The sequence below is a fragment of the Triturus cristatus genome, chromosome 8 (genome assembly GCF_964204655.1).
Source record: "Triturus cristatus chromosome 8, aTriCri1.1, whole genome shotgun sequence".
NCBI classification, from domain to species: Eukaryota; Metazoa; Chordata; class Amphibia; order Caudata; family Salamandridae; genus Triturus; species Triturus cristatus.
This window is the reverse complement of record NC_140591.1, coordinates 153,874,317-154,018,495: the sequence shown is the minus strand read 5'-3', so window position 1 is coordinate 154,018,495 and position 144,179 is coordinate 153,874,317. Positions and strand designations below refer to the sequence as shown.

General features: G+C 43.7%; 1 protein-coding gene across 9 annotated transcripts; it reads left to right on the top strand.

Annotated features, from left to right (window-relative positions):
* The first annotated feature begins 33,468 nt into the window (after positions 1-33,468).
* On the top strand, positions 33,469-89,044 carry LOC146801731 (uncharacterized). Of its 9 annotated transcripts, none has more exons than XM_085621200.1 (9): positions 33,469-33,621; positions 40,494-40,550; positions 44,109-44,129; positions 48,497-48,532; positions 53,792-53,827; positions 59,747-59,782; positions 64,113-64,148; positions 70,646-70,702; positions 88,947-89,044. In XM_085621200.1, the coding sequence occupies exons 1-8, from the start codon at positions 33,534-33,536 to the stop codon at positions 70,666-70,668; spliced, it is 333 nt and encodes a 110-aa protein (XP_085477326.1). In that variant the 5' UTR covers positions 33,469-33,533; the 3' UTR covers positions 70,669-70,702; positions 88,947-89,044. The 9 variants fall into 9 exon arrangements, with proteins under 9 accessions (XP_085477326.1, XP_085477327.1, XP_085477328.1 ...); XM_085621201.1 differs by lacking the exon at positions 88,947-89,044 and adding an exon at positions 83,811-86,825; XM_085621202.1 differs by lacking the exon at positions 44,109-44,129.
* The last annotated feature ends 55,135 nt before the right edge of the window (positions 89,045-144,179 follow it).

Below are 144,179 nucleotides of genomic sequence, written 5' to 3'. Positions count from 1 at the left end.
GAAACCCGTGCACTGCATTCTTTGAATGTGATAGCGCTCGCACTCACCGTTTCAACGTTCTCTGCTTGCGCTCGCGCATGCCATCATCCGAATGCCGTTCCTGACTTCTTAGACGGAGTGGACGCGCATGCCATCATCCGAATGCCGTTCCTGACTTCTTAGACGGAGTGGATCTCTCTCGTCATTACGTTCGTTTATCCGACGTGAATCTACGTCAGCGCCATTTTGGATAAGTGTATTCTTCCGAATACACTTCCTGTCTTCCCAGACGGGTGAGGTTTTCGAAGCAACGTGAACCTACATCGGCGTTAGTTTGGATTATTTGGATTCTGTTACGTGTTTGAGGTGTTTTTGGACATCGCATTTTACTGCATGAAATTCAAGACTCAATTTTGGTTTTCCTCAACGGAGACTACGGTGACTACTTTAGTTATTTTAGTTTGTTTTGTTCAAAGTGACTAGATTGATTATCTATTATATTCTCTCTTTCTTCTACACGCAACACACAGTTGTCAGATTTTGTTACATTTGTTACTCGGTTATGATGGCGGCTTCAACGAGCATGTCCCAACCTCCACCTTTTCTTTTGGAAAAAGGTGACCCTATACTTCCTTGGAAAAGGTGGAGGAATTTGTTTGATTCTTATATTGTTGCTATAGGAGGGGAAAAGTTTTCAGCCATCAGAAAGCAAGCCATTTTATTACATAACCTGGGAGTTGAGGGGCGAAATACAGATGATAGCATGGATCTTATTCAAATTGGAACAGAGGAGGGATTGCCTAATGATGTTTATGAAATGTCGATGACAATGTTGGAGAAGTATTTTGGCCCTAGGATAAATGTGGTTCTCGAGAGACATAAGTTTTTCACTAGAGTCCAGAGTAGCAATGAAAGAGTGAAAAGTTATATTGCTTCTCTTAAGACCCTGGCACGCACATGTGAATTTGGAGATCTCTCTGACTCATTAGTCAGGGACCAGTTGGTAAGGTGCACAAACAGTACCCGTGTGCAAGAGAAACTCTTATCTAAAAATCCTACACTAGTGGAAGCTGTCGCAATCGTAGAGGGCATGGAAAACACCTCTTCTTGGGTGAAAGAAATGAAAAGAAACCATGAAGACAAGAAGGAAGCTAGTGAGGTCCATGTTGTAACAGAAACAGAGTACTTAGAGAGTTCTGATAATGTGGCAAAGGTTTCTTCACAAGAGAAGTCCAAGGTGCCTGAGAAAGACTTACGCACGCATATTTCCCATAAGAGTTTACCAGCTAGGAGTGACAAGGAAATTCGTACTAACACTGGCGACAGTGAAAAGAAAGCCATGGACCAATCTAAAATGAAGTGTTTTAGGTGTGGCAGTTCCTCTCATTTTTCTAGCTATCCTCATTGTTATGCCAGAGAAGCCACTTGCATGAAGTGTGGGGTCAAGGGACACTATGCAAGGGTTTACAGATCGACTCGCAATTCGAGCAAGAAGACTGAAATTGTACGCACAGTGCTCTTGCATATTGATGGTGGCGATGGTGGTGAAGGGGATGTTGATACTGGGAGAATAACAATGCCCGAATGCAAAATTGGGGTGGATGACTTTGATTTCATAGTCCTAGCAGATTCTGGTTCCCCTTTCACGATGTTAGGGAATAGACAGTGGGACGAAGTTTGTGGGTTTTGACAATGTGGTGCTCATTCCACCGGACATTAGTCCGGTCAGCTATGGAGGTGCAAAAATAAATGTTCTAGGGCATATTGAAGCACGCATTACATTCAAGGACAGGGACACTCTAGGTAAGGTCTATGTAGCGGAAAGAGGGGACAACCTATTAGGATGGAGGCATCAGCGTGATTTGGGCATTATGCTTAATCCCAACGCCAAAGATCCTAAGGATCAGGTCATGCTGGTGGATCGTGAGGTTGACAAGGGGGCATCTGACCAAAATTGTGTGTATTTTGACAGGTTCCCTGAAGTTTTTTCTGATAAGTTAGGGTGCCTGAAGGGGTTTGAGCATCAAATCATTTTAAAAAATCGAGCCATACCATGTGTGCACAAAGTGAGAAAGGTGCCGAACATGATGATAGAACCACTGAAGTCTGAACTTGAGAGGTTGTTGAAACTGGGGGTTATAGAAGAGATAGAATCCTCGGAATGGTTGGCCCCGATTGTTTTGGCTCCAAAGGATGGTGGAGCAGGTATCAGAATGTGTGTTGACTTGAGAGGTTTGAATGAGTGGATTTGGGTAGATCGACAGCCTCTACCCGCATTTTCAGTGTACTAGATTTGTCGTCGGCTTATCACCAGGTTCTTTTGCATGAGGGTTCAAGGCACCTCACCTCGTTTGTGACACCTCTGGGGGCATTTCGCTTTCTGAGGATGCCGTTTGGCTTGGCATCAGCAGCGGCATGTTTTCAGAGGGTCATGAAAAAGGTCTTAGAGGGTGTTGATAACATCATGTTTTTTCAAGATGATATCTTGATATATGGGAAGAATGATGATGAGCATAGTCGAACGCTACTAGAAGTTTTGGGAAGGTTAAGAGAGAAAGGTCTAACAGTAAAAAAAGAAAAATGTCGCATTAGAGTAGAAACTGTTACTTATTTAGGTCACGTGATCTCTGGAGAGGGCATTCAACCAAAATTGGAATTGGCACAAAGTGTGGTGAATGCCCCCACGCCCAAGGACAAGGAGGAGGTAAGGTCATTTTTAGGTCTTACTGAATTTTATGCCAAGTTTGTTCAAGGTTTTGCTTGTGTAACTGAGCCTATCAGAGCGTTGTTGAAGAAGGGTGCACATTTTCTGTGGTCTAGTGAGTGTCAGGAGGCTTTTGAGGCAATTAAAATGGAGATTGGGAAAATGCCTACTCTTGGGCATTTTGATGCTAATAAAAAAACAATATTGACTACTGATGCTAGTCTTAAGGGTTTGGGAGCGGTTCTTTCCCAAGTGATCGATGAAGAACACAAAACAGTGGCGTTTGCCTCCAGGGCTCTTAGGGGAGCTGAAGCAAATTACTCCTGTATTGAAAGGGAGGCCTTGAGTATCTTTTGGGCAGTGCAACATTTTAAGTTTTACTTTTGGGGGATTCCCTTTTTAGTGAGGACGGACCATCGTCCTCTCACCCAAATCTTTTCTTGTAGACAGAGTGAACATATCACTCCTAGGATCAAACGCTGGAGTGAAGGATTGCAAGAATATAATTTTCAAGTGCAATATATACCAGGGTCTAGCAACAAGTCCGCAGACTGTCTCTCTCGGTTACCTTTGGCAGGAGAGGGTGATGACGATAGCAGTGATAATGTGTGTTGGGTTGCTGAGTCCACATTGACGCTAGAAGCATGGACAGATGGGGTGAACAAGGACAAAGAATTGGAATTGTTGAGGCAGTGGATTATTCATGGTTGGCCGGATTATAAAACATTGGAGCAGGAGATGAGAGGTTATTGGCCTGTCAGGGATGAACTTTCGTATTTTGGTGGGAACCTGGTGAGGGGTGAAAGACTTGTTCCGCCTGTGGGATTCAGAAGTAAGATTATCAACACAGCGCATGAAGGTCACCTAGGAAGGAGTCTCACCAAGGCTCGAGTCAGAGAAAGATATTGGTGGCCTGGCATGGATCGGATGATTGAAGATGTGGTCAGGGATTGTGTGTCTTGTGCCTCTAGTGACAAGTCTCATGTGGTCTGCCAAGCGCCTTTATCTCCTGTGGAGGTTCCTGAGGTTGTTTGGTCTAAATTAGGTTTGGATATAGTTGGACCATTTGAGCTATTGCCGTCAAGTGAACGATTTGTCATTCTTTTAGTTGATTACACTTCTAAGTGGGTAGTCACAAAATGTGTCTCTTCTGTGAGCACGAGAGTAGTTATTAACTTTTTGAGAGATGTTTTTGTTTCGGAAGGTGTGCCCAAGTTTTTGATAACGGATAATGGAGTGCAGTTTGTATCTCATGAGATGCGAGAGTTTCTTGAGGATCACAACATAGTACACCAGAAGACGGCGTTGTATGCACCTCAAGCTAATGGGTTGTCTGAGAGAATGAATCGCATAGTGAAGGATTGTGCTCAGCGTGCTCTTAGTTCCAGAGTTTCATTCAATAGTGTTTTGAGAGACACATGGTGGGCGCATCGTACGACGCCCAACGCACTCACTCAATTATCACCTTTTGAGGCTTTGAGAGGAAGAAAAGCTATTTCTAAGTTGAATCCATCTTGGCTGCCTGCGAGCTCGAGTATGGCACTTCCTGCAGAAGAGAGACATAGGAGGATTTTGAAGTATCAAAATAAGTATAAAGCTGATTTTGATTTGAGGATGAGAGTGAGGAACAAGAAATGGAATGTTGGTGATAAAGTGATGGTGAAGAACCCCAAGCATACACTGAAAGGAAGATCGTCTTTCATGGGTCCTTTCACGATTATTTCTATTAGGAAAAATGTTGTGAAAGTAAACACGGGTTGTATGTGGAGCATGTCCAGATTGGTGAAATGTTTGGGAAAACATACAGGCTTGAGTCATTCTGTGGTGGATGGGGGTAGAGTTGTGGATAGTTCCAAGGAATGTGCTGATACTTGTGGAAAAGAACAAGCCATGAGTAAGAGTTCTGTTTTCAGGAAAACTGTTCAAAGGAATAGGAATTTGCCTGTCAAATTCAAAGATTATGCCATGTAATGTGTTTTGCATGAAAGTTGAGTTACAAATTGGGAACAAAGTAATGTATTACCTTGTTTTAGATTGTGAACGTATATTAGTTATTTTTCCTTGTTATTATTTGTTTTATTCTGTTTTTATTGTTTTGTTTCTTGGTAAGGGAGATGTGTTGTAATCTACTTCAGAATGTATTTCATTGGATTCTCATGATGTCATTGGAATGTTAAAGTGAGGGTGATTCATTCTATGATGTGCGAAGCTGAGCGAAGCAGCGGATGAGACCGTTGATGCTGGTTTGGATATTTTACCAATAAAGGTCTTCTACTACAACTCTTCAGACAAGGACTTATTATTACACTATGCCATCAGGAGTACAGAATATTGTGCAGTTCATTTTGCGCAGCAAATCTCTCCCTAACAAATTTACAGGGCTTGAATCGCAATGACAAAACGGTGCATTTCAGAAAATTTCCCTATTTTAACTTTAACTGGTTCAGTGAGATACGTTTTTATCTGTCTGTTGGATACTCCAACTACTTGGATTGTTTCGTTCGAGAGAGGAAGATTTTTGACATCAGCTGACCTAACAGTTGAACGAGTAGCACCAGTATCTACTAGGAAAGTAATGTTTTCGTCATTTACCTTTCCATCCACAAAAGGGCCTGTCTGGTCTACTTCTAGAGTTGCGCCAAGTACGCACTCTTCTTCCTCCCCTCGGCACCATCAATAGCTTTCTTCTGACTCACTCTCATCGCGTTGTAGCCAATACTGCGAAACAGCACTAGCGCGCGGCAGCTTAGTTACCTGTTCTTCGTTGTAGAATCCTTTCTCATTACTGTATTTCTGAGGATTTACGCTCTGCGGAAAAGGCGGATTTGGCACCTGACACTGTTGGGCAACAACCTGCTGCTGTCGCTGCGGTTGACAACTCACCTCATTCTGCACCTGTGGATTCAATGATGCATTATCACCATTAGCACTTGGGGGAAATTAACACTCGGTTCTCCAATGCCCTATTCTTCCGCAATTATGACATGGCCACTTCTTTTTAGCTTCTTCTATACTAATCTGTCCTTTCCCTTTCCCAATGTTGGGTTTTGTTTCATACTTGTACCATTTGCTTGTTCAATCAATTGGGCTTCGTGTCTTTCTGCCACTTTTACTTGAGCTCACATAGCCTTTTCTTTTAATTTATGCTGCTTTGCTTAAATCTCATCACTAAAATATTTTGCATGTCTCAGTACTTCATCTATCTTTTTATTTTGCCAATCTACTGTATACTGTTTAATCATTTCACTTACTTCAGGACGCAACCCATACACAAATCGATAGACAAAATGATTCAAATTCTTTTCACTCAAATTTTCCTCACCACTATATTGCTTAAAAGCTAGTAACAATCTCTCATAGTAGGCAGGTACAGACTCTTTCACTTCTTGATGAGTTCTATCAATTTTTACCCAATCAGTTTCTTTAGGAGGCACATTATTTTTCAGAAAGGCAACTACTTGTTCATATTTTCTCATTACTTCTGGATCAGGAGCACCTGTTTTTGGATCTCTAGGGCATTCTTGAGTAGGCCAACCTATTGTAATTTTACATTCTGCCCATAGGTCTGCTGGTACAATTATGTCAAATAAACTATTCAAATCAATCCATAGTACTTTTGATAATTTTACAAACCTGTCTACCTGCCTGTACCATTCAACCGGCTTCTCGCGCAAGCGAGGAAAGTCATTGGTGAATGACAAAATGTCTTGTCTGGTCCAGGGGACATGCACATAGCCTCCGCCTGGAATTTCCCTCATGGGACATTCAGTTACCACCTTTTCTTTTTCTCTTACTGGGAAAGCTGCAAACGTTTTGTCTGTTGCATCGTCTCGTTTTCGAAACCACCTACTTTTCCATTTGTCTACAACGCCTCAGTAAAATAATTAAGTCTTTAATCTGAGTTATTCTTCCTGCAGTATTCAAATTTTCTTCTTCAGAAAAGTCTACTCTGTATGGTATTTGTAATGACTTTACGTTTTCAAAGTCGATACCCATTTCACTTGCTACTTCTTCCAATCTTTCATGTAAATTTCTTGCTCTTCATGTTATACTTTTGCATAGAAACATTAGTTCTTCATCCTGATAGGCTTTTAACTTTTCTGTGGGAATAGTTCCTACTATTAATTCTTCTAAAACTATTTTTAATTTAGACACATCCAAAGGTCGAGGTTCAGCATCTTTTTGCTGTAAACTCCTTAACCATTCACTTAATTCATCAGAAGTAGGACCTACAGGAATTGTTTCATTTCGTGTTTGTTCTAAACTTTTTGGTGACCCTGGTACTGATTCTGTCGTCATTATTGCTCTATTCGCTAGACTCTGATTTACTGTCAAATTTTTAGGAGTACTTTGTTCAGAAATTCCTACCATTTGTCCCCATGGATTTTCTCTTGAACCTCTTCTTTCCGTTTCGGTTTGTTTATTACTGTTATAAGGAATCGTCAGACAATGCTACTATCCTTTTGTTTATCAAAAATAGGCATTACAGGTCCTATTGTTACAGGAACAGTTACAGCTTCCATGTTTTTAGTCAATTCCCTAACCTTTTCAGTTAACTCTAAGGTAGTTCTGGATAATTCAGCTGAATTTCCATTTGCCATTTTACCAGGTTGTGTATTTTCCGCTTCTCTAAAGGGATTATTTCTTCCTACCTCAGGTGGTATTGACTCAAACTTTATATTTTGGGGTGATTCTTTTACTGGGGCACTTGGTGTCAACAATGTGTAATTTGGTTGATATGGGGGTGGATTTTTATAAAACATGTCCTCAAGAACATCATCCTCCGACTCATGAACACCATACTTATAACCTTCAGACCCCTTATTATTTCTCTTTTCTGTACATTTTCTACTACTAGTCTCTTCAGGACTTCTCAAAGGGAACATACCATCAGCCATATTTGCACTTCGCCATCTCCTCATTCTATCATCATGATTCTCTTGTCCACACAGTCTACCAAACATATATTTGTACCTTTCTCCACTCCGCTGTCGTTCTCTGTCATACATCTCATCTTCCCATTATGTCAATGCTTCAAACTGAGTAGGTCTAGGTCTTGGTTCTAATTTCCTCAGTCTTTCTCTTAAATTCCTTAATACCGCTAAATTGAATGAACCATGTTCCGTAAATGCTAAAACTCCATCATCTTTTGTATACTTTGCCCAATTATCTAACCAAATACATGTATGATAGCCATATTTCGCAACCATAAAGGATGCAGGTGATTTCGATGGAGGAAGCAACTGCCCCTCTCTAGTCACAATCGGTTTGTTCTTTTTAAATAAACTCTTGATCTTTCCGAACCAGGACTTTTTCTCTTTTTCTGGTGGATCGTAATACATCATTTTCTCTTCTTAGTATCGCTAGATTTCTCCTACGACTATTCTGTTGATTTATCCAATCGTAGCGCGACTTACACTAATGCACCAATCCGGATCGTCCATGTCACTTTTGCAATTCCCCAATCCCAGCGCAACTCACACCAACGCACCAATCCGCAGCGTCTATGTCTTTTACTGACTGGCCAATCCCAGTGCGGTCTGTCTGACGTCAGCTTTTTCTCGCTATTCCTGCTTCTGTTGACCCCTCCTTTACAAAATGTATCGGCAATCTTTTCTTACGTTCTCTTTTACTCAAATTCTGTTAGTAACGACATAAAAACGCCACCATTATCTGTTTAGCTAACAAAAGAGATAGTCTTGACCTTTTTCACAAGAATTCCGTCTTTCCCGAGAGCAGCGCTTACCTCTGCCCTACTACGGATCATTACATTCGCCGATAAAGTAGCACTTCCCTCTACCTTACCCTTCTAGCAAGCATTAATTAATCGCTTCTCTGGAAATAAGACACCTGTTGGAGACGCACTGCTCCTGAGAAATAAGACCAGAGTTTCACAATTAAGTCGAATGCTATTTCATTTACACACTTTCATACGGAAAATGTAGTTCATTCACACAGAATCCAGTCTTTCCCGTGAGCAGCGCTGACCTCTGCCTTACTACAGAATTATTACACTCGTTAATAAAGTAGCATCTACTTTACCCTTCTATCAAGCTTAGGGAACACCTATTACCTTTCCAGTGATAAACGTAATCAGAGTTCACGTGGACTTCTGTTACTTCAGACCAAAATTTCACAGGTGGCCTTCGCTACCCATACACCACTTTCATACAGAATTGTCCCTAACGATAACACACGGCGATGTTATCAAATCGAACCCAGACAATGCGTCGTGCAACTTCAATCGTCACACGTTTTCCCTGTGTAGCTACAGGGCAACAAACAATTCACCATGTGACTTCACTTGCCACAGGCCATCCGACTTCCTACATCCCAGAAGTCTTCAAAAACAACATAGAAGGCAACGCGACTCAACATAGAATGTTAATACATAAATCAATACTCAAAAATCAGAAATCAATAAGCAATAATCAAATCCATAAGCAATAATCACCAAACCAATGCAATAAAACCATAATTTTGCTACCAGAAAAACTGATCCAGCGCGAGACCGGGGGGGAGGATTGGGGGGGGGGGAGAGAGAAAGGCAACATTGTATAACTTATCCTCCCTGCGTCGCAGACCCGACGTCACACTAGCTTACACATTCATTTATTGGTGGGGCCCATAACACCAACACTTGCATGTCTCCACTCACAAGTCTGCACACAGGAGGGATGATGATTTGACGCTGGACATGTGGGGGTACCTTGTTACCTATAGGGAAGAAAAAGTTATTTTACAGAATATACATTAACATCACCACCTATAGATTCATAACCCTAAACATCAAGGCACTCCACCACTTGGTCGACGGACCAATTAGTTGGACTGGTTGATGGTGATTCAGAACCAGCTAAAACACATTTAAGACTCAGAATCCTCTACTCTCTTCATTGAAAAACCACAAACTCGTAATTTCTGTTAATCAAATATTTGTTTATCTAAATTGTAGCATTTTTGGTCGATCAAAGTTTAGAATTTTGTTCAATTAGATGACATTTAGATTTACCTATTCATGCTATCTGGATTTTTCTCTAATTCATTTAGCTCTGCATAACCAAATTTACTGGCACATGCATTAAGCAAAATAGTCCTCGCTAAAATAGCGAATCGCTAAAATAGGCCGTTAGCGAGCGCCAAACAACAGATTCCAATGCATCAACCCCAATAGCGAATAGCAAACAAAGATTCGCAAAAATCGCTAATACCGAAAACCATCAAAATCGCTATTTAGCATGAGCAGAATAAGGGGAATCTCAACCAGGAGTTAAAGTTGCTGAAACACCAAAAAAAAAGAAAAAAAAAATATTTAAAGTGTACCAAAGGGGTAATGAATCAGAAACCCTTAAAAAATGGCCCTGGCGACCCTGTATTCTTTTCCAAAATGGCAGTCCTCTACGTGCTCGCAAGGAGGATGAGAATAAATGCGGCAGCACAGCGCAGGAGGAGGATCCAGGAGAGGGTATTCAGAGTGCGCATTACATTGCTGGGCCAAAATGAGGATGAAGTATATGACAAGTACCGTCTGAATCGTGCCATGATAATGCGCCTAATTGCTGACCTTGAACCAATAATGTAGCACCAGACCCGTAGGACCAATGCCATTCCTGCGCACGTCCAGGTCCTATGCAGCCTGCACCTACTGGTGCCTGGAAGTTTCCAGGGGGGCGTAGCGGTAGCGGGAGACGTCTCACAAAGCGCACCTTCACGCTTCTTCCGTAAATTCATTGATGCCATGCTGACAATGATACATACCCACATCACCTTCCCCACAACCCCACAGCAGTTGGACCAACCAAACAGGACTTCTACCTGGTGGCCCAATTCCCCCATGTCATAGGATGCATTGACTGCACGCATGTCCCCATCTGTCCCCCCTCAGCCAATGAGTAACAGGAAGTCCTATCACTCAATCAACGTGCAGGTCGTGTGCAATGCCAAGCACATAATTACGGACATAGTGGTACAATTTCCAGGGAGCACACACGACTCATATATATTCAGACACAGTGGCATCCACAGGCGTCTGCTCAATGGTGAATTCGGACAGGGACTCCGGCTTGGTACATACTCATACCTTTTCATTACATCAGTATCACATATGTATTTGCATTACTGCCGCTAAGCCTTTGCTTCCCCCCCCTGTATGTGACAGTGCATACGCCTTGTGGGAATATATCCTCATCCCCTACCTCAACCCAGCAACACCACAGGAGCAACGCTACAATGCGGTACATATTAGCCCCAGAAATGTGGTTGAGAGAACATTTGGGATCTTGAAGAGTCGCTTCAGGATCTTACATAAGACTGGTGGTGCTTTGCAATACAACCCCGAGATCTGCTGCAGGATTGTAGCAGTATGTGCCATGCTGCACAACATGGCAACCAGAAGGGGGATACCCATGAATATGGACAGAAATGACAACGATCAGGATGACCAACCACCCGCACAACACCGACAGTCACACGTGCCAAACACAGCTGAAGGTCAAAGGAGGCGGACATACATCACACAACATCACTTCAGAGCCAGGTAAGAATGAGCCATGACAATATATGGAGTGCTAATGTTTACTTCACATGAGCACTTGTCAAAGTGAATTTACATGAGTAGAAAACATGACAGTGATTCTACACATTGTGGAAAAAAACAGATCCGTTGGCATCACGGGAGTACAAACGCAATATGCAAGTGGCCCATGGTTACACCACCATGGACAAATATGCAGGACTGAATGTCTAGTGCCACTTCCCACGTACCCCCAGCCTACTGTCGCGTGTCTCCTCTACCTCACCACGCTGTGTGTCTTTGGCTGTAGAGCTGCGCGAACTGCGCGAACTGCACCTCCTGTTACTGGTCTCCGGCACGGACATGCTGCTCACACTTGATGCTGCCTCACTGCCCTCCTCCCCTCCCAAGTTGCTGGCACTAAATGTGCCAGACTGTAAGTGTTCAACTGCAGTGGTCACCTGGCCTAAGGCCTTCGCTACATCCCCACAGTAATGCCCTAGGTCCACCTGCAGTGACACGGAGCGGCGTGATGAAACTGCAGTGCTGTTGCAGAGCTTGGTGATGGCCCTGGTAGATGCAGTAGTACGGAGCAAGTTCTGCCGATGCCTCCTGCGCTCGCTGTGTTGTCCTGCTAGGATGGCACGGGTGAGCTCCTGTAGGCTCTTGTTGATGTCACGATTCCCCTCGGCAACAGCTGTGGTCATGCGTCTGTCAAAGTGCACATGTGTTTTGTCAGTTTGGAGAGGTTGAGGTTCATTGTTCCCATATGTCTCCCCTGCAGGCGCTGAACACGCAACATCTGGGCCTCTACACCACCATAGATGTTTGTTGGCTGTTCGGAGAGCACAGCAATACTACGCATGGACCTGCGCCGCTGTGTGACTCAGCCACGTGCTGGTGTTGGAGCTGGCGGAGTGACACGTGTCTGACTGGGAACACTTGTGGGTGCTGGTCTCGGCTCTGTATCCATCACCTGCAGGGAGGGGACATGTGCCCTGCGTCTTGGTGGTGGTGTCGGTGGTGGTGGTGGTGGTGTTGTCAGTGGTGGTGGTGATGTTGTCGGTGGTGGTGGTGTGGATTGACGTTCCTACGGAGTCTCTCCATCGGTCTCTGCCGGTGTCTTGGAGATGATGAGGCGCTCGCTGTCATCAGAGTCCACTGGAGATGCATCTGTGTGTGAAACAGTGCATTGTTAGTTTATTTTGTAACTATATCTGTTTATCATTCCGCATACTTTTACTGCAATAAATGACATATTTAGACACTGTTGGGCCTGTACTGCTGATCTCATTTATTGTGCATTGGTGATCATACATGCACACTTGGCTAACATGACTACAACTCCCATGATGCAATACTAATGTGAGGGTATATGTGTTATGCACTTCTCCCTGCACACTGTGATAAACCGGGGGGGATGGGCAAGGGTATACAATACACAGCGTATAAGCGCAGGCATGCATCTTACCTTATTCTGTGGTTGCTGCGCCGGAGGTGTCCATTTGGTTTACTCCGACGACTGCCTCTGGCTCAATGGTCCCCTCAACGAGCTCCTCCAGGGCTGTGTTGGCAGGTACTCTGGATGGCCCCCCTCCTGTGCCAGCTGCTTCCTTCACCCTTTCAGCAATGCGCTCCTTTGCCCTTTTCCTGAGGTCATACCACCTCTTCTTAAGGTCGTCTATGCTGCGGTGCATGACTCCAACAGCATTCACCCTCTCCCTAATGCGAAGCCATATCTTGCGCTTCTCAGCTTCGGGCACCTCGAGTGACAGCTTCCCAAACAGCTTATCATGCTTGCTGCTCACCTCCTCTATCAAATGCTCCAGTTCCCTGTCAGAGAACTTTCTCTTCCTCTTCCTGGGTGTGGCTGATGGATTAGATGCATTCTTGTCCATCCCGGATAACTGTAGTCTGGCTGGGTTGTGAGGGTGAAGTCTCTTAGCTCAGCTTGTATGCTCTGCCTCCTCCTCTGAGCTCCTCAGGGCACTGAATGAGGCATGGGATGGATGACTTCCTGGTTGTGATGTCATCAGCCTGCTTCAGGTGCGACTCGTTTTTTGCGAATTCGCTATTTCCAAATTCGCAAATACCGAATTCGGTATTACCGAATTCGGTATTTGCTAATCTTTATTTTAAGGAATCGCTATTGTGTTTTCGGCTAGTTTTTGCAATTTTTAAGGAATCGCTAGATTTTACCGAATCTGTACATGCATCCCGAACAACAAATCCTTATTTGCGACTCCTTATTTATCGCTAATAAGGACTCGCTTTTCAGAATTTTGATGCATGTGCACCTATGCCGTTAATTGTCCAAATAAAGCAGGCCAAAGCCCAAGGTCCAAAAGTTCTTTGCTCAGCACGTTACCGTCCCAAAGATCTCCAAAAGACCAGAAATCATGCAAGCATCTGTCATCGATCGCCTGTGAGGTCAATAGAGGTTTGCCGGCATCAAGTAAGAAGGCAGCATCTGCATCAATCGATCTCCATTCCAACTCCTCCCTATTCTACTGCTCTTTTTTTATAATACATTTCGGGATCACATGAAACATTCTTAGGCTAAGAAGGCAGGTGATTGGCTAGTTGGGAACGTCCGATTTTTACACTATGAGGTTCTCATGGATTTTGCTGGTTCACTTCCTCTGTCCATGTTGCCCTCATGCAACATTGTAGAAGATTTGCTTGTATGTCCCAATTTTTCATTTAGACCAGATTTTACTGACTGAGGTTTGGCAGTCTTCCATGTTCCTATCCTTGACCAGGAACACTGTGACTTGGGGTCACCTGGAGGTCTACGGAGCCATCCGAGTCTCCGCAGTAGGCATCGCGCTCACGAGACGGTGGCCACTTCTGAACTCCATTTCGGACGCCATATTTTGGTAGGCCCAAATGCCAACTTAAGTGAAACAAACACAAAAGAGTAATTAATATGAAGAAATGAAGATTCTTATGTGATTAAGCACAGATTAATTTGGTGACTTATTATGGTTTACTCAAAAAGGGATTGTAGCTATTGCTTGAGTAGGGTTTAACGCCCCTTAGCCAACAACCTAGTTTCTCACACTAGTGATCAGTGGTAGGATACAGTACTTGTGTAGTACCATACAGTGATCAGTTTAACACTAAAATCTCAAATAAATAATTTGACTCCAGACTCAACCTCTTTTTTAAACTCTCCTTGATTGGCCATTTTTGATTTCTTCAAGTTCAGCCCCATTCTGACGGACTGTCTATGTCTCTGAATCTGCCTGCAAGCACAGAATATAAGCAGAGCAACCTGGAGAGCTCCAATTCAACCTAGTTCAGACGATTCTGCTAGGAGAGGGACATCTTGCAAAAAGGAGCAGAAGGCCCTCAGGGCTAGGGTGGGGACCCACCAGTTGAAAGCCACAGCAAAGGAGGAGAAGACTGTGGAGTAGCAAAAAAGGGACATGGGTACAGGTCCTGGGCAACAGAATCCTGAAGAATAGAAGAAAAACTTGCCAACAGATGAGGAGCCCCCTGCCTGGGCAAGGAGCATTGGTTCTTCTAATGGTCTGTCCCCAGAAAAGCTTGAGGACAGAAGGGCTGAAAGGGATGTAATGCTGCAGCTGGCTAAGGTAAAAATAGAGGCAGCTAAGGAGGAGGCTGCTGCCAAGAGGGCCCTTGAGGAAATTAAATTGGCCCTAGAGGAGACGCAAGCCAATGAGGCGGCCGCTGCCAAGATGGCAGGAGAGGAGGCTGCCTGGGACCTTAAGGAAAGGAAGTTGATCTTGGAGGAAAAGAGAATGGCCCATGAGCTATATCTCAGGGAGCTGAGCATCAGGGCCACAAAAGTAGATTCCAGCAGCAATGGTGGCAGTGTATCTTCAGTGTTCATTGGAGAGGTGCAAATCCACGTACCACAAGACCTGGTGCCCAACTATGTGGTGGGAGACAAGTGTTTTCTCACAGTGGGGAGGTACACCCTTCCTACACTAGACGTAAGAGACCAAATGATGTATGCCCCTATGAAGGCCATTCTTGTCTCCAAATTTGGGCTGACCCCTGAAAGGTACCACCTCAGGTTCAGGGAAAGTCACTGAGTTGTTTGGAGAGTGGCAGGAAAGCTGATGAGTTTCCTGGGCTGTATAGCCGGATTCTGGGGGAGCACATGCTCAATACCTGTGTTGTAGAGCTGCACCAACACCAGGTGGACAATAAACTTTCTCATCCAAGGGAGCTTACTAAGGAGGCAGACCTCTGGGTCTGCACCATTGTATCCAAGAAGGCATCTGGGGAGATTCCCATAAGGGTGGTCAGGGTGCCCATCAGAAGAAATCAGGTAGAAGAATAAAAGCATAGGGTTCTCTCAATGTCCCCAAAAACGTTCACAGGGGAAGGGAACCCAGCCCTATTCTGAATAAAAGAACAATGGGCTCTGGTAAAAGAAAACAGCTAAGCTTGCCTGAAGGGCCGGGAGTACTACAAGTTACAGCACGCAAAATGGGTTATCAAGTGTCACAAGAGGGTACAGCTCCCCACTGGTGGGCAGATCCTGGGTTGGCTAGTGTAGCATTTGAGGAGGAGACTGTCCCAGATAGTGTGAGGATGAGGACAGTGGTTTCCTTAGTGTCCATGGATGGCAAGAAGATGGTGCTCAGAGCCCACATGCCTTTCAATACTTCCAAGTATAAGCAGTGGATAACCATCAATGAACAGATGGTGGAGGCCCTGAGGGACACAGGAGCCAGAGTGGGTGATACCCAATATATAACACTAGATTATAGTGGCAGACAACTATGAGAGTCACTACCCTAAGACTCTGGTTTCCTTTGTGCATAGGGGGTCCTAGGTTCACTTAAAGTAGCTGTGAGCCTTGCCTTGCTATAGACTGTCTGTTAGGCACTGATCTGGGGCACACTGTCTGGAAGGAAGTCGAGCTATGGTCACACTTGGAGATGATAGGGTTGCCTGAGTGGGTTTGTATTAGGCCTGGATGGAGAAATTCACTCTGCTCACGGAGTTAACGGAATTCAGGAACTCCGTACTCAGTGTGTGCCGCGGAGTCCCAGCTAATTTCTACCATCAGGAATGTGGAGAATTTTTATTCTGTTGGTATGCGCAAGGCTTCTTTTGGAGTGCACCAGCGAGTGCTACCAGACTTGCTGACTTCAGTTGTACCTTGAGCAGATTCTCTAATCGAGAAGCAGCTAAATCAATTTGATAAGACATTTTCAAGTTCATTTTCTACTCCAAGTTGTTTTTTAGTGCAAGAAGCCTTCTTTTATCTTACTTTTTTTCTCAACAAGAAGGAAGTGCCCCAGAGACTGCAACTTCCTGTTCTGGTCCAGCAGGCTCCTCCCAGTGCTCTGTCCAGCTCCTGGTCACATTTCATTTGGATTTGGACCTGGAAGGATCACTCTCTTTGTCTGCTGCATATATACCATAGGATTTAAGGACTTTGTGTTTGAGATATCACAAGTAAGTTCAAAAGCTTTTGTATAAGGGTGTTGTTTGTTGATAAAGGGCATGCACAAGTATTTATTTGTACTTTTATTCAATTTTTAAAACTTTTTGTGGTGGGCGGCCTGCCGTTTTAGTTGGGGCCTTGTTATTTTTTGCATATAATTGTTCATCCTTTGTAAAGGAAAGATTTTGCACAGTTTAGTAAATTTTTTCTATGTTCGTTAAATTTGCAATATCCATTTGTTTTGCTATGTGGCCTAGTCTGCCAATGGGCCAACCAGCCAGTAGGCCCAGGCTAGTACTCATAATCATGGGTGTATGAAACAACTGTTTCTGTGGTATATGTTGGTTTAAAACATCATGTATGGCTGGCATGGCATTGGATTAAATTACAAATAAGGTGTTTTTTTTTGTATTTCACTTTTTTTTCCTGCAAAAGGTGTTCAGGTGGGGTACTATTTGATGCTTTGGAAGGATGGGTGTTGTACAAATGCTACATCCAAGTTAAGTTTCCTTTTATGGCATTGCTGATTTAATGATAGTGTAATGTTTCCTTCAGTGTTGCCAATTGCTTCTTTGTCTGGGCAGTGTGTGTTTGTGTTTTCCATAGGTCACCATTTGTCTTTTTTCTCAGTACCATGTGGTCAGGGTCCATTTTGTGTAGTCAGTGTCCATAGGGCCTGCATGTTTTCTTAGTTTTTAGTGACTTCTTGCCTTTTGTTGTTTGAACATGTGGACGGTGACCATTCTGTGTAGCCAGCCATTGTGCTTTTGTCCCTGCATGTGTTCTTTGTTGTGGCCATCAATCAATCAATCAGCTAATTTGTAAAGCACGCTACTCACACGTGAGAGTCTCAAGGCGCTGGGGGAGGGGTGGAGCAGCTCCGGTCAGTGGAAGGGTCTTCCTGAAGATGTGCAGGGTGGGAGCGCGTCTGTTGTCTATCGGGAGCTCATTCCAGGTCTTGGCCATGATGTAGGAGTGGGTTCTTCTACCTGTTCTTGATCTGCCGATGTGCGTGGGGTTCAGCGAGGGCTAGGTCAGTGGATCAGAGGTTCCTCTTGGGTACATGGAAGGAGATTCAATTCATTGAGATATTGAGGTCCGGTGTTGTGGAGGCATTTGTACGCGTGGGTGAGTATCTTGAAGGTTACTCGCTTCTCAACGGGTAGCCAGTGGAGGTTACACAGGTGTTTGGTGATGTGTTCATGTTGAGGGATGCCGGTGACGAGTCTGGCTGCGGTGTTCTGTATGGTCTGGAGTTTGCGGAGCAGAGCCTTGTTGACCCCGCATAGAGGGCATTTCGGTAGTCTAGTCTGCTGTTTAGGAGTGCGTGGGTGACGATCTTCCTTGATTCTGTGGGATCCATTTGAAAGTCTTTTGGAGGATGCGGAGGGTGTTAAAGCAGATGGAGGTAGCGGTGTTGATCTGTCGGGCCATGGAGAGAGAGGAGTCGAATACGATGCCGAGGTTTCGGGTGTGGCCCGTGGGGGCAAGGGGGCTTCCAAGGGCAGTGGGCTATCAGGTGTTGTCTCATGCAGAAGGGGAAGGTCCAAGGACGAGGACCTCTGTCTTCTCCTAGTTGTGCTTCAGGCAGCTGCTGCTCATCCAGGATGCAATGTCCTTCATTCTATCCTAGAAGTTGTGTCTGGTGGTGATGGGGTCCTTGGTGAGGGAGAGGATCAGCTGGGTGTCGTCGGCTTAGGATACTATGCTGAGTCCGTGTTATCTGACGATGGAGGCGAGGGCCATGTAGATGTTGAAGAGCATGCGGCTGAGCGACGATCCTTGGGGTACTCCACAGATGATTTCCTTGGGTTCGGAGAGGAAGGGTGTCTTGGAGTGTGGCAGTGAGTGTGCGGTGGGAGATGGTGTTGAACTTTGCAGATAGGTTGAGTGGGATCAGGGCAGCGGTGTGTCCTTGGTCAAGGAGGGTGCGGATGTCATCTGTGGCGGCTAGTAGCGTAGTCTCGGTGCTGTGGTTGCTGCGGAATCTGAATTGGGAGGGGTCGAGGATGGAGTTTTCTTTGATTCATTTTGTTAGTTGGGCATTGACGGTCTTCTCTGTGACCTTGGCTGCGAATGGGAGGGGGGGATGGGTCAGTAGTTCTTGAGATCGTTGGGATCTGCTGAGGGTTTCTTGAGTAGGAATTCTGCTTCTGCGCGTTTCCAGTCTTCGGGATGTTTTTGATGGTGCGTCGTAGTTCCAGAGCGATGGTGGCGGCGGCTCGGTGGAAGATGTGCGGGGGCAGGGGTCTGTTGAGGCTCCTGAGGGGATGCATTTCATGATCAATGCAGTGTCTTCGTTGGTGACTGGGGTCCAGGAGGAGATTGTGGGCTGGCCGGGGTTGCTGGAGGAGGGAGTGGTTTCAGAGTCAGGTGTCTGGTCGTTGAAGTTGTTGTAGATGTCCTTGATTTTCAGATGGAAGTAGGAGCCAAGGTTGTTGCAGAGGTCATGGGAGGGGGTGCTGTCCGTGGGTTCGCTGGGGGGTTTCGTGAATTCCTGGATTATGCTGAACAGTTCCTTGGAGTTGCTGGAGTTGGCGAGGATCTTGTTCTGAATGAAGGTCATTTTGGTGGATCTGATGCGATGGTGGTATTCCGTCAAGGCGTTCATGTAGGCGGTGCGATCTTCCCGGAACTGTTTCTCCAGTTCTTCTCAAGGCGTCTACAGGTGCATCTGGATTCTTGGAGGTCCGCAGTGAACCAGGCTGCCTTCCTGGTGTGCTGTCTGTTGGGATTTCGTAGGGGTGTGAGCTCCTCTGTGCAGTTGGTGATCCATCTGTGTAGTTCTTTGGCTGCGAGGGTAGCATTGGTTGAGGTGGTGGGGGCATCGTGGTTGAGGGTGGAGTTGAGCAGCTCCTCTGTTGCTTTGCTCCAGTTTCTTCATGGAGGGCGAAGTGCAGGTTTGGACGGTGTGGGTTTGTTGACAAGGTAGTGTACGCCATGCCTTCTTGCTTGCTGTTGTTGCTTGACCATGTGGCCATTGGCCGTTCTTTGTAGCCTAGCCAGCCATTGTGCTTTTGCCATAGGCCTGCATGTGTTCCGTGTTGTAGCCGGTGATGGCTTTGTGTAGCCTAGCCAGCCACTGTGCTTTTACCAAAGGCCTGCATGTGTTCTTTGCTGTGGTTATGCCTCCTTTCTTTCTGTTGTTGTTTGACCATGTGCTTAGTGGTCACTTTGTGTAGCTAGCCACTGTGCTTTTGTCATTGGTCTGCATGTGTTCTTTGTAGTGTCCATGTCCTTGCTTGCTGTTGTTGTTCGACCATGTGGTCAGTGGCTATTTTGCTTAGCCAGCCAGTGTGCTTTTGTAATAAGCCTGCATGTGTTCTTTGTTGTACCAATGCTTCCTTTCTTGCTGTTGTTTGACCATTTGGTTGGTGGCCCTTTCGTGTAGCCAGCCCATGTGCTTTTGCCATAAGCCTGCATGCATTCTTTGTTGTGGCATGCCTCCTTGCTTGCTGTTGTTGGTTGACCATGTGACTGACTGCCGTTTTGTGCAGCCAACCTTTTTTTCCAGTTTTCAAAGCCATTTTCTTGGGAGATTTATAGAAGAGGAATATGCCTTTTTGTATTTGTTCATTGTTTATACTTTTACCTGATATCAGTTTAATATTATGATTGAGGATCATTATAGTATTTGATTATTAACAGTGTTTTATATTATATGCATTTTTTACCTGCATCTCCTTGCTTCCAAATGGGTTTCTCATAGTTCCCTAATATACCCTAGAACACCAGCAATTAATGTTTTTATTTTTCTTCTTTATTTTTTTTTATTGTAAGGTTTTTATTTATTTATTTGTATTTTTTTTTAACATTTTTCCACCATTCATCCACCACCTGGCAGCATTATTTTTTTTAAGTATTAATATTCCATTTTCCCCTAAACCCCCTGCCTGCCATAGGTGCCCACACACCAGCATTCATTTTTTTAAGGTTTATTCCATTTCCCCTTGGGCATCCTCACCTGCTATAGGTGCACACCAGCATTCATTTGTCAACCATTATTCCTTTTTCCACTGCACCTCCCTGACTTCCACAGGTGACTCCCTTAGATGCACACACAGCACAAACAGTTACATCTGTATTGTATCCTGATTGGAAATTACATAGTATGTTCTGGTGGTGTGGTTTCACTATGAAAAGATAAACTATTGCTGCTAAATATTTAGAATAATAATGATCACTTAAGTAACCTCACAAAATTATTTTGTCTTTGTCTGTACTAATGCCACATTTCACCAAATATTTTTCTTGTTTGTTTTTAGGTGCACAAGAGACATCAACCACAGTACTGCCAGACAGAAGGTCTGTGCAAAGTGTTGTGACCACACAACGGTGCGTGAGTCTTCCAATCTCTTCCACTTGTGCAGCTAACTGCTACTGCGAACTTCAAGATTGCCCCAAAGAAAGGTGCTGTCAAGAAAGGAGAAGAAGAAGTAGATTTCCTCCACTGGATTGTCAGCCAAAACCTTTTTCGGGGGTCGTGTGGCTGTCACAGTGGCCTCCGGGGAGCGAACTGGAAGGAGCATTCCAGCATCAATCAATCAATCAATCAATCAAGATATTTATAGAGCGCGCTACTCACTCGTTAGGGTCTCAAGGCGCTGGGGGGGGGGGGGGGTGCCGCTACTGCTCGAAGAGCCAGGTCTTGAGGTACTTCCTGAAGCTGAGATGGTCCTGTGTCAGTCGAAGGTGGGAGGGGAGGGAGTTCCAGGTCTTTGCTGCCAGGTAGGAGAAGGATCGTCCTCCGGAGGTGGCTCTGCGGATCCGTGGGACGATGGCGAGGGCGTGGCTGGTGGAGCGGAGCTGGCGGGAGGGGGTGTAGAACGTGAGACGGCTGTTGAGGTATTTCGGTCCCATGTTGTGGAGGGCTTTGTGTGCGTGGGTGAGCAGTCTGAACGTGATCCTCTTGTTGACGGGGAGCCATTGGAGATTTCTTAGGTGCGTTGAGATGTGGCTGCGGCGAGGGATGTTGAGGATGAGACGCGCAGAGGCGTTTTGTATGCGCTGGAGACGGTTTTGGAGTTTGGTTGTTGTTCCAGCGTAAAGAGCGTTCACGTAGTCCAGTCGGCTGGTGACGAGGGCCTGGGTGACTGTTCTTCTGGTTTCGGTGGGGATCCATCGAAAGATTTTCCGGAGCATGCGCAGGGTGTTGAAGCATGCAGAGGAGACGGCGTTGACATGCTTGGTCATTGTGAGCGAGGAGTCCAGGATGAAGCCCAGGTTGCGTGTGTGGTCGGTGGGAGTTGGTTCGGCGCCCAGTACCGAGGGCCACCAGGAGTTGTCCCATGCGGAGGGGGATTGTCCGAGGACGAGGACCTCTGTCTTATCCGAGTTGAGTTTGAGACGGCTGTGCTTCATCCAGTCTGCTACCCCTTTCATTCCTTCCTGGAAGTTTGTTTTTGTGGTGGCTGGGTCCTTGGTGAGGGAGAGTATCAGCTGGGTGTGGTCAGCGTAGGAGATGATGTTGAGGTTGTGTTTTTGTGCGATGGCGGCGAGGGGGCTCATGTAGATATTGAAGAGTGTTGGGCTCAGTGAGGATCCTTGGGGTACGCCGCAGATGATTTCGTATGCCGAGCAGCGGAAAGCATCAACAGCACCACCCCAACCTTAACCCGTGGCTGTGTCTCTTTGTGAGGGAGCCACTGCAACATGTCTACGCCCACGAGCAAAGTAGTTCCCATCCCCGCTGGAAAGTCAGGAAAGTGGACAACAGCTGCAGCCAGACATGGATCTTCCTGAAGTAGGAGCGGAATAGGAGGTTTTGCTTCCTGCTGGGCAAAAACCTCCTCTTTTATAACCATTCGCTTCCAGATCTCCAGTAAGAAAAAAGATGGGTACTCTGCCATCATCTCCAAGCTGCCCTTCTGATGATCTGGACATGGAGTGGATCCCGACTGAGTCCAAGACACGTGGGGAGAGGCAAGGGAAAGGGAAAGTTCCTGAAAGCCTTAGAATAATGGAAGGGGAACAGGATGAGGAGCCAGTCATTGTGGAAACTGGCCCAGAGGAGACCAACATTACCCCTTCTATTGTCATGTCTTTTAGGATCGTGTCATCATGTATACCCCATTATTGCATATATTGTCCTATCCACACGACAATAACAATTCTAAACAGGTGACCTTTTACCTAGCAGCTTGCTCCTGTCTCTTCGATGCCAGGCACTAATTATTCTATCATATTCCCTGTACCTGACTTACATACACATGCTCCAGGCATGGCAGAATTATTCTGTATAAGGGTCACCACTTTGTTTTCATCCTTGGCCAACAGCCAGCTGTGAATGATCACACTTGTTTAGAAAAACATCAGTGGTTGTTCTCAAAACATTTATGATTGTTTTCAAAACATCCATGGTTGTTTTAAAAACATATTGATTCTTGAATAAACCCTGGAGGGACCACTTTAGTATAAAAGACCCTCACTCCGCCTGACAAATTAGAGGAGACTTCCTTCCAAGCTGAAGATGGGGTCCTGCATGCTAATTTTTTGACACGCAGCTGTCTGACATCCCTTGCCGGGTGTCATCGTCGAGACATAGATGGGGTCCTTCATACTCAACCATCAGGTGAGGGGGCTGGTTCATCCCTGGGGATTTCTTGGCTGTAGATACCCACACATATTCACATACATGCTACATTCACAGGTCTAGGAAAAGTATATATAGGTGAATTATTTTATGTTGCGCATTTTAGGAATATGCAAGTGCTACTGCTTTTATCTGAGCTGCTTATGTTCCTTTTTATTAGCAGTATGGTAGGAATGTATCTACTATTTACAATATGGATACTTACCATATCGTTTATATGCTTCTGTCTCCTGATTGTCACAGCACATATGTTTTACACAAGACTGACGCTTGAGCAATAGATACTTATTGAAAACGTCCTAGTTGCCATCTTGTGTATTTTCTGAGAGTAACAGAGCATGAGTGTCTCAGTGAAATGCACTGTACTGTTTTCCACGATTCCTGAGGAATCAGGGTTGTCATGTTTAGTGGTTGCCAGAGAATACCTACACTGCTATAGAATACAGTGGGGTGGTAGTGGCACTGTAGGGCTAGTTGGTCTTACAGCTGGCATATCCTGTGGGGGTGTCCGGAGTCAGTTTGGATACCAAGCCCTCAGTTTAGGTCATCCAAAACGTAGGTCTTGGGGGATACCTAGGAACTACACAACACTATTCAACCTGCTCTGACATTACCCTTTCTAGTCAACCGGCTCCGAGGGATGTGGTACTACCACCATCACCAGTTTCTATTTTTGTAAGTCTCCGACTGCGACCTGTATAGTATGATCAACTTACTTTTGTTATTCTGAAGTGTGATGGAACCAACGTTATTAATAGGATCTGAAAAAATCAAAACACTTTACTTGGTGATTCACAAATTAGAAGCATTCATTAAAACCTGATTTCCATACAATTTAATTTGTGTGAAATGTAGTTTTATCAGTAAAACTGTATTTCTGTGCAAATTTAGTGAGACTTTCAATGGAAAATATGATGTCTGTAAGTACGCTACCGCTCAATGCTTTAGTTCCATTAAATTGACACATTGCCGTCCTCATGTCCATTAAAGGTAGGTGGTTCACGAAATGTTGTTGTTCAAAAAATTGGGTTATGGTTCTAACAACTCCGGGCAGCAGCACTCTAACTGCATCTCTCTTAATACTTAACACCACTCTTAAGGCCTTCCAAGCCTCGGCCTTCCATGCCTCTCCCTACCAGGTTTTACAGGCGTTAGGTTCTACTGCAATGGGTCAAGTTACCAAAAATTCACCTGCCTGCCAGCAAGAGGCCCAGGGTGAACGAAATCAGGAAACATGGAACATTTGACTGAGGAAGACCTTGGAGTAAGTAGCAGAGAGGCCACTTTCAGCAAGACTGACCTTTATGGAAATTCAGATGTTCATCTGGACTGACCTATGTGGAAATCTAGAGGTATTTCACAACATGCAGGTATCTCAACTCTGAAAGTCCACAAGGGTTCGAGTAGAGTCAGTCTTGTCTAGTGGATGGTTCCTATATGTAACGTATTCTGCCTTAGCCATAACTGCCATACCAGTGATACCAAATCTGCCAAAGTCCACTGATCCAAAGTAACACTACAAGACAGCACAGAATGCAAGTGAACACAGAATACATACCCATCAAACTTTGAGCTATGCCAGACCTCTCCTCAACAGACATGGTATGTTTCACACTTATTCATCAGTAACATTACAAAAGTGACAATACCCTAGGTCCAAAGACAGCTGGTAATGCTAAACTCTTAAATAATTCCTCATGAGTGAGAGACAATACAACTATGCTATCTGATAGTGCACAATCAATGACTTTAGAATCCTAAGATATAAGTGTGAGTGGACAGGATAAATTAATAAATTGCAATAAGGGCCATTATGGTGGAGATATCCAAATAATATTTTAAAATATTACTATTAAATGACCACATGTTAGATTGCCATGCCACCACAACCCCCATAACTGTGTTTCAAGTGCCTATGATCTAAGCATCTACTTACACATTCCAATTGAATTTATTGAGAATAGGTGGCGCCAGTGATATTTACCCGGAGCTCAGAACACAATTATTTACCCTCCTTTCCAGTTAAAAAAACAAATAGTTAAATACAAAAATAAAAATAAAAATGTCAAAGAATAAATCATGTGGTTTAATTCTTGCCCGTGACATCACAGTCGCAAGCTGTCTGGTTGGTTCCTCTTGTCTCCAAGTCAAGGAGGATGACCTTGGCAGCGCTGGATAAGTCAATACCTACTCCTCAAACTCGTCCTTTCCCACACTGTACAGAATGGGTATGTCATCAACGGTGCCTGAGCCCACCCCAGACAATAACTAAAATAGACTTTCACTTGTTGCTGGAAACCCCCCAAAAATAAAACAATGGTTTCCACATAGGGAGTATGTTGCTGTGTAAGTGGAGATCCATGTTAATTTTCCCTGTCTAGCATCGCAGGTCCTGACTGGGATATGCATCAGGAAACCCACCTAAAGAAAGGGCAGACCTCCATGATATACCGACGGCGGCGACCATGTGGTGGTAGACCACCTCCTATGATAGACTGGTGGCAGACTTGGGCTCAATGTTTAGGACTTAATTACTCTGACATCAGAGTTACTGGTAACTCTCATATTAGTATCTCTGGGATGTGGAATCACCGGAATTACCAGGTGTTGTACCTGAAAATAAGAATAAGGCCTTAAATCGAAAGGAGAACTAGCAGTCAAGTAGAATTGGGACTTCATAGATTTATATAGATTAACTCGCTCTGCCAAAGTCTAAATGGCCTGCTGGTGGTTAGCTTTAATTTAAATCAGAAGAACCCTTACAAACGTACCCCTTATTTAAGAGTCAGTGAGGGGAAGATACACTCAGCCCCTAAAGTTCAATTTTATGTACACAAATAATAATAATATAATAATGTAAAAAAATACAACAACATTTTCATGTTTGAAGAGCATGCTCATTCCACAAGTATAGCTGTTTTCTCTTTGGATCGAAACGTATCATTGAAACTGAGGCAGATATGCAACATCAAGAGCACAGCTCTTGTAGATTGCCTTAATGTCAGCACTAACAGCAGAAAGGAAATCTTTACCATCATCAGAGATTTTACTGCACTTCCTGCCCACTCCAGCAACATCACAACCTCACAGGACATTTGCAACAAAGTCTCTGAACTCTTCTGTAACAAAATCATTTCCATTTACAACAACTTTGACCCTCAACCAGACACCGTTACCGTCTCAACTCAACTTCCCATGATAGCCAATGAATGAACCCTGACCTCATGGCCTGCCATCACCATCATCAGAATCGCTACAACCATGAATACCCTCCAATTGCAGACTTCATCTGACCCTTGCCCCCATCATGCCTTCACCAAAGGACTGCTACCAATCAGCAAAGCACAAACACATACTTAATGCCACATTCCTAGACAGCTGGAAATATGCCACCGACATGTCCCAACTTAAGAAACCATCCGCTGACCCAGCCACACTTTCCAACTACAGACCCTTCTCCTTCCTACCATACCTGAGAAAGGTCTTAGGGAACTAATCAACTGATACCTTACTGTTTACCTTAGTAACCACAACTCCTTGACGCCACAGAGTCTGTATTAAGGCCCAACCACAGTATAAGAACACTGCTTATCAATTCCACAGTCGACATCCGCATGGTCCTTGACAGAGGAGACATGGCAGCCCTTTTTCTCCTTGAATTCTCTGCAGCATTTGACACTGTCTCACGCCCCATCCTCATCAGGTGCCTGCACAAGATTGAGATCGGCTCCTTCTTAAAGGATGGAAAACAAGCTCTTAGCCTGGCACCTTACTTCTCAGAAGCTCACAAACTCATCTTTAAAGTGCTCCAGGGCTCATCACTGAGCCCCACCCTCTTCAAAGTACACATGTTCCCACTGGCCCAATGTCATCCATGCAAACAACATCAATGTTCTCTCCTACACATATACCACCAATCATACTCTCCCTTGGACGTGGGCAAGACCCCCACACAGGAACCAAATTCACCACCTGCAAGACCGAAGTCGTTTACTAGATGAAAGCTACTATCTCTTGCTCAAAACTGACCAGATAGAAGTATGGACCTTCAGCAAAAACACCATACCATCGTGTTGTATCTTACCCAGCCCAGGCACTTGCCAATTGAATACGCCACAAACGGAAAGCAGTTATAAACAACTTTATTCTTCATCATGTAAGCTCTTGCACAATGTTCTAAACTTGCATTCACTTCATTACTCTCCAAGGCCTATCTCACATGTCTAAGGAGTCCATCTGGAACCAAAAAAGTTCTGTCATGCTCTTTTTACATGACGCTACATCTCCCCCTTTGTTAAATACTAAGTTACAACTTTGTTTATAATTAAATAAGCAAATAAATAGATGAATAAAACCATAAATAATCACAAATACATATACACTGATAACTCTTCAATGAGCCTTCATGGCGCTTGGATCACATGGCCTAATTGGATCATCGGTAACCGTGAGCTGCCACTCGAAGTGTAAGGGATCTGCATAGGTGAGGTAGAGGCAACAGCAGTCACAGGAACATCCACTGTCTGTCCAGAACCAATCTTTATAGTGACATCGGTGTTTGGTGAGTGATGAGCCACATGTCTGAAGTGAGAAGAGTATCTCGTAAGGGACTTCCCAGGACATTGGGCAGTTACTATGTGTCCTTTGGTGGTTGTGACAGTAAAGGGCTCAGCCTCAAATGCGGCATCAGATTTTTGCTTTCTGGATTGTTGAACTAGTACTTGATCTCCTCTCTTGAAATTGATATCATGACATTGCTTGTCAGCATAGATTTTCATTTTTTGTTTGCAACCAGAATCCTCTGTGTAAATGCCTTTCTCAGTCTTTGATCTGAGATTGGTCCATTGCGGAAACTTGGTTGTCATGACTCTCCCGAACATTAAAGTTGCAGGGCTTTCCCTTGCATTTGAGTGAGGGGTCAATCGGTAAGTTCAAAGAGTGGTATTTCAAGCAATTTCTCTAATGCAGCACGCTGCACAGCTTTCTTTAGAGTACTCATGAATCAATCTAGCAGGCCATTGGCCTGGGGCCAAGAAGGAGTACTTTTCTGATGCTTTACATTGAGATGGCTGAGAAAGTCTCTAAACTCTTGACCATTGAAGGATGGGCTATTGTCAGATTTCAAGATCACTGAGACACCCCATGTCGCAAAGATGCCATCTTAACTTTCAATAACTATTTAATGAGTGATGGAGCAATCAATCAATCAATCAAGGACATTTTTAGAGCGCACTACCTACCCATAGGGTCTCAAGGCGCTGGGGGGAGGGGGGTGCTGTTACTGCTCGAACAGCCAGGTCTTCAGCTTCTTCCTGAAGGAGAGGTGGTATTGGGTCAGGCGCAGGTCGGTCGGGAGGGAGTTCCAGGTCTTGGCGGCCAGGTAGGAGAAGGACCTTCCTCCTGTTGTCGCTCTTCGGATGCGGGGGACGGCGGCGAGGGCGTGGTTGGCTGAGCGGAGGTGGCGTTTGGGAGCGTAGAAGTTGATTCGGTTGTTGAGGTAGCTCGGGCCTTGGTCGTGTAGGGCTTTGTGTGCGTGGGTGAGGAGGCGGAAGGTGATTCTTTTGTTGACGGGGAGCCAATGCAGGTCTCTGAGATGTCCGGAGATGTGGCTGGTTCGCGGGATGTCGAGGATGAGTCTGGCTGAGGCGTTCTGGATCCGCTGGAGTCTCTTCTGGAGCTTGGCGGTGGTACCGGCGTAGAGGGCGTTGCCGTAGTCCAGTCGACTGGTGACGAGGGCCTGGGTGAAGGTCTTCCTGGTCTCGGTGGGGATCCACCAGAAGATCTTCCGTAGCATGCGTAGGATGTTGAAGCACGCCGAGGAGACGGTGTTGACTTGCCTGGTCATGGAGAGAGAGGAGTCCAGGATGAAGCCCAGGTTGCGTGCGTGGTCTGTCGGTTTGGGTGCGGTGCCCAGGGCGGGGGGCCACCAGGAGTCGTCCCAGGCGGAGGGTGAAGAGCCTAGGATGAGGATGAAAGATCTACCAGTGCAAAATGGGAGTACTAATCAACAGTGACCATTAGATGACGTCCATTCTCAAGACGACTGAAGGAATTAACAGCAATTCTCTCCGAAAGATGGTTAGGAAATTCTGACATGGGTAAAGGGTGCTGAGTAACTCTGGATGAGAGCCAGTTGTATAAATGACAGGCCTTCAACTCTCTTATAACCCTTTCATCAAGAAGAGGAAACCAGACTCGGTTTCGAAGTACTCTCTTTGTGTCAAATATTCCTCGATGTCCCTCATGGGCCATTTCAATTATGGTTTGACAATATGTGTACCTTGCAATATGAGGCCTTCTTGAGTCACAGAAAGTTTATCTCTGACTTTTCAGAATCATTTATACACCTGTCTCTCATCCAGAGCTACTCAGCACCCTTTACACATTTCAGAATTGCCTAACCATCTTTCGGAGAGAATTGCTGTTAATTTCTTCAGTCCTCTTGAGAATGGATGTCATCTAATGGTCACTGTCATTGCTGATAGTTTGAGAGTGCTGGTTTCATGACTGATGGGCAATAATGTCTTTCAGCTTCAGTATGTCACAGTCTTTGCTTGAGGCAGTGACAATTTGCTCTAATGACATGGCAGCTGGTGTGTTAGATTTTACAATACAATTTATGGTGGCTTCAGCTGTCTTAGATGGGGTACCAGGGCATTGTATGGGCACTCTTGAAAAATAATCATCCGGTTATGATCTTTCCCTGTATGGGGGCGATGTTTTAGTTGTATTCCTGTAATCTCAAACCCCAAAGTTCAATACAAGGAGGCATCTGAACTTTGGATTGCCAAATATTGTCTATATTGCTTGATGACCGGTCACTACTGTGGAAGGTTTCCCATATAAGAACACAAGGAAATATTAACAAGCCCACACCATTGCCAAGCTTTCTTTCTCTGGTTGTGAATAAGCATGTTCAGTTAGCGTTAAGCTTTTACTGTCGTACTCCACAACATGACTGCGAGCATTCGGCTGTACATTGTGCAGTGCAAGGAATGAACCTAGCCTGACAGGGCCAGCATCAACTAAATCCTCGGTATGAAGCTTGCGATCAAAGTAGACTATTTCAATGGCATTCTCGATGGCTTGCTAGACCCTCTTGAAACTTACCCCATACTCATGTGACAAATGAAACACAACATTCATTTTTGTTAGTTCTTGTAATGGTGCACTGACGATGGCAAAGTCTTGTATGTATCCAGAACAGTAACTGGCCATCCCAAGGAGTGAACGTAACATGGAAATGTCCTGTGAGGTATAAGTAGTAGATAGTGCTTGCACTTTAATTGAAACAGGTGTCATATCCCCATCAGCAAAGACGTGGCCAAAGAATTTCAAACTGGTCTTATGAAATTCACTTTTGTCATCATTCAAGGTAAATCGAGCATTATTTAGCAAATTACATACTTTAATTAGATCTTTGTAATGCTCTTTCTGAGTACCTCCGAAAAAAAAAATGTTGTCACTATAGTTGAAGGCATTCTCAACAGGTTGTATGATACGTTGAACTACATCTTGGAAAAGTTCTGCAGCAGAGGATACACCAAAACTCAGTCGCTTGTAGTGAAACAGAGCCATGGGTGTAGAAAAGGTTTCTATGTACCTGCAATCTGCTTCAAATTCCAACTGGTGATATCCTTTGTTTAGGTCAAGTCAAGAGAAAAACTTTGCACCATTCAATTGAGCTATCATGCACCTCCTTTGCAATTTCACCCAACCCTTATTTAAATATTTAATCATAGCTCTATTCTGTCAGCTTCACAAACCATAGATTCGTAGTTACAATTGGCAGTTATGTGGCCACTGCTTTGTGCAGTCTGCTGAGATGCCAACAATTGAAAGACCCTGGAGGAAGAACAAAAATGTATGGCCCAAATACCGGCATTGTCAGAACTTTACACTGCATTCATCCACAAATCCAGAGCTCTTTGTCGTGTTACCAAGGACACCCTTCCACTCTCAGAACTCCCCTGACTCCAAGAGGTAACTCAGTTTGCAGTATGCTATATGCAATATGGACTTTTAATATATTACATGAAGAACACAACTGCAGATACATAGCATCTAGGTTAAGAAAACACTCTTAGGAAATAGGAACATGTGCACTGTTCAACATGAAGTAAAATGTGTGAAATTACCAGTGAATGCATCATTGACTTGGATTGCCTTAAAGGTTAATTGTTTGCCTACTTCTTGTATTGTCACACTTTTCAGGTCATCCAACAGCCCTACATCTCTAAGAAACAGTCACTGCAGCAGGGAGTGTCTCAGGGCTCGGCCCTGAGTCCGACTCTATTTAATTTATGCATGCGACCTTTGGCCAAACTTATTGAGGGCCATGGTGCTCAGACAGTATCATATGCTGATGACACATCAGCCAAAGACGATTTCAAACTGTGTCTAGTAGACATGGCCAACTGGATGAAGGACAGTTGTCTGAGACTGAATGCAAATAAAACCTGATGGGCCGGAAACAAACATCCATCTGGTCCACTCTGTGTGGCCAAAAGAGCCAGGCCCTATGCTGATTCCTAAACCAAAGGTAAAAAATCTAGGAATCTGGTTTAGTTCTACCCTATCTTCTTGAGATCAAATCTTGTTGGTACCTGAAAAATGATTCAGAAGATTTTGGGGCTTCTACCTGACCCTGCGCAAAGAACAGTGGTTTAGTCCCCTGTGGTATCACAGATGGATTATTGTAATGTACTCTATCTATGGGCCTCTAAGGGCAGGCTTCACTTGCTCCAGTGGGTACAGAATGCGGCAGAGTGACTGCTTTGGAATATTCACAGATGCGATTCAACGGGGGCAGCCCTGACAAAGCTTCACTGGCTTCCCGTTGAGGAAAGGTTCTCCTTTAAAGCTCTGTGCTTTAAAGGCATAGAATCACTAATGAAAAAGGCCCCCGGTTATAAGTATCCTTAGATTAAACCTAACTTTCTGAGTTGGTTTTTGAGATCATCTGGAACTGGTTTGACCAGAGTTCCCAAATTTCATAGAACACATCTTGGCAGCAGTTCTTTTAGGTTCCTGGCAGCCAAACAGTGGAACCGACTGCCACTGAATCTTAGACAAGAACGTTATGAAGGCCTTTTTTGGAAACATCTAAAAACTTGGGGGCAGATTTATGTTTCCTGGCGCATCCCTGCAAATCAGCAGGGATGCGCCAGGAAAGATGCGTCACAAAAGTTTACCCTTGCGCCACAATAGATGCGCCGCATTTACAATGCAGCGCATCGTGGCGCAAGGATAAACAGATGCATGACGCATCTGATGGCGGAAGGGCGGCGCATTGCTGGAGTTGCGTCGCAAACGCAACGCAGCTCCAGCAAGGCTCGGGGGTGCCCTATCATTACAATGCTGCGTCAATCCTTACGCCTGCTTCATGCAGGCGCAGGGTTTTGACGCAGCATGGGCTCAAAAGTAACTGAATGAAATCTTGTAGATTTCACTCAGCCACTTTTAGGAGGCGTTCCTGCGATGGAGCGCCCCCCCCTTGCACAGGTACGACTACTGCTGGCGCAGGGCTTTACAACGTGACGCATCTCCCAGATGGGTCATGTTGTAAATACCCTGCAGCATGGCGCAGGATTTGCGCCGCCACTGCGTCACAAAAGTGACGCAACGGCGGCGTAAATGAGGTGCAAGGGGCTCATAAATCTGCCCCTTGGCTTTTTCGAAATGGCTTTGGTCATTAACAATTCAGGGACGTCCGTTACCAGATTGACAGTTGAAATTAAGCATGGGGACACTCCAGATAGGAGTAACCAGGCGCTTTACATACTGCTAACATAACACATAACATAGCATAATTCACTCATTGCTGTAAAATAAAACATAGTGTTTGCTTGTAAAGTTAAGACCTTGAAATTTAGGGCCTGATTGGGGCCCATTTTGAAGTCTGAAGTCTGTTTTGGTGAGCACCCACCCCACATACAGCCCTGACTCACTACATTCACAATCATATGTTCTCTCTCTCTGTCTCCAGACAACCCATTACTTTTGTTTACAGAGGGCTGCATCTGTCTCACACAGCATAAATGAGCTGTCAACAAGCTGTTTATCAGGAGTGCCAGAGGGGTCCATGAGCAAATACAGTAAAATTCATCATCCTGTTTGGCAATGCACCATACAACAGCTGACTAGTTTTACTACCATATTATGTGGCTTACATGACAGACGTGATGCTTATGCAAAAATATCAAATCATTAAACAAACAGAACTGAGGATATAAAAGTGATGTTAACACCTTCGAAGACCAATCCACATCCAGAATCTGCCAAACGGATTGAATTAAGGAGACTGCCCTGAACCATGGCTCTCAAGGTGTTCTATGGCCTGTCTCTGGCCCTTATTATAGGAGTCATACTTGTTAATTTGGAACCTGCTGAATCTGACGAAGGTAATGTATGATCAATTTATCATCCAAGTTGAAAATTAGATTCATTAAGGCAATCCTGTATGCTGATCCATAATTTCTGGGGCAAAAAATGAACACAAATTTTGTTGGGTTGTAACACAGAATGAGATTTTGGTTTTAGCTTCACAGAATGTGTTCCTTCATTTTGTCCATGCTGCACATGGGTCCTTTTGTAATAGTCGAAAGGTGTTTATTTCAAGGTAGGACACATCTCGAAGGTCCTTGATTTATTATGTATTTTAAAGAGTCAGCAAACAAATTATGTTCAGTGGATGTTTTGTCAAACTACAAAAACTATTGAACACTGTAATAAATGATTTGCTGCTAATAGCTCTGTCATAGTCCACAACTGAAATCTGTATCAAGAGTTTATAAAAGCTTTGTGCAATGTGACATTGGCAGTATGACCTTTAGAACAACTTTCAGTTGTTCATTCTTAAAAATGGTTTAAATTGTGCAATTATAGATGCCAATTAGAGGTCTGAAATATTGGCTAAAAATATCAAAGTGTAAAATTTAAAAAAGCCAGTTGTAGTTACACAGCAGATGCAGCTGCCAAGAGTGGTGAAATACAACATGCAGGAATGGTATCTGAGATCTAAAAGGGCATTTGAATAGCAGGAGTGGAGGTAATGAGGAAACATAAACTACACTATTCACCCATCCAACCTTATGAGATGATCAGTCATGATCAGTGTATGTGTCTATATCTATATGGTACTTAAAGCATGAACGTAGTCGAAAGGCAGCAGAGTGCTGTACCCGGTTAACGGCAAAGATATAATGACCAAGTGATGGGACAGGATCTGGGCTCTTGGTGTGGAGGTGGACTACTAGTGGCAAGTGATCAATGGATCTGGCTGCATGCCATGACTGCACCTAGATACTGAACGCTATCTCCCTGAGTTGTGTAGATGTATTGCTGATATTTAGTCATTCATTTTAAATCTCTCTGCGCCGAGGGTTTATTCTGGTCTCCACAAAACCACCTCCAGTGGAGGCCATGCCCACCAATTTGAGTACAAAACTTGTAACATGAGATTTATCTTCAAATACATTCCCCTTTCTCAAAACATCTACCCCACTAAATTACAGCTGAAGGCAGAGAATGCCCTCTTTAGTGTTCAAAAATGTAATTATTCTAATTTTAAACTGATGAAGTGGTTCAGAGAATGGATATATTCGGGAAATAGATGAGGAAAGAGAATGGCACCATCACCCAGTACAAAACAATGTGACTAGGGGGCATATGTATCAAACGATTTTGTATTCGCAAACGCTGCGAATCGCAAAAAAACAGCGTTTGCGAATACAAAATCGCAAAACGTGATGTATGTGACATTTTTGCATCGCATTATTAAGGAATCGCTAATTTTGCGATTCCTTAATTTTGCGTAAGCATTTAAGGAATCGCAAATTGCGATTCCTTAAATGCTGTATAACACGCACCCAAGTTGTGCGAATTCTCCTTAAGAAATCGCAAATTACCACCAACTTCAAGTTGGTGGTAATTTGCGATTTCTTTGAAAAATGCATTTTTGGGCATTTATCAAAGTGCCATGTGAAGTGCCATGTGGCGCACATACATGCCCTTAGGGCATGTATGTGCGCCATATGCGCACACATGCTCATTTCAGGGGTGCATCAGGGTGTCATCATGACACCCTTGTACCTTAGGCCCATAGGAATGAATGGGAAGGTATTCCTTAATTGCGATTTCGCAATTTGCTAATCGCAATTAAGGAATATTAAGAATTCGCAAAATATGTGCGAATTTTTAAATACATCCCGTTTTGCAATTCTCAAATAGCGATTCTCCAAAAATCGCTATTTGAGAATCGCAAATACGGTTTTTGATACATATGCCCCTAGGTCCATTGTCTTCCTGCTCTTTTCCAGTAGTCTGCTCCATATGAAATGCAGTATACTCATCATCTCCAGTTCTCTTGACATGGTGTCAACGAGTGCCAAATGTGCGCTCTATCCTCTTTAAAGAATGCTAGCACTCTAGCTCATTGCTGAACCTCGGTGACAAAGCCATAATAGAGAAGTAGTGTCCTAAGGCCCCTGCTCTAGCAGCTGAAGCGGGAACCTAAGGGCTGCTTTCAGGGTCGGCTGGGCTGCTCAGACAGTCTAAAATACCACATGCACTTGTCGGAACAGGTCAGCCAGCAAGGGTTCACAGGCAGCGGTTACTTAAGACCCAGCATCTTCTTGGGGGTTGTGGTCCACATGTGCATTCTTCACTGAAACCACACTTAGTTTTTCATCTTTCTCAGGGAGGAGAAACAGGGTGGAGTGAATCATACTAGCGCTGCTGCAGTAACATGCTGATGGTGCACCCTGCAGGACCAGCACTTGTCACCACGAACAGCAGCATAGGCTGTGCAAAGATGGGCAGCATGGCGTGATCACAGGGATAGAGAGAAGGTATGCAGTTCTTAAGGATGTCCGAGTCATGTTCAAAAACCAACAGTGAAACTAGAATAGTACTGAGCCCACAGAAATATCTTTACTAGTGTACCTCTTCCCCGGCCTGTGACAACTGATGCATATTTGCCAACATTCTCTGCAAATATCTAGCGATATGTAGAGAATGGTGCATTAAGGCTTTTCAACCGATAGCCGAATATAGCTTAGTGGGTTTATGTGAGCAACTTATATTGGTACATCATATTTGCATCAAGCAACAAGTGGATGGGAGTTCTATGAGAGACTGGTTCAGAGTGATGTCAGGCCATGGTTCCTAGGCAGTTCTGGGACAATGTATGTGCCATAGGAGAAGTAGACACAGGTGACGTTCACTGACAGGTATGGGTGCCTGGTGCACAAGGTTTCACAGCTTATAGTGAGAAGGAGGGGGACATCGATTGCTCAGAAGTTAGTATATCATTGCTTTTTCTGACAAGGTGATGAAGAGCATTCTACTGTTAGAGAAACTTTACTACCATTTTATATTTTTATAATGTCATTCATATTTGCTCCTAAAATTTATGACTAAAACCATTTTTATTAAAAGACAATACAGCTAATTGTTGCAGATGAAGAATTTGCCATGGTGAATGTGTGTTAATGTTCATATCTCTAAAATCAGGATTGTGCTCCTGATAAATGTTTAAATTATCCCTAAAATCCAATGTTTATCAATTTGAATGCATTGAAATTCGAGCTACTTGAAGGAATAATCCTAGGGTTTTATCATCAAAAACATTGTGTTGTGTAGTTCCTATATACCCTATACAGAATCTGAGCGTTTGTATAACATAAACTGTGGGATCGGTGGCAGACTGGTTCCATGCACCCCCACTGGGTATGTTAGGCTGTCTGCATCAGCTAGCTCACAGTGCCACTAGAATCTCCTCTTATCAGGGAGAGAATAGTTTCAGACAACCTCAGAACATGACAACCCTGATCCCTCAGAATTTTGGAAACAATACACTACCCTTCGCTCAGTCACTCGTGCTCACTCAGTTGGTCTCAGAGATACACAGAATAAACATACTGGGCATTTTGTCAATAAAAAGTTATTGAACAGTTTTTATTCTAGTGTAGAGTAGATGAGCTGTAACAATCATTAGACAGTAGCAGAGATATATAATTAGCAGCACTATGAAAGTGAAGGGATGGGACAGTTCTACCGTTTTGTAGTAATCATGAATATATACAAGTACATAAAATACATGATAAAAAGTGCGTACTCCTACGATGCCTCCCTAACTAGATGTACCTAAATGTACCTAGCATCTATGTAGGTGTTATGCCAAGAATCCCTCCAGGATCCAGTCAAGCCCATTACCTGAGAATGAGAGAATATGGGACCCCGTCCTGGTCTCGAGTTGGACACCCCACGAAGGGATGTTAGAGAACTGCGAGCTGGAGTGTCTGCATGCAGGAACCTCAGCGTCTCTGGTCAGTGTGTCAGCTGGGAAGTCACGGTCTCCTCTGTCTTTCTAAGCAAAACCTGATGTATATATACCCATAGGTCTCCCAAGGGGTCCTACCTTGCTGTGTTACTGTGTTGGCCTAAAGGATTACGTTGGACCTGAACTTTATACAGAGATATTATACAGGAGACAGTAGTCCTGCTGTGCTTCCAAGAAACCTCATGCATAATGTATGAGATTCGAACTAGGGAAAAACCTGCGTTCTGAATGCAGTGTTGTATCTAGGTAAAAGGTCAGTCCCTAACAACCGTTATGTATGTAATTTAGGGAAGAATATAGGTGAAAGGTTGCAATGATACCTGCGTGTATATAGGGTACCTATATGGAATATAACAATTGCAGCAGAGGTTTGTAAACGTCCACATAAATACTACTAACATCTTACAAAAACTTTGTGTGCAATCTGATTTGTAATAGCAACATTTAAGACAATCTAATGCAGCTATTCATCATAGGAGAGAGACAGGTCTGGGCTTACCCTTGGAGCCTTAGAGCTCCATGTCTGGCCAAAAACTACATGGGATTGCCCTAACCCGTAGATCAAATTGTTACTATTGCTTACTTAATGACTGTTGCTCTGTTAAAGTCTATCTCTTCCCACATCTCTATTCATTGCAGATGGGTTCATGCATGCTCATGCTAGAGCAATAGGTTTGCCATCTCTCATGGATTACATTGGATTGTTGTGCGATATTAGTGCTTTGACACTGTTATTGGCATTATTGTGTGAATTTAACATCAATCCATATTTTTGACTGGACATGTATGGCACCTTTACTGAAATCCTCTCATGGTTGCAGATGTGCTGAGTAGTGGTGAATATGTAACTCACATTAACAGGGTACAGTACTAGAAAGATTGAGAAAGAAGATGGTAAAGGCTACCAGTGTTTGGCTTCAAGTGATGAGGAATTACTTTGATGGCTACATATCCCTCTAAATGTGTTTTTTTTCTTTACTCCTGCTTCTCAACAACTCTTATCTCATATGCTGTGTATTTTGTTTTTCATTTTCTCTCTGTATCCATTCTCTAAATCTATACACCCACTCACTCTTCCTATATTCTCTTACAACCTCTCTGTCATTTCTCTTCCATTCATTCACAGATTGTTCATGCCATGTCATATGTGTGATTATCTCTTGCAATCCTACCTTTGAGCATGAGGATATTGGGATGATGTCAATCTCTCACTCTCCCCATCTGAAAAATAACTTTATACAACAATACAGCCTGCTGTGGCATGTGTAGTTAGGTCCATTACAACTGCTTTATTGCATGTCTCAATGAGTTCAACCTCACCCTCCGCTTCGATCATTGACATATCACAGTATCCACTTTTATAGCTATCCTTCGGAGACAAAATTCACATTTGGTTCAACCAATATTCTTACCAAACCTCTGGAATTTCTCCACTTTGTTAATAGAAGTACTCAATATGCACAATTTGTGTCCACAAACCAGCTTTCATATGCTTGATTCAAGAAGATTTGGTTATATAACCGAATATGTGCTATTGCATGAGTTGACTACCGCTGTTAATGCAGACATGCTGATTTTCAGTATGTGAGTATGGTTTAGTGTTTCTGCCCTCTTCAAACTTCTGTGCAATTAGCAGAATCGTTTTTCACTTTAGTGCTGCTTGTTTGTGAAACTCCACATAAAGTATAAAAAATTCAAATTTTTGATGACATTCGGATTTGTTTGTGCAAATTATTCAATTTATAAGCACTATTGTACCAAGAAAGCATGTCAACATTTTTTTTTTACTATTTGACACCTATGAGTTTAGAAAATCACCCCAATGAGGTTGGAACCCAACTACAGACATAGAAGACAGACCACCTTTTGCAACCTATATATCTTATGTTATGATATTCAATAGCTGCCAGAACTCTAAGTAGGGTATTTAGTTTCCTGAGAAAAAGACGGCAAGAAATAGCTCGTAGAGCCATTGGCAAGTTATTCCATGCTCTTTCTGTGAGACTGTAATGAACTATGTGAACAGGAGTGAGATGATAAGCTTTAAGTGGCTGCAATGGATTCTCCCTAAAACATAATGCATGAAGACAATTATATTGGCGACTCTAGTGAATTATTAAGTGAGAGTTTTCTGTTTGATGTTAATACTGTGCGTCTACCAGCTTGTGACTGCTGTCAAGGCCACTGACCTGGAATTTGTATACAGGGATGATGTTGGACCTCAACTTTCCTCTAGGATGACTCCTGACCAAGACTACAACTCTAAATCAGCAGGTGTCTCAGAAGGGAAGGGGGAAGAGAAGAAAGAAAGAAAGAAAAAGATCCTAGACATTAAGGTTTTGTGTAAGGGAACCTTCAAAAAGACTTCTCCTAATTCAATTGCTGAGGGTCTTCTGTCAGACCGTTGCTTGTCTCAGACTTGGACTGTATACCTGTTATCTATTCACAAGAGAGAGAGAGAGACCTTAGTGTTCATGTTACATCAACTCTCCTTATATACCTTATATGGGGAAAAATTCTCAATAAAAAAAATGTAAAATAAAAAAAAAAACTCTCCTTATACACAAACAATCATTAAGTACCAATATATGTGTACTTACAGTCTATAAGCTTTAACCACTACTTGCGTTTCTGACCCTTACTTCGGGATCATCCTGTATACTGGAGTAAAGAACCTCCTTGTTTCAAATCCACTCTGAATCACTGAGCAGCAGAGGACAAACCAGTTATTTCCTTACGATAAATTAAAATACTCCCAAGCGTTAGTCCAAAGTTGTCTATACTTAGGAGTTGAAAATGTTAGTTGAACACGAAGAAAAGAAAAAATGCCACTCGTGCACTAACCTTAGTTTTTGTTTAGTTTTCAGTTAGCTCAATAAGGAATCCTTAAAACACATGTTAACATTGCTCTCTCCCCTTTTACTCTGTCAGGAAGAATAATTCAGGCAGATGAGGAGGCTCACCATTTGAGCAGACGTGAAGCTTCAGGTAAGGATCTCATGGGGACTCCAGTCAGAGTATCAGGGTTCCAGGCGTGAGGTCTTTTGGGAGAATGCAGGTTTCCAAATCAGGGCAGGAAGAAGGAACCACTCTCTTTAAATGGAATGAAGCCGAGCAAGACCTTGTGGTTTGGGCATGGAATTTCCACTGTGCTGAAGCAAGATGGCTGCTCCTACCATGTGACACCCGAAATCCCACAAGATTTCGTGTATCACCGATTTCAAGCGAGAGTGGGCCAGACAATCAGAAGGAAAGAGGGCCCCTGTGAATCAATAAAGCCCTAATGGGGGCTTGAACTGACCGGGACAAAAGACAAAAGGCCCCGGGAATAGTGTATGACAGCCTAAAGGGTCTTCGGAAAAAGGACCCGAGGAATGATCTATTGGAGCACAAAGGGTCCTTGGAACGAAAGTCCTTGGGGGATGGCAATATGAGTCACAGAACGAAATCCCAGGACACAAATCACATAATAGGGAGCAAGAGAACCCAGGGCCAGATGTACGACCAACAAAATTGCAACTCTTTTGCAAGTCACAATTTGCGAGGTGCAATTTGCTATAAACAACAGTGTGTATAACACTATTTGCGATTCCAAATGGGGTTGCAAATTGCGATGCTCATTAATATTAATGAGCCTCTTGTAATTTGCGAGCCCATTGGGAATGACAGGCCCTCCCAGCTATGGTGGCCTGCTGGGCTCAGCAGACCACCAAGTCTGTGACTGCTTTTAAATAAAGCAGTTTTTTGGGTTTTTTGCAGCTCGTTTCCCTTAAAGGAAAACAGGATGCATTTAAAAAAAGAAAAATGAAACATTTTCATTTTATTTTTTAGAGGCAGGTTTTTAGATGCAGGTAGTGGTCCCTGTGACCTCTACTTTCCCTTAAAAAATATTTTTAGACACAGTCACAAAGTTGAATGAGTCCCTAGGGACCCCTTCTAAATTGCAACTGCGTTACCACCGTCTTGAAGAGGGTGGTAATCTGGGAGTGTTTTGCGACAGCAATTGCGGTTGCAAAACATTCATACATGGGTTAGAGAGTCGCTATTTCCATATAGCAAGTCTCTTAAAACTTTTTTACGGTCGCAATTTATTTGCGACTCGCAAAATTGTGTTGGTACATGGCCATACCAATTTTAGCATGTGCAAACGGGTCGCTAACCAGTTTGCGCATGCTAAAATTGGTCGTACATCTGGCCCCCAGATCCTTGACAGTACCCTCCTTACTAGGATCGTGGTTCCTGGTTGATTGAGGTGCATACCTCTGTCAATAAGAAGCCTAATTTTTAACACTTGCAATGGGAGTAACAGTTTCTGAATAATGGGTAATGAATCATCTATAAAAAATTTCGAAACCTAGGAAGCTCTGTAATTCATGATGTCATCTATGTACACAATGACACATATATCCAATAAGTCTCTTAGGACCCTGTTAATAAATAAGTGGAATGCTGCTAGTATCTTCCAGAGTCCGAATGACATTACTGTATATTCAAAGAGGGCGAACTTAATGTGAAAGGCCATCTTCTATTCATCGCCTTTTATAACTGTGATGAGGTTGTAAGCCTCTCGCAGGTCCAGTTTGATGTAAATGGTTGTATTCCCACTTGATCCAACAGAACTAAGATTAAGGGTAAAGGATAGTGATTTTTCACCGGGATTTTGTTAAGCACCCTGTAATCAATATATGTGTCCGATTTCCCATTCTTTTTAAGGAAGAAAGAACAATGGGAAGGATATAGGTGAGGACAAATTGTGGTAGAAACCAATTGCTAGTAGCTCATCTAGACAGCTCTTTAGATGATGAGTTTCTAGATCTGACAGGGTGTAAATTTTCCCACCCGGTGGAAGGCCCCAGGAATTATATTGATTCTTCAGACAAATTCCCTAGAGAAGGTAACTGAGTGGGATTTTTTTGTCAAAGACATCCTTGAAGTCTTGATATGGGTAGGTCTGGGATAGTTCCCTGGTCAATAACTGCACAGGTAAATGGAGATAACAGGTCTTGAGCGGTTTTATAGCACATGGATGCCGCAACCACAAGCTCACAAAAGTAGAGCCCAAGCAATATGAGGATTAGGTGTGCAATCAAGGCACCACCAAAATTGTCCCAAATGTGGGAGTGTCAATGAGATCAAATGTCAGGGTCTTAGTGTGGCTATTTTCACAAACCAAAGACAAAGGTATAGTTTGTGATTGGATTGTATATGATGAGAGCTCTGAGCCATCAACTGCTCACACAGGTTCAAGTTTGTCTTTTTTTTATTCAAGAAATTTTAGGGAAGTTGTAAGAAAAAGATACAAGAAATTGCCAGAAGCTCCTGAATCTAGTACCATGAACAAGACCTGTTGGTATTGAGGTCAAATGATTACTATGACCAGGATGGTTAGCTGACATGGGATATTTCCCATGGTTCATCGTCAAATATTGAGAGGTCTTTTTCCAAAATGCTGCCGATCTTTCTTGTTTTCCGTAATCTGTTGATTGACCACTGCTACTGCACACAGTTTTAGGCTCTGTTAAGCAGTCCCGGGCACAGTGCTCAGCCTTATTGCAATAGAGTTATAGATTTAACTTTTGTCTTTGCTCCTTTCTGCATAAGCTCTAAGGTATTTAGTCGGTGATCTAATTTGACCAACTGGTCTATTAACTTGGAGTAGTATTTTTTTGGGGGCAACCATTTCAGCTTGGGACTACTTTAAATTGTCCCACAGCCCCCTGTAGAAGAGAGAAGTCCTTTTTTGCACTGCCCACTGGATCTCAGCAACCAGTTTTTAGTCAGCAGGCGCCCAGGTCCAGCTCTCTACCTACCTCTTTTGGCCCTCGGACAGCTCTAGGATCTGTGTTCTTGCAGGTCCCCTCTCCTCTGCTGCATTCTTCTTTCTCTTCCTGCTTCTGCACCACTCTCTTCTCAAGCCTCTTCCAGCTCTCTTACCCACCTTTTTTAATGCCCCTGCTGTCTTTCTCACCCTCTTTGCTGCTGCTCCCACCCATTTTCCACCCATTTTTCTTACTCTACACTTCAGTCTTTTCCCTATTGCTTCATTCTCCTACAGAAAAAATCTCTTAATCTGATTGCTAAGGGTCTTCTGTCAGAACGTTGCTTGTCTCAGACTGATGCTGTATACCTGTTATTGATTCACAAGAGAGAGAGAGACCTTAGTTTACCCAAAATGTTCAAGTTACTGTACATAAACTCTCCCTACAAACAAATAATCATTCCGTACAAATATCTGTGTACTTATGGTCTATAAAGTGTAACCACTACTGGGGTTTCTGGTCCTTACTTCAGGACCGTCACTGAGTCCCGTTCTCAACACTGAGCAGGATAGGATAAACTTGTTAGTTACTTACATTCGATTAAAATGGTTCTAAAAAGTTAGTCTCATGTTTTCTATTCTTAGAAATTCTCAATGTTAGTTGAACGCGAAGAAAATAAGAAACATCAGCTAGTGCACTAATCTTAGTCTTGGTTTAATTTTCAGTTAGCTTCATACTGAATCTTAAAAACATGTTAATGCTGCTCTTTATCCTTTTTCTCTCTCAGGAGGACCTCACCACAGCCCAGGTAAGGACACCCACATCCAGGTAAGGAGCTTGTGGGGACTCCAGGTGGAGTATCAGTCTTCTAGGCTGGAGGTCTTCAGGAGAGAATGCAGATTTTCAAGCAAGGATGGGAAGAGAGAACCACTCTCCTCAAAAAGAATGAAGACATTCAGGGCATCATGGTTTGGGCGCAAGAATTTTACCGTGCTCAAGCAAGATGGCCACTGCTACTGCATGATACCCAAATTCTCTAGAGATTGTTGGTGTCACTGATTTTTCCCAGGGAGAGTGGGATAAGACAATCAGTAGGCAAAAAGGTACCCGGGGAATGAATATTGCCTTAATGGCGGCTTGGATTAACAGGGACAAAAGACAAAAGGCCCCGTAGGATAGTGTATGGTAGCATAAAGGGTTTTTGAAATAAAAGGCCCCAGCGAATGATCTATTATAAAACAAAAAAGGGTCCCTTGAAGGAATGGCCCAAGGGATGGCAATATGAGCAACACAACGAAATTCCAGGTCACAAATCACAAAAGAGGGATTGAGATAACATAGATCCTTGACTGCCACTCCAAAAAAGAGTGTGCAGACCATTGGCAGCGGGTTCCCATGAACGATCGTCTGGCTCATACCTTTCCAATGCACCAAATAAAATTAACGACCCTTGGCTCTCTTGTCATACATCATGTGATGGACCTCAAACTTTCTGTGATCATCTACTTATATCAGAGGAGATGGGCCCTCAATACAATTCTGATCCCGATATGGTAGAACCAAAGGAGCATGAGACAGTGAATGCAATTCCAAATCATCAGACAACTGGAATTTCATTGCCACTGGGTTGATGACTCTGAGGATAGACAAATGATCCGATACTCGGACTGGAGCTCTGGGGAAGGTGGAAATACATTTCTTTTGATGGTAAAAGAGGACATCCTGTATTCTATTCCCATGATCAGTCAACTATTCTCCTCTGTAAATCTGAAGGGCCTCCTGCCTTATTCTTTTGAGAAAGGCTTCTTTTTGGCAAACTCCTAGAACACGTTCTGGGAAGATGATGCTCTGTGGATGCAAGAAGTCCATTTCTTCGGTGGTATAACCCCGTCTGTAACAGGGTATCTGCTTTAGTTTCTTGAGCCCCTGGGTGGAATGTATGACGTTACATTGCATACATTCACAAAGCGGTATTTTACATCACGTTCGTTACAACGACTTGCTTGGAGGGCGCTGGACTTAGCAATAGTATGATTTACTATTCTAACTCTAGTCTAGGTACAGTAGGGAAGGTGTGGAATAGTAAATCATACTATTCCTTAGGTTAGAGCGCCATCCAGCGCAAGTTGTTGTAACGACTTGCGTTGTAATGACCGCGATGTAAAGGCATAGCGATGCAATGCCAGCATTGTAATCGATGTCTCCCCCCTGGGTGATATGTTATTATAAAACCAAATTCACTACAAACCATTAGCCACCAAATTGTCCTCGGGGTTAAAGCCTTGAGAGATTTAAAAAATTGCAAATTCTTGTGGTCTTTAAATATCATGACAGTATGAGCAGCTCCTAATAAGTAATGTTGAAATTCTTGAAAACCCAACTTGATGATGAGAGACTCTCTCTTAGCTATCATGTATTTTTGTTCTGCCAGTAACAGCTTTTTAAATAAGTTAGCTAAGGGATGCATGTGTCTTGTGTAACTATCTACCTGCAGAAGAACCTCACCCCCACCACTACTTGATAGACATCTGTTGTGACAAAACATCTCTGCATAGGATCAGGGTGCCTAAGCACAGGGACTGATCTGACTTGTTATTAAGCAAGGCGAAGGCTTGATCTGATTCCTTGGATGAGTAGGGAGGTACTTTCTTCTTCACAAGCGTGTTAATGGATCTAATAATTTCTGAAAAATTGATAAAATTTGCCTATGAAAATCTGCGAACCCCATGAAGCTCTGCATTTCCTTAATTTTGGTAGGTGCTCACCAATCCAAGAATGAAGCTACCTTTGTCTTATCCATAGTTATGCCTTCTGGGGACAGAACGTAACCCAAATATTCTACTATGGAGGTGTGGAAGGTACAGTTTTTAATTTAGAAAACAGATTTTTTTCAGAGAGAAGTTTTAGAACAGCCCAACTTGAGTTACATGGTCACTCAGATTCTGGGAGTAAATGAGGATGTCGTCTGTGTACACAATGCCACATATGTGCAATGCATTTGTTCGGACCTCATATATAAATATCTGGAACGCTGCTGGGTCTTTACAGAGTCCGAATGATATTGCTATGTTTTGAACAAGGCTGAACTTAGAATATAAGGTCGTCTTCCATTCATCGCCTTCTTTAACTTTGATGAGTTGGTAAGACCCTCACAGGTCCAATTTGGTGTAAATGGTTAAATTCCACTCCATATCAAATAGAACCAGGGTCAAGGGTAAAGGTTAGCGATTTTTCACCTTGAGTTTGCTAAGCACCCTGTAACAAATACATGCACAATTCAGCATTCTTTCTACGGGACAACGAACAAAGGGAAGAATGCAGGTTCAGGAAGAATGGTGGATGAAACCAATGTCTAGTAATTCTTCTAAATAGCTCTTTAGATGATAAGTTTCTGAATCGGGCAGGGCGTAAGTTCTATCACACAGTGGAACAGCCCCAGGAATTAGATTGATTCTATAGTCAAACTCCCTATGGGCAGGCAAATGAGTGGCCTTATTTTGTCAAAGACGTCCTGAAAATCTTAATATTCGATGGGTAGGTCCAGGACAATTCCCTGGTCAATAATTGCACAGGTCAAAGGAGATTTTAGGTCTTGAGCGATTTTATTGGATATGGATCAACTATGCCTCAACCACAAGCTCACCAAAGTAGAGCCCAAGCAATATGAGGATTTGGTGTGCAATCAAGGCACCACCAAGATTGTCCAAAAGGTGGGAGTGTCTATGAGATCAAATGTCAGGGTGTTAGTGTGGCTATTTTCACAAACCAAAGACAAAGGTATAGTTTGTGATTGGATTGTATATGATGAGAGCTCTGAGTCTTCAACTGCTCACACAGGTTCAAGTTTGTCTTTTTTTATTCAAGGGATTTTAGGGAAGTTGCAAGAATAACATACAAGAAAGTGCCAGAAGTTCGTGAATCTGGTAACATGAACAAGACCTTTTGGTATTGAGGTCAAATGATTACTGTGACCAGGATGGTTAGCTGACATGGGATATTTCCCATGGTGCTAGCCAAATATTGAGAGGTCTTTAGCCAAAATGCTGCCGATCTTTCTTGTTTTCCGTAATCTGTTGATTGACAACTGCTACTGCACACAGTTTTAGGATCTATTAAGCAGTCCCGGGCACAGTGCTCATCCTTATTGCAATAGAGGTATAGATTTAACTTTTGTCTTTGCTCTTTTTCCCTCACTTGATAAGGGACATCAAACACCTCCTATCTGCATAAGCTCTAAGTTATTTAGTCGGTGATCTAATTTGACCACATGGTCTATAAACTCGGAGTAATTTTTTTGGGGGGCAACAATATCAGCATAGGACTACTTTAAATTGTCACACAGCCCCCTATAGAAGAGAGAAGTCCTTTTTTAGACTGCCCACTGGATCTCAGCAACCAGATTTTAGTCAGCAGGCGCCCAGGTCCAGCTCTCTACCTACCTCTGTTGGTCCTCGGACAGCTCCAGCATCTGTGCTCTTCCAGGTCGCCTCTCCTCTGCTGCATTCTTCTTTCTCTTCCTGCTTCTGCACCACTCTCTTCTCAAGCCTCTTCCTGCTCTCTTACCCACCTGTTTTAATGCTCCTGCTTTCTTTCTCACCCTCTTGGCTGCTGCTCCCACCCATTTTCCACCCATTTTTCTTACTCTACACTTCAGTCTTTTCCCTATTGCTTCATTCTCCTACAGAAAACATCTCTTAATCTGATTGCTAAGGGTCTTCTGTCAGAACGTTGCTTGTCTCAGACTGATGCTGTATACCTGTTATTGATTCACAAGAGAGAGAGAGACCTTAGTTTACCCAAAATGTTCAAGTTACTGTACATAAACTCTCCCTACAAACAAATAATCATTCCGTACAAATATCTGTGTACTTATGGTCAATAAACTGTAACCACTACTGGGGTTTCTGGTCCTTACTTCAGAACCGTCTCTGAGTTCCGTTCTCAACACTGAGCAGGAGAGGATAAACTTGTTAGTTACTTACATTTGATTAAAATGGCTCTAAAACGTTAGTTCCATGTTTTCTATTCTTAGAAATTCTCAATGTTAGTTGAACGCGAAGAAAAGAAGAAACATCAGCAAGTGCACTAATCTTAGTCTTGGTTTAATTTTTAGTTAGCTCCATACTGAATCTTAAAAACATGTTAATGCTGCTCTTTATCCTTATTCTCTCTCAGGAAGAACTCACCACGTGGGAGGACACCCACATCCAGGTAAGGAGCTTGTGGGGACTCCAGGTGTAGTATCAGTCTTCACGGCTGGAAGTCTTCAGGAGAGAATGCAGATTTTCAAGCAAGGACGGGAAGATAGAACCACTCTCCTCAAAAAGAATGAAAACATTCAGGGCATCATGGTTTGGGCGCAGGATTTTTACCGTGGTCACGCAAGATAGTCACTGCTACTGCATGATACCCAAATTCTCTAGAGATTGTTGGTGTCGCTGATTTTTTCACAGGGAGAGTGGGCTAAGACAATCAGTAGGCAAGAAGGTACCCGGGGAATAAATATGATCCTAATGGGGGCTTGGACCAACAGGAACAAAAGACAAAACACCCCGGAGGATAGTGTATGGTAGCATAAAGGGTCTTTGAAATAAAAGGCCCCAGCAAATAATCTATTATAAAACAAAGGGTCCTTTGAAGGAATGGCCCAAGGGATGGCAATATGAGCAACAGAACAAAATTCCAGGTCACAAATCACAAAAGAGGGATTGAGATAACATAGATCCTTGACTGCCACTCCAAAAAAGAGTGTGCAGACCATTGGCAGCGGGTTCCCATAAACGATCGTCTGGCCCATACCTTTCCAATTCACCAAATACAATTAACGACCCTTAGCTCTCTTGTCATACATCATGTGATGGACTTCAAACTTTATGTGATAATCTACTTATATCAGAGGGGAGGGGCCCTCAATACAATTTTGAGCCCAATAGGGTAGAACCACAGGAGCATGAAACAGTGAATTAATTGCCAAATCATCAGACAACTGGAATTTCATTGCCACTGGGTTGATGACTCTGAGGATAGACACATGATCCGCTACTTGGGCTGGAGCTTGCAGAGTCCTTACATTTCAATGTTCTTAGTGGAGAGCCATACAAAATCTCCTTTGTAATTAGGCTGATGTTTTTTATGTTTCTTGGCTTGCACCTCCATGTGTTCCTTTGAATCTCGTACCCATTGTTTAATGTGTATTTGGACTTCAGATAAAAAATCATGATTGTCCTGGATAAATGAAACATTGCTCAGGGCTTCTTGGTGGATCTGCAGGTAGAGCTTCCAGAAGCTTTCTTATTACATAGTGAAATAGGGAACTACCAGTGGCACTTGGCTGAGAGTTATTGTATGCAAATTTTACGAAAGGGAGTATCTGTTTCCATTCTGAGGAAGTAGTAGGTAAAAACATTAAATAATCTGTTCCAATTACTTTTTGACTTGCTCTGCCTGCTAGTTGGTTTGCGGGTGATAGGCAACCAGAGTTGAGCATCAATGTCCAACGAGGTGCACAACCTCTGCCAGAAATTAGAGATGAATTGTGCCCTCCTATAAAAAAATATAACAGAAGGGAGACCATGAAGCTGTATGACATGCTGAAGCAAAAGAGAGGACACATCCTTTGACATGAGGAGTTTCTTTCGAGATACAAAGTGTTGCATGTTAGAAAACAGGTCTACAGTTACCCAGACCGTAGTATGTTTGTTGGAATTGGGAAGGACTGTGATAAAATCCACGCTTCTGTTATGCCGTACGTATGGGGAGGCTTGGAGAAGATATAAGAGTCCTAGTGGCACTGAGATGGGGGAGTCTTATTTTGGATGCGTATTGGACAAGAATGAACATAGTTGTGTATGTCCTTAGGCCGGCTGTGCCACCAGAACCATCTTTTACAATTTGCTACTGTTTTCTAAATACCTGGATTTCCAGTTAGAGGGCTATCAAGACACCAAATTAAAGCTTCCTGCACTAACTCTGGGGAAGTTGGAAATACATTTCTTTGATGGTAAAAGAGGACGTGCTGTATTCTATTCCCATAATCAGTCAACTATTCTCCTCTGTAAATCTGAAGGGTCTCCTGCCATACTCTTTTGAGAAAGGCTTCTTTTTGACAAACTCCTAGAACACATTCTGGGAAGATGATGCTCTGTGGATGCACAAAGTCCATTTCTTCGGTGGTATAACCCCGTCTGTGACAGGGTATCTGCTTTTGCGTCTTGAGCCCCTGGGTGGAATGTATGATGTTACATTGCATACATTCACAAAGCGGTATTATACATCACGTTGGTTACAATGACTTGCGCTAGAGGACGCTGGACTTAGTAATAGTATGATTTACTATTCCAACTCCAGTCTAGGTACAGTACGGAAGGTGTGGAAAAGTAAATCATACTATTCCTTAGGTTAGAGCGCCATCCAGCGCAAGTCGTTGTAATGACTTGTGGTGTAATGACCGCGATGTAAAGGCATTGCGATGCAATGCCAGCGTTTTAATGGATGTGTCCCCCTAGGTGAATAGTTATTATAAAACCAAATTCACTACAAACCATTAGCCACTAAATTGTCCTCTGGGTTAAAGCCTTGATAGAATTAAAAAATTGCAAATTCTTGTGGTCTTTAAATGTCATGACAGTATGAGCAGCTCCTAATAAGTAATGTTGCAATTCTTGAAAACCCAACTTGATGATGAGAGACTCTCTCTTAGCAATCATGTATTTTTGTTCTGTCAGTAACAGCCTTTTAAATAGGTTAGCTAAGGGATGCATTTGTCCTGTGTAACTATCTACCTGCAGAAGAACCTCACCCCCACCACTACTTGATAGGCAGCTGTTGTGACAAAAAAACTCTGCATAGGATCAAGGGTGCCTAAGCACAGGGACTGATCTGACTTGTTATTAAGCAAGGCGAAAGCTTGATCTGATTCCTTGGATAAGTAGGGAGGTACTTTCTTCTTCACAAGCATGTTACTGGATCTAATAATTTCTGAAAAATGGCTAAAAAATTGCCTATAAAAATCTGCGAACCCCATGAAGCTCTATATTTCCTTAATTTTGGTAGGTGCTCACCAATCCAAGAATGCAGCTACCTTTTACTTATCCATATTTATGCCTTCTGGGGAGAGAATATAACCCAAATATTCTACAATGAAGGTGTGGAAGGTACAGTTTTTAATTTAAAAAACAGATTGTTTTCACAGAGAAGTTTTAGAACAGCCCAACGTGAGTTACATGGTCACTCAGATTCTGGGAGTAAATGAGGATGTTGTCTGTGTACACAATACCACATATGTGCAATACGTTTGTTCGGACCTCATATATAAATATCTGGAACGCTGCTGGGTCTTTACAGAGTCCGAATGATATTGCTATGTATTGAACAAGGCTGAACTTAGAATAAAAGGTTGTCTTCAATTCATCGCCTTCTTTAACTTTGATGAGTTGGTAAGCCCATCATAGGTCCAATTTGGTGTAAATGGTTAAATTCCACTCCATATCAAATAGAACCAGGGTCAAGAGTAAAGGGTAGCGATTTTTCACCTTGACTTTACTAACCACCCTGTAACAAATACATGCACAATTCAGCATTCTTTTTATAGGACAACAAACAAAGGGAAGAATGCAGGTTTAGGAAGAATGGTGGATGAAACCAATGTCTAGTAATTCTTCTAGATAGCTCTTCAGAATATAAGTGTCTGAATCGGGCAGGGCGTAAGTTCTATCACACAGTGGAACAAACCCAGGAATTAGACTGATTCTATAGTCAAACTCCCTATGGGCAGGCAAATGAGTGGCCTTATTTTGTCAAAGACGTCCTGAAAATCTTAATATTCGATGGGTAGGTCCAGGACAGTTCCCTGGTCAATAATTGCACACGTCAAAGGAGATTTTAGGTCTTGAGCGGTTTTATTGCATATGGATCAACAATGCCGCAACCACAAGCTCACAAAAGTAGAGCCCAAGCAATATGAGGATTAGGTGAGCAATCAAGGCACCACCAAACTTGTCCCAAATGTGGGAGTGTCTCTGAGATCAAATGTCAGGGTCTTAGTGTGGCTATTTTCACAAACCAAAGACAAAGGTATAGTTTGTGATTGAATTGTATATGATGAGAGCTCTGAGCCATCAACTGCTCACACTGGTTCAAATTTGTCTTTTTTTATTCAATGGATTTTAGGGAAGTTGCAAGAATAAGATACAAGACATTGCCAGAAGCTCCTGAATCTAGTAACATGAACAAGACCTTTTGGTATTGAGGTCAAATGATTAATGTGACCAGGATGGTTAGCTGACATGGGATATTTCCCATGGTGCTAGCCAAATATTGAGAGGTCTTTAGCCAAAATGCTGCCGATCTTTCTTGTTTTACATAATCTGTTGATTGACAACTGCTACTGCACACAGTTTTAGGCTCTGTTAAGCTGTCCCGGGCACAGTGCTCAGCCTTATTGCAATAGAGGTATAGATTTAACTTTTGTCTTTGCTCTTTTTCCCTCACTTGATAAGGGACGTCAAACTCCTCCTATCTGCATAAGCTCTAAGGTATTTAGTCGGTGATCTAATTTGACCACATGGTCTATAAACTCGGAGTAATTGTTGGGGGGGGCAACAATATCAGCATAAGACTACTTTAAATTGTCACACAGCCCCCTATAGAAGAGAGAAGTCCTTTTTTAGACTGCCCACTGGATCTCAGCAGCCAGTTTTTAGTCAGCAGGCGCCCAGGTCTAGCTCTCTACCTACCTCTGTTGGCCCTCGGACAGCTCCAGCATCTGTGTTCTTCCAGGTCCCCTCTCCTCTGCTGCATTCTTCTTTCTCTTCCTGCTTCTGCACCACTCTCTTCTCAAGCCTCTTCCTGCTCTCTTACCCACCTTTTTTATTGCTCCTGCTTTCTTTCTCACCCTCTTTGCTGCTGCTCCCACCCATTTTCCACCCATTTTTCTTACTCTACACTTCAGTCTTTTCCCTATTGCTTCATTCTCCTACAGAAAACATCTCTTAATCTGATTGCTAAGGGTCTTCTGTCAGAACGTTGCTTGTCTCAGACTGGTGCTGTATACCTGTTATTGATTCACAAGAGATAGAGAGACCTTAGTTTACCCAAAGTGTTCAAGTTACTGTACATAAACTCTCCCTACAAACAAATAATCATTCCGTACACATATCTGTGTACTTATGGTCAATAAACTGTAACCACTACTGGGGTTTCTGGTCCTTACTTCAGAACCGTCACTGAGTCCCGTTCTCAACACTGAGCAGGAGAGGATAAACTTGTCAGTTACCTACATTCGATTAAAATGGCTCTAAAACGTTAGTTCCATGTTTTCTATTCTTAGAAATTCTCAATGTTAGTTGAACGCGAAGAAAAGAAGAAACATCAGCAAGTGCACTAATCTTAGTCTTGGTTTAATTTTTAGTTAGCTCCATACTGAATCTTAAAAACATGTTAATGCTGCTCTTTATCCTTTTTCTCTCTCAGGAAGAACTCACCACGTGGGAGGACACCCACATCCAGGTAAGGAGCTTGTGGGGACTCCAGGTGGAGTATCAGTCTTCTAGGCTGGAGGTCTTCAGGAGAGAATGCAGATTTTCAAGCAAGGACGGGAAGATAGAACCACTCTCCTCAAAAAGAATGAAAACATTCAGGGCATCATGGTTTGGGCGCAGGATTTTTACCGTGGTCACGCAAGATAGTCACTGCTACTGCATGATACCCAAATTCTCTAGAGATTGTTGGTGTTGCTGATTTTTCCCAGGGAGAGTGGGATAAGACAATCAGTAGGCAAGAAGGTACCCGGGAAATGAATATGACCTTAATGGGGGCTTGGACCAACAGGAACAAAAGGCAAAATACCCCGGAAGATAGTGTATGGTAGCATAAAGGGTCTTTGAAATAAAAGGCCCCAGCAAATGATCTATTATAAAACAAAGGGTCCTTTGAAGGAATGTCCCAAGGGATGACAATATGAGCAACAGAACAAAATTCCAGGTCACAAATCACAAAAGAGGGATTGAGATAACATAGGTCCTTGACTGCCACTCCAAAAAAGAGTGTGCAGACCATTGGCAGCGGGTTCCCATGAACGATCGTCTGGCCCATACCTTTCCAATTCCCCAAATACAATTAACGACCCTTAGCTCTCTTGTCATACATCATGTGATGGACCTCAAACTTTATGTGATAATCTACTTATATCAGAGGAGAGGGGCCCTCAATACAATTTTGAGCCCGATAGGGTAGAGCCAAAGGAGCATGAAACTGTGAATTCATTGCCAAATCATCAGACAACTGGAATTTCATTGCCACTGGGTTGATGACTCTGAGGATAGACAAATGATCCGCTACTTGGGCTGGAGCTTGCAGAGTCCTTCCATTTTAATGTTCTTAGTGGAGAGCCATACAAAATCTCCTTTGTAATTAGGCTGATGTTTTTTATGTTTCTTGGCTTGCACCTCCATGTGTTCCTTTGACTCTGGTACCCATTGTTTAATGTGTATTTGGACTTCAGATAAAAAGTCATGATTGTCCTGGATAAATGAAACATTGCTCAGGGCTTCTTGGTGGATCTACAGGTAGAGCTTCCAGAAGCTTTCTTGTTACATAGTGAAATAGGGAACTACCAGTGGCCCTTGGCTGAGAGTTATTGTATGCAAATTTTACGAAAGGGAGTATCTGTTTCCATTCTGAGGAAGTAGTAGGTAAAAACATTAAATAATCTGTTCCAATTACTTTTTGACTTGCTCTGCCTGCTAGTTGGTTTGCGGGTGATAGGCAACCAGAGTTTAGCATCAATGTCCAACGAGGTGCACAACCTCTGCCAGAAATTAGAGATGAATTGTGCCCTCCTATAAAAAAATATAACAGAAGGGAGACCATGAAGCTGTATGACATGCTGAAGCAAAAGAGAGGACACATCCTTTGACATGAGGAGTTTCTTTCGAGATACAAAGTGTGCCATGTTAGAAAACAGGTCTACAGTTACCTAGACCGTAGTATGTTTGTTGGAATTGGGAAGGACTGTGATAAAATCCACGCTTCTGTTATGCCGTACGTATGGGGAGGCTTGGAGAAGATATAAGAGTCCTAGTGGCACTGAGATGGGGGAGTCTTATTTTGGATGCGTATTGGACAAGAATGAACATAGTTGTGTATGTCCTTAGGCCGGCTGTGCCACCAGAACCATCTTTTACAATTTGCTACTGTTTTCTAAATACCTGGATTTCCAGTTAGAGGGGTATCAAGACACCAAATTAAAGCTTCCTGCACTAACTCTGGGGAAGGTGGAAATACATTTCTTTTGATGGTAAAAGAGGACATCCTGTATTCTATTCCCATAATCAGTCAACTATTCTCCTCTGTAAATCTGAAGGGCCTCCTGCCTTACTCTTTTGAGAAAGGCTTCTTTTTGACAAACTCCTAGAACACTTTCTGGGAAGATGATGCTCTGTGGATGCACGAAGTCCATGTCTTCGGTGGTATAACCCCGTCTCTGACAGGGTATCTGCTTTTGCTTCTTGAACCCCTGGGTGGAATGTATGACGTTACATTGCATACATTCACAAAGCGGTATTATACATCACGTTGGTTACAATGACTTGCGCTGGAGGGCGCTGGACTTAGGAATAGTATGATTTACTATTCCAACTCCAGTCTAGGTACAGTAGGGAAGGTGTGAAATAGTAAATCATACTATTCCTTAGGTTAGAGCGCCATCCAGCGCAAGTCGTTGTAATGACTTGCGGTGTAATGACCGCAATGTAACGGCATTGCGATGCAATGCCAGCGTTGTAATGGATGTGTGCCCCTAGGGGAATTGTTATTATAAAACCAAATTCACTACAAATCATTAGCCACTAAATTTTCCTCTGGGTTAAAGCCTTGAGAGATTTTTTAAATTGCAAATTCTTGTGGTCTTTAAATGTCATGACAGTATGAGCAGATCCTAATAAGTAATGTTGCAATTCTTGAAAACCCAACTTGATGATGAGAGACTCTCTCTTAGCAATCATGTATTTTTGTTGTGCCAGTAACAGCCTTTTAAATAAGTTAGCTAAGGGATGCATTTGTCCTGTGTAACATCTACCTGCAGAAGAACCTCACCCCCACCACTACTTGATAGGCAGCTGTTGTTACAAAAACACTCTGCATAGGATCAAGGGTGCCTAAGCACAGGGACTGATCTGACTTGGTATTAAGCAAGGCGAAGGCTTGCTCTGATTCCTTGGATAAGTAGGGAGGTACTTTCTTCTTCACAAGCGTGTTAATGGATCTAATAATTTCTGAAAAATGGGTAAAAAATCCCCTATAAAAATCTGCGAACCCCATGAAGCTCTGTATTTCCTTAATTTTGGTAGGTGCTCACCAATCTAAGAATGCAGCTACCTTTTACTTATCCATATTTATGCTTTCTGGGGAGAGAATATAACCCAAATATTCTACAATGGGTGTGGAAGGTACAGTTTTTAATTTAGAAAACAGATTGTTTTCACAGAAAAGTTTTAGATCAGCCCAACGTGAGTTATATGGTCACTCAGATTCTGGGAGTAAATGAGGATGTTGTCTGTGTACACAATGCCACATATGTGCAATACGTTTGTTCGGACCTCATATACAGCCGCGGTCGGTAGTAGGAGTAACTGCAGGGCGGTGACTTGGGGAGGGGGGTAGTAAACTATGGATTACGGAGTTTTACAGGTAAGTTAACTTATAAATTAATAAAACGAATTTCGTTCCGTGCACTGCATCCCCAAATGCGATGCAGTGCACGCAACGAAATTTGTTTTATTAATTTATATGTTAATTTACCTGTAAACCTCCGTAATCCATGGTTTACTACCCCCCACCCTGCCCCTCCCCCTCCCCACGTCACCGCCCTGCAGTTACTCCTACTACCGACCGCGGCTGCTCATATATAAATATCTGGAACGCTGCTGGGTCTTTACAGAGTCCGAATGATATTGCTATGTATTGAACAAGGCTGAACTTAGAATAAAAGGTTGTCTTCAATTCATCGCCTTCTTTAACTTTGATGATTTGTTAAGCCCATCACAGGTCCAATTTGGTGTAAATGGTTAAATTCCACTCCATATCAAAAAGAACCAGGGTCAAGAGTAAAGGGTAGCGATTTTTCACCTTGACTTTGCTAACCACCCTGTAACAAATACATGCACAATTCAGCATTCTTTTTACGGGACAACAAACAAAGGGAAGAATGCAGGTTTAGGAAGAATGGTGGATGAAACCAATGTCTAGTAATTCTTCTAGATAGCTCTTTAGATAATAAGTTTCTAAATCGGGCAGGGCGTAAGTTCTATCACACAGTGGAACAACCCCAGGAATTAGATTGATTCTATAGTCAAACTCCCAATGGGCAGGCAAATTTGTGACCTTATTTTGTCAAAGACGTCCTGAAAATCTTAATATTCGATGGGTAGGTCCAGGACAGTTCCCTTGTCAATAATTGCACAGGTCAAAGGAGAGTTTAGGTCTCGAGCGGTTTTATTGCATATGGATCAACAATGCCGCAACCACAAGCTCACAAAAGTAGAGCCCAAGCAATATCAGGATTAGGTGTGCAATCAAGGCACCACCAAAATTGTCCCAAATGTGGGAGTGTCTATGAGATCAAATGTCACGGTCTTAGTGTGGCTATTTTCACAAACCAAAGACAAAGGTATAGTTTGTGATTGAATTGTATATGATGAGAGCTCTGAGCCATCAACTGCTCACACAGGCTCAAGTTTGTCTTTTTTTATTCAAGGGATTTTAGGGAAGTTGCAAGAATAAGATACGAGAAATTGACAGAAGCTCCTGAATCTAGTAACATGAACAAAACCTTTTGGTATTGAGGTCAAATGATTACTGTGACCAGGATGGTTAGCTGACATGGGATATTTCCGATGGTGCTAGCCAAATATTGAGAGGTCTTTAGCCAAAATGCTGCCGATCTTTCTTGTTTTCGTAATCTGTTGATTGACAACTGCTACTGCACACAGTTTTAGGCTCTGTTAAGCAGTCCTGGGCACAGTGCTCAGCCTTATTGCAATAAAGGTATAGATTTAACTTTTGTCTTTGCTCTTTTTCCCTCACTTGATAAGGGACACCAAACACCTCCTATCTGCATAAGCTCTAAGGTATTTAGTCGGTGATCTAATTTGACCACCTGGTCTATAAACTCGGAGTAATGTTTTTGGGGGGCAACAATATCAGCATAGGACTACTTTAAATTGTCCCACAGCCCGCTATAGAAGAGAGAAGTCCTTGTTTACTCCGCCCACTGGATCTCAGCAACCAGTTTTTAGGGGGAACTACCTTTACAATGCAACTTTTACAACGCACTACCATTACAACGAAACTGTTACAACGCGAGTGCATTGACAACGCAGGACATTACAACGCAAGTCTTTACATCGACTTGCACTAGATGGCATGCTAACATTTAAAATAGTGTAGTTTACTATCCCAACACCTTCCCTACTGTTACGTGGACTGGAGTTGGAATAGTAAATTACACTTTTTTAATGTTAGCACGCCATCTAGTGCAAGTCGATGTAAAGACTTGCGTTGTAATGTCCTGCGTTGTCAATGCACTCGCGTTGTAAAACTTTCATTGTAACAGCATGCGTTGTAACAGCATGCGTTGTAACGTCATACATCCAGTTTTTAGTCAGCAGGCGCCCAGGTCCAGTTCTCTACCTACCTCTGTTGGCCCTCGGACAGTTCCAGCATCTGTGTTCTTCCAGGTCCCCTCTCCTCTGTGCATTCTTCTTTCTCTTCCTGCTTCTGCACCACTATCTTCTCAAGCCTCTTCCTGCTCTCTTACCCACCTTTTTTAATGCTCCTGCTGTCTTGCTCACCCTCTTTGCTGCTGCTCCCACCCATTTGCCACCCATTTTTCTTACTCTACACTTCAGTCTTTTCCCTATTGCTTCATTCTCCTACAGAGAACATCTCCTAATCTGATTGCTAAGGGTCTTCTGTCAGAACGTTGCTTGTCTCAGACTGGTGCTGTATACCTGTTATTGATTCACAAGAGATAGAGAGACCTTAGTTTACCCAAAGTGTTCAAGTTACTGTACATAAACTCTCCTTTCACACAAATAATCATTCCGTACAAATATCTGTGTACTATTGGTCTATAAACTGTAGCCACTACTGGGGTTTCTGGTCCTTACTTCAGAATCGTCACTGAGTCCCTTTCTCAACACTGAGCAGGAGAGGATAAACTTGTTAGTTACTTACATTTGATTAAAATGCTCTAAAAAGTTAGTCCCTTGTTTTCTATTCTTAGTAATTCCCAATGTGAGTTGAACGCGAAGAAAAGAAGAAACATCAGCTAGTGCACTAATCTTAGTCTTGGTTTAATTTTCAGTTAGCTCCATACTGAATCTTAAAAACATGTTAATGCTGCTCTTTATCCTTTTTCTCTCTCAGGAGGACCTCACCATGTGGGAGGACACCCACGTCCAGGTAAGGAGCTTGTGGGGACTCCAGGTGGAGTATCAGTCTTCTAGGCTGGAGGTCTTCAGGAGAGAATGAGGATTTTCAAGCAAGGACTCTCCTCAAAAAGAATGAAGACATTCAGGGCATCATGGTTTGTGTGCAGGATTTTTACTGTGCTCAAGCAAGATGGCCACTGCTACAGCATGATACCCAAATTCTCTAGAGATTGTTGGTGTAACTGATTTTTCCCAGGGAGAGTGGGCTAAAACAATCGGTAGGGAAAAAGGTACCTGGGGAATGAATATGGCCTTAATGGGGGCTTGGACTAACAGGGACAAAAGACAAAAGGCCCCGTAGGATAGTGTATGGTAGCATAAAGGATCTTTGAAATAAAAGGCCCCAGCGAATGATCTATTATAAAAAAAAAAAAGGGTCCTTTGAAGGAATGGCCCAAGGGATGGCAATATGAGCAACACAACGAAATTCCAGGTCACAAATCACAAAAGAGGGATTGAGATAACATAGATCCTTGACTGCCACTCCACAAAAGAGTGTGCAGACATTGGCAGCGGGTTCCCATGAACGATTGTCTGGCTCATACCGTTCCAATCCACCAAATAAAATTACTGACCCTTGGCTCTCTTGTCATACATCATGTGATGGACCTCAAACTTTCTGTGATCATCTACTTATATCAGAGGAGAGGGGCCCTCAATACAATTCTGAGCTTGATATGGTAGAACCAAAGGAGCATGAGACAGTGAATGCATTGCCAAATCATCAGACAACTGGAATTTAATTGCCACTGGGTTGATGACTCTGAGGATAGACAAATGATCCGATACTCGGACTGGAGCTCTGGGGAAGGTGGAAATACATTTCTTTTGATGGTAAAAGAGGACATCCTGTATTCTATTCCCATAATCAGTCAACTATTCTCCTCTGTAAATCTGAAGGGCCTCCTGCCTTACTCTTTTGAGAAAGGCTTCTTTTTGGCAAACTCCTAGAACACGTTCTGGGAAGATGATGCTCTGTGGATGCAGGAAGTCCATTTCTTCGGTGGTATAACCCCGTCTCTGACAGGGTATCTGCTTTAGTTTCTTGAGCCCCTGGGTTGAATGTATGACGTTACATTGCATACATTCACAAAGCGGTATTTTACATCACGTTCGTTACAACGACTTGCTTGGAGGGCGCTGGACTTAGCAATAGTATGATTTACTATTCCAACTCCAGTCTAGGTACAGTAGGGAAGGTGTGGAATAGTAAATCATACTATTCCTTAGGTTAGAGCGCCATCCAGCGCAAGTTGTTGTAACGACTTGCGTTGTAATGACCGCGATGTAAAGGCATAGCAATGCAATGCCAGCATTGTAATCGATGTCTCCCCCCTGGGTGATATGTTATTATAAAACCAAATTCACTACAAACCATAAGCCACCAAATTGTCCTCTGGGTTAAAGCCTTGAGAGATTTAAAAAATTACGAATTCTTGTGGTCTTTAAATGTCATGACAGTATGAGCAGCTCCTAATAAGTAATGTTGCAATTCTTGAAAATCCAACTTGATGATGAGAGACTCTCTCTTAGCTATCAGGTATTTTTGTTCTGCCAGTAACAGCTTTTTAAATATGTTACCTAAGGGATGCATGTGTCTTGTGTAACTATCTACCTGCAGAAGAACCTCACCCCCACCACTACTTGATAGACATCTGTTGTGACAAAACAACACTGCATAGGATCAGGGTGCCTAAGCACACGGACTAATCTGACTTGTTATTAAGCAGGGCGAAGGCTTGATCTGATTCCCTGGATGAGTAGGGAGGTCCTTTCTTCTTCACAAGTGTGTTAATGGATCTAATAATTTCTGAAAAATTGATAAAAAATCGCCTATGAAAATCTGCGAACCCCATGAAGCTCTGTATTTCCTTAATTTTGGTAGGTGCTCACCAATCCAAGAATGAAGCTACCTTTGTCTTATCCATAGTTATGCCTTCTGGGGAGAGAACGTAACCCAAATATTCTACTATGGAGGTGTGGAAGGTACAGTTTTTAATTTAAAAAACAGATTGTTTTCACCAAGAAGTTTTAGAACAGCCCAACTTGAGTTACATGGTCACTCAGATTCTGGGAGTAAATGAGGATGTCGTCTGTGTACACAATGCCACATATGTGCAATGCATTTGTTCGGACCTCATATATAAATATCTGGAACGCTGCTGGGTCTTTACAGAGTCCGAATGATATTGCTATGTTTTGAACAAGGCTGAACTTAGAATAAAAGGTCGTCTTCCATTCATCGCCTTCTTTAACTTTGATGAGTTGGTAAGACCCTTATTGGTCCGATTTGGTGTAAATAGTTATATTTCACTCCATATCAAATAGAACCAGGGTCAAGGGTAAAGTTAGCGATTTTTCACCTTGACTTTGCTAAGCACCCTGTAATAAATACATGCACAATTCAGCATTCTTTCTACGGGACAACGAACAAAGGGAAGAATGCAGGTTTAGGAAGAATGGTGGATGAAACCAATGTCTCGTAATTCTTCTAAATAGCTCTTTAGATGATAAGTTTCTGAATCGGGCAGGGCGTAAGTTCTATCACACACTGGAACAGCCCCAGGAATTAGATTGATTCTATAGTCAAACTCCCTATGGGCAGGCAAATGAGTGGCCTTATTTTGTCAAAGACGTCCTGAAAATCTTAATATTTGATGGGTAGGTCCAGGACAGTTCCCTGGTCAATAATTGCACAGGTCAAAGGAGATTTTAGGTCTTGAGCGGTTTTATTGCATATGGATCAACAATGCCGCAACCACAAGCTCACCAAAGTGGAGCCCAAGCAATATGAGGATTTGGTGTGCAATCAAGGCACCACCAAGATTGTCCAAAAGGTGGGAGTGTCTATGAGATCAAATGTCAGGGTCTTACTGGGGCTATTTTCACACACCAAAGACAAAGGTATAGTTTGTGATTGGATTGCATATGATGAGAGCTCTGAGCCTTCAACTGCTCACACAGGTTCAAGTTTGTCTTTTTTTAATCAAGGTATTTTAGGGAATTTGCACGAATAAGATACAGTAATTTACCAGAAGCTCCTGAATCTGGTAACATGAACAAGACCTTTTGGTATTGAGGTCAAATGATTACTGTGACCAGGATGGTTAGCTGACATGGGATATTTCCCATGGTGCTAGCCAAATATTGAGAGGTCTTTAGCCAAAATGCTGCCGATCTTTCTTGTTTTCCGTAATCTGTTGATTGACAACTGCTACTGCACACAGTTTTAGGCTCTGTTAAGCAGTTCGGGCACAGTGCTCAGCCTTATTGCAATAGAGGTATAGATTTAACTTTTGTCTTTGCTCTTTTTCCGTCACTTGAAAAGGGACATCAAACACCTCCTATCTGCATAAGCTCTAAGGTATTTAGTCGGTGATCTAATTTGACCACATGGTCTATAAACTCGGAGTAATTTTTTGGGGGGGCTTAAATATCAGCATAGGACTACTTTAAATTGTCCCACAGCCCCCTATAGAAGAGAGAAGTCCTTTTTTAGACTGCCCACTGGATCTCAGCAACCAGTTTTTAGTCAGCAGGCGCCCAGGTCCAGCTCTCTACCTACCTCTGTTGGCCCTCAGACAGCTCCAGCATCTGTGTTCTTCCAGGTCCCCTCTCCTCTGCTGCATTCTTCTTTCTCTTCCTGCTTCTGCACCACTCTTTTCTCAAGCCTCTTCCTGCTCTCTTACCCACCTTTTTTAATGCTCCTGCTGTCTTTCTCACCCTCTTTGCTGCTGCTCCCACCCATTTGCCACCCATTTTTCTTACTCTACACTTCAGTCTTTTCCCTATTGCTTCATTCTCCTACAGAAAACATCCCTTAATCTGATTGCTACGGGTCTTCTGTCAGAACATTGCTTGTCTCAGACTGATGCTGTATACCTGTTATTGATTCACAAGAGAGAGAGAGACCTTAGTGTACCCAAAGTGTTCAAGTTACTGTACATAAACTCTCCCTACAAACAAATAATCATTCCGTACAAATATCTGTGTACTTATGGTCTATAAACTGCAACCACTACTGGGGTTTCTGGTCCTTACTTCAGAACCGTCACTGAGTCCCGTTCTCAACACTGAGCAGGAGAGGATAAACTTGTTAGTTACTTACATTTGATTAAAATGGCTCTAAAACGTTAGTTCCATGTTTTCTATTCTTAGAAATTCTCAATGTTAGTTGAAAGCGAAGAAAAGAAGAAACATCAGCAAGTGCACTAATCTTAGTCTTGGTTTAATTTTTAGTTAGCTCCATACTGAATTTTAAAAACAGTTTAATGCTGCTCTTTCTCCTTTTTCTCTCTCAGGAAGAACTCACCACGTGGGAGGACACCCACATCAAGGTAAGGAGCTAGTGGGGACTCCAGGTGGAGTATCAGTCTTCTATGTTGGAGGTCTTCAGGAGAGAATGCAGATTTTCAAGCAAGGACGGGAAGAGAGAACCACTCTCCTCAAAAAGAATGAAGACATTCAGGGCATCATGGTTTGGGCGCAGGATTTTTACCGTGCTCAAGCAAGATGGCCACTGCTACTGCATGATACCCAATATCTCTAGAGATTGTTGGTGTCACTGATTTTTCCCAGGGAGAGTTGGCTAAGACAATCAGTAGGCATAAAGGTACCCGGGGAATGAATATGGCCTTAATGGGGGCTTGGACTAACAGGGACAAAAGACAAAAGGCCCCGTAGGATAGTGTATGGTAGCATAAAGGGTCTTTGAAATAAAAGGCCCCAGCGAATTATCTATATAAAAAAAGGGTCCTTTGAAGGAATGGCCCAAGGGATGGCAATATGAGCAACACAACGAAATTTCAGGTCACAAATCACAAAAGAGGGATTGAGATAACATAGATCCTTGACTGCCACTCCCAAAAAGAGTGTGCAGACCATTGGCAGCGGGTTTCCATCAACGATCGTCTGGCTCATACCTTTCCAATCCACCAAATAAAATTAACGACCCTTGGCTCTCTTGTCATACATCATGTGATGGACCTCAACTTTATGTGATCATCTACTTATATCAGAGGAGAGGGGCCCTCAATACAATTTTGAGCCTGATAGGGTGGAACCAAAGGAGCATGAAACAGTGAATGCATTGCCAAATCATCAGACAACTGGAATTTCATTGCCACTGGGTTGATGCCTCTGAGGATAGACAAATGATCCGATACTCGGACTGGAGCTCTGGGGAAGGTGGAAATACATTTCTTTTGATGGTAAAAGAGGACATCCTGTATTCTATTCCCATAATCAGTCAACTATTCTCCTCTGTAAATCTGCAGGGCCTCCTGCCTTACTCTTTTGGAAAAGGCTTCTTTTTGGCAAACTCCTTGAACACGTTCTATGAAGATGATGCTCTGTGGATGCACGAAGTCCATTTCTTCGGTGGTATAACCCCGTCTGTAACAGGGTATCTGCTTTAGTTTCTTGAGACCCTGGGTGGAATGTATGACGTTACATTGCATACATTCACAACGACTTGCGCTGGAGGGCGCTGGACTTAGGAATAGTATGAATTACTATTCCAACTCCAGTCTAGGTACAGTAGGGAAGGTGTGGAATAGTAAACCATACTATTCCTAAGGTTAGAGCGCCATCCAGCGCAAGTTGTTGTAACGACTTGCATTTTAATGACCGCGATGTAAAGGCATAGCGATGCAATGCCAGCGTTGTAATGGATTTCTCCCCCCTGGATGATATGTTATTATAAAACCAAATTCACTACAAACGATTAGCCACCAAATTATCCTCGGGGTTAAAGCCTTGAGAGATTTAAAACATTGCAAATTCTTGTGGTCTTTAAGATCCTTGACTACCCCCTCCAAAAAAGAGCGAGCTGATGGGCGGACTTGGTGGGATAGCAGGCATGAAAGCATCAGAAAACGCGGAGTGTGCAGACATTTGCAGCGGGTTCCCATGAATGATCGTCTGGCCTGTACCCTTTCCATCCACCAAGTAAAATTGGCACGCTTGACTTGCTTGTCATAGAAGATGAGAGGGACCTCAGACTTTCTGTGATTATCTACTGATATCGGAGGAGAGGGGCCCTCAAGACAAGTTTGAGCCAAATAGGGTAGAACCAAAGGAGCATGAAACACTGGATGCATTGCCAAATCCTCAGACAAGTGGAGATTCATTGCCACTCGGTTGATGACTCTGATAAAGGATCCCGATACCTGGGCTGTAGCTTGCAGAAGCCTTCCATTTTAATGTTCTTGGTGAAGAGCCATACCAGATCTCCTTTGTAATCAGGCTGCTGTTTTTGATGTTTCTTGGCTTGCACCTCCATGTGTTCCTTTGACTCTTGTAACAGTTGTTTAATGTGTTTTTGGACTTGAGATAATAGATCAGGATTGTTCTGGATAGATAGAATATTTCTCAGGGCTTCTTGGTGGATCTGCAGGTAGAGCTTGCAGAACCTTTCCTGTTACACAGTTTAATAGGGAAGTACAAGTGGCACAAGGCTGAGATTTATTGCATGCATATTTTACTAAAGGGAGTATCTGTTCCCATTTTAAGGAATTAGTGGCTAACAAACATCAAATAATGTGTTCCAATTATTATCGAACTTGCTCTGCCTGCCGATTGGTTTGCGGGTGATAGGCAACCAAGAGTCGAGCATCAATGTCCAACGAGGTGCACAAGCTCTGCCTGAATTTAGAGATGAATTGTGCCTTCCTATCAGAAATTGTAACAGAAGGAAGACCATGAAGCTGCATGACATGCTAAAGCGAGGACACATCCTTTGACATGAGGAGTTTCTTTAGAGGTGCAAAGTGTGCCATGTTATAAAACAGGTCTACAGTTACTCAGACAGTAGTGTGTTTGTTGGAATTGGGAAGGACTGTGATAAAATCCACTCTTCTGTTATGTTATGTTATGTTATGTTAAACGCTTTTATAAAGCGCACAGCTGCCCCAACAAAGGGGCGTCCCGGCGCTAACCACAAGAATCCAGAGGAGGGAAGAGGAGATTAAGCCACAGGGAAGAGGGCAGTCTTGATAGCTTATGGATAGGTTATGCCATAGGTATGGGGTGCTTGTAGAATATATAAGAGTCCTACTGATACTGAGTGGGGAGTCTTAGTTTGGATGCGTGTTGGACAAAAACGAACATAGTTGTGTATGATCTTATGCAGGCTGGGCCAACAGAACCATCTTTTGCAATTAGCTATGGTTTTCTAATAGCCTGACACCAAACCTAAGCTTCCTGCACTAGCTCTAGAAAAGGTGGAAAACCATTATCATTAATGGTAAAAGAGGCCATCACGTATTCTATTGCCATTATCAGTCAGCTACTCTCCCATGTCAATCTTAAGTGCCTCCTGCTTTACTCTTTTGAGAAAGGTTTTTTTTTGGGCAAACTCCTACAACAGTTTTTGGTGAGATGATTTTCTGAGGAGGCATGAAGTCGGTTTCTTGGGTGGTTTATCCCACCGTGACAAGGTATCTGCTTTTGTTTCCTGAGCCCCTGCGTGATATGTTATCATAAAATCAAATTCACTAAAAACCATTAGCTACAAAATTTTCCTCTGGGTTAAAGCCATGAGAGATTTAAAAGATTTGTGAATGTCATGACAGTATGAGCAGCTCCTACTAAGTAATGTTGCAATTCTTGAAAACCTAACTTGATGATGAGCAACTCTCTCTTAGCAATCATGTATTTTTGGTCTGTGAGTAAAAGCTTTTTATATAGGTTAGCTAAGGGGTGCATGTGTCCTGTATTACTATCTTGCTGCCAAAGAACCTCACTACCACCTCTACTTTAGAGAGCTTTCTGTTTTGCCAAAAAAACTCTGCATAGGATCAGGGTGTCTAAGCACCGGGGTTGATGTGAACTTGTCATTAATCAAGGCAAAGGCTTGATCCGCTTCCTCGGATCAGTGGGGAGGTACTTTCTTCTTCAAAAGCCTGGTAATGGGTGTAATAATTTCAGAAAAATGGGTAATGAATCACCTATAAATATCTATGAAACTCAAGAAGCTCTGTATTTCCTTAGGTTTGGTAGGTGCACACCAATCCAAGATTGCAGCTATCTTTTCCTTATTTGTAGTTATAGTTTCCGGGGAGAGAAAATAACCCAAAAATTCTACTATGGAGGTGTGGATGGTACAGTTTTCAAATTTAACTAACAGATTGTTTTCACATATACAATGTAGAATGGCTCAATGTGACTCACATGGTCAGTCAGATTTGGGGAGTAAATGAGAATGTCATCTATTTACACAATGACACATATTGGTTTTTTTTTAATTTTGACGGTTTTGTATAGCGCAAACAAGACCCTTGCGGGTATCAGAGCGCTTTACATAGAAAATATAGGTAATGACATATACATATAAATACAATGAATTATGTGAATACAGTACTGGTAACTATTAGAGATTAGCACATATCTACAGGAGTGTATAGGACAAGTTCAAGTGAATTTGGACATGAGAATTGATTTCACTTCTTTTTTTAAAAATGCAGCGGATGGATTAAGTCTTGTTTCTGGTGGTAAGGCATTCCATATCCTGGGGGCCATTCCTGAGAATGTACGATTGTATGTTTTCTTCTTGGAGAATTGTTGTGGTTTGAGTAGAAGGTTATTAGAACTCCTGGTAGATCTGTTACCACCTGACAGTACTAGTTTCTCCGCTAGGTACCTCGGGGTTTTGTGATGTAATGCCTTATGTGTCTTGCAGGCAATTTTTAACTGGATTCTGGCCTCAAAAGGTAGCTCGTTGAGGGCATGAAGGTGAGGGTAAATGTGGCAGTTTCTTTTGGTGCCTGTGTCGAGTCTGGTGGCTGTATTGATTGAGGCTCTGAGCGGAGCAGTCGTTGATTTGGGAAGACCACAGAGAGCGACACTTCCATAGTCAACTCTGGGAATTGCTAGAGTTTTAACTGCCTGTTTGAATTAATTTGCCGGTATGAAGGGTTTCAATTTTCTCAGTGTGTTTATCTGAAAATGTGCTCCTTTTGTTGCAGCGCTGATGTGCTTCTGCATGTTTAGCTTATTATCCAGGGTTATTCCTAGTGATTTAGCGGAATCAATGATGAAAGGTTGACCGTCGAGTGCAGTTAGGTGCTTCATCCACATATGTGCAATAAGTCTCATAGGAGCTCATGAAGAAAGAACTGGAATGCCTCTGGGGCCTTACAGGGTCCGAACGGCATTACTAGGTATTCAAAGAAGCTGAACTAAGTTCAATAGGCCGTCTTATATTCATCGCCTTAAATAACTCTGATGAGCTGGAAAGCCCCTTAAAGGTCCAACTTGGTGTAAATGGTTAAATTCCAGAACTGATCAAATAGAATCAGGATCTAGGGTAAAGGGTAGTGATTTTTCACCGTGACTTGTTAAGGATTTTTGGAACAAATAGTCCTGGGTGACGCCAATACGAGTGACAAAACAGGACATCCCAGGACAAAAATCACACAAGAGGGAGTGAGAGAACCCAAATTCATGACAGTCCCCTCCCTTTAAAGATAGACCTACCAGATAGAGTTTGGTGAAATAGGGGGGAACCCTGGGCTTAAATTCCACTCTACTTGAAAAGTTTGTGGATTTTTGGCAACTCTTCATTCCGCGTAGAACGCGGAGTTACTGAAAAACTCTGCGCTCCGTAACGGAGCAGATTTTTTTTGTGTTCACGCATTCAAAATGCGTTTTTGTGCGCGGGATAGCACCTTACCTGGATGCCTGCCTTCACCGACGACACGGTCCGGCGAGAGTGTGCGATCGCGAACATATCATCGGACTTCCGGTGGAAGTTTCGTGAAGATCACGATGCCCAACACGCAGAATTTGCAATCTGGAGAAGAATATCTCTCGAGCAGCATAAAACCTTCTAGAAAATGATGATTTGAATTTAAAAAACTCCTCAGATCCTCACAAAGATAAATGTCAGCAAACATAAGATGCAGGCATGATGTCAAGATTTCTGCATGTGTTTAAAAACCTCACACTTCCTAAAAAGAGATGACAGACTCATAAAGACAGTACAGAAGGAAAATAGAAGAGGCTTAAATAGGAACTGCCACTGTGTTCACTAAAATATAACCATGTGGCACTGTGGCAGATAGTGTCCAAATAGATGATAGAATGAACACCTTTATTATATTTAATTTTTTCAAAGTTATTCTATGTTTTGCTCCTGCGTGCAGCCTGGGCTCGCGCCCTGCCCCAATGTCATGCATATGTAAGTTCATAAGATTTGGAGCACAGTTATGCCCTTGTCCCAGTTGCACAGTATAATTCCATAAAGATTCAAAGAGACTTCATTTTCATTCTGTAATCCATGTGTGACAATGCTATTCCATTTTGTCCATTGACTTTTCATTGGTTTCACCAATCTCATGTAAGGCTTCATGATTTCTCTTTTCTTCTAATGCAAAAGATGTGCCTTCCAGGCCTTTCTCTAAAGCACGCAGTAATTCATTTTCCTCCATGGCAGTCTTAATCATATCAACCCAATGCATTTCAGGCTACCTTAGCCCTTCTTCAGGGGTAACTACAAAATTAGAGAAAACCAGGTTGTGTGTCCGGCTCTAAGAGGTCCCTTCAACACAAATTATTTTGTTTGTTTATATACTTTATGGTGAATTATTTGCTCTTGCATATGGAACACTCTCAGCATATATTGACATTTCAGCTAAAAATGTAAATACATTTCTATTACTGTATGTTTGTCTCTTTTCTGATAACATTACATTGTCAGGTGTTATTTTTAGACAGTTTGCCTTTCTTAGCAGCTCTAAGTGATAATGTTATGACTTAGTTGCACTTTATAAGCTTTGTACAACTGTGAAAAAACATGAGCTAACATATTCAAATCTCTTATTTCTGTTTACAGTGAAACACCATCCTCATAACTAAATAGGACGATTCTTGTATCACTCATTCTAGCATGGTAAGAATGGGGTAACACAATAGAACCTGAAAGAGGTATAAGTAAGAGGTATAAGTAATCTATATTGTATATCCCAAACATTCCCCTGAAATTGATTGAATTCTTTCCATCAGATGCATGTTAACAAATTACCATTACCATGGCCACCTCACTGTTTAAATACATTCTCTGCAGTTCTAGTTGTTGCCTTGGCAACAAGTGTTGATTCCCAGGATCACAAGAGTTTGAAGATACACTGCCACCCAAAAAACTGAGAAAAATATACACCTACACCTTGGCTTTTCAAAACAAATTCTAGCTGCCTTGATTATTCCCAACTTTCAAATTATTTTGCCACGAATGGTGATCATTAGAATGCAAATGAACAACAATATTAAATTTAATAAAGCTCTGGTATTGCCTTGATGGAAAGTATACGAGGGGGAAATTAAAAAGTGAAATACAGATCAGCAAAATTGGGAAGCGTTTCAAGCAGAGTGTTATTATCTGGCTTCTTCTAGCTCGAGCAGAGTCTGGCCACTTGGTTTGGAATCCTCTAGATGTTAGTACTTCTATTTAAGTGGCCCATTCTATTGGGGTCATTAAAAGTTGTGTTGGGTGGTCTACCGGCAGGGTGGAGGTCATACCTTGAGCCAACCTGGCAGAATAACACCTGCCATATTTATAGATCTTTGCTTGCCTGGTGCTGACCTCAGTGCATTCAGAGATGCCACCGTCACCACGAGAGCTACTTTGGAGACATTGTAAGTTTGCTGAGCAGCCACCATGTTTCAGCCGACCACTTTTTTTTCAAAAGTAACTCTCAAAGTGGGAGTTTGTATTAGAAAAAACATACTCTCAGGATATTCCTCCAGTTTATGGGGATTATTTAATTTAATTCTTTCTGTTGGGAGCCACCAGGCTTTTCCTGGTGGGCCCAAACATGCAAATGAGCATATCAGATTGTTTGCCCTGAATGGGGCGACCTGTCCGAGATATTTAGAACGATGACTTGATATCTGTCAAATCATTAGTCACATTTTTTTTGCTGGGGGGTGGCTTCACTGCCCTAATTTTGACAGATCATTCAGCTCTAAATAGAGAAGGTGGACCATCAGTTTGGTGGACAGGGTACTCCACCACGTTTACCCTATCCACCAATCTGTAAATAGTCCCCATGACACAAAATTCTAGTTTGGGAAATAGCAGAGCCTTATTAAATGTAATACATTTCTTAAAGGATGCTAGGCTGTTTAGTGTTTTCAGCTAGAGAGACCTTTTGCCCATTAGATTTTCAGCCACAACCATGTTTTGAGAATTCAAAATTACACATTTGTTTCAGATTCAAATACAAGAAATATGGTAGAAAAACTCTATTGAAAGGCGCCTACGATTTTCAAGTACACTGTGCTCCGAGTTGAATCTACTACACAACCTACCCCATTAATGACACCTCTGTTTCTTTCAACCCTACCCGAAGTAGCTCCCACTGCCACATTCTCTATTCCTCCTGTCACCAACACCTAGACACCTACCTGCAGAGTTCACCTGTTTCCCTGTCTTTATCCAATCAACCCACCCCTCTCCTTGATCTACTACTCCCTCGTTCGTTATAATTCTCTCTATTGGTTTGGTGCTGGTTTTGTGTTATGTAAATTCATATACATACCCACATACATGCAAAAATCCCCTGAAACCTGGCCTGGGCATGGAAGCCTCTGACACTCTTTCAGACATCACCAGGCTCACAAGAGAGATTAAGCCCTACTGATTCCACAAATGCTCCACCATGACCGCTCATTAAAAGCATCCAAAAGCTGCAGAACTTTGCCTCGAAACTGCCCTTAACTTTACCTGGTATCACACATGGCCCAGACACCCAAAAGACCATCAGCGCTGCAATTCACCGTAGAAATCATTTACTTAAATAAACACAGACATCAGTGATTCTATCTACAAGCACAATTTACAAATAAATATATAATACTATGGTTGACTAGATTTGAGAGATAGATACTAGCGATGAGAAACAAGTTCTGCTCTAGATTTATAAATATGATTTCGTCAAGCCATGAAACTACAGGACAGAAATAATGGGGATGAGAATTGGGGTGATAACTGGCAGAGAATGGAAGGGCATTTTCTCCAGGTCTGCAACTAGTGCATCCAGAGAAGCAATGAAAGAAACTCTTTAAACATAGCAGTACATTGGTACTACACTCCACCATGGATCCATCAGTGGAATAGGGGTCGAAGCGCTGTCTGTTGGAGGGAGTGTGGCAGTACGGGGTCTCTGCTCCATTTGTTGTGAGAATGCCTAAAGCTGATAAGATAATGGGCAGAAGTACTTGAATAAATAGACTTGGGGACTCATTTATGAGAGCCCTGCACCATGTAAAGTGTTACATGTGCGATGCAGGGCTCTCATTTCGATTCATGATGCCACCCAAGCACCCTGTGTGGCTTTGGGTGACCTCATAAATCATGAGTAAGTTGATACAGAGCAAATCGCTGCTTCGTCTTGCTCTGGGCCTGGGAGACATTTCATGGGTGTTGCGGTCGGTTTTCCCATGATACACCCATGGAATTTGAGGCTGACTAGATTTACATGGGGATGTAAACCTGAAGAAGTGGCAAATCTGTGTGCCTCCCTTGATGATGTGTAACAAGGAGAAATATGTCTATTCCTCTTTGTTTTTTCCTCTTTTCCTTATTTGCTGCAATCAGCAGCACACATGAAAGAGGACATCATATCAGGGGATTGTTTTTGTGCAGAAAGTTACCCCTTCCCACACAAAAGGAATCCTGCAAGCAATATAGGCTTTCTTGCAGAATGGTGCAAGGGTCAATACATTGAAGCTAAGTTGCCGAAACGGCACCAACGCAGAGAGAAAGGACAGGAATGCACTGAATTGCTTAAATAGGGTGAATTTTGCCCGTTTCACTTTGGCGTAGGGTAGCAGACCAAGGTGCCTTGCTGGGCTGCCCTATGCCAAAGCACCATACATGAGGCAGTTGATGCTTATCTTACCTTAATTTTGGTGTAAGACACTTTATCATACACTGCATATTCTCTGAGGTGGTGTCTGATTACTCTGCTGCTCTGTGCAGGTATGCAGGTGTTGCTGGCTATGTGGGGTAGAGCTGAGCTGCCCGGTTATAGGACATGGTTGTACAAGATTTGGGAGCTCATAGGAATGGAAAAAATGTCTATGTCAGTAAAAAGAGAAGGGCATCAATTAGTAACAAGCATTTGCAATGCAATAGGTCTCGCATATTTGAAAGCTAGAGCTCTTGGTGTTAGAAATGACAATGTTTTTTACTTTTGTTTTTTGTATGTAGTGTAGTGATGATATTTGCATAGTGCTATTGCCATTCGTATCGCCTTGTGGTGCTGTAGAACCAGAAAATGGGAAATAGGTTATGAGGGAGGGGAGACAAGAGTAATATCATATGCTGGATGGAAAAAAAGTAACAACAATGCAATTATATGCTTCTGAAGCCACAAGATTTTAAACAGGACTATTTATTTCACAAACATGACACATAATCCACAACCTACTGCATAATCTCAGATCACACAACAAACACATAGTAGCTCAAATGAAAGCAAAATCAAAAAAGCATGACACGTGGTGCTGGGCACTGGCATGGTCTCTTGAAAGTTTAATCTGTCACCGTACAGTTGTTGATTGTTGAATTCAAGTATTAAACTGGTACTAATGTGGTCAATCTTTTCTCCAGCCAGTAGTTACTGTCACAGATGCAACCACACAAGCATGCACACACACACACACACGCATGCAGGCATAAGCACATACAAGCAGACACAGACGTGCACATAGACATGCACATAAGTAAGCATGCACATACATATACAACATTACCAAGAGGAGATACATTTACACACTCACACATGCATGCACATATATACAAGCACAAAGGCACTCACACATACCTGTGCATATCTGCACACCCACATGCACGCAGGCATGCACGCGCACATATACATGCACACACTCTGGTGTGTGTCTTGCCTCACCCCTGTAAGGTAGCTTAAATGAAATATTTATTTTACATTTTTGGAAAATGTAAGCATTTGAAGTGCTCTGACTGGGGCAGCGGATAAATGGAGCCAAGAGGGAGATAGGGTGGCAGACATAGAAACAAGAGACAGATGGAGATAAGAGGCAGATACTTCGGCAGACAGAGAAACGAAAGAGAGCTAAGTATGTTAGATGGGGGAGAGCAATACGGAAAACACAGACGGGAGAAATAGAGAAATAGATGAGAAGAAACAAGAGATGTTAAGGACAGAGAACGAGATGGGGCAACATGGGTGAATGGGCACGAAGAGAGAGCAAGATAGAAAGGGGAGAGAGATGAAGACAGACGTGAGAGAGAAAGGGGAAAGAGATGAAGACAGGTGAGTGGGTAAGGAGAGAGAGAAAGGGGAGAGAGATGAAGACAGAGGTGAGTGGGTAAGGTGATAGAGAAAGAGAAGGAGAGACAGAGATGGTGCGACTTGGGGTAAGTAGTAAGACGAGAGCAAGAGAGGGGGAGAGATAAGACAACGGGGTGGGTTACATGAAAGATAAATAGAGAGGGAGTGAGATATTGAGTGAGAAGGATGGGTGGGTTAAATAAGAGATAGAGGGTGAGCGTGGGGTGAAAAGACAAAGGGATGGGTAAGGTGAGAGATACAGAAAGAGAGGGAGGGAGAGAGAGAGATGAGGAGAAGCGATAGGGAAATGTGAGAAAGAGAGAGGGACTAGAGAGAGGGAGAGATTGGGAGACATGGGTGGTCTAGTAAATTGGGAGAGAAAGAGGGAGGATGGTAGAGCGAGATTTTGAGAGGGAGACACTTAGAAAGAGAGCGCAAGAAAGTGAATGAATCTGCGGCTAATTATGTGAGATTTGTAGCTCGTAGATGTGTGGAAAAGTGGATTTCCCTGGTCAGTTATGTCCCCTATCTTGGACCCCAACGGTTCTATATGCATGTGACAAGTACATGTATGTTCTCTCCAGTTCCAGTTTTGAAGACGCAAATACATGTGCGTCCACCGTCAACATGTTCTCTGTCAGATCCGCCATCAATGGGCCGGATAGTTAATTCCTAAATAGGAAAGGCCACCGACTTTATATGGCTTAGCTACTCCATTTTCACAGTTCAGGCGAAGTAGGCCCGATTCTGTCCTCGAAGCCTTTCCCTGCTCTCTGTCTCTGACAAGCGTCAGCTTGAGCTCGCAGCTGCATCCATGAACTTTGTCCTATTTCTTGTGCAGCTAACGGTGCCTGCCTCGGCCGGTTTAGCATGTCTGCCAAGAAGTTGTATTTCACCTTCGAATTATCTATTTTGCTCTTCAGCCGATGCATTCCTGTCTAGTGATTTAGGTAAACATTTCCTTTAGCTCTCGAGCAAAGAGCTGCCCCTTCAAGTGATTCATAGTCCAGTTGCCATGGAAAGTTTTCTGCCTCTTGCATCTCACATAGACACTTAGACATTTGTGCACGCACACAGTCAGTATAGAATAGATTATGTTCGAAGTCCTTCCTTGTGGATAACATAGTTCTTTAAACATAGGATGTTAGATATGATTTGGGATTAGGTTGACATAACCCCAGACTTTTCGTCTCCACATGTAGAGCTAAATGTCAAGTCCCCTTCACCCCCTAGTTACACGTCAATTACACGTCATGCTGCAGCGCGCGCATCTATGCCAAGTATTATCTTATAGATCCGCCTATATTTGATAACTTTAACCAATTATGTTTCTTTTTCCTCCTTATTACGCCTAGTTTCGTTTATGTCACTTTTCTTATCAAATGTTACGCCTCCTACATTCGTTTCATTATAATGTAATAACTATAAATATGTATGTCTCATAATAAAGAATTGTACTTCACTTCCTGAACCCTCGTGGTGACGGAACCTGAAGGCCGCCACTCGAGTCGGCCATTTTGGAATAAAGCCCATTCAGAAACCTCTTATACCACGGATTCTGCCTCTCATTATTCTGAGCTATTTGTTAAAGTTCTCGCATGAAATTCAGATCGGTAATGGATAGATATATTTTATTTACCACATAATGGCGCCCGAACAGGGACACCTTCTCATCTCACGCGCCGGCGGTGCGTTGCAGGCCCGGTCTCCTGCCACAGCTGGACGGACCATAACGCGTACCAGCAGGATTTCCTGTAGCTCCCTCCGGTCAAGCGGGGGCGACTGAGGCTGCGATCAACCCAGACGAGGCGGTGAGAAGCGCAAGGTATCCCGACCAGAGCCTAGCTGAGAGAGCAAGATCCGAGGTATACAGAGGCCCACCAGGTCTTCCGAAGTCCCGATGTCCAGAGGGTCCGATGTCCGAAATCCAGTCCATTCTCTGAGGCCTTCCGTTTCAAGGAGCTACTCGGTGAGTACCATCGCCGGGGAGGCGTGTTGACGTGCACATAGGTTGTGCCGGTCAAGACGGATTTGGGTACACAAATCCGGTCTGCACTGTTTAGCAGTGTATATGTACGGTTTAGCCGTATATCAAGTATTCCGAAGTATCTAGTTATTGTCAAGAATTCTGCTTGGTGATTAGTTATGCAGACTGTCATCATTGTTGGTCATTTTCAAAATGTTTAGTATTTTATTTTTAAACGTGCTAAATGTCCTGCATATTGTGGTATGAATGATTGTTTTACTGTGCTTTGTTCATTATTGTGTTTTTGTCTTAAGTGTGTTCAAGATTAAGTATCAGATCAGTTCCGTTCAAGAGTAAGTACCAGATTAGCTGTTGTCAATATGCCGCTCTTTTCAAAGTTAAGACAAATTACTACTCGAAAAGGGGTGCTTGAGGAGGCAGTCCCTATCCCTCCTAGGGACACTCCAGGACATTTCATGTACCATAAACATGGCTTAGATGCCATATTATTTCTAGATCTATGGGTGGACTACACCAAAGAGTTACCAGAGAATCAGAGATGGCCCGTAGCTGGGACCTGGGATGCAGAATGTATCATGAAAGTAGAAGAAGAGTTGTGGAAGAGGAAAGCTAGACAGTCACAGAAAGACGCTATTGAATTATGGCGTAAAGAGTCGCATAGGCGCACCGAAAAGGCGCTAAGACAGGAAGAGAGAAGTAAAGAAAGTGCAAATAAGGTTCGAGAGAAGCAGTTGATTGAAGAAGGTACACGAGTACAAGCAGAACAAACAGAGAGGCAAAGAAATGCCCTTATGAAAGGGATGTATCCCCTTCTGGCCGAGGGTCTGCCTCAAGCCACTACGGCTATACCTAAAGACTTGCCAACCCCATTGTTTCCAATAAAAGTACATCCTAAAGGACATCCTAGAACGGCAGAAGATATTTTTCTTTCTTCATATTTAGATGATACAGTTCCCGAATATGCTAACCCCGCACCGCACAGACCGGCTGCTGGGGGGGCTCAACGTCAAGATCAAGTTCCTGTCCCGGTACCACAGCAAGCTCCGACACAAGTCACGACACAAGCTCCGGCAAGCACATCTGTTTCCGCGTCTGTCCCCGCAACTGTTTCCACAGCCGTGTCTACACCTGTAGTGGCTGTGGCACGTTCAACGAATCCTTTCACGTTCGACACCTCAGAGGGGGCTACTGGAGGTGCTACTAGCCTTCCTTTTACGCCACCCAGAGGGAGTAAATTTTCTTTCCAGGAATCAGCACATGCACGTACGCCCAAACTTATAAATAACCGTACGCTTAAGGATCTTATGGTAGATTGCAGATATGACCCGGTGCCTGGTAAAGGGGATGAAATGATTATAACATCGTTACGTATTAGACGAGCTGCGTTATTTCTAGGAAGGCTGCCAGGAATGGCCGCGCATCTAGATAACATATATCATTTTGTCCAAACAGGGAAAGATCCTGAATGCATTAACGGAGCTATGGAATATCAGAAAGTTGAGATACAGGGAGAATTGTTACGTTTCTTCATAAATTGTGTGATCAGAAATGAAGACCGACCGGGGGTAGACCCGGAAATAATGCAGATCCTCACTAAATGGAGTCAGAATATATCCGATGGAAAACATGATAAACAAGGAAGTATAGTAGCCATGTGCCGAAAAATTAGGAAAGAAGTAGAACGCATACATGCAGAGAGATTGGAAACAGACGAGTTTGAACAGAATGAAGAGTCTGACTCAGGAGATTCAGGAAGACAGGCAGACACCATAGCCTATGTGGGCAGAGGAAGGTCCTGCAATAATACCGGAGGTTTTTCTGATCCGATACATTCTACACGTCCAACTATAATAAATATGAAATCTCCCGAGCGTTTGTTTCAAGCCGCAGATAAAATACTCCGGGAACGAAGGGGTTACCACCTCCTCGATTCTATGGACGAACAAGAATTAGCAAGGGCAGCTGTTCATTGGATGGACAGTCCCGGTAAATATGGTGACGTGACAGTAGCACACGCGTTTTTGAACCTCAGTCCAGACGAACAATGTTTAGCTGGGATTTATATGATCCAGCAACTTCTTATACAATATAAGAGCCAACATGCTGATCCTGGTCCCTTACCTGATATGCTAACAGAACTTCTCACGAATAGATGGAGAGGATCCAGTAACAAGTTAATTAAAGAAATATTAATGTCACGTAAACAGTACATTCTTTTAGAAAATACGGATCCTTTTTCGATCCCCAACAAAGAAGAAACACGGTACTACATGGATAGACAGAATCCCTTACGAGAGGTGCACCCGATAAAGGGCGATGATAATGAGTTTCATCGTGTATTTGTTTATACACCCATATCAAAAATGGAATTACTAGAAATGAAGAAAGTAGTGCCCAGTCATGACAAAGACCCAGCGGGTTTCCACCGAGAAATTAAAGACATGTTAATGATGGGAGAGTACACCTTTCCTGATATTATGACGATATTAAAGGTGCTTTTACCTGCTGGCATTTATGAAAAACTGAAAGAAAAGGAGTGGGAAGTGGGAGACCAAAAGATAGATTGGACCGCATTAGCAGCGGAGGAAAGGGATCGAGCTCCAGGGTCAGGGCTCGGGGATAAAGTCAAGCTGTTACCAGGTTTACTAGTACAAGTACTGCCACGTTTATTAACTACTAAAAAGGAAGATTGGGGTGCAATCTCAGCCTGTAAACAAAAGCAAGATGAAGACACAAGTGATTATTATGCCCGATTTGAAAAATGTTTTGGTATAAATAGTGGTATAAAAGCAAGCAGTGACTCATATCCACATTTGTTTGTGACAAAATTGGTAGAAAATGCATTACCTCCAGTGAAAAATAGAATATTGAAGTTCGAGAGTACCTGGCAAGGTAACACTCCGTCACAAATGCTACAAATGTTACAGTATCATCACAATAGAATTAGGGATGAACAAGAACACGAGCATAGACGCATGAAAGATACTAAAATGAAAATGCTAGTTTCCCAGACAGTACAAGCGGATGGTCATAAAAAGGGTGCGACACATTCTGGAGATTCTGCAGTTCCTGTAAAAGGAACCTGCAATTACTGTAAGCAGCCAGGCCATTATGTACACGATTGTCAAGTTCTGAAACGTAATATAGCCTCAGGTATTGCAAAAGAGAGACCACGATTAGTCAGACAAGATCAGAGTGAACAAGGAACTATGCAGCATGGACAGTCCATGCCAGGTCAGCAACAGTCTATGCCAGCTGCACAACAGCCCATACAATTTGTGCCAGCTGCACCACCATTGCCTGCGGCTGCCACACAAGTAACATCACGACAAATGTATCAGACCGCACAGTATGAATACCCTGAGTACCAACGTTACGCATGAAGCAGCCTAGAGAGGGAAGTTGACTTACCCCTTATCGAGATTCCAGTTGATCAAGAAGGACCTTATGTCCATAGTGAATTATTAGGTCATGACAGAAAATTTTTACTCGATACAGGGGCAAGTCGAACAACCATAAAAAGTAGTGAAGTTCCAGGGGCACCCCTCTCAGGCTCTAAAAATGTTTCCCTTGGTTTTTCAGGAAAGCCTATTGTTAATGAAGTAACACAGCCACTTCCACTTACGATAGGTCCCTTGACACGAACTACAGACTTATTACTTACCAAATCATGTCCGGAAAATTTGTTAGGCATAAAGACATTGAAAGCCCTGGGGGCTATTATTTGTTGTTCTCCGGAAGGAGTAAGATTGTTTTTACGTGATTTTAAAGGTCACTATGTATCCAGAGACATGGATTCCCGACTACAGAACTTACCAGCGCATCTATGGGCACAAGGCCCTACTGATGTTGGCTGCATGAACATTACACCATACCGAGTCACACTGAAGGCAGGAGTGGTACTACCACGAATGCGACAATACAAGTTACCACCAGATGCTGTAGTGGCTTTACTGAAAATCATTGACGAGCTAGTCGCGCAAGGAGTGGTTGTAGAAACTAACTCCAATGTGTGTAATTCACCGATAATTCCGATTCTTAAACGAACTGATCCTATGGCCCCACCAGTATATCGATTAGTGATTGATTTGCGTGAATTAAACAAATGCATTGTGCCACAATTCCCCGTGGTCCCCGATATCTCATCATTACTGACAGCCATTGATTCTCAAGCTACATTCTTTACCGTAATTGATCTCAAGAATGCCTTTTTCAGCGTCCCAATAGATCCGGAGAGCCAATACTTATTCGGATTTAGCTTGAATGGACGAAGCTTTAAATTCACCCGCGCTCCCCAAGGATTCACAGAAAGCCCCAGCATCTATAGCCAAGCACTGAAACGAGAACTTGACAGTATACACATGCCCGTTAACACCGCATTGCTTCAATACGTCGATGATCTGCTGATCACCGCACGAAGCGAACCCGAATGTGAAAAAGCCTCATTGACAGTTTTACATTTTCTAGCCGACAAGGGGCACAAGGTGTCCCCTTCTAAGCTGCAATTCTGTGTTCAGCGAGTTATTTATCTTGGTCACTCGCTGTCCAAGGAGGGAAGGCAGCTTACACCTGACCGCATCCAGTTAATTGCAAACATGCCAATACCGCAGACGCAAAAGGAAGTGCGGGCTTTTATAGGCCTCACTTCATACTGTAGACAGTGGATTCCCCAATATGCATTTCTAGCGAAGCCACTTATTCAATTGACAACACAGGAGGCAGCCACGTCGACTGTCCTCCCTTGGACTCAGGAACACACACTAGCTTTTGAGAGCTTAAAGAAAGTTCTATGTCAAGCACCAGTTCTAGCGACACCATGTTACAGTAAACATTTTACACTCTTTGTTACAGAACGTGTAGGTACTGCCTTGTCGGTACTCACTCAGGAACAAGCAGGAGCATGTAAGCCATGTGCTTATTTCTCCAGTACATTAGATCCCGTAGCTCAGGCTTTGCCTGCGTGTCTGAAATCAGTAGCAGCGACAGCTTTAGCAATCAGACAAAGCGATGCCATAGTATTAGGACATCCATTGACAGTACAAGTACCGCATGCAGTAGAGGTTCTTGTGAACCGAACGCAAACGCAACACTTGACCATAGCAAGACTTACTGGTTACGAACTGACATTGTTTCAGCCACACATAGAAATCAGACGTTGTAATACACTGAATCCTGCTACACTTTTACCAGTAATTGGAACCGACCCACTAGCTCATGATTGTATCGAAGTTATTGAAATAAAGACAAAACCCAGACAAGACTTAACAGACGTTCCATTGCTAGATCCAGACTTGACGTTATATGTAGATGGTTCATGTATGAGGACAAGTACAGGAAATTTAGTTGCCGCATACGCAGTCACCACAGACACTGAAGTTATTGAAACAAACTGTATAGATACTCTGTCAGCCCAAGCAGCAGAACTTGTTGCTCTAACACAAGCCTGTATTCAAGCCACAGACAAGAAAGTCAACATATATACTGATTCACGTTATGCATTTGGAGTCGTACATGACTTCGGAGTGCTTTGGCGGGAGAGGGGTTATTTAACTTCTCATGGAACACATATTCAACACGGGTCCCTCATTCATGCTCTGTTAGACGCGATTCATTTACCGACTGCAATATCTATTATGAAATGCAAAGCACACACGAAGGTTACTGATATCATTTCTCAAGGCAATGATTTAGCTGACAGAACAGCCAAACAGACTGCTCAGACTCGTACATCCGACATGACAAAGCCAATAGTTCAGACACCAACACAGTGTATGACAATTAAGGATCCCACACTTGATGTAATTGACATACAGACACATGCCACAGCAGAAGAAATAAAGAAGTGGACTGAACTAGGAGGGATCCAGACAGATCAAGGATGGATGACGAAAGAGAAATCCGTGTGGTTTCTCCCTGATTCCATGGTTCAAGTCATTATAGCTACAGTTCACAGTCCCGCACATTTAGGAGAGAAGGCTATGTTAGACAGCATTCAGCACATTTGGTTTAACAAACATTTGCGAGCAGCCGCTAAACAAAAAGTTCGTACCTGTATGATATGTTGTCAGTTTAATCCGGGAAAGAGTGTTCCCGTACAACAGGGTGGATTTCAGCCTCCTGATCATCCTTTTGAAGTCCTCCAGATGGATTATATTCAGATGGAACGTTGTCGAGGATTCAAATATGTTCTCGTAGTTGTCTGCGCTCTCTCTCGTTGGACAGAGGCGTATCCTGTATCAGATTACACTGCCCCGACTACTGCCAAACAGCTAGTTCGAGAATTCTTCCCACGGTACGGTTTACCACGTGTGGTATATTCAGATAACGGCCAACCCTTCTCATCTGAATTAATGAAACATGTTTCGCTTCTATTGGGATATCAGTGGAAGTTCCACTGTGTCCGACACCCCGAGGCAGCAGGTCTCGTGGAACGACATAATCAACTTTTGAAAATCAGATTGTCAAAAATATGCCAGGAAAAAGGTGTTGACTGGATAGTAGCCTTACCAGTTGCACTGTTTTATATGAGAATGGTACCACACTCTCGAACAGGGCTATCCCCGTATGAGGTGATCTTTGGCAGACCACCAAATATGTGGGGGACGCCTATACCGCGTAAAATAACTGATGTTGACTGTAATATGCTGACAGATTACCTGGCTTCCTTGATGTCTGCACTACAATCTTCTCGTTCACAGGTGGTCGCAGCTTTCCCTGACAACACTGAGGTGAAACCCCATGACGTGGTTCCCGGGGATTTCGTCCTCGTTCGGAATTTCGACAGGAAAAGCCAACTGGAGCCCAGGTGGAAGTTGCCTAGACAGGTCCTGTTGACAACAAGAACAGCCGTGAAGATCGAAGGGAGGAAGGGCTGGCTCCATTCCAGTCATATTAAAAAATTTCATGGACTTCCTCCTGATATGAACAATACTTCCCGTGCATCTTCTCCTATTGACTCCATTGACTCAAAGCTACCTTTGGCTGAGGCCAGTAGCTCCGAACTTTATAAACAAAAACTTAGGCCCAGGCCTACACTGTCGGACGATTTGATTGTTTAAGTCCTCTCCAAGGTGAAGCGGTTGAATCTGTCCTGACATGTCTCCTTTAGGCCTGAATCATGAAAAATGCCGAATCATAATGAAAAGACATGCATACTGTAAATTACTGCGTAGCCACTGTATTGTGACTTTATTAATTTTGTTTTTCTTAAGTTTTATAATAGTTACTGCAAGTATATTATTGCATATGTATTATCCTGTCTCTAGGCGTGCTATTAATATAACTGATGAACATTCTTTTAGTGACCTACCCCCACATGAGTTGTCCTACAGACTTGCGCTGCGTAATAACACTTTCATTAGTATGTTACATCATTCTCACCAGACTAGTAATGCCACTAATTGTTGGGTGTGTGGTCGACTCCCTCCCTATCAGAATAACAAAGGAGTTCTGCCTTTCTTTCCACATCCATTCACATATAATGGCACCTGTGGAGCATGGTTTAGTTTATTGAATTCTATAGATTCAAACACAGCAGTTTACCAACACCATTGGATATGGGGAAATCTGAATATAGTGTTATACAAGGTCTGTCACCCTGACAAGGAGGGTCACCCTAGTAGAACAGGTACTGATCTAGAAAATGAAGTATATCGCTTAGGTAATTTTACACCTAATCTCATGATTCTGAATGTCAAATCCGAAGTTGAGTTAATTTTGCCCACCATGTCAGTATTCCCAGTTAAAGGTGAATTATGTGTAAGAAAAGTTGGTTCCATACCTATGGGCCATAGCAAATGTGTCACTACAGTAGAATATAGTGATGAAGGAAAATGTTCATTTAGAGCTTCCCGCCATTCCTACTTTATATGTGGTCAGACGGCATACATGCGTCTACCCCTGGATTGGGATGGTACCTGTTACATTGCATTTCTTTTGCCACCTGTTTTCTTAGCTCCTCCTGATTATTATCGAAATACTCGTTTAGCACACAATAGAAAGCGAAGAGATCTCCCAGTTGTTGATTATACTGAGACAGCATGGGACAAGTATGTAGATTTCAATAAAGGTATTTTCCCATATATAGGTACAATTTCTAATAGTAAACTGATACGTAGACTAACCAAGACCCTTGAAGCTGTAGTGAATGAAACTATAGCCGCCCTAGGCAATCTGACAGAGGAACAATCAGTGATGAGGATCGTTGTCCTTCAAAATCGGCTTGTCCTTGACGTCATCTTGGCCGATAGGGGCGGAGCTTGTAGGGTCATCGGATCCAGCTGCTGCATATTCATACCAAGAAATTCACCATCTGTATATAAAGCTATAACACGCCTTCATAAGATTGTGAGCCAGATACACGAAGATCCAGGCACTTGGACTTGGTCCGGGTGGTTTTGGAGTCTGATATCAGCCTGGGGATGGAGAGTTCTATCCTTCCTAGGTATTGGCCTTCTTATACTATTCAGTTGCTGCTTATGTCTGCAATGTGGACCAGCGATTTGTGGTCTGTGTGCCACATCGTGTATTCCACATCAAGGTTTTCGTTCAAAACCCCGGAAAAAGAAAGAAGAAGAAATGATGCTCGATGAGCAAATCGATGGATTAATGAAGATTAATGTTTCTTGATGGGCAAGTAAGGGGACAAGGAGGGAATGTGGAAAAGTGGATTTCCCTGGTCAGTTATGTCCCCTATCTTGGACCCCAACGGTTCTATATGCATGTGACAAGTACATGTATGTTCTCTCCAGTTCCAGTTTTGAAGACGCAAATACATGTGCGTCCACCGTCAACATGTTCTCTGTCAGATCCGCCATCAATGGGCCGGATAGTTAATTCCTAAATAGGAAAGGCCACCGACTTTATATGGCTTAGCTACTCCATTTTCACAGTTCAGGCGAAGTAGGCCCGATTCTGTCCTCGAAGCCTTTCCCTGCTCTCTGTCTCTGACAAGCGTCAGCTTGAGCTCGCAGCTGCATCCATGAACTTTGTCCTATTTCTTGTGCAGCTAACGGTGCCTGCCTCGGCCGGTTTAGCATGTCTGCCAAGAAGTTGTATTTCACCTTCGAATTATCTATTTTGCTCTTCAGCCGATGCATTCCTGTCTAGTGATTTAGGTAAACATTTCCTTTAGCTCTCGAGCAAAGAGCTGCCCCTTCAAGTGATTCATAGTCCAGTTGCCATGGAAAGTTTTCTGCCTCTTGCATCTCACATAGACACTTAGACATTTGTGCACGCACACAGTCAGTATAGAATAGATTATGTTCGAAGTCCTTCCTTGTGGATAACATAGTTCTTTAAACATAGGATGTTAGATATGATTTGGGATTAGGTTGACATAACCCCAGACTTTTCGTCTCCACATGTAGAGCTAAATGTCAAGTCCCCTTCACCCCCTAGTTACACGTCAATTACACGTCATGCTGCAGCGCGCGCATCTATGCCAAGTATTATCTTATAGATCCGCCTATATTTGATAACTTTAACCAATTATGTTTCTTTTTCCTCCTTATTACGCCTAGTTTCGTTTATGTCACTTTTCTTATCAAATGTTACGCCTCCTACATTCGTTTCATTATAATGTAATAACTATAAATATGTATGTCTCATAATAAAGAATTGTACTTCACTTCCTGAACCCTCGTGGTGACGGAACCTGAAGGCCGCCACTCGAGTCGGCCATTTTGGAATAAAGCCCATTCAGAAACCTCTTATACCACGGATTCTGCCTCTCATTATTCTGAGCTATTTGTTAAAGTTCTCGCATGAAATTCAGATCGGTAATGGATAGATATATTTTATTTACCACAGATGAATAGTGGTTCAACACAGCCTTTGAGTTTACAAAGTGTGAGAGCTGTAGACATCAGCGCATGGACATGTGCCAAGAGACCTCTCGGTGCGGCACTCTGCATGTTTGTCCGCACTCGCTCTCCCGAAGAGCTGTCCAATGTGCAGTCTCAGGTATGCAGTGAGTCCCCCACTGCACACCCCACTTCTAAAACACATATCTTCTGGTCGGGAGTGTTAGAGATGGCGAGGCAGAAGGAAAACCGGCTATTCTCTATTTCAATTAAAGTGCAGAAAGTGAAGACACACAGTCGCGGCATCCCAGGAGGCCAGCAGCTTAAAGTACCCTACATGCTTCCTTCGAGGAAGGCAGGCTCTATTTCAAATAAAAGTGCAGAAAGTGAAGGCACACAGTCACTGCATCTCAAGAGACCAGCAGCAGTACCGTACGTGCCTTTTTTGAGGTCTGACTCCATGGTATTACTAACACACTCGGGTGGCTAGTGCTACTGTCTATACTTGCTTTAACTTTGCAGCGCCAGCCACCGCAGCAGTTGAGGGATTGCCACCCGCCTCCTGAGTCCACCACCAGAGTACTGGCCGCTGCAACAGTCACAATCAGTCTCTCCCTTGCCTCAGGAGCAATAGAATTTGTGGGGGCGCATTGATTTTAATACTGCAGCTCTGCTGACAGCGGCTGGTGCAAGCACTCAGGCAGCACCGCCAGAGCCATGATTGGCATGAGCAAACTGTCCAGCCACCCTCCCATAACAAACACCGGTTCTGCAGCACGACGTGACGTCGTCCCCGTGGCATCAGAGACTGTACCACGCAACTCTGTAGCCAGCACAGCGGGTGCCGGCACCAGTAAAGGATCCCTTGCTGCAGCAATAAATACAAGCAGCAACAAGCGGCAGAGGAAGGTACGAATTAAAACAAGGCGCGACGGGCGGGTGGCAGTGAGCGGGGCACACAGAGGGCGGGTGGCGGTGGGGGAGTGACAGTGGGGAGGACGACACACATGTGCATCGAGCACTGCCATAAGTATGAAGCAATGCAATAAACAACTAGGACCCACAGAGTGGCATGCAGAAAGCTGACAAAAAAATAAAAATAAAGAAGGAGAAACGGGCGTGTGGCACTGGGGGAGTGTACACAGAGGGCGGGTGGCTGTGCGGGGGGGAGACAAAAGTTGGGAGGACAACACAGACGTGCATCGAGCACTGGCACAAGCATGAAGCAATGCAATAAACAACAAGCATTCGGCCGCGCGGCCGAAAACGAAAGTAATAGCGATCGCGATCAAAGCGAAACTGATCGCGATCGCTTGGACGGGAGCGCTGTGTGGCAAGCACGCGAGTGGTGCGCGCGCAGCAGTGATTGGCGGCTGCGCGCGTGCACGTTCACGTGCACTGTAGCTTTAGGCCACGGCAGCACTTTGAAAAGCCCAGTTATAAAATGTCTCTTCGAGCCTTTGGCTCGCGAGACCTAAAAATGTGGAAACCATGTGTGAGTGTGAGAAAACTGAAGAAGATCGCTTGTCCAAGGTTCGTGAGGGCGCTTAAAATCACTTGATCAGAACAGTAGAATTGAGGGATCAAGCCCAAATTTGAGAAGTTATTAGGAATGCATAAAAGAAAAGTAGGAGGACAAATTATGCTCCAGATCTGATGAGTGCAGTCGTGGATATCTAAAGGGATGGCGACAGAATGAGAGGGCACATTTGGGGAGGATTTAAGGGTGGCTATTATTATTATTTGGAATTTATAGATGTTCACCGAATACGTACATATGCACTACATTGGACATTGTTTGGCTCCTGATGGTCGGCGCAGGCTGTTTGCCTTTTCTGAAAATGATAATAAAAAGATTTGACCCACAAATACATCACACAGCAGCTGACGTGCACCCTCACCGCAATTAGTAATCACCACAAGATTGGCAGAGACCAAAACACCTTATCTTGTTACACCTCATATGTTTTGTTGTCAAGAATATGATGGTCTGTGATGACCATTAATTATTTTCGTTTTTTTAATCCACAGATTTCCATGACGTACAATGGAAACCGATTGAGGCTGTTACTCTCTGCCAGCTTTAGCTGAATTAATTGGCTGGAGAATTAAATAAAAAATCAAACTGAGCTGTATCCTGCAAGTGTTTTATTTGTGTTCTTTTGTGTCAGATAGTTGGAATTACAAGATGAATCCATGCCATCACCTCAGAGATTCAGAAGACGCTTCAAACCCACCTTGTTTACCTTATATCCGAATATTTCTTCAACTTTGATGATTTTGAGTCTCAATCTCTTCTTTTCTTTAAGGTTGGTGCCATCTTGCAAGCTTCTAAATGAGATCATTATGCAGTGCAATGTGTACACTATGCACAGCACCACACAGACCCAACATCAAATATCCAAGGATATAGTTCAGAATGAATCGTAAAGCTGTGCACAATGAGGCATCTAGTGAGCAACAAATGTTAATGCCTAGTAACTGATAGTGTACATTTGTATGGCACGTTTTCACAATAGCTTGTGAGTAAGAGCCAAAACACTGACAAAACAGGCAAAAAGACCCCCATGAGTTCAGAACCATCAATTCATCTAGATTGTTGGTAATCAAAATATTTTACCAGATAAGCCATCTTTATATGGGCACATTTTAATTGGATGCCCAGAGACATTTTCATGACGTCCAACAAATAATGCTTCCAATATTTTTTTGAAGATAAAACTCTGGATTTTATATCACTAGGTCATTATCTTATCATACAATATTACGTTCATCAGTATTACCCAACCCACCAGAACCCAACATCATATTACAATGGAAAATATATCAGGTCATGAGAATTGCCAGAGCAAAATCAAGTTCATGCAAGGTTCCATAACCAGTTTGATATTTTAACACCCCGCCCCCACTTTACACTCATCCTCATCATCTGAAAAGGAAAACTATGATGCAGAGTACAGAAAACTCCTGAATGGAGAAACAGTTACCTACCTTCTGTATCATTTTTTCTAGTGGATATCTAACTACACATTCATCACCTTTAGAACATTCCCAAGTGCCAGACCTAATCCAGAGTAAAATTCCAACACATTTCCAGCACACCGAAATGTGGCACTATGTGGCTCTGCAGTGACTCCATACTGCTCTATCAGTGACAGTGGCACCCGTGCCCGCTGACATTAGTAACATCAATCTTTTTCCTTCTACACTCTCAGAAGTTGAGCGTCTTTTAAAATGTTGATGACAAATGAAATTAGGACCTTATTATGAGGTTTAGGAGTACACTTGTGAGAATGGAAGGGCAGCTAGGGATATATCTTTAGAGTAATGCATACTAAATTCCAAAACGATGGGGGTCTTGGGAGTGGACCATAAAATCTTGTAGGACCGGACAAAGGGACCGTTCACCCAGACCTGACCATCAGGCAATACTACTTTGTGAAAGTATGCACCAATGCCCATATTGCAGCCTTACAGGTGTCCAATACCAATACATCTTCACACAGGGCCACCATCAAAGCCTTGGCTCAAAGGGAATGAGCCTGCAGACCTTCAAGAGGCTGTTTCTTGTCCAATGCGTAACAGATTTTGATATTGAGGACTATCCAGCTTGGCAAACTTCTGCCCTGCTTTCCCTTTTTTTGCTCTACAAAACCCTACCATGAGCTCATTTCTACAAGATGATCCTTTGGGCAATGTAGAAGCTCAGTGCCCTTTAAGATTTGAGCCGCTGGAATCTGTAGTCCTCTTAGAAGAGCTGTAAAGTACGGATAAAAAACGTTGTCAGAGTATCTGATTATCCAATGAGAAATCACACATTTTGAAAAGACTGCCCCTTCAAGTCCTGGCACCACTGGGAGCAAGCTTTGGCAAAGCTAATATGTCTGGTGTCGGGCTTTGACCACCAGCCTTTTAGCAAGTTTTGTTTTGTTGCTTTTTGCAAAACTTTATTGTTCGGGAAGCTGGTGGGTCCTCATTAAATTTAAAATAAAACAATGGCTAAAGGCAAAAGTTTTTCTGGTCTCAAAAAAATGTACTTTAGCACAGTACACCCAGCACTGAAGGGAACTGCCTTGTGTGTGGATGTGCTCCTTGTGAAAGGGCAGCATGCCGTAATTCATAATGAAGTCAGTCAATGGCTGAAGTCAGCTAACAATACCCCTTGATGTATGCTGGTGTGGGTGGAAGAAAAATGTGAATGACATGATCACAGACTAATTGATGAAGTCTGGCTGAAATCCCCCATAAATAATTGTGTTATATATACTTTTAGTAAAATAAAAAGGGCTAGGCTAACATGCACCTAAAAAAGCCATCAGTACTGGCTGCTAGCCTTTCGTTTGGCAAAGAAGGCAATAAAGAAGGGGAAAAAAGTAATGACGGAAGGATGGAAAAGGAAGGAAGGGAAACAAAAAAGAAGGAAGGCCAAGTCATGAGGGAAGCGCCAATGCGCAGAAACCAGGGAAGAGAATAGAAACAAGCATTTGCAATGCAAATAGGTCTCGCATTTGTGATTTAGAGCTATTGACGTTGTAAATGGCAATGTTTTTTACCTACACGTTTTATTTTTGAAGTGAATGTATGTAGTGTGCAAAATCCCTTGGGAAGGTCCTGCACTTCGTAATAAATATATTGAAAAAGACGCTGTTAGACGGTGACCTCAGAGGAGCCCGGAAAGGGGTCCTGACTTCCCTGAGTCCCACCCGTGTTGTATTGTAGCCGGGCACTGGCGAGAGATTCCCCAGGGGGAGGAATCTCGCAACTAGGATCGTACTTCTGGCACCACACGACAGAGAGACCACACTGGGTATCTTCAGAAACAAGCTTTATCAAATAGGTATCACTGCAAATATGTACAGGGTGAGCACGGGCTCAAGAGTCTCGGAAAGGTAGGGGGTAGCGGGACAGTCTCCGGTAACGGTTCAAAAGCAGGGACGTATCCGGCGCACAGCTCACAATCCTCGAGCTGGGGGATACGTGGTCGGAGTCGGGGTCCGGCGGGACCGTGAGAGTCTGGGGGAGCTCAGCAGGGCTCAGGTACAAGTTCGGAGGTCTTACGATCTTCAGGGAGCCGCGAGTCACTCAGCGGGGCTCAAGTACAAGTTCGGAGGTCTTACGATCCTTAGGGAGCCGCGAGTCACTCAGCGGGGCTCAGGTACAAGTTCGGAGGTCTTACGATCTTCAGGGAGCCGGAGTCACTCAGCAGGGCTCAGGTACAAGTTCGGAGGTCTTACGATCTTCAGGGAGCCGCGAGTCACTCAGCAGGGCTCAGGTAGGTTCCAGTTCCAGGAGCCGCGACCACGTCAGCAGGCTCTCGTTGTTCCAGCGTCGAATCTCCCGGACAGTCTCAGAGCACCCCTTGTTATAGGTCGACCCCGCTTTGATGTCCGGAGTCTGCGCAGGCAGGGGTCTTGTCACCTGGGGGCCGCTTGTCGGGGTTTCCTGCTATTGTCCTTTGATCCTTTCAGGGCCGGGTCGGGAGGAGTCCCAGACACCCAGCAGGCACGGAGCCAGCCCGCAGGGAGGCCGGAGGGCCGATCGAAACCCATCGTCCCAGGGGAGTTCAGAGGTGCGATAGAAACTGCTCCTCCCTCTCTCATCCCCTGGAAGCGTGATATCCTCCAGCCGGAGTGGCGCCTCGAGGCCCGGGTCGCGCTGGGGCCGGGCGGCCATCTTGTTGCCGGGAGTGGGCACGCGGGCCCGGGGTGGCCGAAAGGAGGGAGGCCATGGACGGGGATGTCCGGGGTTGGTGCAGGTGTCCTGGTGGGAAAGGTCGGCTGGGCCGCGTGCTTGGGCTGCAGGCACCAGGTTTCGGTGGTGCGGGGGCACGGAGGGCCTTTCTACGAGGCCGGGTCCAACACGCGTCCCCCCCAGCTGAAAGCCGGAGAGAACTGCCCATCAGCTTGGGGGGTTCTCTTCGCTGAGGTGGAAGAACCGGGAGAGGCCGTCAGCGTTGGCGTGGTCCGTACCAGGGCGGTGTTCTACGGTGAAGTCCATTCCCTGGAGGGAGATTGACCACCGCAGTAGCTTGGGGTTTTCTCCTCGCATCTGCATGAGCCATCGCAAGGGCCGATGGTCAGTTTGGACCCTGAAATGAGTGCCGAACAGGTAGGGTCGTAGTTTTTTGAGTGCCCAGACCACGGCAAAGGCTTCGCGCTCTATGGTGCTCCACTTTTGTTCTCGGGGTAGCAGTCGCCGACTGAGGAAGGCGACGGGCTGGTCTAGGCCTTGATCATTCACTTGGGACAGGACGGCCCCAATGCCATGCTCGGAGGCATCGGTCTGGACTATGAACTCCTTGGTGTAGTCGGGAGCCTGGAGGACGGGGGCCGTGCACATGGCCTTTTTTAGAGCATCGAAAGCTTCCTGGCAGGCAGCCGTCCATTGCACCTTCTTTGGCGGTTTTTTAGACGTGAGTTCCGTGAGAGGGCCGACCAGGCTGCCATACCCCTGAATGAATCGGCGGTAGTAGCCCGTGAGTCCCAGAAAGGCTCGGACTTCTGTTTGGGTGATGGGTGGGTCCCAGGCCAGGATGGCGTCGATCTTCGGCTGTAGAGGAGCGACCTGGCCACTCCCGACTTGGTGCCCCAGGTAGACTACGGATCCTTGCCCGATCTGGCACTTGCTGGCTTTTATGGTGAGGTCTGCCTGGCGCAGGGCGGTTAGCACTCTCCGGAGGTGCTGGAGGTGCTCACTCCACTCTGAACTGAAGACAGCGATGTCGTCCAGATAGGCCGCGCTGAACTGTTCTAGCCCGGCCAGGACCCTATTTACCAGTCTCTGGAAAGTGGCCGGGGCATTTTTCATCCCGAAGGGCATCACGCGGAAGCGGTAGTGCCCATCGGGGGTGGAGAACGCAGACCTCTCCTTGGCCCCCTCGGTGAGCGCAATCTGCCAGTAGCCGCAGGTGAGGTCGAAAGTGCTGAGGAACCGGGCGGCCCCTAGTCGGTCAATGAGCTCGTCGGCTCGTGGAATGAGGTGGGCATCGGCTCGGGTAACGTCATTGAGCCCCCGGTAATCCACGCAGAACCGGAGCTCGGGGGCGACACCGGGGGCTGCTGCCTTCGGAACCAGGACCACGGGGCTGGCCCAGGGACTGTCAGAGGGCTCGATCACCCCCATGGTCAACATCTTCGAGACTTCGGCTTGAATACAGGACCGGACCCGGTCAGGAACCCGGTAGGCTCGGTGTCTCACCGGCGGGCTGTCCCCGGTGTCCACATCGTGAACACACCAGTTGGTGACCCGGGGGGTCAGGGAGAAGAGGTCAGAAAATTGTCTGAGGAGTTGGCGGCAGTCCGCTTGCTGCTGGGCAGTGAGGGCTGGGGAGAGGTTCACTCCCTCCACGGAGCCATCCTGCTCCTTGACACACAGGAGGTCCGGGAGGGGATCCGACTCATCTTCGGCCCCGTCATCGGTGGCCAGCAGGAGGCTCAGTTCTGTCCGCACGAAGTGAGGCTTGAGGCGGTTCACGTGCAGGACCCGGAGGGGATCCCGAGGCGACTGGACGTCCACCAAGTAGGTGACTTGGCTCTTCCTCTCAACCACTTTGTAGGGCCCAGTCCATCGGTCCTGGAGAGCGCCAGGCTTCACGGGGGCCATGACCCACACCTGCTGGCCCGGCTGGAACTCGACCAGAGTAGCATTCTGGTCGTACCAGCGCTTCATTTCTTCTTGACTCGCCTCCAGGTTGGCTTCGGCCAGTTCTCGGAACCTCCTGGTCTGGTTCCGGAGGGCCAGGACATATTGGAACACATCTCGGGGGGTGGTCTGGGGTGCTGCCTCCCACCCTTCCTTAACCAAACTGAGGGGACCTCGGACGGGGTGCCCATAGAGTAATTCAAACGGGCTGAACCCTAAGGACTTCTGGGGGACCTCCCGGTAAGCGAACAAGAGGCAGGGGAGCAGGACGTCCCACTTACGCCGGAGGGGCTCTTCTAGGCCAGCGATCATCCCTTTCAAAGTCCTATTAAACCTCTCTACTAGGCCGTTCCCTTGGGGATGGTACGGGGTGGTGAACTTATAGGACACCCCACATTGTTGCCACAGGGACGTCATATACCTTGATATAAAATTAGTGCCGCGATCGCTCACGACCTCGCGGGGGAAACCCACCCTGGAAAAGATCCCCATCAGGGCCCGGCCCACCACGGGGGCCGTAATGGTGCGCAGGGGAATAGCCTCTGGATAGCGGGTGGCGTGGTCTACTAGGACCAAGATGAAGCGGTGACCTTGGGAGGTGGGGGGGTCCAGTGGCCCCACGATGTCGATTCCGACTCGTTCGAAGGGGGTACTGACGACCGGGAAGGGTTGGAGGGGAGCCTTGCGCTTCCCCCCACTCTTCCCACTGGCTTGGCACGTGGGGCAGGACTTGCAGTGTGCCTCTACCGCTGCTTTCATCTTAGGCCAATAAAAATGGGTCACGAGACGGCTGTAGGTCTTGTCCTGACCCAGGTGACCGGCGAGGGGGACATCGTGGGCTAAGCCCAGGAGGAAATCCCGGAAGCGGAGGGGTACCACCAGTACCCGTCCGGATCCCAGCTCCACTGATTTCTGCTCACTATACAGGATGTTATTTTCCCAATAGATTCGGTGCGTTCCGGTCTGGTCACCTGCGGCTTGGCCCTCGGCCTGGCGCCGCAGCCCGACCAGGGAAGGACAGGTGGCTTGCTCCCGGCAAAATTCTTCCCGGGTGGGTCCGCCCTCGTGGCGCCAATGGGCCAACTCGGGTAGATCCCCCAACTCGGGGACCGGGGCGGGGTCGGATGGTGCGGGTTCGTCGCTGGCGACGGACCCTTCTGATGGGGGAACGGGAGGACCCTCGGCGGGGACGGTACGGGCTTCTTCGACCGGGATGCTCTCGACTTCTCTCCGGGGAGTGAGTCGGGCGGTCATAGATCGGGTGGTGGCACACACCCACTCGGGGAGTCCCATCATTCCTAGGTGGGCCTTGCGCTCGACGTGCTTCCAGGGAGAACTCTCCAGGTCGTTCCCTAAGAGGCAGTCGACCGGCTGGGAGGTTCTTACGGCCACCTTGAGTTTACCTATCACCCCTCCCCACTCAAATGGCACCAGGGCTACCTGACACATACTTTGCCTATTGTCTGCAGAGATTACGGGGCAAAAGACATTGGGGAGGATCTGCTCCTCGGGAACTAGGTGCCTGAGGACACCGGTGATACTGGCCCCGGTGTCCCGCAGGGCCTCTACCTGGTGGCCATTGATCTTGACGAGCTGCCCATATTTCTGTGTGTTGGACGGTAGGAGGCTACCAGGGATCATTTCCCTATCTCCCAGGGATACTAGGGCCATAGCGGCGGGTTCCCACTCCTCGGATTCCTCAACCTCCTCCCCCAGGGCTACGTTGGCTATCTGTCTCGCAGGGGTGACTTGGGTGGCCATGGGGCACTCTGGGTCATTGGCGTAGTGCCCGGGTTTCTGGCAACGAAAACATGTAACGGTCACCCGGTGTCCTCGTCTCCCAGGGGGCCCTGTTACTGGTGGGGGGGGGCGCCGGGAAAGGTGGAGGTGGTGTCTTCGGGGGGCTAGGCTGGGACTCTCTCGGCCCTCCCTGGTTCCCTCCCCCTCTCTGGCGGGGTGGTCCCTGACTGGTTCGGGGGTACTCTCCTACCATGCCCCGGGAGACCCGGGTGTTGGTCCAGCGGTCGGCCTCCACAGCCAGCTTCCGGGGATCTGTGAGCTTGCTATCCAGCAGATGTTGACGAAGCTCTATGAAGCAGTTCGCAGCCAGATGTTCCCATAACATGAGGTCAGTGAGTTCGGCAAGGGTGGTGACCTTGCTGCCCTTGACCCACCCATCGAAGGCCCGACTAAAAAAGTTTACATACTCCACCCAGGTGGTGCCCGGGATCTTCCGGCAGTCCCGGAACCGTTGGCGGTACATTTCTGGGGTGAGGCCGTATCTTGTGAGGAGAGCCTCTTTCATGTGGCTGTAGGAGGTCTGCAGGGAGAGGGGTAGGTCGAGCAGGGTGTCCCTTCCTTCACTCAGAAACCGCCCCCACAACCCCGCCCCCCAGTCCTTCTGTGGAATCCGATGGGAGGTCATGGCGACCTCGTAGGCCCGAAACCATTGCTGAATGTCATCGTTTTTATAATATTCTTTGACCACATCCTTGGGGATGTGGACCTTCTGTTCCGCTGGGGGGGCCGTCTCTCGGTTCCCCGAGGGCCTCCCGTCCTCATTTCGGGCCTTGAGCTCGAGTTCTTTTAAGCTGCGTTCGTGCTCTAGTTGGAGCTTTCTTCCTTCGTGCTCCCGTTGGAGCTTCTTTTCTTCCAGTTCGCCTTGTACGCGCATTTGCTCTACCGCTAGCTTTTTCTCCGCTAACTTCAATTCGCCCTCGATTTTGAGTTTAGCTAACTCGAGTTCATGACTGCGGCGTCTCTCTCTGTCCGCGAGTTCTCCCGGGGAGAGGCCCCCGTCTGGTACAATGCCTTGCACCTGATTGTCGCTGCTTTCACTTGGAGGGGGTTCGGCTTCGTCGGGGCGCTCCCCCGTGCCTTCCGGGCGGGATGCCCCGGTCTCCACCCAAGTTTTCAGTGCTTTCTGCAAGTCTTCCTTAGTGTTGAGGCCAGTGGTAGCTATTTTAAGTTCTTTGCAAAATTGTTTTAGCTCTTTGTGTGTGTATTCTTCCAGATGCTCCACCTGGAACACTCTGTTGGCGTTGGTTTCTGCGGAGCTCATGGCGCTTCCTTCTGCCATCTCTGTTGGTCGTGCGTCCGTTGTTCACTGTACGATCTCTAGGTGATGGGCCCGAATTCCGTCGCTTGCCACCAATGTTAGACGGTGACCTCAGAGGAGCCCGGAAAGGGGTCCTGACTTCCCTGAGTCCCACCCGTGTTGTATTGTAGCCGGGCACTGGCGAGAGATTCCCCAGGGGGAGGAATCTCGCAACTAGGATCGTACTTCTGGCACCACACGACACAGAGAGACCACACTGGGTATCTTCAGAAACAAGCTTTATCAAATAGGTATCACTGCAAATATGTACAGGGTGAGCACGGGCTCAAGAGTCTCTGAAAGGTAGGGGGTAGCGGGACAGTCTCCGGTAACGGTTCAAAAGCAGGGACGTATCCGGCGCACAGCTCACAATCCTCGAGCTGGGGGATACGTGGTCGGAGTCGGGGTCCGGCGGGACCGTGAGAGTCTGGGGGAGCCGCGAGTCACTCAGCAGGGCTCAGGTACAAGTTCGGAGGTCTTACGATCTTCAGGGAGCCGCGAGTCACTCAGCGGGGCTCAAGTACAAGTTTGGAGGTCTTACGATCCTTAGGGAGCCGCGAGTCACTCAGCGGGGCTCAGGTACAAGTTCGGAGGTCTTACGATCTTCAGGGAGCCGCGAGTCACTCAGCAGGGCTCAGGTACAAGTTCGGAGGTCTTACGATCTTCAGGGAGCCGCGAGTCACTCAGCAGGGCTCAGGTAGGTTCCAGTTCCAGGAGCCGCGACCACGTCAGCAGGCTCTCGTTGTTCCAGCGTCGAATCTCCCGGACAGTCTCAGAGCACCCCTTGTTATAGGTCGACCCCGCTTTGATGTCCGGAGTCTGCGCAGGCAGGGGTCTTGTCACCTGGGGGCCGCTTGTCGGGGTTTCCTGCTATTGTCCTTTGATCCTTTCAGGGCCGGGTCGGGAGGAGTCCCAGACACCCAGCAGGCACGGAGCCAGCCCGCAGGGAGGCCGGAGGGCCGATCGAAACCCATCGTCCCAGGGGAGTTCAGAGGTGCGATAGAAACTGCTCCTCCCTCTCTCATCCCCTGGAAGCGTGATGTCCTCCAGCCGGAGTGGCGCCTCGAGGCCCGGGTCGCGCTGGGGCCGGGCGGCCATCTTGTTGCCGGGAGTGGGCACGCGGGCCCGGGGTGGCCGAAAGGAGGGAGGCCATGGACGGGGATGTCCGGGGTTGGTGCAGGTGTCCTGGTGGGAAAGGTCGGCTGGGCCGCGTGCTTGGGCTGCAGGCACCAGGTTTCGGTGGTGCGGGGGCACGGAGGGCCTTTCTACGAGGCCGGGTCCAACAGACGCAAAGTGTGGATTGTGTCAACAATTGTTTGGCACGTACCTCATGGGTGAAGTGTCACCACACATGCACACCGTGGTGCTTTACTAATGCAAAACTCATTAATAAAAGTAGTGCTTACAGACTAACCAACGCGATCGGGATCGGAGCATGTGAATCCGAATCCCGGCTTCTCTTTCATCTTCTAGACTATTTGACTCACTCTCCTGCGTCTTGGTTATCCCCAAAACACTAGGAGGCAATGAAGTTTGCCAAGGGGGCGGGGGGCAGGGGGGCTTCGGGGGACATGAACATTTATTAATTGCCTAGTTGTCAAAGGTCGCCCGGTGCTATTAGTTAAAAGTGTACAGATTTCATTAAGATATTAAGAGTACTTTACTCGCATCTATGAGAAAATCGATACTAACTAAACAAAATGCCAGAATGCGTGTCAGTTTTCACAGTGTTTTAGCCAGTACTGGTTGCTTAGTTTCATTGCATTCATTTTTGTATTTACTCTTTTACACAGCATCCAAAGTAGGTTACCTAACCCCAACGCACCGAGTTGGTAAATGACCCATAGAAGGGAGTGTTTTATAGTTGAGCAAATGTGTCCAAATGTAATTTTGGTAGTGCCATGTAATGATCAGCCAATGAGGTACTCGATGAGCAGGTATTTAACTACACGTTCAAAACGTACGGTATCGTGGCTGTTGTTTGTACACAAACACCTCTCTGAATGTGTTTATTAACACAGAGCTTCATCTACCAGACTGTGCTCACAGAGGGCCAACTAAAGCACAGAACAAAATGTATTCATTTATCCTGAGTGTGAAGGCACCCAGAAGGCTTAGGTGCACGCCAGTAGGGGCTAGGGATCGCAGCGCTTCCACAGACTCTGCCATGCTCATCTCCACCAGCAGGGCACAGTTCAGAATCTGCCGCTTCTGCTAAGAATAGGTGATGGGGATGAGGTTGGAGCATGCGGTAGTTGCCGGCAGATTTCCAGGTTATTGAAAGTGATGATTCTGATGTGAGGCAATGTACCAGTCTATTTCTCTACCATCTACCGGACTCACTGTCATGTATCCATTCATCTCTCTTTGTTAGACGTGCACGAGCCAATAGATTAATTAACAGGTAGAGCCAGCCGGAGACGAGCCAAGCGTATACAAGCCAGTGGGCGAGCCGTGAAAATGATCGGTATGTTAATCATACAGTAAACATGATGTAAATGTGCGATAGTATCTCTTCAGAATTCAAAAAAGTGCATTTCTTTAGCGCGTCACCTCAGTACACAAGATTATATCCCTGAATTGAGAGGAAGTTATTAAAAGTGCGCGTTTTAAGCATGAGTTAAAACACTGCCTCTCCTCCCGCCCGACCACAATGCCATTTGTGAACTAAGAGGCATCAGTTGCCATGCATACCCCGAATGTTGCCTAGAGTCTTATTATATGTAGAGTAACATTAAAATCTAGTTCATTAAACAAGAGACGTTTTTGTACAGCACGCATCTTGAACTCGCATATTTCAAGGTGGCAATAATAAAGATGAAAATGGAAGTGCCGTGTGTAGGAAGGTGAATATCTGATTATGGTTACCCCCAAACTTTTTGCCTAGTGTTTAGCTGGTTTTTCGACTTAGTTGGCCTGAGATCCTGCCATTCAGGGTCTCAGGCTGTCTACTCTCTCTTTAAAATTGACTCCATGTACCCTAGGTACATACCCAATTGGTAAGGATCACCTTATTGGACCCTGTACAGTGTACCCTAGGTACCCAGGGCATAGGTGTACCCTAGGCCTACCAGGGGCTGCAGCATGTATTACGCCACCCCTGGTCTGGCCTTCCATTATGACACAACTCGCTGATCACTCAGCTGGGGCAAGGTCGTGTCATCACCCCTTGCTTAGGTGTAGTATTCCTATACCTACCTTATATATAGACACATGTGTACCTATCAGCCACTCCTATGGCAGGACTTAACAATCCTGGAGGCAGGGTGCTTGGTAACATGTGAGATGGTGCTCTAGCATGAGCTGAGCCTGTCTGCAGCTTTCGGAACCATGTCCTTATAGCTGTTCTATGATATAGCCTACCATATACTCTTAAAGTACCTTATAATCTTAAACGGTTATGGTAACTATGGTTTGGCTTTATCAAAACATGTCGTGTAAGGTGTCTAACACTTTGGAATAATACCCCCATACCATTTCTGGTGATGAGGATATTATTCCTCCCTTCTAGAGGGAGAGACATGTTAAAATCCTACTTTGCTGTTTAACTCTCACCAAAGCCTCAGCATCACAAAATGGATGCTGCTGCCACAGACACGAGTCTGACCTCCTGCAGCTGGGAGCCCTCCCAGCCAGGAAGGCCTGGACAATAGGTTTCCTGCTTGGGGAGGTGCTAGCACCTCCCCAGACAGACTTGAGTGTATTGGGGCAGGGAGGGCTGAAAGGAATGAGACATGCCTGGGGCACACCAGGTGCTCCATGCATAGTTGAGTTCAAACCGGTGCTGGGGCACTCCAGCCCCAGCTCTGGCGCAAAACTGGACAAAGGAAAGGGGGTGTAGCCACTCCCCTTCCTGGTCCCATCCATAGGAGGGACCTGCAGGTAGCCCAGCCCACTAGCCCAGTATATCAGTAGGTAGCTGAGCCCTGCTAAATTAGATTAACCTGAATCTGCAACTTGAACAGAAACTCTGGACCTTCGACATTCGACCTCAGGAAGAAGACTGAAGAAATCTCCCTAGTGGCCAAGGAGTGACCACCCTGGGCAACCAGGCACCATCCAGCGACCGCTGCTTGCTTTGCGACTGACCCTACGAGGGACGACTGCAGAGACTGACCAGCGCCGAGACTTCCAGACACCTCTGAACCAGATCCACATCTCCAGCGAAGCTGAGACCCGTGGAGGCGACGAGGGACGTGGGACCGGCGACTTGGGAAAAGTGGCTAGTAACTGACTAGCGCGACTTCTGAGGCTCCCTCGAGGCTGTGCTTGGGGAATTGAGAAACCCCAATCCCGAGCACCATCTGCAATGAAGATCAGCTCCCCACACTTCACGTGTTCTGCGTGGGGCCCTTCTGCACCTGAGTTGCTCGACGTGTTGTCCGGTTGCTGGCCCGTTGGCTAGTGACCTCTGCGACGACGAACCTTTGATTTCACCTTGCTGGTCTGGCTCCTCCAGACTGGCACCCGCTCCTCTGTGAAAGAGAAGCACCCCAGGCCTTCCTGGTCTGCACCTGAAGCAAGTCCTCCATCCTACGTGGGTTCCGCTTGCCAAGGCTTGTTGGGTCCTAACTCGACATCGACGCCGCCGACAGCAAGAGCCTTCGTGGGACAGCTCACCTCCTGGTTCTGGTCATCCTCGATGTCTCCTGGTACCCGTGGCTGCTGCGACAAGCTTCATCTCTTCACCTGCATCTTCACGACATCGCCTGGTTCCTTCCTGGTTCCTTCCCGGCTCCTGGCTGGTGACCTAGACTCTGTCCCTTCTGCTTGCAGGTTCCTTCCTTCTTGATCCCATCCTTGGGATCCACCGGACACTCTTCACTGACTGCCTGTCAGCAACTTTCCTTCAGGCATCCATAGAAGTCAACGACGAAACCCGACGTAAGTTCACACCTATGCACCCGCAGCCCGTGGGCTAGGTAACTTGAGTACTTCGGTTCTGACTATCCTAGGGTCTAGTTTCCGAGTCTCGACTTTCTAGCTATTCCTGAAGTGTCCTAAAACTGTTAATTTCTAATTGCTAGTAATTCTATCGACTTTTACGCATTACGCGTGAGTGTTTCCACCCTGCACCTGAATCCCGTGGGCCACCCACTTCCTAACCTTTGATAGTATAGTGTAGCCCCAGCGATTCCCTAGGCCTAGGCCTATCCTGTGTTCGTGACAGTGGTTCTTATACCACATACTTAGTACGTGGTTTGCGTGGTCCCTAGGGCCTAATTGTATTACTTACCTGTGTGACTTATTGTATGCTTAAATAAGACTGTGTTGTACTTACCTCGAATCTCATAAAGAGTGCTGAGGGTTTGACAAGAATAAATACATTCTATTTTTATATATATCTGTTGTGGTGTCCTTTCATTTGGTATTCAAGGGATTACAAATGGTATAACAGCTGGCTTCACATGCCATACAGAGTTTAGCCTAAGACTGCTCTTGTCCATGCTACCACTAGGATAGCTGGTCTATAAGGTTGACTTTACAACCAATCACCATAAGGGTTGTTTGGACTGATACAAGGTGTACACTAGAATTAGTGACATCATATATCAGGCCAACTTCTCACACCGGCAGGCAGGAAAAGGCAAACGGGAGTGGGGGAGGGGTGGGAGAGGGTGAGAAGTCACAGACTGAGGGAGGGGGCGGTGGGGTGGGGAGACAGAGGAAGAAAATAGTCTCAGGAGTAAAGGGGCCTATATTCATGGAAGGCTACAAATGATGAATGAGGAGGGACTAACAAGCCTGAAACCAATCGAAAGGCAGTATTGAAGACTTAAGCCAATGGGCAGAGAGTGGGCGGAGCTTCCACAAAGTTTCCACACTACAGTATATACTGCATGCCTCGCAAAACGATGGCAGCGCCTTCACGCTGCAATGCTAGGCGAGACCTAAAAAGGAAAAAAAGAAGGAAAAAATACAGAACAAAGGAAAGAAAGAAGGAAAGAAAAAAGGAAGGAAAGAAATAAGATGGAAACAAGGAAGGAAAGAGGGTTCTCAATATAAAATATTGAGGGGCACTTTTATGGCTGGGGTTTTGTCAGTCTTGAACCACATAACGTGCATGTGCGACGCAAGCCCAAAATGCAATTTATAAAGCCAGACAAGGCACTTGTTTATGCTCTTGGTACCATACTCTTCTGAAATACAACAAGACCTACCCTATGAACAAGTTTATAAAAATTTCTTAAGTAGTGAGCAGGTACTCAATCTATGTAGTGCCTGCCTGACTCTACGTCACTGGTGTGCTTACCACATGTATCATAAAAACATTGTGTCAAATGGTGCTATAAAAACCTTACTAGTGATTAGTTCTTGTTCAAGATAAGTAGAGAAAGTAAAAAAGGTGTGATAGGACGACAGCGCCTCACGGAAGCAGCCCCAACGAGGTATGCGTAGACTGGTACTCGCCTACTACCTCCTATTGTCATCATCGGTCGCTGTCGCCCAAACAGAAATAGTAAAGGTGGAACAGAAATGTGTAGTATACTGCACTCAAACTCTACGTGATGGTCCTAATGACTCCTATCTTATCAGGCAACCTATGTGTTGCGGTGGTGTGAGCTAATCTGCAAAAACAGGAAGTGTCGACCCAGATTTGGTGAGTTGAGCCTGATCAGGACTCGAGTCACTCAGAAGTAAAACCGAGCAGCATAACACTAGCTATATGGTGCTTTATTCTCAGCTGTGTCGCTTGCTCATTTAAAAACCAACATGTTTCGTTGCCGTATTACTTTACCGGCAACTTCATCAGGGCTTGGGTCGACTGGTCTCTCTGCGAACGCTAATGTGTACCAGCGATATCTTTAAATCAGCACCCTCGAGGTACTGTGTAGCGGCATACCTGCACCTCCATCATGTAAGTGTCTTGGGTATTTGTATACCGGCCCTTTTGGCTGTTAAAACCAGAGCTGCGGAACTTTGTTTCTCGTCAGTCTGAGCCTCGGGTCGTAACTCGCCCTCGATCTTGGATCGAGGGCGAGTTACGACCAAAGTTCCGCAGCTCTGGTTTTAACAGCCAAAAGGGCCGGTATACAAATACCCAAGACACTTACATGATGGAGGTGCAGGTATGCCGCTACACAGTACCTCGAGGGTGCTGATTTAAAGATATCGCTGGTACACATTAGCGTTCGCAGAGAGACCAGTCGACCCAAGCCCTGATGAAGTTGCCGGTAAAGTAATACGGCAACGAAACATGTTGGTTTTTAAATGAGCAAGCGACACAGCTGAGAATAAAGCACCATATAGCTAGTGTTATGCTGCTCGGTTTTACTTCTGAGTGACTCGAGTCCTGATCAGGCTCAACTCACCAAATCTGGGTCGACACTTCCTGTTTTTGCAGATTAGCTCACACCACCGCAACACATAGGTTGCCTGATAAGATAGGAGTCATTAGGACCATCACGTAGAGTTTGAGTGCAGTATACTACACATTTCTGTTCCACCTTTACTATTTCTGTTTGGGCGACAGCGACCGATGATGACAATAGGAGGTAGTAGGCGAGTACCAGTCTACGCATACCTCGTTGGGGCTGCTTCCGTGAGGCGCTGTCGTCCTATCACACCTTTTTTACTTTCTCTACTTATCTTGAACAAGAACTAATCACTAGTAAGGTTTTTATAGCACCATTTGACACAATGTTTTTATGATACATGTGGTAAGCACACCAGTGACGTAGAGTCAGGCAGGTACTACATAGATTGAGTACCTGCTCACTACTTAAGAAATTTTTATAAACTTGTTCATAGGGTAGGTCTTGTTGTATTTCAGGATTGTGAGTGGGGGGCCACCTACCCTGTTAGCCCCCTAGGCTCCCTTGTTGTGTAAACCATACTCTTCTGGCCTGATTTGGGACCATTACAATGATTTGGCCTGACACTGTCCTGTCTTTCCACAGACATTGCACATTCTTGACCAGTGGAAATAGATCTAACCAGGAAGCATCTACTAGTCGAAGATGCCCCTGCCACTTTGGGGTGTAGATGCCACTTGTGTTCTACCAGCCGAAGTCTGTTCAGCTCATGTGCTCTGACATTCAAAGATCAAGACAGATAGCTGGCTACCAGAAAGATGTTCAGCTGAACTAGCCACTTACATAGGCATAAGATCTTCTGGAACACAACCCATTACCCCACTCCGCCCTGCTTGTTGAAGTGTCCCATCACAGTTGTGCTGTCCAGGAGGATCCGTACCAGCCTCCCTTTTATGGATGACAGAAAGGCTTTCAAGGCCAGATGGAGTTCCTCAAGCCCCAAAGGTTTACTGTGGAGCTAGCTGTCTATCTGAGACCAGAGGTCTCTGATCTTCATCTCTCCCATGTGACCCTCCACTCCAGCAGTGATGCTTCTGTAACAACCATGAGGTCTAGGCAGGGAAGGGGGAGTTGCAGGTCAGGTTGGCTTTTTTCTGCTACCACAGAACATCCTGAGTTCCTGGGCTGTCTCCTGTGAGAACTGGATGGAGTTGGAGCGGAAGACTGATGCTGGGTTCACTGAAATCTGAGGTTTTACTACATGGCCGGCTTATGCTATCTGGATTTTGGATGAGGAGAATTCATAAGGCTAGGAGACGAAGAAGCCTCATATTAATCCTACCAAGACCCAGGATTTAGCTGGAAATATTAGGATCATAACCTAAATGTCCTGGACACACTGCAGTGGTGGGAAGGCCTTCAACACCATTGTTTCAGGGCAGCCCCAGTGAAGGATGTCCTCTATGTGGGGCATAGGTGGGACCATGAATCATTAACTGAGAACCTCAAAGATGTCTAGAGATCAGCCAGTATATGATTGGCTATGGCAAGCCTGCCTTGAGCAGCCAGTCATTGATCTAGTGGAACACATTTATCCCTGACCTCTAAAGGTGGGCAGTGGTCACTGCCATCATTTTCCTGAGCAGCTCAGAGACCAAGGTAAGGCCAGAGGGGAGAACTGGAGGTTGGTAGTCTTCCTAGCCCACTTTAAAGGAAAGGGAGTAGGAGGATAGGGAGGCAGGCTTTTTCCTCCTTTTATAATGTACCTAACAAAATAAGGAACCTAGAAGGATCCTAAAAAAGCCTACCTAGACAAAGATAGGTGCTCCATAATTAATAGAGTCCTACACTAGAAAAAACCTTTTGTTTTTCTATAGTCCCCTCACTCACCTAGGGTTGTCCCAGGGTGACATGCTTCATCATAGGGGTCCTCCCAGGCATCTACTGCCTGGGGCGTGCTGCAACTTGGCGAAATACGCAGGAGCACTTATATTTTCAACTATGTGTGGTGATGTGTAGTGCTGTGCTAAGTGGAGTGAAAAAAAGGAAAATTATAATAAAAATTACCTGGATAGTGAACCCTAATTTTATTCAGCTCCTATCCGGTAAATGTAGATTAAAATGGGGCTAGTAATAGAGTACAGTAACGTTATGTGTCCCTGTCCCTAATTACTTGGTCGACATGTTTCGTGGTTACCCCAACCACTTCCTCAGGACCGCGCAAGGACCAGCCGTGCGTGTACCACTCCGAGTTGTTACGAACAAATCACTAATTTGTATTGTTATTAAACTATTTGTTAATCAAATACGATACCCATAATACCAGGATTTTCTTTCGAAGTATTGGGTCGTAGTTTCTGTATAAAAAAACAATGACACAAAAGATTAGTTGCACTCCCAGAGTCCACAAATTAATGTGGACTAGGGACCAAAAACTACTTTACATTAATTATATACCTAAAATTGCTTATGAATCTTAAAAAAGTGCAGATTTACTAAGTGCTTAAGTGACTATAGTGCAAACACACAGATACATACACATACAGACAAAAAACACAAGATTGCGGTAGATTACACGAGTAAACCTACTTTTCAGGAGGGATAATTCTACTCCCTGGTGTTTGCTGGGGCAAGGAGGCTCTAGATATCTAGAAAATGATTAAGGAAGTAAGTTTAAGTGCGTGAGAGTAAATCGAAGGGATATGGTCCGGTATTTTTTCGCCAACTTACTTATCTAGAATGCACCATCAGCTATTGAACCTAGTGACTCCCAGGAACACCGCATACTGGTGTGGCTCTATCGATGCTTGCTTTTAAATGCTACTACTGGCGGGAAAATCTAGTGAATGATTCACAGGTGTGGATGCCCGTTTGGTTTTGGGCGCCATCTTGTAATGGTGAATCGATACATAATTAGATATATTTAAGACAAAAATGAAGCTTATTACCATCCAGATGTCAAGTAACACCTTATTCTTTTGTCAGGAAAATGTACCAAAATTGTAGATGACACAAAGGGCGAGGTTGTATCCGTCATCCAAAATGAAAAGATAGTTATTCTTCCATATCGTTTTTACGCGCCATCTTGGAATGGTGGATAAATCAAACTTATATATTATCATTTTAGCTCAAAAGCTAACATATATTTCTTAATGTAAGCGCATTTGTACTGTGATTTGAGATCTACATGTTCATGTAAAATCCAAAACACCGATGTTGAATTTATCAAGCCTGTCCACATCGAAAGATAATTATTCTTTCGTATTGGTTTTTAAGCGCCATCTTGGAGTGGTGGATGGTTAAGTTAAGATATTGGCAACTAGCTAAGAAGCTAGCAAGTAGTTTTAAAACAAGGAATTCATACTGTAGTTCAAGGTAACCTCATTTGAACAAAACCCAAAGAAATCAAGGTTGTACTTGTTGAATGAAAAATAGATTATTTATCCGTAGCGTTTCTTAGGGGCCATCTTGGAATGGTAAATGAATCCTTCTTATAGATGGTACATAGGGTCCAACACATAAAACTCGTGCCAGTTCTCTACATACACGGATGAGTTTATCCTCAATTCTGTTTAGGGATATTTAATTTACTGTGTTGAAACAGAGGTTTTTACTTGTCAGCCCTATGATTTTTCAGGAGCCATCTTGAAGTAGTGAATTAGGCTTTCTTATACTGGCAGTTATAACCCAACATCCAATTTGCTTTAGTCATTCGAATGTTTGTCAACATGTGGTCTTACTCATGGGTTCAATGCATTCCATGGGATATTATCGTTGAGACCTTGGGTGTCCGTATGTAGTTTGTACACCCATCTTTGTTCTTTTACATGCAGACGTTGCTCAAGATTATCACCCGATCTTATTTTTTCAATGATGATCCATTGCATATCATTTGGAGAATGTTTCTTCTCTACGAAATGATTAGTCATTCTTGTGCTTGATCTCAAACATCGGATGGTGCTGCGGTGTTCACTAATTCTGGTTGTGGTTTTCCTGGTGGTCATTCCCACATAGTGGAGGTTACACGGACAGGTGATTAAATATACTGTTCCAGTGGTTTGACAGTTTGTAAAGGTTCTGAGATCCCAGGTTGCCCCTGTATTGAAAGTAAATCTCGTGGTTTTCTTGGTTAAATGACATACACTGCAATTACCACATGGATGGTGGCCTTCAGGGAGATTGCTTATCTGCTGGTTAATTTGTTGTGTCATTGGACGTGTATGTACCAGAATGTCCTTCAAGTTTTTACTCCTCTTATGTGAAAACATTGGTAAAGGTATGTTAAGACCACTGCTAGTGAGGGTGGACCAGTGTTTCTTCACCACTTTTGTTACTTGGTCCGACATTGTGTTGTATGTTGTTATACAAACGGGACGTTTGGGTTGTAACGATACTTCTTTTTCATATGTCTCCAACAATGCTTCTCTGTTATTGTTGCCTGCCCTCTTTTGTGCTTGTCTTACAATAGATCTTGGATATCTTCTTTGTTGTAATTTCAATGACAATTCTTTTGCTTGTTCAACATAATCGGTTTTCTCTGAACAGTTCCTTCTCAGCCTTAGGAACTGTCCATAGGGTAAATTGGCTTTCAAATGTCTGGGGTGGAAACTGTCATATCTGAGGAGGCAATTTTTTGCAGTGGATTTAAAATGAGTGGTTGTCCGCAAACCTTCACTGGAAACATGAATGTTGAGGTCGAGAAATACTAGTTCCGATCTACTCATCGTATGTGTAAATTTTAAAAAACAGTCCTGTTCATTAAGCCACATGAGGAAATCCAGTGCTTCATTTTCAGTTCCTTTCCATATCATGAGTATATCGTCAATGTATCTCCACCATCCTTGGATCTTACTTCGATGGGGGTTGGCGGCATTCAAGATCTTGTTGGTTTCCAGATGGTGAACATAGAGGCCAGCCACACTTGGAGCAAAAGTGCTTCCCATGCTGGTACCGTGTTGTTGCTTGAACATGAGATGTTCAAACCTAAAGAAATTTTCTCGTAAGGCCAAATTACAACAGGCCAGTACAAAATGTTGTGGTGTCTTATATGGCCATATATTCTGGTATAGAGTATCTTCTAGTATTCTCATAGTTTCATTGTGCGGAAGACTTGTATATAAACTTTCCACATCAAGGGAAACAAGAATGTTTGTAGTTGGATCAAAATTCAATTCCTTCAGTAGTACCAGGGTTGATTTGGTATCTTTAAGATAAGTACTTGTTGCTTGTACAATAGGACGTAAGAAGGCATCAGCAAATTTGGATAGTGGTTCTAAAATTGAACCAATACCCGATACAATCGGGCGTCCAGGGGGATTCTGTAATGATTTGTGTATTTTTGGTATGGTGTAAAAATACGGAATTACTGGATTTTTGTTAATCAAGAACGCACCCTCTTTTGGGGTTATCCAGTCATGGATCAAAGCTTCCTCTACCATACTTGTGATGTTGACACGTAATCTTTCAGTAGGATCAATCTCAATTCTTCTGTAATTACGGTCTTCAGTTAGTAATCTTAGACATTCATTTCTATATGTCTCTGAGTCCTGTATCACTACTCCTCCGCCTTTATCCGCTGGTTTTATGGTGATTGAAATGTCATTAGCTAATGTCCTTGTTGCATCTTGTTCAATCTTGGTAGTATTATGGAATACTTTCGATGTTGTGGGATCCAGGTCGTCGAGTTCTCTCAGGACAGCCTTTTCAAACGCCAGAAGCTCTACTGGTAGCATAGCAGGTAGAGGCGTGAATGTAGATTTTTTATGTAGGCCTGTGTCTCCTTTTTGAGAATCTTTAGATGTTTTATCTTGAAAAAATACTTCCAATTTTAATTTTCTTATGAATTCATTCATTTCGCAAATAAGTGCAAATTTGTCCAGCGTGGGAGTAGGTACATAACCTAGACCTTTTTCTAGGACCTGTGTCTCAACTGTGGATAAGGTTCTTTTAGATAGGTTGACAACGATACTTATGGACTGATCATTGTTCAAATTGTTTACTGATCGGGGAGGCCCATGCTCCTGGTGTTCATCCGTGTTGACGTTAAGGGTTGTGCCCATTGTACGTTGTTCTTTCCTTTGTGACGTCCTCTTTGTTGTCCTCTGCCACGGCCTAAAAAAGGACCTCTTTGATTTAATCCTTCATTCTGGAACCCTGGATTCCAGAAAGGAAAAGGTTGTGGTTGGAATTGTTGAGGTCTCATCGTAGGGCCATAATAGAAAGGTGGAGCTCCAAAAGGTGAAGGCTGATATTGGTGCCATCTATGACCACCTCGGTTTCCTGAGGGGTGGTTAAAATGTCTCCGTCCTCTGTTATTGTTCCTTCTTCCAGTGCTATGGTCTGAACTATCAGAACCTGTGTCTGATACGTCTGAGTCAGTGTTGTAACCAGGATTCCTGTTTGTCGGTTGATAATCTTCTCTGGTGTAGGGATATACTTGATCATGTTTGAAATTTTTTACATCTTTTTTGTATTTTTGATATTTCGACTCCTTCAGAGTGATCTCAAAATCGGCCATCTCTTTATTCAGATCTTCTAGCCTTTTCTTTAATTCTGCTGGTGTTTGGAAGGATTTTAATTTAACTTCGATTGTGTGGATTTCATCTTTAAGTTCGTTGGCTAGTCTGGTAGCTGTTTTAATAATTAGTACAAGCCAATCTCTCGTACAGTGCCAAGATATTAGAGACCAGTCTTTGATGAATGCCTTGTCATTCTGAAAAATAAAGGGTTCATTTCTCACAATGAGTCCTCGAGGAGCCGCATTTGATCGTAGATATTCTGACATCATTACGCCGTGTAGGATTGTTTTGACTTGATTCCGTTTCAGTTCTGATAGTTCATCCCAGCATTGGGTAGCTTCTGTACTATCTCTGGGATTAATACCTGAAAGAGGTCCCATGGTAGCAAGGACTCTTTCTACCTCCTCATCTGAGTAGGTCAGTCCTGTGAACTCCGCCATGTGTTCAAGCTAACGTGTGTCTATGTGTTATTGTGAAACTTATAAATTTAAGTGAGAAAGCACAGTGAATGGGTAATGGGAACTCCCGCAGCTTTCGCTGTAAATATAACCACTTTAAAGGAAAGGGAGTAGGAGGATAGGGAGGCAGGCTTTTTCCTCCTTTTATAATGTACCTAACAAAATAAGGAACCTAGAAGGATCCTAAAAAAGCCTACCTAGACAAAGATAGGTGCTCCATAATTAATAGAGTCCTACACTAGAAAAAACCTTTTGTTTTTCTATAGTCCCCTCACTCACCTAGGGTTGCCCCAGGGTGACATGCTTCATCATAGGGTTCCTCCCAGGCATCTACTGCCTGGGGCGTGCTGCAACTTGGCGAAATACGCAGGAGCACTTATATTTTCAACTATGTGTGGTGATGTGTAGTGCTGTGCTATGTGGAGTGAAAAAAAGGAAAATTATAATAAAAATTACCTGGATAGTGAACCCTAATTTTATTCAGCTCCTATCCGGTAAATGTAGATTAAAATGGGGCTAGTAATAGAGTACAGTAACGTTATGTGTCCCTGTCCCTAATTACTTGGTCGACATGTTTCGTGGTTACCCCAACCACTTCCTCAGGACCGCGCAAGGACCAGCCTTGCGTGTACCACTCCGAGTTGTTACGAACAAATCACTAATTTGTATTGTTATTAAACTATTTGTTAATCAAATACGATACCCATAATACCAGGATTTTCTTTCGAAGTATTGGGTCGTAGTTTCTGTATAAAAAAACAATGACACAAAAGATTAGTTGCACTCCCAGAGTCCACAAATTAATGTGGACTAGGGACCATAAACTACTTTACATTAATTATATACCTAAAATTGCTTATGAATCTTAAAAAAGTGCAGATTTACTAAGTGCTTAAGTGACTATAGTGCAAACACACAGATACATACACATACAGACAAAAAACACAAGATTGCGGTAGATTACACGAGTAAACCTACTTTTCAGGAGGGATAATTCTACTCCCTGGTGTTTGCTGGGGCAAGGAGGCTCTAGATATCTAGAAAATGATTAAGGAAGTAAGTTTAAGTGCGTGAGAGTAAATCGAAGGGATATGGTCCGGTATTTTTTCGCCAACTTACTTATCTAGAATGCACCATCAGCTATTGAACCTAGTGACTCCCAGGAACACCGCATACTGGTGTGGCTCTATCGATGCTTGCTTTTAAATGCTACTACTGGCGGGAAAATCTAGTGAATGATTCACAGGTGTGGATGCCCGTTTGGTTTTGGGCGCCATCTTGTAATGGTGAATCGATACATAATTAGATATATTTAAGACAAAAATGAAGCTTATTACCATCCAGATGTCAAGCTGGGGGAGTTCCCAATACCCATTCACTGTGCTTTCTCACTTAAATTTATAAGTTTCACAATAACACATAGACACACTTTAGCTTGAACACATGGCGGAGTTCACAGGACTGACCTACTCAGATGAGGAGGTAGAAAGAGTCCTTGCTACCATGGGACCTCTTTCAGGTATTAATCCCAGAGATAGTACAGAAGCTACCCAATGCTGGGATGAACTATCAGAACTGAAACGGAATCAAGTCAAAACAATCCTACACGGCGTAATGATGTCAGAATATCTACGATCAAATGCGGCTCCTCGAGGACTCATTGTGAGAAATGAACCCTTTATTTTTCAGAATGACAAGGCATTCATCAAAGACTGGTCTCTAATATCTTGGCACTGTACGAGAGATTGGCTTGTACTAATTATTAAAACAGCTACCAGACTAGCCAACGAACTTAAAGATGAAATCCACACAATCGAAGTTAAATTAAAATCCTTCCAAACACCAGCAGAATTAAAGAAAAGGCTAGAAGATCTGAATAAAGAGATGGCCGATTTTGAGATCACTCTGAAGGAGTCGAAATATCAAAAATACAAAAAAGATGTAAAAAATTTCAAACATGATCAAGTATATCCCTACACCAGAGAAGATTATCAACCGACAAACAGGAATCCTGGTTACAACACTGACTCAGACGTATCAGACACAGGTTCTGATAGTTCAGACCATAGCACTGGAAGAAGGAACAATAACAGAGGACGGAGACATTTTAACCACCCCTCAGGAAACCGAGGTGGTCATAGATGGCACCAATATCAGCCTTCACCTTTTGGAGCTCCACCTTTCTATTATGGCCCTACGATGGGACCTCAACAATTCCAACCACAACCTTTTCCTTTCTGGAATCCAGGGTTCCAGAATGAAGGAATAAATCAAAGAGGTCCTTTTTTAGGCCGTGGCAGAGGACAACAAAGAGGACGTCACAAAGGAAAGAACAACGTACAATGGGCACAACCCTTAACGTCAACACGGATGAACACCAGGAGCATGGGCCTCCCCGATCAGTAAACAATTTGAACAATGATCAGTCCATAAGTATCGTTGTCAACCTATCTAAAAGAACCTTATCCACAGTTGAGACACAGGTCCTAGAAAAAGGTCTAGGTTATGTACCTACTCCCACGCTGGACAAATTTGCACTTATTTGCGAAATGAATGAATTCATAAGAAAATTAAAATTGGAAGTATTTTTTCAAGATAAAACATCTAAAGATTCTCAAAAAGGAGACACAGGCCTACATAAAAAATCTACATTCACGCCTCTACCTGCTATGCTACCAGTAGAGCTTCTGGCGTTTGAAAAGGCTGTCCTGAGAGAACTCGACGACCTGGATCCCACAACATCGAAAGTATTCCATAATACTACCAAGATTGAACAAGATGCAACAAGGACATTAGCTAATGACATTTCAATCACCATAAAACCAGCGGATAAAGGCGGAGGAGTAGTGATACAGGACTCAGAGACATATAGAAATGAATGTCTAAGATTACTAACTGAAGACCGTAATTACAGAAGAATTGAGATTGATCCTACTGAAAGGTTACGTGTTAACATCACAAGTATGGTAGAGGAAGCTTTGATCCATGACTGGATAACCCCAAAAGAGGGTGCGTTCTTGATTAACAAAAATCCAGTAATTCCGTATTTTTACACCATACAAAAAATACACAAATCATTACAGAATCCCCCTGGACGCCCAATTGTATCGGGTATTGGTTCAATTTTAGAACCACTATCCAAATTTGCTGATGCCTTCTTACGTCCTATTGTACAAGCAACAAGTACTTATCTTAAAGATACCAAATCAACCCTGGTACTACTGAAGGAATTGAATTTTGATCCAACTACAAACATTCTTGTTTCCCTTGATGTGGAAAGTTTATATACAAGTCTTCCGCACAATGAAACTATGAGAATACTAGAAGATACTCTATACCAGAATATATGGCCATATAAGACACCACAACATTTTGTACTGGCCTGTTGTAATTTGGCCTTACGAGAAAATTTCTTTAGGTTTGAACATCTCATGTTCAAGCAACAACACGGTACCAGCATGGGAAGCACTTTTGCTCCAAGTGTGGCTGGCCTCTATGTTCACCATCTGGAAACCAACAAGATCTTGAATGCCGCCAACCCCCATCGAAGTAAGATCCAAGGATGGTGGAGATACATTGACGATATACTCATGATATGGAAAGGAACTGAAAATGAAGCACTGGGTTTCCTCATGTGGCTTAATGAACAGGACTGTTTTTTAAAATTTACACATACGATGAGTAGATCGGAACTAGTATTTCTCGACCTCAACATTCATGTTTCCAGTGAAGGTTTGCGGACAACCACTCATTTTAAATCCACTGCAAAAAATTGCCTCCTCAGATATGACAGTTTCCACCCCAGACATTTGAAAGCCAATTTACCCTATGGACAGTTCCTAAGGCTGAGAAGGAACTGTTCAGAGAAAACCGATTATGTTGAACAAGCAAAAGAATTGTCATTGAAATTACAACAAAGAAGATATCCAAGATCTATTGTAAGACAAGCACAAAAGAGGGCAGGCAACAATAACAGAGAAGCATTGTTGGAGACATATGAAAAAGAAGTATCGTTACAACCCAAACGTCCCATTTGTATAACAACATACAACACAATGTCGGACCAAGTAACAAAAGTGGTGAAGAAACACTGGTCCACCCTCACTAGCAGTGGTCTTAACATACCTTTACCAATGTTTTCACATAAGAGGAGTAAAAACTTGAAGGACATTCTGGTACATACACGTCCAATGACACAACAAATTAACCAGCAGATAAGCAATCTCCCTGAAGGCCACCATCCATGTGGTAATTGCAGTGTATGTCATTTAACCAAGAAAACCACGAGATTTACTTTCAATACAGGGGCAACCTGGGATCTCAGAACCTTTACAAACTGTCAAACCACTGGAACAGTATATTTAATCACCTGTCCGTGTAACCTCCACTATGTGGGAATGACCACCAGGAAAACCACAACCAGAATTAGTGAACATCGCAGCACCATCCGATGTTTGAGATCAAGCACAAGAATGACTAATCATTTCGTAGAGAAGAAACATTCTCCAAATGATATGCAATGGATCATCATTGAAAAAATAAGATCGGGTGATAATCTTGAGCAACGTCTGCATGTAAAAGAACAAAGATGGGTGTACAAACTACATACGGACACCCAAGGTCTCAACGATAATATCCCATGGAATGCATTGAACCCATGAGTAAGACCACATGTTGACAAACATTCGAATGACTAAAGCAAATTGGATGTTGGGTTATAACTGCCAGTATAAGAAAGCCTAATTCACTACTTCAAGATGGCTCCTGAAAAATCATAGGGCTGACAAGTAAAAACCTCTGTTTCAACACAATAAATTAAATATCCCTAAACAGAATTGAGGATAAACTCATCCGTGTATGTAGAGAACTGGCACGAGATTTATGTGTTGGACCCTATGTACCATCTATAAGAAGGATTCATTTACCGTTCCAAGATGGCCCCTAAGAAACGCTACGGATAAATAATCTATTTTTCATTCAACAAGTACAACCTTGATTTCTTTGGGTTTTGTTCAAATGAGGTTACCTTGAACTACAGTATGAATTCCTTGTTTTAAAACTACTTGCTAGCTTCTTAGCTAGTTGCCAATATCTTAACTTAACCATCCACCACTCCAAGATGGCGCTTAAAAACCAATACGAAAGAATAATTATCTTTCGATGTGGACAGGCTTGATAAATTCAACATCGGTGTTTTGGATTTTACATGAACATGTAGATCTCAAATCACAGTACAAATGCGCTTACATTAAGAAATATATGTTAGCTTTTGAGCTAAAATGATAATATATAAGTTTGATTTATCCACCATTCCAAGATGGCGCGTAAAAACGATATGGAAGAATAACTATCTTTTCATTTTGGATGACGGATACAACCTCGCCCTTTGTGTCATCTACAATTTTGGTACATTTTCCTGACAAAAGAATAAGGTGTTACTTGACATCTGGATGGTAATAAGCTTCATTTTTGTCTTAAATATATCTAATTATGTATCGATTCACCATTACAAGATGGCGCCCAAAACCAAACGGGCATCCACACCTGTGAATCATTCACTAGATTTTCCCGCCAGTAGTAGCATTTAAAAGCAAGCATCGATAGAGCCACACCAGTATGCGGTGTTCCTGGGAGTCACTAGGTTCAATAGCTGATGGTGCATTCTAGATAAGTAAGTTGGCGAAAAAATACCGGACCATATCCCTTCGATTTACTCTCACGCGCTTAAACTTACTTCCTTAATCATTTTCTAGATATCTAGAGCCTCCTTGCCCCAGCAAACACCAGGGAGTAGAATTATCCCTCCTGAAAAGTGGGTTTACTCGTGTAATCTACCGCAATCTTGTGTTTTTTGTCTGTATGTGTATGTATCTGTGTGTTTGCACTATAGTCACTTAAGCACTTAGTAAATCTGCACTTTTTTAAGATTCATAAGCAATTTTAGGTATATAATTAATGTAAAGTAGTTTTTGGTCCCTAGTCCACATTAATTTGTGGACTCTGGGAGTGCAACTAATCTTTTGTGTCATTGTTTTTTTATACAGAAACTACGACCCAATACTTCGAAAGAAAATCCTGGTATTATGGGTATCGTATTTGATTAACAAATAGTTTAATAACAATACAAATTAGTGATTTGTTCGTAACAACTCGGAGTGGTACACGCAAGGCGGGTCCTTGCGCGGTCCTGAGGAAGTGGTTGGGGTAACCACGAAACATGTCGACCAAGTAATTAGGGACAGGGACACATAACGTTACTGTACTCTATTACTAGCCCCATTTTAATCTACATTTACCGGATAGGAGCTGAATAAAATTAGGGTTCACTATCCAGGTAATTTTTATTATAATTTTCCTTTTTTTCACTCCACATAGCACAGCACTACACATCACCACACATAGTTGAAAATATAAGTGCTCCTGCGTATTTCGCCAAGTTGCAGCACGCCCCAGGCAGTAGATGCCTGGGAGGACCCCTATGATGAAGCATGTCACCCTGGGGCAACCCTAGGTGAGTGAGGGGACTATAGAAAAACAAAAGGTTTTTTCTAGTGTAGGACTCTATTAATTATGGAGCACCTATCTTTGTCTAGGTAGGCTTTTTTAGGATCCTTCTAGGTTCCTTATTTTGTTAGGAGTCTTCCTAGCCCACCAGGAATTGTAAATAACACCTGTGGGACTACAGGATGGGTATATGAAAGTAAGCATTCTGAGGATCTACGCAAACAATTCAGTCTCCTGGATTCAGAGTGGTTAGAAGATGAGACCGAGTAAGCACATTTGAATCTCTATTTCCTTAAAAAGGTATTCAGTGGCTGGAGATTCAGTGTTTGCCTAAGGCCTCCATCTTTCCTTGATACAAGTAGTACTAGTTGCACCCTTCTCTTCTGTCTGAGTCCAGCACCAGCTCACTGGCACCCTTGGAGAGAGGAAGCATGGCTTCTTGCATGAAGGTTGAGGAGTGATCCTCTAAAAGTCACCCTGGAATGACAAATATGGGGTAGGGAGTAGATGGAAGTTAGGGTGTAGCCCCATTGAATAAGTTGCAAGACCCACTTGTTTGATATGATGGCTCACCAGGGAAAAATAAAGTATCCAGCCTGTCTTGTGCCTGGGAGTGCAAACTAAAATGGCTTGGAAAGCAATGCTGAAGGGAAAGAGGAATTAAAGTGTTACTATCTGTGCTGGTGGGAGCTTCCTCGGTTGCTGCCACATCCGGCCTCAAAAAGATAGGGTCTGCTATAATTCAGGATGGAAAGGCTGGTGTTATCTGTAAGCCAGCCCTCTAGAATGGCCTCTAAATTCTTGGTATTATTAGTGAAACTGCTTGGCAGAAGACAATAGTCTCAAGATCGTGTTTTGATTTACCTATCCTTAAATTGATCTAGTACTCAGCCAGCCTTTGAACCAAACAACCATGATCCATCAAAAGGCATATCTAGCAATGACATGTGCAAGGCTGAAAACATGGTTGATGGCTTCCAGGCGTGCCTTCTAAGCACTACACTGGTGTTGATAGATTTTTCTATGCAGTCTGTGGTGTCCTGGCCATAGTAGACTGTGTCGTGGTCAAATTGCAATGTTTGTTCCAGTGAGGTCCTGAGGTCACCCAGGATGTCCAGCAGGATTGTTCTAGCCATACCCCATGACGCGTGGGTGTACCTACCCTAAAGGCAAACTGCATTGAGAAATCTGAGGGCCAAGCGTTTTGTCTCCGCCTCTGGATGGTTAGTCGGAAAAGAGTTTTAATTGACCAGGCTTTCAGATGTTGATTGTCTATTTAAAAAATGCAGATCTAGTGTATTCTGCCTAGCAGATGCCAGTGGGCCAAAACATGGCTTAGTCATTATCAACATTTTAATTATTAAATTTGTCTTTGTTCAAATGGTAGGCAAGACTTCTTAGACTAAGGGCTTGATTTAGCGATTGGTGAATGGGTTATTCAGTCACAAATGTGGCAAATATCCCATCTGTGGTATTACAAGTGCAATAGGATATAATGGAATTGTAATACCATGGACGGGATATCCGTCACGTTTTTGATGAATAACATGGCCGCCAAACTCAAAATGAGGCCCTAAGGTTTATGCTGCACCTTAAACCACTACTGCAAACTAGGCAATTTTCAGTTGGTGGCATTAGTATAGCTCCATCACAGGAGATGTGTTCAGGCCACTGCCATTTTGTAGGCCAAATATAAGCATTCATCAGGGTAAGGAGTGGGAGGTAAATTACAATGAGTAACAGTAGTTATGCTCTGAACCTCATCAAAATCAGAGACAAAGGGAGCCTCTAGTTATACTGGTAGTGGAATAGAGGTTGAGGATTAAAGTCTGGTTGCAGAATAACTTGCTGCACTTTTGTAAACTCGTAGTGTGATACAGGCTCGGAGTGTGCTGCCAAATGATTCGGGGTCAGAGAGGGGTACCGGTTCTGGAACTAGGATTGCGCAAAAAGATTTGGTGCCAACAGCCAAGAAAATTGCCTGAACCTAGGGGTTAGTGTGTGGCAGTCTGAACAGGTGTTGGAATAGCCCCAGTAAGGTATTCCAAGGGTCCAGTTGGCATTCAAGCAAGGCCTACCTTTGTAAGTAGAAATGGTGGTCTCTTAAAGTGGCTTATGCAGAGCTCCATTTTGGGAGCTGTAGCACCACTCTGGCTGCTGTGTGTGGGACCATCTGAAGTTTCTAAGTGGAATATTAACAAGGGCCGGCAATAATTATCGCAAAGCACGCTTAGCGCGTGCATATTTATCGCTGGTTATCTCTGGAATTTATCGCCCGGTTAGCGCGTTATCAACAACATGCATCGCCGAGGCGATAAAAATTCCAGCGATAGTGTGGATATCGCCGTTTTCCACCTAGATGATAGGGCTTGTGGTCTTAGCCACAGAATCCACCCTCCATGTTAAGTATACCTAAGACAGGAATTTAACAGACGGTAATTTCCTGCGTTAAGGCATACTTAAAGCGATTTAAAAAATCGCGACCCTTCCTAGTTAATATCGTGAAGCTGCCTTCGCGATATTTTTCCTGGTTGGTTTCACAGTTATGCCTACTTTGCATCTCATTAGCGATGCAAAGTTAGGTGTGCTGGAAACGGGTGCTAAGTCAGCAATACATGCGATAGCATGTCTTTGCTGATAATGCGATGAAATTATCGCCGCTTTTCGCCCGAAAACGGACGCAAAAGCGGAGATAATTTCATAGCGCCACCTTGATAATATGCCCCCAGATTAGTTATTTTGAGCAGCCCACATATAGGCGGTTGTAGTAGTCGAGTCTCGAAGTAATGAGGGCAAACACCACAGTTATCCTAGTGGTAAGAGGGAGGAAATTAAAAAAGATTTTGAGAGATTTCATCAGATTAAAACACAGCCCAGCTACTGTTGCCGCATGAAGTGTAAAATGGAGTTCACTTTCAAATTTGACCCCAAAATTCTTTCCTACCTTAACCGTGTCTGGTTGAAGGAGGACTGAGTTGGCCACCAATGTACAGAACAGAGAAGACATTTGCAGTTAGAAGTATCCATCAGAACTAAACATTTGCAAAACAGGCTCAAAATATATTAAAACAAAGCACCATAAACCAAACCTTTTTTTAATGTATTAAGGCAATAAGTAGATGAATGTACCATGGAAGCACCTTTACAAGAGAAATAGTTCATATCAATTCATTTACTATTCTGTCCTGCTTATCACTCTCTCCCACTGGCTGCTTCTTCAGTTAACAGCCTCAGATGTATGGAGTAAGTGAAGCACTTTAGGGGTACTGCCTGTGCAATTTTAGTTTTCTTGTCTAGTGGTACTGAACTAATTTTACAGAAGGCAGTGTTCACACTGTGGATTAGTACTGCTTGCTGAAAAGTAATTACATAAAGTACCTTGTGCATGGACTTTTGTTTCAGTGGGCCACTTCTAGATAAGAACGTAGCTATATCAATCAATCAATCGGTTTTTGTGAAGCCCACTACTCACCCGTGAGGGTCTCAAGGTGCTGGGGGAGGGGGTGGGCAACTTCGTTGGGGTCAGTCTTGAGGTACTTCCTGAATTGGTGCAGTATGAGGCTCCGTCAGAGGTGAAGTGGGAGTTCGTTCCAGGACTTGACTGCTAGGTAAGCGAAGGATCTTCTGCTTGCTCTGGTCCTGTGGTAGCGTAGGACGCTGGCTAGGGCGAAGTCGACTGAGCTAAGGTTTCTCATGGGGGATTGGAAGGAGATTCAGTCGTTGAGGTATTGTGGTCTGATGTTGTGGAGGGTCTTGTAGGCTTGTGTGAGCAGTCTGAATGTTATTCTTCTTTCGATGGGGAGCCAGTGAAGGTCATGGAGATGTTGCGTGATGTGGCCGTTGTTGTGATCTTCATGTACTCTGCCAAGTGATGTCACTATGTTTATTCCTAGCAACTGCATCCTAGCAACTGTGTTCTGAATGTGAATCCAGTCTGTTGGAGTCACGAAGACAGGACAGGATTGCACAGGATGACAGCTGTTGGGGGTCGCTATATAAATACTTAATAAACTTCTTCTTAATCAATTCATCGACTCTCTGTCTTCAAAAATGGCGACGAGGATGGGATCCACCATTTAAAGAAGAATATTACAAAGAGAAGAACATCGTGTCTTTAATAATTCATACTGGACCCTCAACGGCAAGTTAAGGACAACTTTGGTCTTACGTCAATGCACAAGTGCATGGAGATCTTGTAGCAGATGAACAGTGGACTGTGCTCTATATTCTAGGAGAGCTAGAGGTAAATACCACTAGTTGAGACTGTGCTCATGTCGAGAGTAAGAAGTTGATATTCGCCAAGCAAAATATACTCTTGAATGGTTGCATAGCGGAGAGAGCGAGATACAACCGTAGGAGAAGTTCTGTGCAAAATCAGTCAGGAGCATCGTGATTGTTCCCACAGTAAGCGTGACTCCTGAAATCACCACGAACATTGCAATTTCAACAAAGATTCAGCGTTGTATGTGAGATCATAGCAGTTTGTGAGGTGCCTACCAAAAGTGTATAAATCTACTCACAAATACTGTTTGGATTCTTCATTTCAAGGATACGGGTGAGACGCGCCGACCTTGCGAATACATTTCAAAAGAATACAAGGAGACGCTCGACCCTGCCGCTCGCATTGGATCCTCCAAGAAAACAACACCACACGTCACCAAGTGCATGCGTACAATTGAAACAGCGCGACCTCACGTAAGGTCACGCCGTGCGTGCCGCCATTTTGTGCCACACAGCGATGAATAATTCACGGAATAATAAACGGGACATTAAGGCGTATTAAAGCGGAAGTCGAGGCAAAGGTGAGACTCATTATATATTGTACTAAGCTTCATTCCACATTAGTGAAGATTAAATTTAACTCATCAGTATTATTAGCATCACAAGCAAGCACTGAACTTTATTGTTAAGGGTATTATCAGCAAGGAACACATAAAGTGCTCGTGGGAGTCTAGCAGAAGTATACATAAGCTTCAAATAAATACATCAAAATGTCGAACCAAACTATCATACCTCCCCCTACCTTCCTACAAGAACCTGGCACACCTTGCATGTCGTGGGAAGATTGGAAAGAATCCTTCACCACTTACTTGGAATCAATTGCTGCAGAAGTTTATATATCTAGTAGGAAATTAGAAATTTAAAAACACCATCTTGGTGTTGAAGGCAGGAATGTATTGAAAACCCTTCAAAAACCTGTGACAGTTGAAAGAAGCGGTAACAATAATAACTCTAATTCTGATGATGATGACGAAGATGTATATGAAGTTGCAATAACCATGTTAGAAGAAAACTACGGAAAAAAATTGAGCGTTGTAGTGGAGAGACACAATTTTTTTTTACGGAAACAATTGCAAGGAGAAAAAATTGAGCAATACGTTGCGGCATTAAGAAGATTACCTACCACGTGTAAATTTAAAGATCTACGCGATGAAATTATCAGAGACCAATTAATCAATGCCACATGCAACAAGAAGATACAAGAAAAATTACTAGACCTAATTGACTCTACACTGGATAAAGCTATACTAATTGCCAAACGTATTGAGAATACATCACAATATGTGAAGGAGTTAACAAACACCGGATCTATACAATGTGAAACAAACACATCGAAAGTGTATGAAGTGAACATAGGGGACAAACAGGGCAACAAAAATGCTGAAAAAAAATATTAAAGAAAGAAACTAAATTTTGCTACCAACAAAATATGTTACAGATGCGGAAGTAATAGACATTCTTCAGACGCGATTCATTGTCCCGCTGCAAAAAGCAGATGCTACAAATGTAAAAGATAGGTCATTTTTCCAGAGTTTGTAAAGCACCTTTCACCAAAAACCGAATGTGAATGCTATTAGAGAGGTGTCCACTGTTGATTCTAATGAAAGCGATTTAGAAATGTATGTTATTGATGATGTTAATGATGTGGGTGCAAATCTAGTGACAATTACAATCCTCCAAAATGCAACATCTTAATAGATGACAAAACAATTTCCATGTGGGCAGATTCATGTTCCCCTTTCACTCTTAAAATCGATAAACAAATTTGGGCAAATTTAGGATCCAAGACACTCTTATCCACCGATGTTAATCCAGTGGGGTATTGTGGACAAAAATTACCTGTTTTAGGGTATTTTTCGGCCATCATCAAATTTCAAGACAGAGAAACTGAGGCCAAAATCTATGTAGTAGAGAAAGGAAAATCCTTGTTGGGGTGGAGGGAACAGAAAAAATTTGACATTATACTCAATCCAAATCACCCTTCTCAAGTTTTGTTAACAGAAGCACTAGATAGCGAAATCTGGAGATATAGATTTCCTAACTTATTTAAAAAAGAATTGGGTTGCTTAAAAAAATTTAGTCATCGAATCATTCTAAAAGAGGGAATTATTCCCAAAGTACATAAGGTAAGAAATGTTCCTCTAGCATTAAGGAATCCTCTGAAGGAGGAATTGAACAGGTTATGCAAGGAAGGCATTATTGAGCCCATAGAAGCGTCGGAATGGTTAAGTCCGATTGTTATCGCACGCAAACCTAACGGCAGTATTCGTATGTGTGTGGACTTAAGAGATTTAAACCAGTGCATATGGATAGACCGTTTTCCTCTACCTCACATTAATGAAATGCTGTAGAGCATTGACAATGGCAAATTTTTCTCCACATTAGATTTGTCAAGTGCGTATCATCAGATACTTTTGCAACCAGAATCCAAACATTTGACATCATTCATTACACCGGAAGGGGCATTTCAATTTGTCCGAATGCCCTTCGGTTTGGCCTCCGCATCTGCGGTATTTCAAAGGGTCATGCAAAGCATATTAAAAAGCATTCCAAAAGTACTTGTTTTCCAAGACGACATATTAGTGTGGGGTAAGGATAAAAGCGAACATGAAAATTTTTGGGAGAATGTATTAATCAAATTGGAACAAGCTGGTTTAACAATATGTCTACAGAAGTGCAAATTTTGTAAAACAGAGGTAGACTATCTTGGCCATACGTTATCATCAGAAGGTGTCAAACCTAAGTTCAAACTAGTTGAGGATTTGGAAAAAGCTCCTGTTCCACATGATAAGGACCAGTTAAGGTCATTCCTGGGATTAGCTGAATATTACTCAAAATTCATTCACAATTTTTCAACGTGTGTTTTTCCTTTGCGGGAACTTATGAAAAAAAAAGTCACTTTTGATTGGACTGAAAATTGCCAACGTGCTTTTGAGGACGTAAAAAAAGCTGTCACTAATGCGGTTGCTTTGCAACCATTTAATTCTAATGACAAAAGCATAATTGTAACCGATGCTAGTGGCTATGGAATTGGGGCAGTTTTAATGCAAATGCATGATAGCAAAGAACGAGTAATAGCTTTTGCATCGCACACTCTCAAGGGTGCCGAAAGCACTTACTCCACAATTGAGAAAGAGGCATTGGCATGTTGGTGGGGTGTGCAACACTTCCAAAATTTTGTCTGGGGAACAAAGTTCGAGTTACACACAGATCATAAACCATTAATTGATTTATTTTCCACATCTGGTGCTGGGAAAGCTACACCACGTATTGCAAAATGGATTTACCGTTTACAAGAATTCAATTTCTGTGTGAAATATGTCCCAGGTATAAGGAACATTAATGCTGATTGTTTATCCCGACTTCCAGTATCCAAAGCAGATACTGAAGACAGTGATACTGAAGAAGATGATTGGGTTGTGGCAAATTTAGCAGATGTCTGTCAAGCTATTGATGAGGGAGAGTGGAAGCAGGCTATGTCGGAAGATTTAGTCATAAAAAAAAGAATAGAATGTTTGCCTATCATTGATGGATGGAAACTCCATGAGAACATGTTACAGTATAAGGAAGTTTGGAATGAGTTATATTTTGTGCATGGAATATTAGGGAGAAGTGACAGGTTAGTAGTTCCTATTTCCCTAAGACCAAGGTTAATTGACCTGTTACATGAAGGACATGGCGGAATGACCGCAATGAAGAGAAAAGCTAGGGAAGATTTTTGGTGGCCAGGAATGGACAGACAGATTGAGAGATTTGTGAGAGATTGTGTAGCATGCTCACACAGTGACAAAACTCATGTTGTACAGGAAAGTCCCATCCATCATTCAAAGTGGCCAGGGCGTGCATGGGAGGGATTAGCCATGGATATTTGTGGTCCATTCGAACTTTTAGGAATTGGCAACAAATATGCAATTGTTTTAATGGATTATTTTTCCAAGTGGCCGGAAATAACGTTTGTTCGCGAAGTCAAATCCAGTAATGTAATTGAGTTTTGTGAAGAAATATTCCGTAGGGAAGGTTGTCCGGCGGAAATTCTGACTGATAACGGCCCTCAATTTACATCCAACTAATTTGTTGTGTTTCTCAGGAAGTGGGGCATTAGGCATGTCAAGACTCCAGTGTATCATCCTAGGGGAAACGGATTAATTGAATGCTTCAACTGTGTTATTGGTGAATGCATTCAGATGACTTTTCATAACAATGGTTGTTGGAGAAATTAAGTCAAAAACATGTTATGGAACTACAGGATAACTCCACATTCTGTAACAGGTGAACCCCCTTTTTTGTTGTTGAAAGGTAGGACACATTGTTCTATTGCTGTTCCTGCATGGATGGGAAGATGTGGTAAGAGGGTATTAAATGGACGTGAAGTCAGGTCAAAGGTTGAGAAGTATCAAGATGCATATGAACTAAAACACAATGATAGTTTGTTTAAAAAAACAAGATTGTTTGAGGCATGTATGTGAGAGTAAAAACTGAGTCTATTCATTGTAAGGGAAGTTCAAAATTATCTGATCCCCAAAAAATTCTAGAGGTCAGGGGTAACTTTCTTAAACTTTCTGATGGTAAATGGTGGAACACAAATCGAATAGCCAAATGCAATGAAGCGGAAATACAAGATTGGCTCAAAGATAATATTGTTGATGATGAAAAGCGTTTATCACTACCAAGAAAAGTTGTTGTGTCTGACCACAACCAGGACAATGATCATTCCAACAGAAACGTTAGACAGAGCACACGCAAGATAACACCTCCAAGGAATCTACAAGATTTTATATCTAATTGATTGTAAATTTATTATTTTCAATTGTTTATGGAAGGAGGATATGTTGTGATCTTCATGTACTCTGCCAAGTGATGTCACTATGTTTATTCCTAGCAACTGCATCCTAGCAACTGTGTTCTGAATGTGAATCCAGTCTATTTGAGTCACGAAGACAGGACAGGAGTGCACAGGATGACAGCTGTTGGGAGTCGCTTTATAAATACTTCTTCTTTATCAATTCATCGACTCTCTGTCTTCAAAAGTCGTGTCATGGAATATCAAGGATAAGTCTGGCTGTGGCGTTCTGGACAGTCTGGAGTTTGCGAGATGTGTTTTGCTGATTCCGGCATAGAGGGAGTTACCATAGTCCAGTCTGCTGGTGATGAATGCGTGGGTGACGGTTTTCCTGGATTCGGGGGGGATCCGTTTGAACATCTTGCCCAGTACTGGTAGGGTGATTCATGGTGAGTGAAGAGTTGAGTATGATGCTGAGGTTGCATGCATGGTCCGTTGGACTAGGTGAGTTTCTAATTGCGGGGACCACCAGGTGTTGTCCTAAGTGGAGGAGGTGGAGCCGAGGATGAGAACTTCTGTTTTCGCTGAGTTGAGCTTCAGGCAGCTGTTGCTCATCCAGGTCGCAACGGCCTCTATTCTTTCTTGGAAGTTGCGCCTCGTGGTATCAGGCTCCTTAGTGAGGGAGAGGATGAGCTGGGTGTCATCTGCATATGGGAAGATGCCAAGCCCGTGGTTTCTGAAAATTGTTGTTAGGGAGGCCAAGTAGACATTGAAGAGCGTGGGGCTGAGGGAGGATCCTTGGGGGACTCAACATTTGGTCTCTGTCGGTTCGTAGAGGAATGGCGGTAGTCCTAGTCTCTGTGTTCTGCCTGAGAGGAAGGATCATATCCATTCTAATGCTTTAACTTGGATGGTGGCATCATGGAGTCTGTTGGCTAGTGTGCAGTGGGAGACGGTGTCAAAAGCTGCTGATAGGTCGAGGAGGATGAAAGCTGCTGTGTGGCCTTGGTCGATGAGGGAGTGGATGTCGTCAGTGGCGGCAAGGAGGGCAGTGTCGATGCTGTGGTTGCTGCGTAATGTATGGTTTCTATGTAGTGAGCTAGCTGGGTGTTGACAGCCTTTTCGATAGTTGTGTCTTCAAAGGTAAGAAGTGAGATGGACCTGAAGTTCTTAAGGTCCGTTGGGTCTGCAGAGGGCTTCTTTAGGAGAGGATTGACTTCAGCACTGTGGTGTTCGCTGGTATGTATGTGTACTTCTTTTATGTCTTTATCTGGAGCGTGGGGTAGAATGTGCATTGTTTATATCCTACATTCCAGCCAGGGCGACGAGCTGGGATCAAGGAAAGGCTGTGATCTTGGACAGCGTGGAACGATTGAGGAGGCACGAATTTAATTGCCGTCGTGTGAAGCACTTTGTGTAACTGAACTACACACAGGAGGCGAGGATCGTGTTGTCTCGGGATTTTTGGTGATGTCGGTGATGTATGCGGAGTGAATTTCGGAAGAAATTGACTTTAAAGAGCAAACTACGCAAGTTACCGGTTACCTTGGAGACCAACAGCGGCATTTTTCGACCTGCCGGGTGCGAGGCTGGAACACAGGCAAAGTTCGGTGCAGGCGCACTAACAGACTGACACGCCACTGCGTGAGGAGAACGCACACAGAGTTCCGCACATGCGTTTTGGGTGAGACACGTCACAGCGCAGGGTCACGTATGTGACCTTTGCGTGGCGTCCATTTTTTTTTTATTGTTTACTTCACACGGAAGCGCTGGGAATCGGAGGAATAAACGGCGAGATCGTAATAAGCACTGAATCGGAAAAGATGTCGGAAAAGGAATTAATTCCTTGCGAACACTAAGGGATGGCATAAGAAACAGGTGAGAGAGTCGGGGGTCGAAATATTTTTGTTGAAGAAAAAAAAAAGGGGGAATAATAATACACAGAAGCATATAAGGAACTGGAGATTTTATATGAGAAAGTAAGGACTATTGGTTGATTTTATTGTTGGATCCACAACACTGTACGTAATTTGGAGTAGGGACAGAGACTGCATATAATACATAAATACATGGATGAAGGAGACCAAGTAACTGAGGAAGTTATGGCTCAGCAGAATTTTACTATCAGTAACCCACATGCTTTTTGGGTAAGTGGTCCTCAGCCCAGCATCAAGTGGGTGGAATGGAAGGAGTATTTTGTGAATTATATCGAAGCAGTTGATGAAGCGGGGAAGATGAAACCGGAACAGAAGAAGAGGATCTTACTTCATTCCTTGGGTCCAGTAGGCATAAAAACTTATTCTAGAATGTCTAAAACTGCGAGAGGAGAGGAGAATGTGTTTGAAGCGGCATTAAAAGACTTAGACAAGTACTTTGCACCCAAAGTGTGCATCGGAGTAGTGAGGCATAAATTTTTTCAGAGGAAGCAAAGCAAAGAGGAATCGGTGGATGATTGGTTGGATGATTTAAAAAGGCTGGCAATTGACTGTAAGTTTGAGAACTTACATGATGACTTGATCCGCGATCAACTGGTGATGCACAGCAAAAACTCCTCCTTACAAGATCGGTTGTGGGTGAATGGGGATGCACCTTTGGAAGATATCTTGGCTATCGTAAGGAAGGCTGAGATGTCAGGGAGGTGTGCCACAGTTGTCAAAGAGTCAGAGAAAGAGACAGGAGGAGTGTTTAAAGTGCAAGGTCAAAATAGAGTTCAGAGAACAAATGTGAATGCTCAGTGGCGCAACCAGTCGCAAAAGAGTACATTTGGAGAAAGGAAATGGGAGGAGAGAAGATGTTATCGTTGTGATAGCAGACAACATCTAGCGTTTAGTAAGAGTTGCCCTGCGTTAAAAAAAAAATGTGGCATATGTGGACTCATAGGGCATTTCAGTAAAATGTGTCGTAGGAGGAACAGTGTGAAAATGGTAAATGACGTGGAGGAAGAGACGGAAGAAGACGTGGAAGCCGAAGAAGACTCCTGCGTTAAAAGCCTACAAACAAACTATATGTTGAATGTGGTAGACAATTGTGTGGAAGGGAAACCTATTTGTGAGGTGTCCTTGGGTGGTATCAAAGTTGACGTGTATGCGGACTCAGGGTCGCCTTACACCATAATTAATGAAGGTGTGTGGAAGAAGGATTTTGAGGGCAAAATTGGGAACCATTTAACGCCTACTGATGTAAACCCGGTGAGTTTCACGGGAGAAAAAATTGATATGTTAGGTTTCAGGTGGCTTACCTTTACATTTAAAGGGAGGTCAGCAAGAGGCAAGCTATATGTAGCAAAGAATGGGCCGTCGGTACTTGGTTGGTTCGACCAAAAGAATTTACATATTATACTGGATCCGAACAGTATAGAGAAGGTACTTATAATGGATGAGAGTAGCAAAGTGAGTGATGTCTTAGTTAAAAGATTCCCGGGGGTATTTGGGAATAATCTAGGAGCCTTGAAAGGTTTTGAACACAAAATTAAGTTGAAGGAACAAGCGGAGCCTAAAGTGCATAAAGTCAGACCGATACCCATGTTAATAAGAGATGAGGTTAATAAGGAGATTCAAGGATTGTTATCAAAGGGTGTGATCGAAGAGGTGGAGAGTTCGGAATGGGTTTCTCCGGTTGTGATCGCACGTAAGAGCAACGGTAAAATCCGTTTGTGTATTGATTTGCGCCATTTGAATGATAACATTGTCATTGAAAGATTTCCCCTTCCAAAAATCAATGAAATGGTTTCTTCTTTATGTGGGACGAGTTGGTTTTCTACGATTGACTTGTCAGCAGCGTACCACCAGATTATGTTGTCACCTGAATCTAGAAATCTAACGGCTTTTATAACACCATTTGGGTGCTACCAATTTGTACGCATGCCGTTTGGGTTAGCCTCGGCCGCTGCGGTGTTTCAGCGGTTGATGCATAGACTTTTTGGAGAAATGAAGGGAGTAAGTTTCTTTCAGGACGACATCCTGGTGGCGGCAAGGAATGAGGAGGAGCACAACCTTGTTCTGGATAAGGTTTTGAGTATATTACAGGAAGCAGGGTTGAGCGTAGAACTTAGCAAATGTAAGTTTGCACAAAGGAGTGTGTCGTATCTAGGACATGAGATAAGTGAGGAGGGAGTGAAACCCAAACCGTCATTAGTAAAAACCATCAGGGATTTGCCTGCTCCGTGTAACAAGGATGGAATTAGGTCATTCCTGGGGATGGCGGAATATTGTGCAAAGTTTATACCGAATTTTGCTAGTAAAACCTTCAACATACGCTCTCTTCTCAAAAAGAATGTGAAGTTTGCATGGTCAGAAGATTGTAGAAAAGAATTTGTGAGGATAAAAGAGGATTTGAAAAATGTTGATGCTTTGGGCAGTTTTGATCCAAATTTAGAGTGTTTGTTAACAACAGACGCAAGTGATAAGGGATTGGGGGCAGTGCTGTCACAGAGGCTGAGCAATGGAGCGGAAAAGATTATTTTGTTTGCATCCAGGGCGGTTTCCCCTTCGGAAAGTAGATATCCGATTATTGAGAGGGAAGCGTTAGCCTGTGCTTGGGCGTTAGAGCATTTCAGGGCGTTCGTTTGGGGGAAAGCTGTCACTATCCGCACTGATCATAGGCCTTTGGTGAAGATTTTGACTAGTGTGGGGGGTGTTGGAGCATCTGCTAGATTGGCAAGGATATCTATGAGAATGAAGGAATACATCTATCGGATGGTATATGTGCCAGGTAAAGATAATGTTGTGGCAGATTGCTTGTCGAGGTTGCCCTCACCTCTGGAAGAATGTCTAGATGACCCTTGGGGTGAATTTAACATTGCTTTGGTACATGACTCTGGTGCACCGGTTATTACAAAAGAGGAGTGGATGGAAGATCAATCAAGTGATGTGTTGCTACAGGCAGTCTTCAATTATATTCGTTGTGGCTGGCCGAGGAAGCACCTCATTAAGGGGGATTTGAAAGCCTTTTGGGACGTGCGAAATGAATTGTCTGTGGACAGGGATGTGTTGTTTAGGGGCGAAAGGGTGATTCCACCTAAAAAGCTGCGAAGGAAAGTGTTGCAGCTGTGTCACGAAGGACATTTTGGTATAGTGAGAAGCAAGTCCTTAGTGAAGGGAAGTTTTTGGTGGCCAGGTGTGGACATGGATGTGGAGAGGTTTGTAAGGGGATGTTCTGTCTGTTCTTCAGCAGACAAGTCATTGAAAACGTTGAGACCGCCAATGAGTGAGGGTCTTATTCCAGATCTTCCGTGGGAAGTGATTGCCATTGATATTTTTGGGCCAGTGGGTGAATCAAAAGATTATGTATTAGTTGTTATTGATTTGTTCACAAAATGGCCTGTAATTGAAATTGTTGAGAAGGTGGATACTAATGCTGTTTTAGAATTCCTTGACAAGTTATTTGTATCAGAAGGACTGCCTGTGTGTCTTTTAAGTGATAATGGGGTACAGTTCACGTCTAAGCTGGCAAAGGAGTATTTTCAGAATGTGCATTGTTTATATCCTACATTCCAGCCAGGGCGTCAGTTGCTACTGGAGTCCTGAGCTGAAGGTTGTACTGCCTGGCGCTCACCTGTTTCTGCCAATAAACCTACAATTAAGATTATGCTGGCATTCCCGCATCTTTACAAGCACGCTTCCAGATGTCAGTGAAAGTGGTAGTCTTGAGGGAGCAGTTGATCGTTTGGCGTAATTCGGGTGCAATGACTGTGGCAGACTTGTGGAAGATGTGCAGTGGGCAGGAGTTCAGAAGGTGCTCCGGACGGGATGCTCTTCATTGTCTTTTAGGTGTATTCTGTGGTGAGAGGGGTCCAGGAGAGAAGGCTCTGTTGGGTGGCGTCATTGGGGGGGAGGTGAGGCAGTGCTGTGATCTTGGTCTTCGAAGTTGGCGTAGAGCGTCTTAAACTTGTGGTGGAAGAAGGAGCTTAGTTTGTCGCAGAGATCTTGGAAGTGAGGAAAGTCGGTTGTTTCACTGTTGGGTTTGACGAATTCCTGTAGGATGGCGAAGAGTTTCTTGGAGTTGTGGGTATTTTAGAGGATTGTGTTTGGATTAAGTTTTTCTTTGTTGATTTGATGAGTTGGTGGTGTGCTGTCATGGCCATTTTGTAGGCGGAACATGGTTTCAGCCTTTTTTTTAACCCTGGGCGAAGTGGGGCTACGTGGAGCATCGCGTAGTGTGGCCAAATCTACGCAAACTCGCGCGCTCCGCGTAGCCCCACTACGCGCCGCCCGCCCGCCCTCATTTTAAAATAATTTAAACTATGTTAAAAATTAGAGAAAATGCCTTACCTGTGGTGCGGCGTCCCGGGGCTCCCTCTTCCTCGTTGACGGCAACTTCTTCTCACAAATGCGCGTGCGGACGCCCGCGCATGCGCATTTCTCGCGAGAAAATAAAATATTTTGAACACGGAATGAAACAACTTCATAAAAGTGTCTGAGAGACAAGGAACAGAACTTCAAAAGGCCTAGGCCTCGCAAAGGGCAGTAAGGCAGCCGGGGTACTGACGGTGACCGAGAAGAGCCTCTGGGTGAGCATGACAGATGAGATGAATCTGGTGGCCTTGAAACGAGGCCTCCTGGGAATGTGTCCTTACACACTCGTCACTCTTTGATGGTGGATACTCGGTAAGTTTACTGCCACTGTTATCCGAATTCCGCTCTACTTATGTATTTCTGTATGTTTATAATGTCTCGAAGAGTTCTGAAGTGGTCAAAAGAGACATGCCTACAACAGTCATAAAAAACAAGCAATGACGCCGTCCACCCTGCAAGAAGTTCGTCCCACGGAATTATGCTGAAATTGTACAGGTGTCATTTTCAGACACCGGGACACATTCAGCAGTGCCTGCACCTTTCTGCAGGCGGCGTGGGGTCTATTAAATTTCAGACTCCAGCTGGCCCCGTAACAAAGGCCAAATTTAAGGGCCATCAGGCCTCCTTCTGTTCCACAATCCTGACTGAGAGCTGTCTGAGTCTCACACCTGCATGCAAATGCAAGGCAGGGGTAACAAACACACACAGCTTATCACTTCACCACACAATCCCTACTGTGCTCGGATTGGAGTGGGAACAGTACAACTGACCCCTCCAAAATCCTGCACTTTCCCTACTTTTGCTTGGCTACGCATGGTAATATTCATGTAATAGTTTTTATTGTTTTAATTTTTTTATTTTATTTATAAAGTTTGCTCATTTTTACTTTTTAGATGTTATATTGTAATTCTTTTGGTTTATTTTTTATTTCTTATTTAGTTTGCTACTGATTTCTTTTTATAGATGTTTTAACTTTCTAAAAGTATATCTTTTTATTTTTTATACATTTTTTATATCATTTTTTTTACACATGCTAATTAATTCAAATTATATTATTGTTTACTATCTAAATAAATAATAAATATTGTAGATTCAAAGAGTCATCTAAAAGACTTCTGTGAGCTAGTGTCCCACACATGCTGCATGAGCTGGGAGGAAGTCAGACAGCAGTATTTCTTATGGACCTTTATGGTTGACTTCTGCCCCTTTGATTGAGTTATCACCATCAGGGCCCTCACACAAGTCTGTGTTGTATGAGTCTAAATGATGAAGTAATACAGTTCAATGTTTTCCATAGCACGTAGTGTGTTTTATTCATTACACAGTTCTGTAATGCGCCAACAAGGTAATTGCTGGCATTGGAGCGCTGTACAAGAGTGGAATAATACAAATAGAAATTGTAAGCAACAGGGCAACGAGTTACATGGTGTCACAATGGTGCTGAATGGAGTGCTTGAGCTGAATACTCTTTAGCAACCTGAGAGCACTGTGTGCGCCACAGGCACTTAATTGTCAACACTTGCACTTATGACAGACTGCCATCTGGTGGCGCTGTTAGTCCAATTTACAGGGGAGCACAACAACAGTGGCTAATTAATTCAATATACATTAAAAATGACTAATACCTTCCACCCAAGCCATTCTTTAAACTTTTGGGGACCTGGACCTTGTTATCACTTCACAAATACTTAAGAGAGGCATGCTTTTTATATTGTTCAATCCCTGTGTGTTGCTCTGTTCTAGTATTCACACAAATAAGAATTTAAATACGATTATTTTGTTTTATTTAATTTATAGCGCTACTCATCCGAATGTAGGGTGTCAGAGCTCCTTACATCACACATACACATTATATATTGACAATAAATCCTATAAACGAGTAAATCAATGCACAAAATGTGTTACATAAGACCATGAGGGTTACAATTTCTAGGAGTCACATTTCCTTCATAGCTTGCTGTGCTATATTAGAAAAACTACAATTTATGAACTCCGAGTAACAAAAGGATAACTGTGTTAAAAGTACTAACTCACTTGCCTAGCTAAATAAAATAATAATATATCATCTGCATGTTAGATGATGGGGCATATTCTCAAAGATCTATCGTCGAGTTATCGCGACTTTATCGCAGCCAAAGTCACGATAAATGTATCGCCCCAGTCACAAGCTGGGTCAAATAGCCGATTTCACCAGTTTACCTGCGCTAGCACCCACAAAAAACATCACCACAGATGAGCCCAGTAACTGTCGCTAATGAGATGCAGAGTAGGCGTTCCCGAGCAAGAAGCCGCAACAACACCACTCCGCAACATTCTTAACGACCAGCCAGATCGGCGATAAGATTTCAAAACATGCGATAAGTTGCGTTAGCAGCAGGAATCTAACACCTGCTCTGACCTGGTGCAAAGTCGGACGACAATCTGCACCATCAAAGGGAGCCCAGCCCAGAGCAACACCTAAAGAACAAAAGATGCCATGGAGCCACTGACCATGCATCCCGGAGCCCCAAGAGGGCAACAAGACCCACCACCACCACCTGTCACATCAACGTTACGAAATCATGAACAAAACAATGTGCCTGATGTGGCACAATTACAACACCCAACATACCTGTGTGGTTAGAAAAATGAGAATCATACATTCATCTTAGAATTTTCAAATAATTTGTTTTATTCAGAATAAACACAAAACAACCATTTTGAAGAGTCATGGCTGGTCCTTTCAGGACAATCTGTAAGTCACAGTCTGCAAAACAAAATCCTAGATGTGTAGGTGTGTCATACGCTCATCAAAGGACAGAGAGAGCGAGTAAAAGAGAGAGAGCTAGAGATAGAGATAGAGAGAGTGAGAGAAAGAGAGGGAGAGGGAGAGAGAGAGAGAGAAAGAGAGAGAGAGAGAAAGTGAGAGGGAAAGAGAGAGAGAAAGAGAAATAGAGAAAAAGAGAGAGAGAGAGGGAAAGAGAGGGAAAGAGAGAGAAAGAGAGAGAAAGAGAGATATTGTACAAGGAGAGCAAGGCCAATTGGGCACTTGGCTCATACATGCCAACTTTTGTGTGTGTATTGCTAGTGGTGCACACTAAGTTAAAGGCCTGGCATCAATTGCAAAGCGAAGGCGACATCACATTTAAAAAATGCAAGCAGTAGTCAGACTAACATTAGGTATGAAAGCTCCTTTGTCTCAATACACAAGGCGGACGGACATCTGAACCCCCGACCTTGGTCTTGAATGCAGATGGCACTCCCTGCGAGAGATATCATACCAGATCTTGATGACTCCCACACCACGAACTGCGCGAATGAAAGACCAATATGTCCACACCCCACACACACTTGTCCCTGCTTGAGGTACACCTGTATGGTATGCCCTTGACACATTAGTAAGAAAAAACCCATTCGTCCAAACGTTGCACACAAATAAGACTCATTGCTCCGAGCAGTGTGATATCATCCAAATAACTGCCGCCTTTCAGAAGACTGCCGGTGCTACAAGACCAACAAAGGCAATGGCCTGCGATCCCGGGAACATGCACAACCCCTGTCTCGTGGAACTGTACAGTGTGCATCTGTTGGGATCACTGCCACTGGCAGTGTTGCGCATCAGTTACCGTCTGACTTTCCGTCTTACGTACGTCGCATGCGTCCAGCCATGGTTCCACTGTCGATCATGCACATTCGAGTGGCCCACGGATGTCTGCCTATCCAACACAACGGTAGCTGAACTGGATTATGACTTGTGTGTGCGCCCCCTGTTGGCCCACGAACAGGAGTGTAACCGTGATACCCGTGCATGCAATGCCTTGATATTTGGCATATGTGGGAGTTGAGCATAGGAGATTGCATAACTCCTCGTGTCCAGTGACCACAACAAGGTGCTCCCGTATTGGGTTGTGTTGCGGATCGGTGAAACGGCGTGGACAGAGCACAGCTGCCCTGACCAGTTAATGGATTGGCTCGCCCTCCTGTACCTTGAATTCGACAACGATAAACTCTTGGAACAGATTGCCCATGAAGCTGCGCTCGCATTCATGGACGAGTAACTACGTTCCTGCAGCCACAACTGATTATCACCCACAGCACAGTTCCTCACACCTTGTAGCATCTTGGAGGAATGGTCACATATCCCACCACAACAGTGGATATGTCTGCCTTCGCCTGGACTCAGAATGCATGTGCATGGACCTACGCGTGTGTACACACACCTGTGCAAGGTGATGCAGTCCCATGGGCGGGGCTACACAGTGTCGTTTGGCAAAGTTCCAAAATCTGAGAAACTGCTGGGGGGAGAGTTGACATGGCAATGTAGTACGACATGTGATCTTGTAGTACCCTTTCACCTGCTCACTGTCAGCAGAGCACACAGTCGGCGCAGTCCGGTGGTACAGCACTATGCAGACCCCATGGGCTATAAGTCATGTCCCCTGACACGGGGCAATGAGCAGACGCCAAACATCACATGACTCGTCCAGCAAGGCAAGGTGAGCTGAGACCGTTGACATCCGTAATGATTTGTGTTCATTTTTGCCACCCCATTTCTTGCACCCCTGTTGCAGCGTGGAATCTAAAACCCTCCCTTTGTCACAGACCAAATATTTCACTAACACATTCAATCAATGCATTCACTGGTGGGGCCCATAACACCAACATTCACACTTCATTGATCTGTCTTTCTGAGAGATGATGGTTCCAAACGCTGACATGAAAGGAAATACCTTTAACCCAATTTACAATAAATTTACATAACCCTATTCAACATATTCATAGTCCAACATATCCTAAATCTAACTTTAGATATCCCTTTCATGTGACTCGATGGATCCGTGTTAGTTGCTGGTAAGATGATCTTCTAATTCCCTAGTTTACATTTGAATTTAAAACATTCCCTATGAATAAACCACCCAACTCATTTTTTAATGATCCATAGCAAGCTTTATCTCAATTAGTGCAGATTAAAATAAACCGATATTCAAACCGCAGATCATCATATTTACCTATTCTCGCTAATTGTCGTCCTCTAAGTCAATCAGGTTGTTCTGCAGCACGCTACAGTCCCATAGATTGGGTTGAGACCATAAGCGCGTACCAGTCAATCTATGCCCATTTAATTTGTTGTTTTCAGTTCATCAGGAAAATGGGCAGCAATTCAGTCCGTCAAAGATTCAGGGAAACAGCTGTCCTGGAGCGTCACCGTCCTCTCCGTCAGCATAACGTCAGGAAAACAAAAAGAGCGAAAGAAAAGAATCCCTACTCACTATTCTATGGTATTTTTATAGTTTAGTCTATTAAGTCATCCCACTTGCTGGTTCCGGTTTTAAAGAAAGTCCTTTGTCTGTCGATTTGGCATTTTTCCCAGTACGACCTTGGTGGGTACAGTTTGCCTGGGGTGAGGAGAAGGCCACTGCTGTCTTTTCTTGCGCAGGCGCACTTCACCCAGAACCTCGTGGAGTATCGTCCAATGCGTCATGTAAAGGGGGCAGCCATCTTGTGCAGGCCCGAATGGTCAACTTAAGTAAAACAAACACAAAACTTAATTAATACATGGAAATGGCTAATAAATTGTCAACCCCTCACTAATTCCCTATGTGTTTGTAATTATCTAGCATGATAGCAACATTCAAAGCATTTATACTCACTATTTAATGCAACTTACAATTACGTCACAAAAGCAACATATAACATGCAATTTTCTAATTTCTCTAATATTAGTATGCGTACATATTTAGTTTACATATTAATTAGGCCATGCAAATGCAAATCCCACGTGTAATTCATACATTAGTAAGATTGATTAATAATTCACTCCAAACACTTAATATGGTTATAATTAATTGATTATTCTAATTAGTCTGAACATGCAAATTGGGGAGGGTATACAAAATTTTGCATTACCCGCTCCAGCAATCCCCCCTTTGGTGATTTTATCACCACACCATCAAAATTTTGAATTTTTCTTTTACAGGAATTTGAAAATGTTTTCTTGCTCTTAATCACAATTCAGTTTCCCCTATTTCTTCTCTTTTTGCTGAATTGTACATACTCTCCTTTAACTCTTCTAATTATATCTCATCAAATTCCCTTTCTTGTCTCTTGTCTTTTCTCCTTCACTTTTCTCTTTTTAATCTTTTCTGATTTTCATTATTTTTACAACAAATACAACCTAATCTTATCACTAATATTATGAAAATTACACATGTTAGTGGAAATAGGATTTTACCTATAAATGTACTACCTAATTTTACTAAGAAATCTTTAATAGCTGATATCTTCCTTCCAATCTTTTCCCAAACACCTTCAACCTCTAGTGGTACAATTTCGTCATGCAATTCTGTGATATTTTTAATGTAAATTTTCAGATCTTTACTTTCATCAGGAATGTAAGTACAATGATGTTGAACTTTCAACATTCCACAGACTCCACCCTCTTTTGCCAATAATATATCAAGGGCAAGCCGATTTTGCATTACCATAGTACGCATGGCAACCATTTCAGTGTTTACCAATAAGAAACCTCCAGCGGTGCTTGTTGACAAGCGATCCACTACTGTTGATAATTTTCTGATTTTGTTCGCATTCAGAGATATTCCCACTGCTGATATCAATGCTCCAAAAATATCACCCACAATTTCTGCCCAAGATTCTCTCTTACTACGTACTAAATGATTACCTAAACTATGTACACCATCTTCTCCTCTATCCATATGAAAGATCTTCGGGAAAACCAGGCCTACGTAACATGTGCCATACCAATGGTCTGGCAAACGGTAATATGCCCTGTTCCCACAGATAAAATATAATCCAGGGAAAACTTGATCTCTTCCACCTTTAAATCCCCATCCACCCATGATTCGGAATGTATCATGGCACTCACTCTTACCTACAAAATAATTATCATATGCAGTTTGATTCCTTCTAATACACAATTTCCCTTTCTGAGGCCAATCAAAGGCCATGGTTGGACTAGCTTCACCCTTCAAATGTTTTTCTATCTCTACATCCCAGACTGTCTTCTCTACCTTCCCTTCAGATGCTTTTCTTTGCATTTTCAGTCTCCTTTCTTCAACCATGTCTAAGAATGTCTTTTCCTCTTTCTTCAAACTGCAAGTCAAATTGTTTTTAAATATATATTCCAATGTTAGTTCTCTAGTTTCTAAGAAAAATTAGCAGGTTTTACCTTGTTTAGTTTATTAATTGCAGGTACTTGCGCAAAAATGTTATCTACATCTGAAAAGTAATATCATAATTTTCCGGTTTGATAAAATAAACTAGCTATTACACTACACGTTATTCCATATGTTGCTGGAAGGTGATGATAAGTCACTCCTTCTGAAACAGAGGCAGGTAACTGCATGCAAACGTAGCAGTCCCTTACGTCCATTGTCTTTACATATTCATACAATAATTTTGAAAACACATTGTTAGAAAAATCTGTTATAGACCTATCTTTATGTAAATAATTTTTGTATATCACAGTTGGTACTACTTTTGGAATTTTCCCTACATTAGTTTGATTTTCACTATCTCCTTCTAGTGTATCTAAAGCAACCTTAAAAGAAATCAGAAGAGCAAGTATGCGCCACAGAAGCATTAATAATCCTGTACAACAACAACACATCTTACACCACCTCTTCGTGAATGTACATCTACCTTTGCTACTATCTATGTCTGCCATTTTGCTAAAATGGACCTTGTCTTTTGACTTAGCCTCTTCTACTTCACAACTAGTTTTCTAACCCAAGGCTCTAAGCACCTACTTGGTTCTACCAGTTTTTATCTGTTTGTCTTATTTTATTGTTTCTTCATCAGCAACTCTCTTGGTCTATTCAGTTTGGCATCTCATCGTCTTTCACTTTCTTTTCGTGATCCAAATACAGAATTTCCTGAACTTCCATTTCTTCTTCTCTAATGTCGGACAAGAGAACTCTCAGGATTTCTGATTCTTCCTCTTCTTCAACCACTTTCTGTACAGTCTCCTCTGGATTTCCTTGACTATCTGCCTCTTCTCCTCTTTCAGGCAGAGCCACATACGTCCATTCCGGCGACTTATACTTCTGGTTAGGTCTCCTTGTTCTTTTGCTTTCTTTAATCTTTCTTTAATCACACTTGTCTCTTCTTCTTTTGATTTCTCCAGACTTGTCACTTCATTCACCTGTTCAGCTCTTGGTGAGTTGACTCGTGTCAGCCGATATCTCAATTTCTTTATTTTATTCGTTCAAACGTCATCTTTTGCAGCTCTTTTTAACTTGCTTCCTTTGTTGTTCTTTTCATTTCTCCAAGCTCTCTTTCTTAGAACTCGACCTTCAGGTATTTCATCTTCGCTTTCTTCAGACTCCAGCTTGCTTTTTACTCTCACCACTTTCTTTTTCCACCACTTGATTTGTTTTCCCTACTTCTGTCCCTCCTCGAGTCTCTGACACTCAATCTTCCTGCTGACTACTTATCCCTTCACCTATCTGGATGTTGCTGTTCCCTACACCATCTCGGGGGTCTTCAGCAGAAATCTGTCCCTCTCTCTCTGTACCTGTCCCTTGTTCACTTAAATTGGTTATTTCAGGTGGAACTTCTCTCAATCTTTCATCTGGTACTTCCTTTTCATTAATTTCTTTTATTGCCTCTTCACTGTACTTTTCTCTGATTTTTCCATGTTCTTTTCTGGGACATTGCGTTCCTTGTTCGTTTTCAGAATCTGAACTGGTATCAGAAATCTGCAATCTTCTTCTCAGAGAGCTACTTCTGGGGACTAATGTTAGACTTGGTTTTGTTTCCCCCCTTTCAGAGTTATCTCTTGTTTTTGACTCTCCGTCATCTGACTCAGTACTTGATTCTGATTCATCAAAATATTATTTTTCTGTGCTGTCCACTGGATTTGGAATTCTCAATGTATGGCTCGCATGGATCCAATTTTTCAGTCCAGCACACTTCACAGCTGTTGTCGTGGTCAAAATGACTTGTCTTGGTTTTCCCCACCTTGGAACCAAACAATTTCTTCTTCTGTGGACCTTTATCCTTACCCAGTCCCCTGGGCTCAGATCATGGGCTGGCTTATTTTCAAGGGTGGTGGCATCCGCTCCAACCTGATGAAACACAGAATGAACTGCGTCAGCCAGGCTTTTACAGTATTCCAACACCATGTCATCAGTTATAATCATCAGCTTGTTGACGGGTATAAACACGTGTCGCATGGCGCGTCCCATTTTGATTTCATGGGGGCTTAACCCTGTAGTTCTGTCTGGAATTGATCTAATAGTCATGAGTACCAGAGGCATGACATCAGGCCATTTCATACCGGTGGCTAAACACATTTTCCCTATTCTATTTTTGATAGTACAATTCATTTGTTCAACCACACCAGAAGCCTCTGGTCGGTAGGCACAATGTAGTTTCTGTTGTACATTCAATGCTTCACAAATCAATTTTATGATCTCATTATGAAAATGTCCTCCTCTGTCTGATTCAATTGTCACTGGGAACCCGAACCTAGGGATGAATTCTCTCAAAAGTAGCTTTGCCACTGCCATCCCATCATTTCTTCTTGTTGGAAATGCTTCCACCCACCTAGAGAATAGGCAAACCATAACCAAAACATACCTCAGTCTGTTACAGGGAGGCATCTCAATGAAATCTACTTGCATTCTGGTAAAAGGCCCTCCTTCTCGGCCTATTGTTCCTCGACTCACTACTGTCTTTCTACCAGGATTGTATTGCTGACATATTAGGCATCTCTGGCACAAACTTTCTGCTATAAGTCTGAACTTTGCATTATACCAGGTCTGTATAAATGACCTGATCATAGCGTCTCTCCCTATGTGTCCCTGGCCATGATACATCCGTGCCATGGTAGACATCATGCTATCAGGCATAACTGGTCTTCCATCTCGATAAACCCACACATGATCTTTCTCTCTTGGTGCACATCCTGCTTTTATCCACTGTTTCATTTCCTCATCTCCTGCTTCTTCCTGCAATTGTCTTACTTCTTCCCATGTTCCCAAAATGTTAGTAAACATCAAGGAGCAAGAACTCATTTCCCTTTCCTTAGCCTGATTGATAGAATTCTGATTGCGTGCACAATATTGTGCCATGTTGTTAGCACACTGGTTTCCTGTGGCGATATATTCACCACTATGACTGTGAGCAGCACACTTAACAACAGCCAATTGCCTAGGCAGCTGTATCGCCTCAAGCAACTTCCCAACCACTTCAGCATTCTTAATTCTGGGGGATGGTCTGTCTTGCCTTGAGGTGGATCGAACTGTGGATATTGTGCATAATGCAGAGTGTGCTGCAGCATGAGGTACAGATGCTGGTGATCAGCATAGCACATGTGAGCAAGCAATCCATGATGCACACCAGCTTGTGTGCGTGGCCACTGGGTGCCTGTGCAGGGCACTTGCGTGTGGGACACAAGCAGTTGAGCCACCTGTAAGGGGAAAATCACCAGA

Bases quoted from the DNA above. Each gene is read 5' to 3' on its own strand.
- LOC146801731 (XM_085621200.1), top strand. From the start codon at position 33,534: ATGGCTCTCAAGGTGTTCTATGGCCTGTCTCTGGCCCTTATTATAGGA. The intron at 33,622-40,493 runs GTAATGTATGAT...TTACTCTGTCAG, and splicing joins ACCTGCTGAATCTGACGAAG to GAAGAATAATTCAGGCAGAT. The intron at 48,533-53,791 runs GTAAGGAGCTTG...TTTCTCTCTCAG, and splicing joins GGGAGGACACCCACATCCAG to GAAGAACTCACCACGTGGGA.